This window comes from Anastrepha ludens, chromosome 6 (genome assembly GCF_028408465.1).
Source record: "Anastrepha ludens isolate Willacy chromosome 6, idAnaLude1.1, whole genome shotgun sequence".
Lineage (NCBI taxonomy): Eukaryota > Metazoa > Arthropoda > Insecta > Diptera > Tephritidae > Anastrepha > Anastrepha ludens.
In genome coordinates, this window is record NC_071502.1 from 108,219,293 (window position 1) to 108,363,471 (window position 144,179).

Consider the following 144,179-nt stretch of genomic DNA (forward strand, 5'->3'; position numbering starts at 1 on the left):
CGAAAAAAGATAAGAACGCGGCAAAGCAATCATAAACAGGATATTAGACCATCAGCCGTTTCGTCCTTAAACTTCACAATCTATTTCAGCGTAGTGTGAAATTTTCCGAAAATAGTCTCAAGTTGATTAAATTAATTTAAACTAAATTCGTGTAAAAGCAGATTTTCCGATAATTTTTCCTTTGGCAGTCTGTAAAAAATTTGATGCAACATATTTTTTCTTCCGGTGTGGGTCATTTTGACACTTATTTTTTTAATTCTGAGAAACGTTAAGTTTTGTGGGTCGTTAGAGGATTAAAATGTTGACTAAAAATATTGCCCGAAAAATTTCTTAAAGGGAGTTCTCAGATGAAAATATTTTGGAATAATGGACAAGAGTACATCGCTCGGGATATTTTATGCTCACTGACATTGGTTTTCTTAGTCGAATATTTTTTATCCATATTTGGGTAATTTTGACGCTTAATTTAAAAAATCCGAAAAATATTAGGTTTTGTGGGTCGATGTAGGGGTTAAAATGTTCACGAAAAATTTCATATAGAGCATCATAGAAAGTGCGCAACATTGGTACATATAAAAAAGTGTCAAAAATCAACAAGAGTTTTGGACTCTTAAAATTTAAGCTTTATGTGCAAAATTCAAATTGCTGTAAAACTGCGTATTTAATATAGTTATTTGTTTTTTAATTCCGAAAGGATGTTACAAAAATTTTCCATAGGGTGGTCTAGAGCTCTAAAATCAGGAATTTTTTTCTACAATAAAAAAATTAAAAACGATATTTAAATTTTTTAGGCTTTTTTTAAACATCTTTTATACACAAAAATGAAAAAAAAAAAATTTTAATTTTAATAATTTACAAAATGGCCGATGTTGTCCATTTGGCTCTTCTATTTATCTGAAACACAAAAACCGAAAAAAAAGAGAAAATGTTATGCAGTGTCGTCATCCTTAATACAGGATAGGTATATCGGGCTGTCTACGACTCCCATTGCCTCCATATGCTGACCACAAGCGTTGTGCCCTGTTATTACACCCACCAGTACTCTCAGGTCCTTTCTGCCTAGTTTTAGGAGAAAGGTCGCTATATTCCTGCTTAGTTCTTTCACAAAGCACTTGGCTATTCTGCACGAGTTCAACCCAGACCAATGTCCTCTATGGGTAGACCTCTCGAAGTTGTCACTCCATAGTTGTATCGACGCGGAATTGACACCTAGAAAGGGTTCAGGGGCTAGTGGCAAACTTGCAGAGTCTTCATTAGTCAATTTATCAGCTAACTCGTTCCCTGTAATACCATAATGCCCAGCCACGGAAATAAGACTTACTTTGTTGTGTTTTGCAACACTGTTCAGTTTTGTCTTACATTCACCGACTAACTTCGAAGAGCAACTTAGGTTAGCAAGGGCTTTCAGTGCAGCTTGACTGTTACTACAAATTCCAATACTGCTACCCTGCCACTTTTTTTCAATTAGTACTGGCTAATTCAAGATGGCATAGACTTCCGCTGCATAGGAGTACTTAATTTCTTCGTCTAAGTACCTTCCAGACCCGCTATCATCACTGGCTTTCGATCCGTCGGTGCAGAAAGTGTGCTGATACCCCGTTAATGGGTGCTCTGGACTTAACCATTGATCTCTATCTGGGATCAAAACATCATACTTCCTACCGAAGCTAACGACAGGCACCCGATTGTCCACTGGCATCGAGAACTGTGTGCACCGCTCCAACAACTGGTGGGATATCTGACAGTGGCCAGTGCTTACTTCATTTCCCCAGACTCCGTTTAACTTGAGCCTGTACGCCGCCTTCATTGCTTTATTTTGAATGTGAAGATCTAGAGGTTGTAAATTCATACCCAAGACTTATCACTTTTTCCTATACCCCTTCTACTTATCATATAATCATATTCCATGTCAGATTAACCCACTTCCTCTCTAGCATGTAAGCTTTACACATACATATTTATACTTCTCTATGTACGAGTATGTGTGCTTGTATGAACGCTCATCTGTTTACCAAGCTGTATGAGCAAATTCATAATCACATTTGACACTTTCTGGTGACATGCCATTTAACGCTCTCTCTCTCTGACAGCAGCAGCGCACCAAGTGCACGCACTTACCCTCCAACAAAGCAATCAAACTAACCAGTATACAAATAAATGATAAACGAGCCTATAACTGTTTGGCATATAAAAGCTTCAGCTAGTGACAAAATACGTTGATCAGAAGAGGGTAAGTGTGGTAGGGAGCAAGTGTGGGAATGAATATTATTTACATTATCACTTTCACATTATCACCGTATGTCAACGCTTAAGCGCGTTCAAAAAGCACATCGATAATTGCGTTATTAATTTTTACATGCACAGCTGGGGTGCTGCTGATGGTGGAGGAGAAAGCTAACAATGACTGAACGAAATGGGAAGAATAGTTAGCAATGAGATTACATGTGTTAGGGGCATATGAGTGTGTGTGTATGCATATGTGTAGAGGCATGTATACGTGTACTTAACCGCGTATGCATATAATCTACGTATAATAATCATAAATCATTTTCATTCACATTGACAGCGAGAAATTTAATTATAGAGAAAGTTAACTGGAATTTTTATTGTAATGAATGAATTGCAAAGTACTTAATAAATATATGAATGCATGTCAATTTGTGTGTTTGTTTAACTATTAACGATCATTTATTATGTATGGAAAATGTTTATGAAAAAATTATGGAAATTCAAATAGTATGGCTGATGAATAAATTAATGATGCTTTACTCCTATGGGTAAATATGCGTGCAACTTTAATTAAATAATTAATTTACTAACTAAAATTCCTCGAAGGGAAAAAATACGGTTCATTGTCTGTGTCCTCTAATATGTGTAGCTGTAATAAAAACTGCATAGATTACAATTACTACGCTTGCTCTGACGTTTCATTTTTATTTCATACTTCATAAATCATCCCACTTACCGATATAAACATTTCATTATCCACGACGCGATATTTAAGCAGTAGTTCATAAATAAATAACTGGCATTACAAAACATTAATTCCTATTTCCATTACATGCTACTCAATCATAATAAAACAATTTTTGTAATGAAAATACAATGTTAATATTGGTTGAGAAGAAAGTAATTTTTGGTTTTAGTGTAGAATAAAAGCGAATTTTTAATACAAGAGATGAACTCTAAGCTTACATACATGGAGTAGCGGTCAGAAAAATTCTATAAAAAAAATTGGTGCTTATGCTTCTTTGTTGTTTTTTTATATGACAATATTGTGATAATACGTTTCTATGTAGTATTAAAGTGAAGAAGCTTGTGAAAATAATTGGTTTGCTTATTTATTTATTCCTTTATTAATTTCTTTATTTATTTACTTATTTATTTATTTATTTATTCGTTTATTTATTTATTAATCTATCTATTTATTTATTTACTTATTTATCCATTTATTTATTTATTTAATTATTTTTACTTATTTTAATTAAATGCCTATGAACTTGCTCTCCGTTTATAGTTTTGTTTGTGGATACGAGGGGTGCCTTTTATTTGGCAGGATTTGGTGTTTCAATCTGGCAACTGACAGCTGTATCGCAAAGTTTGACATTTTTTGGCTTTTACGTACTCAGAACGTTTTGAAATACCAGCGCTATTTGTGTTGTTTACAGTAACTTAAAAGATTCATCTCGGTCCAAAAATGGAATTAAATCGTGAACATTTTCGTGCGATTATTTTTGACAACTTTCGATGTGGATTAACTCAGCAACATTGCATGGATGAACTTAATTCATTTTTTGGCAATGAAGCTCCATCAAGGACCAATGTTTATCGATGGTATGGTGAATTCAATCGTGGTCGTAGTTCACTCCAAGACGAATTTCGTGAAGGTCGTCCAAAATCAGTTGTTGTTCCGAAAACCATTGATGCTGTGCGCCAACTGATATTGCAAGATCGTCATGTGACCTATCTTGAGATTGAGACAATCTTAGGCATTAGTGGAACCAGCACACATTCAGTATTGCATAAACATTTGACTGTCAAAAAAATTTGTTCGCGTTGGATCCCACACAATTTGTCAATCGCTCAAAAAAAGGCTCGTGTCGATTGGTCGAAGGAAATGCTCAAAAAATACGATCGTGAGGCTTCGAAGCACGTCTATGACATCGTGACAGGAGATGAATCATGGATTTACGCGTATGAGCCCGAAAGTAAACAGTAGTCGACTGTATGGGTGTTTCAAGATGAGCCAAATTCAACAAAAGTTGTTCGCGCACGAAGCACTTCCAAGCTAATGGTCGCCTGTTTTTTCGGAAAAACTGGACATGTCGCAACCGTACCACTAGAACAACGCCGAACAGTAAATTCTGAGTGGTACACAACCATTTGTTTGCCAGTTGTCTTCCAAGAAATTAGGAAAGCCAATCGCCAAAGACGGATCACTCTTCAACAGGACAATGCGAACTCTCACACATCGGCTCAAACAACTGCATTTTTGAGCACCCAAAACATCGAATTAATGGGTCATCCGCCGTATAGTCCTGACTTGGCACCGAATGACTTCTTTTTATTCCCGTACGTAAAAAACAAACTGACTTCTACACCTGAAGAAGCGGTTGCGGCATTCAGAATGCATGTTTTGGAGGTACCTCATTCAGAGTGGCAAAAGTGCTTCGACAATTGGTTCAAACGCATGCAAAAGTGTATGGAGAATATTTTGAAAAACAATAAAGTGATTTTCGATGGTTAAAATTTGTTTTTGTTCTCTAATCCCGAAATATAAAATGCACCCCTCGTAATATCCTCTTTTTACCAACAACTCAACCACAATTAACAGCACTGTTAAATTTCACAAACATAAAGCGTTCACAGTTCACTACAACAGTGCATGTTTGTTTACATTTCAGGTTTATTAACAGATGGCTAGCAGAGCTCTTAACATATACATGCAAACAGTTTACATTATCATGTAAAGAGTTTACGTTTTTATGTAAAGAGCATAATTCGCAAGTGCAATATTTTTCGTTTTCTTTTTATGACTTCCAAATTGTTTATATTTCCAATTTGTAGAAATACTTACTTTGTTTGTTACAGAAAATATTTTTTATGCTGAAAATAAAGTGAAAAATATGTTTCCTATAATAAAAACTTAATTAATGGTCCCTCTTTTGTTGGTATGGCAGGCAGCGCCTGAAAGCAACTTGTAAAAATGTTAACACTTTCAATGCAGGTATGGCTGTTAACATAACATTTTCTGTTAGACCAACAATGTTCAGTTACTTCTTTTCCGAGAGAGAATTTATAAATGTTAATACAATAACAATTTCAAGCAAATTAGTGCATTCAAGATGTTAAGATACTATAGAGGCTGAAAATTACGATTTTTTTATTATTTCTCAGGGAACTTTTAAAACAAAACCAGATTACAAAATGGAGTGTATTAAACCTTTCATCTACAGTAATTATTTTTGTGCAATATATTGTACACTAGCAACTTTTCACATTTTTGGGATACGATCCCTATTTTTGGAAGGTTCAGAGCTGGCCACGTAACTCCTGTAAAACATTAATTATAAAAAGTTACCCATTTCCATTTGATTATACATTAAAAAAGCTAATAAAATAAGTAAGATTTGTTAAATACATGTATAGATTTTTAGCCAAATTGCGCACTTTTGCATATCTGTTGAATCAAATTTCTTACAAACGCAGCTACAACTCAGGGCTCGCTCAGTATTTTCATTCAGTTTTAATAAATAATTATTTACCTGAAAAAAGAAAAACAGCGCTGAATAATAGTATTTTTAAAAAATTTTGCTTGCATACCAACAAAGAAATAAATATTTTGACGCGAGAACGGAACTAACTTTTCTTTTTTAATTGTTCGAACAACGACTAAAAAGTCATATCAACGATGTTGTATTCAGCTTACTTCGGCTGAATTTTTCTCAAAGATGTTTAACCCTTTGCGATAGACCAATTTCTCTGATGGGAGTGATGGGACTCGTCATAAACTATTCTTCTAGTGTAGAACCTCACGAGATTACCGCTTTTACCGCCATCGTACGGTGAGCTAAGTTAATCGATTGCTTGATAAAACTATTCGCTTAGTTTGATATCGTTGACTTCCATCGACAATACTGTTATAGCACCATGTCTTTTCCAAAAAAATGTAGGCTACATTTGAAACTAAAGTTAAGAAGATTTGATCTTTACTTATATGTGGCTCAAAATACCTTAACGAACTTTGAGCAGCGGGTCGCTAGTGGGTAAAAATATTCCAATTGTACACCCATAATTGGCCTACATAATTTTCTTAAATACAGGGTGGCGCACGAATCGTGCTACAAAAAACAAAACGTAATAACTTTTTTTCTAATCAATGTATTTAACTTTTTGTTTTTTTATTGTATAGATAATTCGATTTTATTTTATGTAACTAATTAGTTTTGAAAATAATAGAACGTAAATGACCTCCATGCTCATTCACGCATATGCGACACCTGATGAGAAAATTGTTCATTGCGCACTGAAGGGTTGAAGTCGGGATCGCCTCAATTATTGTTGTGATGGACTGCTTCAATTCAGTCAAATTACTTGGTTTTGTTTTACACACCTCTTGTTTGAGATAACCCCATAAAAAAAAATCTGGTGCAGTGAGGTCAGGTGACCTTGGGGGCCAGCGGAAAGTGGAATTTCTGGATATCAATTTATTTCTAAATTTTCGTTGGAGCTCCTCCATAACCGGTCTGGCTATATGGGCAGTTGCTCCATCTTGCTGGAACCAAATGCTGTTAAAAGGGATACGTCTTCGCCGCAGTTCTGGATAAAAAAACTCCTTCAACATGTTTAAATAACGGTCCCCATTTACAGTCGCTGTTACACCGTTTTCTTCGAAGAAGTATGGCCCGACAATGCACCTTGATGAAACTGCGCACCACACTGTGACTCGTTCTGGGTGCAGTTCCATCTCATGGAGTATTTGCGGATTTGATTGACTCCATATACGGCAATTTTGCTTGTTTACATTGCCGTTTAGATCAAAATGGGCCCCATCAGACATAAACAAGCAATTTCTGAAGTTGTTGTCTTCTTCGGCCATTTCAATAATTTTTTGGCAAAATTCCAGGCGAATAGGCAAATCCAGAGGGTTTAATTTGCTTGTGATTTGAACTTTGTACGGAAACAAGTTTAAGTCATCATGAACTATCCGCTGCAATGACCGTCTGCTAACTCCAATTTGCGCCGACAAGTTACGAGTCGAAACTCTTGGATTTGCCTGAATTGACGATGCTACAGCCGCGATTGTGGCTTCGACCCGAACATGGGGATCTCGATGGTACGGTCTGCGTGCGATGCTTCCAGATTCAGCAAACATGTTCACCAGCCTCATAATGGTCCATCTGCTCGGGGGAGTGCCGCCAAACTCCCGCCTAAATTCCCTTTGGACAGAAATGATGGACTGCAAAGCATGGTACCGCTGCACTATCCAAATCCTCTTTTCGGTATCCCAAGCCTCCATTTTTTGTAAATCTAAATACTAATCTGCAAAATAAAAAAATAAAAAAGCCGATTACTCACACAGAAAAAAAGTTATTACGTTTTGGTTTTGTAGCACGATTCGTGCGCCACCCTGTATTTCACTCAAGTTTCACTCCAATGTCAGGTTTGGCTTCAGAATTTTATGCCATCACTGAAAAAATGGCGGCTCGCTCGCAAAGCTTTTTCACCTCGATTATTTCATGCTTTAGCTACTGATGCTTATGCGCAAACTCACTCGGCTACCACTGCCACATCGCATCTCCAAAGTTTGTCCACATTCAGTAACTTTTCAAAAAATTTTGTAATTTCATTTACATACCACGTAGTATTCAGCGCTCATCTCTAATTTTTGGTGGTAGAGCTATGGTTTGTAGTTTGGACAATTTTTGGACTTAATTTGAAAATTTTGTATTCACAAAATTATTTTTAATTTTTTTATTTTCAGTGGTTATCAAGTGGGCTATCGATGGATGTAGGTATTTGTGTTATAGATATATATATATTATATATTATGTACTATAAGTATGAGCAATAGTTTTTTCGAAAATTATTTATTTATTTATTTTATTTGTTTGAATTATTTTAATTTTTATTATTTAGTTAAAATAAATTATAATTACTTGCATTTGATAAAAAATATAATTATGTAAAAACAAAAAGAAAAAGTATGCGTAACTGATATTAAAATATAAGTGGTAAATAAAAACATTTTTTAATGTTCTGGTTTTTCCTCTCAGTTTGCAATTAATAAATTTTAAAAATATTTTTCAAATTTTTTAAGCTTTTTTTTCAAAAAATATATTTCGGATTTTTTTTGCACCAAAAAGTTAGTGAAAATTGGCTTAAATTAACTTGGGTTTAAAGTCCCTGAGCCTCTGGGCTGACCCACTTTTGCTGCACACTGTAAACTTAACTATTTATATGTATGTATATGTAATATCAAATAATTATTGAAATTTTCAAACTAAGCTTCAGTAAACATTTTTTAGTAGCAACACCCAAGCACACCTCCAATTTTGCATATAAACATGCAGGTATATACATATTTGTAATTAATCAAGCGTTCACGCCGAGAATTTCCCATTTTAGCATAAATTTATAGGCATAATGACAAGTAATGATTTGTTGCGTATACGCCCCAGTGTCTATGAACATGTCATGCATGCCGGCTAGAGGCTGTATACGCATATTTTGATATTTTAAAAGATTATTTAGTAAATGTCCACTAGGGAATTGAGTTTCAAGTATATTTAAGGAGTAATCGAAAATCGAATTAAAGGTAAACTCACAAATTATGTAGACTAAAGTGTAGGCGATTTCTCTCCAACTTAGATATGCAGGCTTACATTTAGTCAGTGATGTTATTGTATTTATTATTAAATTAATATATTAAGAATTTATACAAATCTAAAAAAGCAGCAGTAGTAGAGGCATGCTTTGATATCCATAATTATATGTCAAGTCATGCAAATACAAAATTTTCGCAAGGATATATTTAGATAAGGATATTCAGAAAAAGTTTATATTGAAGTAAAAGAGTACACCCAATGGAGAGATATCCCTAATTATATTCCATTATGGTTTTATGACCACTCAGCTCCTCTAACGATAAGGTGCCTAAACTATCTAGGTCTCGAAGAAGTAGTCTCTCAGTTATTTAAAACGCGTGCTCCAAAGTGCAGGACCTCTGCAGAAGAAGTTCTGAAAGGAATTTACCTTTTTCTCATTCCAGTAGCTTCTTCAAAATGTAATATACTCACCTCCAACCCTCCAACCCAGATAGTCATAAGGTCCCCTAAGATTATTGCAAAAAGCCGCATTCTGCTTTTGGAGCCTCAGTTCTAGTCAAAAAATGTTGGTCAAAGTGAACACGCTGCAGACATTAAGATAAGCTCACCCTGACGTAGCTATTATAAAGTTCTCTTTACTTTGTGACAACAGAAAGCCCAGGAAATCGTATTTGCCGTGACTTGAGTCACCAAGTCTTGGCTTAGATATTTTCTTCGCAGACTCTTACCACGCATTTTAATCACAGGCTGACTATTAAGAAAGAAACCTTGTATTGAAAGCGCGAGTCTCTATATGCTTGAGCTGCGATCAAAGCTTGGTTTGAATATACACCAGAAATATACAGATTCGAAATTTGAAATCGTGTCTCAATGAGAGTTGCTTATGGAAAACGCCAAATCCTCTTCCATTATTCATTTTTGAACCAAATGATCCTTGAGAAAATTTGTCTCCATGTTTTCGAAACATATCATATTCTCAGTCACTTCTGTCGCAAGAGTAAATGCAGAAGAAGTAATACAAGTCAATCACCCTGATCTGAAGATCACAGCTTCTCTTTTTGTGCCACTACTGTTTAAGATGCAAACATAGTTTGCCTCAACTTAAGCCTGAGGACACTTTTAGCTGTCGGTCAAAAGAGTAAAAGTGAAATGCCTGTCAGATAAAGACGCAGCTCGGTTAAATGCTTAATAGAAGTGTACGCGCCAATTATTTATTTTTTTTTCGTTTTTTAACGAAGGCAGGTAGGTAAAATGGCAAGAGTGCCACAGGCACACTTCAAGTAGCACTTACGTGCCGTTTTGATACCATAATGTGGACCATTACTTGTGCAAAGAAAAATGATTGGGATGAGAAAACCTTCTACAGCCATCCAGTGCTGTTGATATAGTGGAGGAGAGAAAAGGGATCTAGGCTGGAGAATTTTTTCAAGTCATCCCCAAAGGGTACGCTAAGGAATCTCAAGCGCCTAGCCACCAGAGCCGAACATTTGCAGAGAAAATGTTCAACAGTCTCTTTCTCTGTAGGATCCCCACAGCTTCTGCAATAGGAGTTGTACGGAATTCCAAGCTTCTCCGCATGAGTACCGATCACCCAGTGACCAGTGAACACCGCAATGAGTTTGGAAATTGAATGGCGGGGATTCCCATCACCTTAAGCCTTCTGTTTCTATCGTATTGGGGCCATAGTGTTTTCGAAATAGCGCACGATGGGACAGACCTCCATCTGTCTTGCGCTTTTTTAGAAAGAAATTGTGTAGTTTCCCTTTAACAACGGACAAAGGGACACTGATGTCTGCGAGGGGGACAGCTGGAACGGTTCTGTCGACCCCTTCCTGGCAAGCTCGACGGTAATTCCATTTCCCTCTATATTCCTGTGCCCAGAAACCCAAATACGAGAGATGTTCCCTGCTCGGTCGAGATGTTTGAGTTTCTTCTTACAGGAGTTCACGAGAAGAGAGCTGCAATACGGTGACGACAGTGCCTTGATCGCAGCTTGACTATCAGAAAAAATATTAATGTCTCCCTCCCAACAGCGAAGGATAATCTCAGTCAAAAAGATCGCTCCCACCCTGTAGTAAATTTCACGTAAATTTTTCAAAATACCTTCAAAATTTCGGAGAATACTTTAGGTGATTTTGGTCGAATCCGAAGTCCTTGTGGAGTCGTTTATATATATATATTTTTTTTTCATTTTACTTGTACTCTTCATCTCAAAATCATATGTTCATAAACAAATTGGTTTCAATTGGTTTCCAGACTTTAGAAAAAATCAGCTTTATGCTGCAAAGCAGTGAGATCATAGCAGTACAAACTGAATTTCTGTCGATTGAGACCAACTATAATAATAAAAAATAATAATTTAATAAATTTAAGTAAATAATATTTTAATACAATTTTTTTAATATTATTTGCCTGTCCGAAGCATTCTACAGCTCGCTAAAATATTTTTTTTAATTTTAAAAATCCAGCAACGTCAAAAGAATTGAAAACCCATACAAAATAAGGTCAGAGAAATCTAAGTTATAAATTAGAAACGCACCCCCTACCCTTAGCATGTTTTAGATCACTGCGTTCTATGCCCACTTTCATATCTTTGGTTCCACAGCAACTCATCAAATATGACGGTCCAAAATGAAAAACAGATTTTTGTAATAGATTTTTCGCTAATTCTCAATAAGCGAAGACAAATTTACAAATACATTTCTGACATGGAAAAAGTTTCTCATAAAAATAATCTGCCTTTCAGCGAAGGCATTAATTCATTTCTTTATACTTACCACCCTTTATATTTCACCACTCTCCCATGCATTGAATGACAAATTGTTGTCAGTTTGCTGGCATTCCTTTATTTTCAGCAACATATACAAATATTAGTAAAAGCATGGCAACACAGCCAGCTTTATATGAGACATACAAGTGGCTGCCTACCAAAAGCCATTCAACCACGACTCAATAATTTAATACACAGGCAAGCAAAAGTTAATTGAGGTCTTAAAACAACGGCAGCTGTGCTTCCATTGTTTGCTTAAGTAAATGCAAAGTCACTAAGTTATGTGCAAACATACAAAATTAGTGGCAGATAGGTAAGTAAAGGATAAGACTGTGGAAGCACAGCAATTAAAGCAAAGAAGCAAATGTGGAAGTTAGGCAGATACTTAGCTGGAACTAAGTGAGAGCAGAAGGAAGAAAGTGTGCGCGTACTTAAAAATAATTATGCAAAATCGCTTGCGTATACACTAATAATACTGTGGTAAAAATATATAAAGCGCCTTAAAAAGACCAGTTCTGCATTTTAAGCTTGCGGAAAGGGAGTAAAGGGCCAGCCAACATAAATTAAGCTTCGACTTTGGATAAGATCGCAAAACACTGTTAGATTCAGTCAAACCTTAGATTAGGTAAAGTGAATATTACAGTTTCATACACAGTAGTACAGAATGGCCGATAAATTTTGCTATTCAAACTCCGTTTTTTATAATCTTCTTAACCGTCTGTTTCAAATGGTCACACAATAAAAAATGCGATGCACTCAGGTCAAACTACTGATAAGGCCAAAGAAATGTGGAGTTTTTCGAAAAAATTTCTTCGTGAAATTTTCAATATATCTCTGCTATAATAGACTAAGTTATGCAAAGTTAACGCAGAGTTGAAAATGATTCTTTTTCGCCATAGTTTTGGAAAAAAAATTCCTTCGCAACTTTTAAATAATGGCATTCAATGACAGTTACACTGAAATGGCTTCCTTGAACGACTCTCATTTTGTCTCCCTCCCTGGTCATGAAGTTCGCTGTTGGGACGGCCAAATTCCTCGAATAACATTAAAATGCACTCTCTTTTCCAGCGTATTCCCTAGATTCAACCCCTCACGACTATATTTTTGTTTTCAAATATTACAAAATGGCATGGAAGTAGTAGATTTCGTTTGAAGTGGTGTTTTTTGGGTATTTCTTGAAAGTCGTAAAACGGAAACGAAAAAGAATTTTTAATTTTTGTTTTCAGTATTTTATTTTCTCAAGCATTGTTAAAAAATAAAAACTTTTTTTATCCATAGGAGAATCGTTTAAAAAGTGATCAGCCTTCAAAAATTTATCTTCCCAAAAAGGTATGTCGCTAGCGACACGGAGTCCGAGACTCACCGGTGTCTGAAATCAAAAAGGCAAAAAGGTTCTTATCCAGTATGAATTTCGATATCGTGTGAATCTTTATGGGGTTAGGGGTAGTCAGATGCTTAAAAAAATGATGATGTTCAATAATTTTTTTTGCTAGTCAATTGCTTTATTTTACCAAAATAAAAACATAGCATTAATACATCATGTTTTCACTTGACTTTAGCAAAATTTCAACAAAAAAGTTAATAATTGCAAAATTGATCGCTGTTTGTGAGGAGCCCGTTTCTCCAGAAGTCCCTTGCGGTTATTATCACAAGTCCTTGGAGATTCATCTAAAATCAATCGGACGAGAGAAATTAGTTGTATTAATAGATAATCTAGTGCCTGAATTAAGCTTTTTTATTTTTTTTCAAAATTAACAATATGCCGGTCTCGGGAAACATTTTTCACATTTTCGATTGTTTAAAATAAATCGAAATTTTTGAAAAAAAAATCCTTCGATCAGGCACGAGTTTTTTATGTCTTTCCAAAGCAGTATACATTTTATTGAAATCCACCAAGCTACAGTGATCACCAAAAAATCATCATCAAAAAACATAGTTTTCAGGAAAATGCATTTAAAGTTTTGCTATCGATTTATGTAGAGCCCGAGCACCCTTTGTTAATTGTTGAATAACTCCAAAAATATTTATCGGATTCACTTCAAATTTTCACACAACATTTTTAAGATATTATCATCATCATCATTCACAGCATTACAACGCGGGGTGCGTCAAAGCTGCCTTCACAAAACTCCTCCAAAGTGTTCTATTGCTTGCTTTTCCTTTGTAGGAGCGAATTGCTGTGAGATCGCTTCCTACTGCGTCTATCCATCGGTTTCTCGGTCTTCCCTTCGCCTTCGCACCAATTATCTTTCCAGTCATGGCTTTCCTTACAGCGGATTCAGCAGGCATACGGAGCACGTGACCTAGCCACCGCATACGCTGCGCCCTTTACAAATATTATACTTTAAGAAAATGTAAACAAAAAATCCAATTTTTTGAAAATTCTGACCACTCCAAACCCCTTAAAAAACATTGACAAAATGGAGGTCGTTCAAAGATGAAATTCCCTTTTTGGCCTTTTTTTGACTTTAAAGTTTTAAACAAAATATTATATTAAAAAACTTTTGTTTTCCAAATGTTCGTAATTCACACGATAACGACATCAATTCTATATCATTTATCATTTTGAAGTTGACTTCTCAGTGAAATCGAAATACAAAAACACGCAAATGAATAAAGCGATAATAATATTTTTAATTAAACCAGTCTTGAGCACACAAAATAAAAAAAAACGTAAAAAAAAAAATTTTATAAAAGCAAACCTGTAACTAGTTTACCTCAAAAGTGAAGTGGAAAAATATTTCTTAAATAACTTTGGCACAAATGTACATAAATTTTATTTGCAGCTGTAGATTTTCCTTCCAAAACTACATACATTTTACTTCTCACTAAAACTCCGCATTTTGTACAACTCATACGTGCTACAAAAAATTCTCGGAATTTCTCCCCAGCCACATTTACACCTGTACTCCAGACACAACTACCCCTGTCGGTGCTCAGTGAAATCCGTCTAACTTCTTTAACACCTCTTGCGGCTTGACGCTGCTGCTTTACGTAGAGTACTTTTCAGTGATTATGCTAATATGTACTGTTCACACACGTGTGCGAGTGTATAGGTGTGTGGGTGTATGCGTGGATATGGGTGTAGCTTAGTTGTATGTACGTGTGCGATGCGCTTGTCACGTTTAGCGCATTTGCTGCAAAAAATAAGCTCATTTACTTGTTAACGGTAATTACTCACGTTGTCATTTGGCGGTGATGTCTTTCTTGCTGTTTTCTGTTTTACTGTTACAAAAATGTTCTCTCATTTCCAAGAATTTCAAAAGGAAATAATAATGTGTGGCATATTTAAGTGTACCTTAATTTTTTTCACTTTGTTTTTCTTTTGTTTTGCAAATTTGCTGAGTTTCCTTGCTTTCTCTGCCTGTATTGGCAACTTCTGGCATTATTTTAACTGTTTTCTCAGTAATTTACTTGTGAAATATTTAAAAAGAACGTGTTCGAAATGAATGGCACAAATTGTGCATAAATTTGAAGCTAAACGATGTACTTTTTTTTTATTGTATTTTATTGAGCAGAGGAAAATTGGAAACATTTGGGAGTTGATTTTTTACTTTTAATAAGAACTGTCATAACTATGCGTCACATGCTGCGCAAATATAAATCTGCGAAATCATTTATGAGCACTTAGGAAATTTGTTCAATGCTGGTCTTGGCTTGCAAAATGCCACATACGGCGAAGGGAAGCTAGCCACTAAAGCTGTGCGTCAAAATGGGACGAAAACAAGACAAGAATGTCGTATCATAACTATGAAAGAGGAAGAGCTGCAGGCTATTGGGCCACCTGCCGATTTTTACCTGAATATTTCTATTCGTTTTACAGTGTAAAGAAGTTTTCCTAATTAGGGCGCAAGTGGATCTAAATTATTTGCAAACAATTGTACGAAACTACATTTGCGATTGCTATTGTCTTCAAGAGTATAAAATAAAATTGAATGGCGCATATTTTTGTGGAAAATTTCAAACTAATATTTTTCATACGTGTGGCTCATTTGAACGCTTATTGCAAAATTATATATGTATTTTTTTGTTTTTATTTTTTTTGGGAATTACAAACAATTATTGCAGCAGATTTTGCAATGAACTGGAAGCGAGGGAAACTCTTGAACCCCTTCTATGTTCTTGCCCTTAGCTGGAACCCGAAAGAAATGTTTAGGAACTCTACAATATGAGAAGTCAGAATGTCTCTCGGGGTTATAGCTCCAGAGCTTACTTACAAGAAACTAGTACTACTAGTAAGAGTCAAGCTCCATCTGGTACCACTAAGGACCTATAGGTTTATGTGATGGTCTTCAGCCAGCCAGGTCAACCTAACCTAACCTCTATTTCATTTTATTTATATAATTTTTGTATTTAGTCAAATATTTAATTGAAAAATATTAAATTTATATTGTAGGTGGAGGGTTAAAATGTTTTACAAAAACTTTTCTCGAAATATTTCAATACGTGGTTTCTCAGCCGAAAGCAGTGTGCGATAAAAGACGAAATTCCAAAAAGTTGGAAAATCGGAAATTTTCAATGCACTGCAAAAAACCTGTGAAGTTTTGGAGTAGAATTCTAATATTCTACAGCACACAACGCACATTTTTCGGCAACTTGTGAACTTTTGGAGTAAAATTCTAATATTCTACAAAACATAATGAAGATTTTTCGACTAATTTCATTCATAAATCCTTAATAAGGCAATTATTGACCGGTTTTAATAATGTTTTTCTTAAAATGCTCGTAAATGATTGTCTACGCTCAATTTTTTTCAATTTTTTTTTTCATTTTTTTATAATATCAAAACATTATTTGAATAGAAGTAACTTTGTGATAAATTCAGAAAAACTTTATGAATAAAAAATGTTATTTATTCAACGGTAATACATTCCGGCAAGTACGCTAATTTCCAGGCTCCCTTAAGAAGTAAAATCATTCCCTAACTACCCAAAAACTTAAAAACTAAATTTTTTCAAGGAGAAATCAAGAATATTCAGCGTAAAAATTTCAAAAAATTACTCCATGTATACATTTTCTGAGTTGCTGAGTCCAAATTCGTTGTCCATTTCTGCTTTGTTTTTAGGATCGAAGTTCACACAACAACAACCTGAACCAGAACCATTTTGTATTTTTGATTTCAGACACCTGTGAGTGCCGGAATCTGCATCGCCCGCGGCATACCATTTTTTTTAAGACCATTTTTTAAGGCTCACAACTTTTTGAACGAACCTCGCACGGCCAAAAAAAAAATTTTTATTTTTAACAAGAGATGAAAAAATAAAATGTAGAAAACCAAAATAAAAAACTTTTTTCGTGCCCCTTTAAGACACTTTTAGAGAAACACCCAAAATACAAAATTTAAAATGAGGCGAGAGCCTTAGGTCCTCATTCATCAGTGCTGTGCTGCATTTACGAGTATTAAGTTCTCTAAACTAATTCAGATCGTTCATTTTATTTTTTGGCGTGAATTTGTAATATTTTGCAGTCTTCCTTTTCCATAATTTTTATGTCACATTCCTGTCTTCATTTGGCTCCTCAGATTTTTGAAATCTTTTTTTTAGGAATTTTCAAAGTACTTATTACCCAAGTTAAATATGTAACAAAACATATTTCCAACGCATATATATATATATAGATATATAATAGGCGCGTACACCCTTTTTGGGGGTTTGGCCGAGCTCCTCCTCCTATTTGTGGTGTGCGTCTTGATGTTGTTCCACAAATGGAGGGGCCTACAGTTTTAAGCCGACTCCGAACGGCAGATATTTTTTATGAGGAGCTATTTCATGGCAGAAATACACTCGGAGTTTTGCCATTGCCTGCTGAGGGGCGACCGCTATAAGAAAAAAACTTTTTCTTAATTTTTTTATCTTTCACCGAGATTCGAACCGACGTTGTCTCTTTGAATTCCGAATGGTAGTCACGCACCAACCCATTCGGCCACGGCGATCCAACGCATACTTCTATTCAAATTAATTACATAAATAAAAAATAACGCTTAGTGCAAACATTTTCCTTTGCAAAAAAAATTGATTTCCACAGCCTCCAAGCGAAGCGGAAAACCACAACAGACAACAAACGCTCCATCGGAAATATTCGTTTTAGACTAAAAAAAAAGTAGCACAACGTTGCATACTTCCCGGCATTACAATGCATTATACCTTTCATTTCATAATGCTATTATGGCATTACCGTTCAGCCCCCGCACCAGCCATCCAGCTACATCGGCGCACCAACGAATGAGTGTAGGCATCGATAAAAATAAAAGCACATTTACAGGCGAATAGCCACAGGCAAGCGGCAAATCCGCGGCGACCACTCACAAATGCCAGCAAACAAAGCGGAGGCACCCGCACACACATTCGCATGTAAGCGTAAAAAATATGTGCATCAAACTAAAAATGATTTTTATAGCTGTTATAAGTGCATGCGTATGTGTGTGTGTGAAAATAAGTGCGTATACGCCACAAAGTATGCAACCTTTACGAGCATTATTAAAGTTGGTAACCCGTAACTGCTTAAACGAATCGAATTGAATTGGTAGACGGCGAAGTGGCAGTGAGAGTAGTAGGAGTTGGAGTAGTAGGTAGAGGAACTGGGTTGGCGTTGAAACAACTAACTGGCTAACGGACAAACTCCAACTTCTCTTGAAGTTGCCGGAGTGCAAGTAAATACCCAAGTATGCATGTTGGGCACGTGCGTGGCCAAGAATGTGTGGCAAATGTCTGCTTGTTATGGCTTTCTCTTCTTTCGATTGCCTACTTTTGCTTCGTTGCTTTTGCAGTTCACAGTCTCAATACATTTTTACGACCCTTGATCGCTCTTGCTTGACTACTTGTGGGCATGCTTAAGTGGTAACAGAGGGGATTAATAAATTTAAAGCGCACAAAAGAGAGCAAAATTTATATTTTATATGAGCTATATACATTGTGGAGGTATAGTAAGAGATTATGAGTGAATGGAAAAACGAGTCGGTAGTGAGTAAATAGGTCAATGGTATACTTTTGTATTTCTTTATTATCTTTTTTCTATTAGTTTTGTTTTTGTTTTCTACAATATTTATTCTATTTTTTCCATTTTTTTATTTTTTATTATTTAGTTGAGATGTATAAATATCTAATCCGATTTAGTGCTGTGTTAGACTTAGCGTAAAAAGTATGAGCATCAAGAATAAGTACATTGGAAAAATATTATCTTCACATTAATAAATATTATGGCGACCGCAAAGAGGCTTATCGTCCATTAGAAGCAGTCATTTGTTGATTCCGTAGATTAGAATTTGATCGTAATTTTTTCAATGTTATCTCTATAATAACAAATCTGACTGGAATCACTTTCGATATTTAGTATCTTCAACAATAAATTTAAAACTCCCGCTAAAAACGGAATTTAATATTGCTGAAGCTGTTGAATATTTCAACTGCTGCTTACAGTAGCGTCGAGTTCGACCCTCCTTTCTCGTTGCCAAAACAGGCACTACAAATTTCTCTCAGTACTAAAAGGAACTACAAGAAACGGATTGCACGAAAACAGTGGCAGTAAACTAGACATCCGGCAGATAAAAAAACTTAAATACACTCACAAGGCATCTCATAGAAGCTTTTGTTAATGAACTAAGCACACAACTTAATCGTTGTCTCAGTAGTCTTAACGCTACAGCAGATTCACTCCGGAAGGCTGCTAGAAATATAAAAAGACGTATACCCCAGCTACCTGCCCTTCGAATGGAAAATAATGAATGGGCTAAAAGCGACTCCGAAAGAGGAGCGACATTTGCCCGGCATCTAAAAAGAGTATTTAACCCGCACACAATGGCCTCTTCACCCATTACCCTAGAAGACGTAAATTCTGTACTAACACAAACCTATCTAATGGACCTACCCATACGTAAATTTTCTAAAATTGAAATGAAATCTGCACTAAAAATCTGAACACAAATAAATCGCCCGGCTACGATCTTATTACAGCTAAGGTACTCAAAGAGCTCCCACAAATAGGAGTTACTCTGTTAATGTATGTATTTAATGCAATTATTATATATTAACTGAAAATTTTCCTGCCCAATGGAAAGTGGCTCAAATTAAAATGGGCCTCAAACCTGGCAAAAAAACCAGATTCGATTGAATCGTATCGTCCAATCAGCTTGCTACCGATCACTTCCAAACTTATGGAATGTCTTATTCTTAAGAGACTGTTTCCGATCGTCCAAGAACGAAAAAGAATACCCAATCATCAGTTTTGTTTTCAAAGAGAACACAGCACTATGCAACAAGTTCATCGAATTGTTGAATACATTCACAATGTATTCGAACAAAAAAATACTGTACAGCAGCGTTCCTCGACATTAACCAAGTTTTTGACAGGGTATGGCACAACGGTTTGCTCTACAAAATTAAAACCAGCCTTCCTCTATTTTTTGTTCAAAATTAGCATTATTCATCAACGTAATTTCCATTAAGAACAACGCAATCATTCCAGCGTCACTCTAACATTTCAGTACCACTTGTGTAGAACGATTTATCTTTTGCCCCAATATAGGACTCAGCGACAACCTCTTCATTCGAGCTTTTGTTAGGACTGCGAAAATCGCTGGAACACTGGAAGCCTAAACTGGCGAATACGGTGGATGAGTTTGCCATTGTTTTGATTGACTTCTGACTGACTTGTTTTTGGTCAACAGTGAACAAACACGCACCCACTTGCAACAGAGCTTTCCCATAGTCAAATGCTCATGCAATATAAAGCATGCTGATATTCTTTTGTTGTCAGCTAACTCACGCAACTTCACTTTTTGATCACTCAAAACGATTTTGTGGATTTTTTTTTTATTTTTTTATATATTTTCTGGATTATGGATTTTTTTTATATTTTCCGGTGTTACTGCCTCATTTGGATGTCTACTGCGTTGTGCATCATCGGTGTCTCAACGACCACTCTTGAAGTCAGCATGCCATCATTTCAGTACTGTTTCTGATGCAGCGGAGTCCCCATAACACTTTTTAAGCCATTGCTTCACTTGAACGTTATTTTTTCTCATCAAGAGCAGTGAAATTAAAACAAGAAATTATTTTTGATCTATTGTTTTCAAAATAACAAAAGTAGCGTCACTCTTAGCACAATAACTCACGAACTAATGAAAATAATATCATGAAATTTTGACAGCTGTCTTTTTAAGTTCAGTACTAACTGAAAAAGTAAATGCCATAAAACTAGTGACATCTCTGTGTTAGGTCCGGAACTTTTCAGCCCATGTGTTACTCAATCCAATTGCTTTCTGCCGATTTCTACGACTCTACCATTTTTTATTATTTGACAATAAATGGAGCATGAGCTAAATCTACTATTTGGGCCTCAGCGCCATCTAGCGAATATATTTTTACTTCTCATGCAACTAATACCTACATCTCTTTATAGTGATTTAAATCTATCTTTTACTACGATTTTTAGAATTATTTGCGTCACAGCGCCACCTAGCGGGTATTTTGATTCTTCTCATATACCCAATACCCATTCTGAATATGTAAACTCATCGGACCTTAAATGCGGTTTTAAAAACATTTCGATAGGTATTTTGTGCCCAACCCTAGTATTTGAACCCCAAAAACATCAACGCTCCTCCTTAGTACGACTAGGACATGCCTTTGCTTTTTTTCTATATGAGCGCAAACAAAAAAATATTGAACATTTCATTTTTAGAAGAGTTAGGCTAGGTTAGGTAAATGTGGCTGAAGTCAATATTACTTATTAGCCAGAGGTGCAGCCACATTGCCATAGTTTGACTAATTATTCCCCCGTGAATCAACCATCATCATCATATTGGCATTACAGTCCGGGGCGGACTTCTTCTACAATAAGTATCCATTTTTCTCGACTGTCCGCTTTCATTTTATGTTGTGAGATTCTCATCTTACATACGTCTTGCAACCATCGTCGCCTTGGCCGGCCTCTCTTTCTTGCTCCTTCAGGACTTTTTTGGTCGCTCTTTTGCTGCTCATTCTTAGAACGTTTCCATACCACCGTAATCTTTGCGACTTTATAAGCCGCGTTACATCTCGTCCCGCGTTTAAATCTCTGAGCTCGTGGTTATGCCGTAGAAGGGATGTACCGTCTTCGAATCGTATAGGGCCGAATATTTTTCTGAGAATTTTCCTTGAATCATCCAGTGGTCCTGACAAATCCAGCCACCGAGTTTGAATTAGCTAAAAATTATATTCTTTGAAGCCGAGATGTGAAATAATTTAATTTTTTTTACAGTTTAGTTTCTGTAGCACCTTAAAAAAGGTTTACGCAGCATTTTTACTTACCCATCTATTAAATATTGCTCTACTAGCACTCCAATACCAGTAGACACCATTTCTCTTTTCAGAAAGTATCTCACCTTGTGTTTTTTTCCGGTCAAGTGTCGCCCATGAGTGCTCTGAAATACGGCAACTAACCATTTCTTAAGTTTCTTCAAATCTTTATATTTTCTTTTTATTTGTTTTTACCAATAAAAAGTGCCTTAACCAAAAGTATTACATCACATTTCAGAGCACAAATATTTAAAGAAGACAATTATCATATTTCAAAATCATTGGCTAAGCTACATCAGCGTATTTAGACTTCAACTGGGGGTTTGTTTTTTTGAGAAACGTTTAGGGTGTTAAGAAAAACTTTTTGATATTTTATATTCTCTCTGAAAATACTACCAATTTATCCTGCACAAGCATACCCAGCTACTTCAGCGATGGTAGACATTACACAAGTTTCTACATATAACTTGTTATTTCACGGTGTACGCCCTTCATGATTACCTTTAGTGGTGCGATCATTTAAGAACTGAGCCATCGGCCAGGAAAACAACAAAAATACACAATTTTTGTAAAACCAGAAAGGTGTTTCTGTGAGCTCAACACGTATGAGAAAATAAAACAATGTGCATATGAGTGCACACATCATAAACATAAACAATGTAGTGTGCAATTAAAGAGAGAAAATGTCAGCACTTGTACTTCTACACGTATGAATGAGCGTGAATGTTCTTGGGCCTGACATTGTTGCTGCATCCGTAAGTAACTCAGGTACACGTGGCAGACAGCATTTAATGTAGAAAGAGCGGAAATGAAATGAGGGCGCACACAATGCAGGTGTCGCTCGCTTTTGTTGGTGGTGATAAAAAGCCAAATGATAAGATTTTAAGTGCCACACTTGGAAGAGATGAAAAAAACTTAATACACAGACATAGGCCACTACACTACTAAAGCGCACAGAAATGAGTTAAAGAGAAAAAAATTCAAAAAGTAGAAAAAGAAAATAAAAATAGAAATAAAATAAAATAATAAGAAAATAAAAATATAAGAGAATAAAATAATAAGGAAATAGAAAAATATGCAAAAAATAAGATAAAATGAAATAAGAAACTAATTATATTAATGAAATGAAGTAATGAAATGCAAATTGAAAATAAAATTCACACAAAATAAGCTAAAACAATTACAAAATAATTTAAAAACAGTACAAAATTGAATTAAAATTAAATTGTATTGTTGAGCTAAATAAACATTTTATCGAAATGGTTGAGACAGGAAGCGAGCCCCTTAAGGGGTCGTGGAACTGTATAAAACTCAAAGATCGATTTTTCTGCTTTTTGCTTAAGACATGCGCTGATACTCTGAACATGACACACTTAGAGGCCTAAGGTGAAAAATTTCTACATATTACAATTTTAAATATTTGTGTAGCGGCTCTCTGTCCGAAAGTATAAGTATAAGTATAAGTATAAGTATAAGTATAAGTATAAGTATAAGTATAAGTATAAGTATAAGTATAAGTATAAGTATAAGTATAAGTATAAGTATAAGTATAAGTATAAGTATAAGTATAAGTATAAGTATAAGTATAAGTATAAGTATAAGTATAAGTATAAGTATAAGTATAAGTATAAGTATAAGTATAAGTATAAGTATAAGTATAAGTATAAGTATAAGTATAAGTATAAGTATAAGTATAAGTATAAGTATAAGTATAAGTATAAGTATAAGTATAAGTATAAGTATAAGTATAAGTATAAGTATAAGTATAAGTATAAGTATAAGTATAAGTATAAGTATAAGTATAAGTATAAGTATAAGTATAAGTATAAGTATAAGTATAAGTATAAGTATAAGTATAAGTATAAGTATAAGTATAAGTATAAGTATAAGTATAAGTATAAGTATAAGTATAAGTATAAGCGCAACGAGTTAGGTTAGAAGTCTTGGGAAGCCATCTTACTTTGAACAAGATTGTCTCATAAAATCTGTTCATCTGCGCAATAGATCTCTTCAGATCGCAGTGCACAAACAGCCAATCCGTAATAAAATCTGTTCACAGAATGTACGCGCACATTAATCTTAAGGAATTATATGTAATATTTCCATTAGAACCACTCACATCAATTTACCACTACCCTCTTCAATACCACCTCGATTTCCAGCATTGGATGATACCAACTAAATTCAAAGTAGCACAAAGTTTATGAAATATTATTAAATAAATTACCATTTCAGAAGCAGCTAACATTTCATCGCTCAACGCTAATGCTTGACTCACGCGCATGCGAAAAATTTGCATAGTAAAAACATATTTATTTTGCGTTCCAATAAACTTTATGCATATTTTTAGCAGTCAACTTCGCGTCAGCGAGTTCATGAATCAAGGTCATTGCCGATTTGGTGCCAATTTGGCTGCGTGAACTTGACCCGCCTACTCCAAGTTCACTGACAATTTGTCTCTTTTTTCCGCTTCGCCTCATTGAACATCAAGCACAAGCATTAGGCGCACAAACTTTGTTGCCGCAAAACGCATTTATATGCTGGGCTAGTCACAAAGTTAATTAACGCACTAAATTTTTAGTGCCAATGACCGTTAAAGTGTAGCTTTACGCAACTATTACTTGGCTTTAAAGTGTTGCCATGAAACAAGTTTTCTGGCATATTTCACTTTACAATTTTCTTGCTTAATATTCTTTTAGGTAACCATCATTTCGCCTTATGACCTTGAGTTCGCTTTTGCTGCATGGCTGGCTTAACATCGCTGTGACGGCTACAAAGTTTTCGGTCAGCTGAGAATATTTACATTTATTAGCCATCTAGCACCTAGTAGCCCGCTTATTATGAGGCGAGTCAGATAAATGGTCACATTTAGTCTTGCTTGGCTGCGTCCTTGCCACCTTCTTGATCCTGTCATTATTGTGCTTATTATTTGGCTTTCAGAGGGGCACTTATCGTTGTTTGCTTTGTGAATTTTCTAATAAGTGGGGATGTAGTTCTTTGTGGTTGAAAAATGTAATTTTACTTACGCAATTCTCTCTAATATCGGCTGTAAAATTAATTCAATATTTTATGCAGTTGATAATTTTAAGGTACGACAAGCGTTGGTGGCCTGAGTTTGCTTTGCTTGTGACTTTGCTTGTGACTCTGCAAATTATCAACTGTCATTCTGCATTGAGTATTAGAGTATTAATTGGCGAGATCGGCCTTTCAGATCTTGCGAAACTTTTCAAATATAATACTGATTTTCTTGAGAATAGGTGGTTAGCTAATGTCAGAGTCCAGACTACTCCAACCAGAGTCGGGAAGGCTCAATGACTCCCGCTTTTTTTATGGACCGCTTAATATTTTAGCTTTATTTGCACTACTTCAACTCTAAATTCTAAATCATGTAATATGTCACACAAGTCGAGTTAAGATATGAGCACGGAGTACATAGGAATGGTTTTAGAAATACAGATTTTTCTTTTTTTCACGAGAAAGCAGCATCGAAAGCCTAGCACCGTCAAGTACATATTTCGTCGGAAGACGGTTCGAGTATTAGAATCAACGTCCGCTATGGTTTTGATGCAATATATGATAAGTCACATCTACCAGTTGCCCACCTTAATATCATTTAAGGTCCTCGACTCATTTGAAATGGTGTTTTTGGGTGTTTCTTTAAAAGCGCGTAAAACGGAAACGCAAATATATTTTTTATTTTTGTTTTGAGTATTTCTTACTTCTTATTTCTTGATCCATTAATAAACATTATAAATAAAAAAAATTTTGTGGCCATATGAGGTTCGTTCAAAGAATTGTCTGCCTTCAAAAAATTGTATTTTTAAAAATGGTATGTCGCTGGCGACACGGATTCTGGCACTCAACGGTGTCTGAAATCAAAAAAAACAACAAAATTCTTATTCGGTATGAATCTCGTTATCCTGTGATCTACGATGTTAAAAAAAAAAATTTGACAAAATGGCGGACGTTCAAAGATGAAACCCCGTTTTTTGACCCCTTTTTAAAAAAAGGTTAAAAAACAGGTTATAGGTTATAAAAAATACTAAAACATTATGTTTCCAAATGGTCGGTTCAGTAAAACCGGCTATATCTGTGACTGCCAACTCGAAAAATTCTCAATTCTTGCTTTGTTTTGCCTCGAAAATTTTTGTTTTTCAAAAGAGGCGACGGCCTTAAGGAGAACGCCATGCCTGCCGGATCTAAGAGCGAGCGATGTGGATAATGAGATATGCGAGAAAAGCCTGGGGTTCTGTTTCGCTTTTTTTGCAGACCAACTAAACTTCAGAGCTTTAGAAATATATGTAAGCAGAAAACATGGAATCCGAAGTATAAAAAGTCACTTTAAAAAGCTCACGAGCTGCTCTGGAAGTATGGACCTAAAAGAGAGAACCCTCTTTTGGTTGTACCCTCCCAGTAAAGATTTCGCCTAGCGTAGCCCCGTAGTTTGGTGTCAGCAAACCTCCCTGAGCCCTTGCTCTTCACTCCTGAGCTTCTCCTTGATGGTGTGTTGTTCCATAACAAGGAAGGGCTCGGGTTCTATTAAAGGCGAGGCCGCAGCCACTCTCGCCATTGCGTCTGTTATTACGTTCTCAGTTATGTCAGTTCCCTGTGTCATGTAACCCATTCTTAGTAGATTAAGTTTCTCGGTACACTCAAGTACCAGTGAGAATGAATACCACTTGACTGACTGTCACTCAGAATGGCAATTCGCTCATTTCGGACATTTCTGTCTAAGTTTACCACTGCACATAGACAAATGGCATACATCGTCGACTGGAAGATGCTTGAGAAACTGCCCATCGGCACAGACCGTTTTATTCTGGGGCCGTACTTTCTAGCGCCTATACCTTCTGGGGTCTTGAAGCCGTTTGCGTACCAGTGCAGAGTGCAGTCCTTGAGTTTCTTTTCAAATGCAGATCTACTTCAGCTTAACTTATTGGTTAATTAAATTCTGAACTTCTTTTTGAATTTCATCACCTTAGTGATATCATCTCTGGGTGAGTGGGAGCTGCAGCCTTACGGCTTAGCAGCAGCAGTACGGCGTTATACCAAGGTCTTTACACAAAATTCGTCTCAATGATGTCTCCAAAATGTCCAATTGTTGAGAACGACGGTGAACTGATGTTCCTGGTGATTCACGAACACTCTCGGCCACAGCAGCAATATTTTCGGGTGTACGCACGGTTTTTGGTCGGTCACGCGTTGGTTTGTCAATACTTTTCTCATACTTTTTTCGCAAAGTAACGCACATACGCTTCATTCGGTGCTTTTCTTCTTCCCATTGCCGTACGTAATTTTCGTACACATTCTGCAACATTACCATGATTTTCAAAGTAATGTCGCAATATTTCCCAGCGTTCTTTTGAGCGTATGCACAACCATTTTCGTTCAGCGGAAGAATAAAACTAATTTTCTGTCAAATCAGTTGACAGCTAAGTGTTACCATTCTTCAAATAATACCTAGTTCAAATCCGTAACGATAGATGTCGGGCCCTATATCACTACAGCCATCTCTCGAGAATATAATCGATTTCTTTTCCCCATACTATTATTAATTTTTATAAATAAAATTAAAATGCCTTCATTGTATAAGTATTTTATTTCAATTTTTATCGTACTGCGACAAATTACCAACGATTGCGTTGCCAACTTTACATTAACAATTTTCTCACATCAGCAACTATATTCCAAATATTTTTCAAAAATTGTATTAAAAATCTTTATTCTGCATATTTACGTCATAGTTATTAAAATCAAAGTTTAAATTGTGAATAAAAATATAAATTCACTAATAATTTCTTTTCTATCTCTCTGTGCCTCTCTCTCTTTCTCGTTCGCTCTTAAACTTTCAGGGGCTTTGGCAAACAAGGATTTCAGTGTCAAGGTGAGTTCAAAACATTTATTGCAAAATGTTCTACTTGAATGACAGACACAAGCGATTACGAACAAACAAAAAAGTCACACAATTGAAATAGTTTCCTTGCAGAGGCATATGCAGCCATCACTTAAACTTTTACCCAACTATCGGTGACAGTCTAATGCAATACACGCACAGTATAGCCCATAATGGACTTATGAATTGAGATCTATCCGAAACGCATTTACACACAAACTTACTTAGACTGATATATTGGTATATATAGTGTACATTTGTATGTAGTAGTTGCTCGCAACAGTTTAGGACATGTCACAGCAAACTGACTTTACTGTAGAAACGCCTGCGGCAAAACTTTTGTCCACAGTTTAATATTGACGAAGGACAGCAGGCACTGCAGCGTTTTCAACTTTTCATGTATCACTAACTTTTTATGTCGTTTCTCCCTCTTACTTCTACTATTTTTGCAGTTTGCTCGTATGTTGTGCACAAGCGCTGTCATGAGTACGTCACATTCATATGCCCGGGCAAGGATAAAGGAATCGATTCCGTAAGTTTTTCTAAAAAAATAAGAAAAGAAATTGAAAAGTACGAAAACGAAGAAACTGAAATATGCATAATTTATTTCTTTAAACTTTTTTTGAGAAGCATTTAAAAAATTACTAAATATACTATTTTTATTATTATGCATACTTTTTATTAATAATGATTTCATTTAATATTAAGCAAATATTTTCGCAATCATGAGCGCATTTTTAATCACTTAGAATCAATTTTATTTTATGCGTATTTCATTAGAGCCATTCTTTAGAGTCATTTAGGGTCAGTAATTGAAAAGCTGTAGTTTTATGAGGAAAAGTAATAACCAAAGATTTAGCGTCATTTATGCAGCCATTTTGTGAGTAAAAATTTCGTAGGTAGTCATTTGTTATAGCAGCATTAGTTGTAAAAAAAAGTTGGCATATATAAAATAAAATCTCTTCTTGTGCTGCACACGCCGCTTTTGAAACTCCCACACACACAATTATACACTTGCACGCATACATGCAACTTCACAACATATACTTGTAGTACTTATACATAGCACAAACATACATACATACCGGCAGCGACAAAATAAAGTGTACACCACATACTTTATTAACAAGTTTTGACAATTTATTTACATATTTTTTATTATCACTTTTTTTATATAGAAATATATTTCATACCACAACAAAGGCAATATAACGAAAAGGTTCGAACTTTATACAAAATTTAAAAATATTTGGCAAATTTCGATAAAATAAGAATTTGGGAGCTTTTTTTTAAATTTTCCTGGGTATCCAATGGTTAGTCCATTAAATTTAAGACAGAATTACACACTAGGCTGCTCAATAAATTTTGCAGTTCGATAAGAAAAACTCCAACTTATGGTTTGAGATGCACTTTATTATTCGGTATTATCTCCCTGAACATCAACAGACTTGTTCCAATGAGATTCCAATTTATCAAATCCATCCCTGAAGTGAGAATCTAGAAGGACTGCAAAATATGCTTCCGCAGCTGTTATGACCTCAGCATTTGTTGAAAAATGTTGTCCACGCATAGATTACATTTTTTTAGTTAGGAAACAGATGAAAGTCTCTAAGGGCGAAGTCTGGTGAATACAGTGGATGCTTTAATTCATGGCCATCGTCAAAATGCTCTTGTGAGATGATGCATTAAAAAATTTTGAATTTTTTTCCTTTGCAGACTGACTATTTTTTCTCAGAAATTTTTTCTTTCAGTTGAACTAAATGTCGCAATAGAATTCAAAATTTATTGTGTTACCAGTTTGCAAGTAATCCCGAAACAAAATTTTTTTCACATCTCAAAAAACTTACGCCAACACCTTCTTGGCCGATTTCTGGACACGAACGCGTTTCGGAGCTGATGTATCAGGTTCACACCACTCTTTAGCCTCTTGCTTTGGTTTAGGATCATAGAATCGATGGACAAAATGTAGCTGAGAAAGTAGCCTTCAAATGGTATTTTATTCCATTATTAGCGAATGCGGCATCCATTGTGCACACAGCTTTCTGAAACCCAATAAAATCAAAACCAATCAAAATATTGCTTACACTGTCCAATGATATGTTTAGGGCTTCTACTAAATCTCTTTCAGTCGCAAGAAAGGCAAGTGGGATAATCAAAGGGCCATAAATGATGTCCAAGCCAATTCTGTGGTTTCTTTCTTTCACACAACAACCTTTTACTTCTACGACAATGTTTCAGAACACCTTTTTAATAGCCGACCTGAGCGCTGAGCGTCTTCACTAACTCTGTATTTTGACTGAATAGACTAAAAAAAACTTTGCGAAATAAAAAAAAATAAACTACAGTGCTCAAAAATCACTGTATTTCCCGACCAAAAGTACATAGTAACTAAATATACTACTTTCGTAAGCATCTGTGGGGTTTTTCTTTGTGCATAAGTAAATTTCTTCATAACTAAAATTTTTTCCTAATTGACTTATTTTTGCAGCTCCATAACTAAGGTATTCAATCGATTTTACTGTAACCGAGTGTATGTAGTTCTGAGGGGAGCAAAGTTCTGCTAAGTAACGCCACATTCCTCTTCCTCTTTCAACGTTTTTGAACTCGTATCATAATTTCTTCACCACTCCCCAAAAAGGTATTTCGACAAAGACTACGAAAATCAAACCTGTCACTCTTTGCAGATACATTGGCCTTTAAATAGTCACTTGCAGGTTTTGCAATCTCCACGTGCGACAATTCGGTTTGGTAGCATAGACGTTGAGCTATTGTTGAGAAATTACAACGGACAGAAAATTTTATTTTTCAGACGAAATTTAACGTTCATTTTGAGCGGCTCTAACACTCAAAATCGCAGGTTAAAATGAAATGAAGGTTTACTTCCCGCAATTTCTAAGTCAGTTGGACTATTTTTTTGTATTATTTGAGAACTTTGCTCAAAATTTTCATCAAATGCTGAATCAATAAGGCTGAGCCCTATTCTTAGACTGCGGGTGCAGTAGTGACCACAACAGCCACATTTTTATCGATGTAAACAATTTCCACGAATTTGTGAACACTATTCGTGATATTCTTGATGAATCAGCAGCTGACATTCGATGAAAATTTCTTTCTCATCGAAATTAAAATTTGGGGTTACCCATTTCGTCCACAGAGGCATAGTACTGGCTGTCAATAAGGATTTTTAGTCTGCAAAAGTTCTCATTCTCAAATTGAATTCATCACTCAAAACCAATATCTGCATTTGACTCACCCTGTATAGGCATACGTACAAATAGCATTTTTGTAGTTTTCCATTTGCAGTCCTTAAAAACAGAATGGCACTTGAAAGCCTACTACACTCTACCAACAAGTAAGAATACACACACACACGAGTGCAGCAGACAATGTAAATACCAACACAAACAAATGTAGTAATTCGTCGAGTGCAGTGCATGAGAAAGCGTCAGCTGCGTGCAAAGTATAGATAATGGAAACGCAAAACTTCGCCAGTGCATTTTTTTCTTTACCGCACACGGGTACACAAATACATTTTTGATCAAATTAATATATACCCAATATTGTATTTTGGACAATTAAAAAAATGGCGAGTGCTCGTCATATGCAGAAAATGCGGAACACCGTCAAGGAAAAAAATTATCAAAAATCAACCCGAATTTTGAGCCATAGAACTGGGTAAGAAATTTTTCTTTTAAGGGGTTGCATACGTCCAAACTATTTTTAGAAATGATAACAATAGAAATAAATAGAAAAAAATTGAATACATTGTTCATTAGTACTTAAACGTTACAAAAAAATTTATTTTAATTTTTCTTTACAAAAATTAGTATATAGAAAATCTCGTGGCCCAAAGTGCAATGAAAAAAATCTTGCTACGTGGGCTGCATAATTTCTCTTTGAAAAGTTGATGGATATGTAAAAAGTACAAAAATTGTTGTCAAATAAAGTTGTAGTTATAGTCTGAGCCGGATTTTTGAATTCCGAAAAATTTTGCAATTTACGGTATTTTAAAAAATGTATGAGTTTTACGTCATAAATGGCACATTTTATTTATGTGTATAAATTTTTTTAAATAAAAATATCAAAAATCCGGCTCGACAGATTATAGAGAAAATGCTTACGAATATTCAAAAAAAAACCGCATCAAAAAATATTAAAAACTGTATGAGTTATCATGCAGACCATGCCGGAAAAAGTAGTTTCGAGAAAAACGAGTTTAAACGGCCACCTGCCTCAGACGAAGGACAGCTACCTGTGCGCATCAAACTCTCGTCGGGCAGTTACATTTTCCACCATTACTTTGTATCTACATTTTTTGCAATCGGCTTCCACCAAAATACGCCTAAAACTATAAAGAATAGTAAGCTGTAAAAAAAATCGATTTTTTGAAAATTCTGGACGTATGGAACGACTTAATTCTGATTAAAAAATTCTAATTTGTATGAAACTTTTTCGAATTTTTATAAATCTTTCAGAGGGCTGGAAATTTTAATTTATATTATAATTGTTGTAGAATGAACTATATTTTTATAAAACATTATTGTAAATTATAAAAGCAAAAAAGAGGAAGTCAAAACTGTTAAAAATATTGCGCCTATTTTTTCGATTATGGGTGTAAATATGTGTCTATGATACACACTTATACATTCGCAATAACTGTAGGTGTTTATGTCTATATTTAAACGAGTTTTTGTTTTTGCAAAAGTTTTACTTTGTTCTAAACCGTATTGCTTTTTCCACGCAACACTTATTTAAATCATCATCATGAATTGCGAAAGTTTCTTGCACGCTTATAGTTGAGGCATAAAAATGCAGGGAGAAGACACAAACTTTCTAGAGAAAACAAAACGCAATGAAATTATAAAATGGAAATGGCATGGCTTTATTTTAGGAAGCAAATGATAGCAAAAACAAAAATATATTTAATATACCTTGCCAGGAACAACTTTATCTTTCCAATGTCGCACTTTCGCCTCAATTCCTTCATAATCTTTTTTTATTTATTTTTTTTATTTCTTACTTGAACGCGCAGTCGCTTGGAAAATGCGCATGTGTAGTGAAATATATTCGCACACACGCACACACACCCAAACATGCAGGTGCAGTGCAAAAACGTGTTGCATGCGACACAGAAGTTGAAAATTTCGTTCACATTTGGTTTTTTTTGTTTTGTTTTAAATTTTATTTTTACGACTTTTGTTTCCAATAAAGTTGCGCCATCGTTCAGTTTAGCATGTGTGATACACGTGATACGTTGGATGGCGCGCACATGCAGTTTTCAATTGCATGACACAAACAGTTGCCGAAGAAAGTCAAATGTGCAGCGGCAAGCTAGCAGGCGGAAGTTGAGTCAAGAACGGTTGACGTAACTTCTTTTATTTTATTTTTATTTTCATTTTATAGAAAACTATAGAGCAAGTCATTTTGCTCTGTACTTAAGCTTTTTTAAGGCGACAGCAAGGATAAAGTGACTTGCACAGCGTAAGATATTCGCCTGTCATCAGCAGTTTGTTGCCTCTTCTTTTTGTCTTCTCTCAAATTCTGCGCCAAAAATTTAACCAGAGGACTACCTGAGGGAATACATATATTTGTGTGTACTCGTATGTGGCTCACTAACAATAATGGTGGCACATTTTTTGTACATAACTTTCTACTTTGCTCAAGAATACATTAACTGATGTACACTCGAATACATAAATGTGCGAGAAAAAACGAAGCATTTTACATCTCCCTCACACGTTTTTTCGCAGCCTTCGAAGACTTTTTTGTTTCATTTGGAACTTGCAGAGGCTCAAGAATTTTAAATATGCTTCTAAATAAAAGTAAATACATCCAAGATAGCTCACTTAATTTAAACAGCTAACTGAGTATTGAAATAGTTTTTTAGAAATAAAATGAAATTTCCACATAGACTCTACATACTGTGAGCGTCAAAAGAAAGCGGGCATCACATACTGATAAGTTTTGACTATTTATTTATTTATTTTGTAACTTCTGTTTATTTCTGTTATAAAAATATAGGAAATACTACAACAAAAACCATATTCAGCAAAGCTTCGAGCTTTGTAGAAAATTTATAAGAATCCGGCTAATATTCATCAAAACTTCAAACTTTTTGCTCAAAATTTCATTAAGAACTACTACTGTGGGCAAAAAGTAAGGTGAATTTGGTTGTAAAATGAAAAATCTTTATTTATTCTTGTAAATCAATTTCATCCCCTTCAAAATAATCCCCTCTCGATGAAATACACTTATGCCAACGATTTTTCCAATCCCCGAAACATGCCAAATAGTCCATTTTCGGTATAGCCATCAGCACCTTCTTCGATTCAGCTTTTATCTCCTCAATCGACTCGAAACGCGTTCCCCGGAGTGGTCTCTTGGGTTTTGGTGGTTGCGGAACGATATGCGTGGAATTTTTGGCGAAATGGTCACGAAGAACGAGTGCAGTGTGAGACGGTGCATTATCGTGATGCAAAAACCAAGAACTGTTGGCCCATAATTCTGGTATTTTTAGACGAATTGCTTCACATAAACGTCGCATAACGCTCAAATAATATTCCTTATTAACAGTTTGGCCAGGTGGAAGGAATTCATAGTGCACCACACCTCGAAAATCGAAAGAAACTGTCATCATGACCTTTATTTTTGAACGACTTTGACGTGCCTTTTTCGGTCTGGCCTCGCCTTTAGCACGATATTCGCTTGATTGGTCGGTTGTTTCAGGGTCGTAAGCATAAATCCAAGTCTCATCTCCCGTAATGATGCATTTGAGCTTGTCCTGATAGTCTGAAAGCATTGTTTCACACACATCAACGCGACGACTTTTTTCCAAGAAATGGAGACTTTTCTGTACCAAACGAGATTTGAGTTTTCGTAGGCCCAAATGGTCTTTCAAAATGGTTTTCATAGATCCTTCTGATATTCCGATCATATCAGTAAAGTCTTTAATAGTCAACCGACGATTTTTGAGCACTAACTCCTTCACTTTATTGACGTGTTGATCATCTGTTTACGTCGATGGTCGTCCGGAGCGCTCCAAGTCATCAACACGTTCTCGACCCTCTTTGAAGTCTTTGTACCACTTATAAACATTTTTCTGCGACATGGTCGAGTCACCAAATGCCTTCTGCAACATGCTAAACGTTTCCGCAGCCGAAATGTCATTCCGCAAACAAAATTTGATGGCACTTCTCTGCTCACTCAAATCAGACATTGTAAAAATCGAAAAATGCACTCTTGGTCGTTTGGTAAACACAAGCGTAAATATATTACTGATAATGACATTCACATGAAAGTTGGCCCAGATGTTATTAACAGTGCTGCCAACTCATGAAAAAAATAACTAGAGCGACATTTTAATCCCGCGAAGTTTGACAAATAAATTCACCTTACTTTTTGCCCACAGTAGTATAAGAAAATATTCGGGCATGCAATTTTATAGATCATTGAATTTTGGTATAATAAAGTGCAAGTTTCAACTGACTCAAAATTCGCGTTGATTTTTGAAAAAAATTTTATTGACGGTGTTAGGTGTTTTCTTCCATATAAAAAAATGGACAAAACCGCAACCGAAAAATTCTCAAAAATCACTGTGATATTCGTTTTACTTGCAACTTGTACTTTATTCTGCTAAACTATAAATCTGGATACGTGAAATTTTCCTATAAATTTTGAGTAAAATTTACCGAATTTTGGCGAAAGTTCTTAGTAAAAAGTTTGAAATTGTGATGAAAATTTACCGAATTTCAGAAATTTTATACAAAGCTCGAAACTTAGTTTATATTTGGTTTGCTAGAAATCAAAAGGTCGATGCGCGGCTTAATGCCAGCTGGGTTAACCTAACCTAACCTATAAACTGCCACATCAGACAAAATAAACAAGAAATGAGAGGAGCTTGTGGTCAGTTAAACGTCTTTAATTTCTTTTTTTTCTTTTTTCAGAAGATTAGTGATTTTAAATACTTCAGCTATAATGCTATAAAATTTAAGTAATTATTACAGAATTGCAGAAATGTTTTGGAATTATTAAATTTTAGGGAATCCCATATTTTTTTCTTTTAAGCCCAAGCACCTACTTTTTTCTACTTTGAGCGCACAGTGATGACTTGAAAAGTGGAGAATTTACTATTCACACTACAAAAACCATATAGCTTAAAGTTTTGAACTTTGTACAACACTTATTGTATGAAAATTCGGCAATTTTAGTCACCATTTCGAATTTTTTAGCCAGCGTATTTAGGATATTTCGAATTTTTCTTGGGAATTTCTGAATATGCAGTTTTATAGCCCAATTAATTCTAGTATAATAAAGTAGAAGTTTAAAGTCAATCAAAATTTTGCGTTGATTTTTCAAAGATTTTTTTGCGAGCTCCTGCGCCTTTTCTTCCATATAAAAAAGGCATCGTCCATTCGTTATAAGAGCGTACAAGGGCAAAAAAGGGCATTGACAAACAGTTTCTTTAAAGCTCTCACGCAACTCGTTTTATTCCATATTAACCCACTGCTACCGGTAAATCCTAAACATTATTTCTATGCAAAGGGAAATTAAACTTTTTAGTTGACTTGTCGCATTACGTGGCACTCAAATAAATTTGTTTTCTAGTATGCATTTTCTTTGTAAAATAATAATAATAATAAAATATGGTTAATAAGTAAGAAAGAAAGATTTAAACAAAAATAATAGTCTCATAAAAAAAGTCTTAATATATATTAAAATATATATAAAAAAATTTGAAATAAATAAATTTTTATTTCTTTTTCATCAAACACTAAAATTTCAAAATTTTTCCAACAAATTTAAAAAAAATTTGCACAAAAACATTTGAAATGTCAACAAGTAAAAAAAAAAACGTTTAAATACAATTTAATTGGAATAAAAAAAACAAAAATAAAACAAACATATTTAAATAACATAGATTACAAGAGAATTAAATTTTTAAATTTAAAATTTTTTTTTTTTATTTGAAAAAATTAATATTTAAAAACATTTTTTTTTAATTCTTACTAAATTTGCACTGAGTGAAATACCACCAAAACCACAAAAATGTATGATGACGCTTTATATAAAAACTTTGCAAATAATATTTCCGAAAAATTTATACTAATATAAATAAAAAAACTTTCTTGTGACTCCCACAAATTTAAACAAAAAATATACAAAAACTTCTTTTTCATCATAAAATTATGATTTTTTCATTTGAAAATACACTCCTTCATATGAAAATGCGCTGGTGAAGTATTAAAAAGTTTAAAAATGTAACCAGAATTAAAAAAAAATCAAAAGAGCACTCAAGCGCCCAACAGCATTCAAAATTTATTTTAAAGATTCTAATTAAAATTTTGAAAACTGGTATAGAATAAGCCTCTAATAGTTTTTTTTTTCAAACATTCAATTATATACGCTAGCGGAAATTTTAGAATTAAACTGAAGAATATCTCCGATATATGAAGCAAAAATATCTCATACTTGGCCGCTCACTCATTCATCTTCAGCTTTTAATGTCTCTTTTATTGTAATTATAAGTATTTATTATTTCAAAAGAAATTCTTAAACTCACTAATGTGTTTTTCCTTCGTCTTCTTTTTGTACTCGTTTTCCATACTTTTTCACAACAACATCAACAACAATTCAACATCAAAATCATCAACTACAACATGCTGCATGCAACTTGCAACATATCTTACGTGTCTTGTGTCGTCTTGTGCGTCCAACATCACCACCAATCATCAACCAACTCACCAACGATAACATCAAAAAAATTTCAAATCAACACAAACATCAACATCGCCACGAAAAATGAAAACAAAAACTGACTACTTCAATTCTGAACAAAATTGCATTGCCAATTTAATTTACAACAACTGCGCGCAAATGACTTCATGACTTCAATCAACTATGATTTTTGAATTTCCAAAATAAAAATGAAAACCAAAAAAACAAATTAAAAAAAATATCATAAAACAAACTTCAAATTGTAAAATTTAATATGTAAATGATCGCCATAAAATATTAAAATATTACAAAAAACGAAACTCAAATTACGATTGACCAAAACAAATCTCAAAAACCTGAAAATTTGGCATTCAAAAAAATTTCGTCATCATTTATGCGCATAAAAATACAATCAACGTCGAAACCACCTCCACGCAATTGCAAACAATGCACCATCTTCACAACAAAAACTACAATAAATGCAATGTTTCATGATAACAACGATAACATTTCATGATAACATAACAAAATAAAATTTAATTGATATAAAAAAACAAAAATATTTTAATATTTTAAAAAATTATTATTTCAAAAAAAATTTTGAAAATTTGAAAACTTTATATTTAAAAATTTTTAACATTTTTTGAAAATGTTTACTTAATTTGCATTGCGTGAAATACCACCAAAACCAAAAATATGTACGATGACGCTTTATATAAAAAATTTGCAAATAATATTTTCGAAAAACAATGTATATTAAATAAATATTTGAAAAAATTTTAAAACACTTCTGGTAATAACAAAACAAAAAATGCATGACAACGCTTTATATACAAAATTTTTAAAATTATATTTCCGAAAAAAATGTATAAAAAATTAAAAAAAATTATTCAAAAATATTCTTTTGATTTACTAAACCTCTAAACAAAACAAAATTACGCAAAAATAAATGTCCAATCTATTTAAAACAATTTAAATGAAATTCATCACATCCAAAAAAAACAAAAAAAAATCAAAATCAAATTGTCAAATTTCAATATGAAACAAAAACACTATGATTTTCAATTGCACATCACAGGATTCACCACAAACAGTGCATCATTTCGAACCATTCACATTTGGTGGGCCAACTTTTTGCGACCACTGCGGCTCGCTACTCTACGGCATCTATCATCAGGGTCTCAAATGCTCAGGTAAACGCACGCGAATTGGAAATGTGTGAATGAGGAAAAAAAATATTGAATTTAAGGAGCGCCAAGCGAGAGTGGAAAAAATGTTGAAGTATTTAATTTAAAAAATAGGAAATATTTGGTAATATTTTGAGCATGAATGACATAATTCAGAGGACAGTTTAGAAATATATAGGAAACCATAGGAAACCATAGAAGGAGTGTGTAAAAGAACTCTTCTCAAATTTTTCCGCAACGATTCAAATGTGTACCGTCAAATACAGGAGCGTGTATGTTTCAGCATAAGCTTTTGTGAATTTTAAAATTTTTTTTCTCAAAACAACAAAAAAATATTTACAGATTTACGTTGAAAGCAGATAATGTTTTTTCTGTCACAAAAATTTTCTTCACATCACGAAACGGAAAACTTCCACTTGAGCTCAACTGGGCCCATTCATCGAGGTCGAAATGCGCTCAATGTGACTGCGACTATGTATGCGTTATATTACCGTTATCCTAAAAGTCATATATATATATATATATATTAATATATCTTGGTGCTATAGTTGCAAAGCAAAAATCATCTTATAAAGTTATATGGCTTATCACTCATACGACATGGTGTACCAAAAACGACTCCTACTATGCAAAATTATTCTACCATACAAATTGAGCAAAAAATCCTGCATACATGCCAAATTGAAATGAGCACAGTTACATTACGTATCTTATTCTCAATTTGAAATATTTTCCTCAATATTTCTAGAAGCATCATTATATTAAGTTGGTGAAAAAATTAATCCATAATATTTTCACACCTTACGCTTTTTCTGTTTACCACCAATTTTACCACCAAGCATACCAAATAAGTGCCAGTATGGTTTTGATAACCGCACTTTTTCCATACTCATATACAAGATTGGTATGTATAACATCAATGGCTGAGAGGTGTTCCATTGTCGAATGCAAAATGCGTGAAGGCGACGAAGTGGAAAGCGAAGCGTGAAAATTGCACCAAGAGCCTTAATGCCGCTTAACAACACGTGTGACCTTAGACTTACGCTCACATACATACATCTTCGCGCGCACATACGCACATTAGCGCTAGCAGGATTTTATGCGCAATCCCTTTTTTATGCGACAGAAAGGGGAGCATTTAAATTAAATTACAGACAAAAAGGGCAGCTTGTATGTGCGCACGTACTCGTCTGTACTTGGATACACCTATCGGCGATAGCCAGGTGCGCAAAGTAGGGATGAGCTCATGGAAAATATTTTTCACTTTTTTCGAGGAAAACACGGCGAATTCATAAAAGCCCTTTGGAGGGGTTAAAACTGTATTTCAATTAAATAATTTTATAAGTTAAGAACTCGCAATAAACGAGTGGATCATTCAGGGCAGTCTCGGTGCACGTTGAGAAAATGAATTGCTCAATAATCTTATAGAAAAAATAAATATAAACCAAATTCCAGTGTTCGTGAATTCTTAGGTTTGCCCCATTTTGATGAATTTTGTTGGTACTGTAGAGGCACATGGGTGTCTTTTTGCTTGTTAAGAGGAGTTGGAGTCGAGCTATAGAAAATCTATGTTTATAGTCCTTACCTGCCTCATGACTGAAATTTATCTTAACATTTAAAAAACAATGTTTTTATAAGACTATTTATAAGACAAATAAATAAGACAAAAAAATCGTATATGTCTATGGTTTCAGAATACACATGCATATGCACTTTTCAACAAAAATATACACGATAGGTGGCGCTGAGTGCGAAATGTTAAAAAAATTATATTTAGGATACGACATGGTTCAGTGGAAATATTTTTAGCCAAGCCAGGCTCACTAGATGGCAGTGGGCCAGTGTTGTAAAAAATTCTGGCCTGATCGGGTTCATATTCCGAATATAATAAAAAATATTTTTACAGAAAATTGAACTGCTAATTAACGACGAATTGCACAATTGTTTTGCTGTGAACATGTTTTATTTATTTATTTTATTCATTTTAGTAAGTCAAGAAATACAAAGTTTCTTACAGACTACATAGAACTAAGAGTATTTATATTGAAGTAATTAACAAAATTAAAGCTTAGGAAACTAAATTAACAAATATATACTAGGTAATTATTTAAATTTCTTACAAAGAAAGAAATTTTTTAATTGGGTTTGAAATACATCTTTCGCCCTAGAAAAGTCTAAATCCAAAAGGGAGGCGAGATAGTTAATGTCAGACAGTGTTCTAACGAGAGGCGCATTGGAACTATTTAATGTCCTCCTAAAGCCAACATGAAAAATTTTGCAACGGCGAAAATTCCTGCAAGGAACATTAAAATGTATTATTTCTAGAAGAAACGGGCAGTCAATTTGTCCATTAATGAGATCGAAGATAAAAAAAGCTGCCTGAAACGTTCCTCTGTCACTTAATGAACAGCGTGAGTCGTATGATGGTTTGGGGTGTGAGAAATTGAGTGAATATAGCGCGAAACGCATGCAAATTTTTCGAACCCTCTCCACCCGATTTATATGGACTGCATGATAAGGTCTCCAAATAAAAGAGGCATAATCTAACGCACAAACGCAAAGTATAAAATCTTAAGAGCATATGGGTCAGTGAAATGCGATGAGTGACGTCTAACAAAAGCGAGCATAGCAAGTGAATTGGAAATGGCATAATTTAGGTACGCGATAAAACTAAGTTTAGAATCAAAGAAGACCCCTAAATCTTTTATCACATCAGACGAATCAAGATATGTATAAATGATATGATAAGAGGTATAGAGGGGGTTTTGAAGCTTAGAAAATGAGATTTTATGACATTTTTCAATATTAAGAAATAGACGATTCGTAAGGCACCAGGAAAATAAATTATTGAACTCGGACTGTATGGCGGCTGAATCACTAGAATTTCTTATTTCAGCGCACACTCTAAGGTCATCAGCATAGAGAAGAAAATTAGCGAAGGAAAAGCATGCACAAATATCATTAATAAACAAAACAAATAACAAATACTACCCTGAGGTACACCAGAGGTGGCAGTGTACTGTTTCGAAGAAACTCCATAGATAACTAATTACAGTACAGCATCCTTTATTAAATAGGATCGAATCCAATCAAGGAACGTAGAATGAAAACCGAGACAAGCCAATTTAGTTACTAAAATCGTATGGCAGATTTTATCAAAGGCTTTAGAGAAATCCGTGTATATCGCGTCAGTTTGGAAACCATTCTGGAAGCCTATGTGGCAATCATCAGTGGAAACGAATAAGTTAGATAACGTAGATCTTGCAGCAACAAAACCATGCTGTCGAGGACTAATTAGATGTTTTACTCACCTAAACAATAGTTAGGAAGCAAGAGTAACCTCTCGATGGGGTTGGGATTAAAATATTCCGAAAAATCGTATTTGGATTACTTGGCTTCATATTCAGGGCATACATGTTAGCATAACACAATACATAAATCTACAAACAAAACCGCTGACGTTGCAGCGCGTGCAGAGCCAAGCACCAAATTCTATAGATCGTGCATTTTCAAAAACTGCTGACGATACGTCTGGCCATAGGGCACCCTTATGAAAAGCCAACGTATTACACCTACAAGTGCAATTCCCACCTTCGGAAATATTTGGTCACGTTGAATATCACCTGTGAGAACGGACAACGAAGAAGGTGGTCACGTTGAAGTAAACAACTCCGCCCGTTAGAACAACGAGAGCAGCAAAGAAAGTCATCGAGCGGCAGCGGCTACATTTAGATATAAGTAGGGTAGAAATAAGTAATATATTAAGTTTAGTTCGTTCTTAATGCAACTCAATAAAGGAGCATAGCTCCCCTAAAATTAATTTTTTTTAATCTTAACACTATGTAAAAAGTTTAACTTACATATAGAAATTACATAAAGAGAAGAAAGTTTATTTTTCCTAAAAAATGTACTCGATGAGTGACGCTCTAAATATTCTCTAAAACGGCATTAGTAGTGCGATTTTTCAGAATCAGAAACCAACTTAGTAAAAGGTGTATAAGAGAAATTTTTTCTGAGGCCTCTTCACGGATACACCACCGATAAAATCTGCTTATTGCGAAAAAAATTTGAATTTTGTTGCACAGTGTAATTAATTTATTTGATTAATTTATGCTATTTTTTAAACCCCTTCTAAAATATGTTGTTGAGAATTTTGCTGTTCTCAAAAAAGGTGAATTTCGTTATACAGTGTTATTCATTTATTTACTAATTTATTTATTCCTTAAGCCACTTCTAACATATACCGTCAAGAATTTAGTAGTTTTAAAAAATCGTTGAGTTTTGTTGCACAGTGTAATTAATTTATATTATTTCTTAACCCCTTTCTAAAATATACCGTTGAGAATTTTGTTCTTTTCGATAAAAAGTTGAATTTTGATGCACAGCGTTATTAATTTATTTAATTAATTTATGTAATTTCTTAGACCCCAACGACATAATTTTGCTGTTTTCTATAAAAATGAATTTTGTTGCAGAATGCAATTAATTAAATTGGTAATTTATATGGTAATATTTCTTAAGCCCGTTCTAGCATATGTACATACATATGCCGTTGAGAATTTTGTTGTTTAAAAAAGTTGAGTTTTGTTGCACAGTGTTATTAATTTAGTTAACTTATTTATATTATTTCTCAATTGTTTCCTAACATAAGCCGTTGAGAATTTTGTTGTTTTAAAAAAAGTTGAGTTTTGTTGCACAGTGTTATTAGATTATTTTACAATTTTGTATTATTTCGTAAACCCCTTGTAAAACGAGTCGTTGAGAATTTTGTTGTTTTTAAAACAAAGTTGAGTTTTGTTGAACAGTGTTATTAATTTATTTTAAAAATTTATATTATTTCTTAAAACCCTACTAACATATGTATTCCGTTGAGAAAATTTTATTAATTTTAAAAAGTTGAACTTTGTTGCACAGTGTTATTTATTTATTGTATTAATGTCGATTATTTCTGGTGAATCATGGCACTTTCTAGCATCTTAAGATTAAACCATTTTATGCTTTTCATGTTTCCTGGCTTTGTTTTTCTTTTTTTCTCTTTTTTTTTTTTTTGTTTTTTTGCGTTTTCTTTATTATATTATATTTACTTTCGCATAAAATCCCATGATTAAACAGTTGCGTACACAAGACAACAACTGGAAGATAAGGCAATAAAAACAGCAAACGGCAAATAAAATCATTTGTTTCGCAATTGTAAATTGTCAGCAGCAACGAGGCAAACAAGCAATGCGAGCGAGAGAGAAAGAGACACTTTGTTTACACACATGGCATTGTGTCTGCACAAGGATATGCTACGACTGACATAAATATGCATACAATAAATGCTAAAACAATGTCTGGCTTGTATACATAGCCGCTCGCTCCACTTCCTCTCCATTTTTTATTTCTTACCTACTGAACGCCGCCAGCTGCTTGGTTTACAAAACGGCGTCGAACATCTATTCGCAAATGAATAACATACCAACTCTTGTAAAGACATGCACATACATACATATGCATAGAGGTATGTAAGTAACAACAAACATGAAAAGCAACAGTCGACCATGCAGCCAGTTAGCCAACCACTGAAGCAGTCATCCAAACTACCAACCATCCACTCAGCCAGTACCATCACCGGAGGATGTCCACAGTTAAGGTACTTGACCACCTTGGAAAGCTAAAAAGTACAACATATTCAATAATTTTTTTTTCATGTTCTGTATAATATATTAAAATAAATTTTTTTTAAAATTTTTATTTAGAGCTTATATAATACAAAAAAAAATTGATTTATTAAAATTTCTTTTTTTAACATATATCCAGGAGGCGCCAAAGTCGAGGCCTGAAGAAAATCATGTCTTGCGGCGGACAGTTAATCTTAGAAATGGTAATTCTAAAACAAAAGAGAGAAACAAAATTTTCAAAAGGAAGGTTCCTTGCGTGAGAATTTACCACAAACTGACAAAAAAAAAAAAATAATAAAAAAATGGCGGATGTTTGAAAAAAAGTTAAGAAAACACCCCTGTTTTTCACAATGTTATGCTTAAAAAGCAATACTTTATTAACTTTTTTTTTGCAAAATGTGGTAAATTGGCATACAAAACATCTTAACAAATAAAACAAGACCAAAATCATTAAAATCGGCTAAGCAGTTTCGGAGATAAAGTGTCCGCCATTCGAAAAAAAGTAATTTCTGGAAAAACGCGTTTAAAGTTAAAACTTGCTATTTTCTTTCCGCTGAGTCAGCAAGTAATGAGTGCAGGATGCGCCTGCACATTTTCACTGATTTCACTTTGTTAGAATTCGAATTTAAAAAAACAGTTTCAGGTGATGATTTTTAAAAGTATAAGGATTGAAAAAATGTAAAAAAAAAAAATTTAATTTTTTGAAACTTATAAGGTGGTCAAGTACCTTAATTAAAGCCAAATTTATGCGTACACAAGTACTATAAAAGCAGAAACAACATTTTACGACTACATTGAAATCGCTTGCTTACACATGCATTTACATACAGAGAGGTGCACGAAGTGAGGCTTTTACTTACTTACCTACTCGCTTGATTCGCGGCTACTTTTGCTTTGGCAACATTTTTTTACATATTTAATTTGAGTTTAATTGCGGCTGTGAATGCAAATGACTGCGAAAATTCGGCAATGAAAATTGTTTACTAGGCATGTTACATGCAAACATATGTACACACATACATGGATAGGATATGTGGAAAAAGTTGGTGTGAAAGAGCAAAACTGGAATTAAATGCATGGTGCATTTGTTACTTTATGACTACTAAAGCGTGGAAATTTAAGAGCTTAGCAGAAATTGGTTTAATACCTTTAGTGGCATGCTAAGTTTTTGGGCTGGACAAAAATAATTATATTATATATTTAACCTGAAAGGCAGGTTTAACGAGCCTTTTGCAGGGTGAATTTTTGAACTGAATGATGTAGCAGAAATTGTAAGAGTCAACAACTCAAAAAATGTTTAATATTAGAAAAATTTCATACTGAGATAACTAAAGGGAGAAACAGTTCGACATATTTCTATTTGGAATTTTTGCCCGGACCCTCTCAGTTTGCTGTGTGCCATACCATAAACTTTGAACTATTTTTCTAGTCGGCGAGATTAGTAACTCGAAAAACCAAAATCTTAAAGAAAATATTTACAAAAATACTTTTGTATTCAAAAATCTTAAAAAAACTTTTTAAACCAAATATTCAAACAAAAAATTTAGAAAATCTTAATCTTAAAAAACAATTTGTTTTTTCGAAACCCTTAAGAGAAGAATTAAAAAAAGGTTGAAAATTATGGATTCGAAAGCTTAACTTTATAATAACAACTATTTATTTATATTCTGCCTTAATTCTTTTTTAATGTTTGGCCTTTTTTTAATAAAAATCATCGGTTTCGCAAAAATCCATGAATCAAAGCTGTTTCTTTAACTCTATAGCTATTCGCATTTATGCTTAAAACATTTTTTTTGCGCATCGTAAATTAAGAATTACAAAAATAGCCGGTAATCGTTCCTCCAGAAGAAGTCTGTAGAATAGTCGTACTGCTGATAGTTTCTTGATATCGGGTGTTCTTTTAACTGCATAAAAACTATCAATATCAATAACCATCGCTTCATAGCTGAGAATGGCAAGCTGCGATGACTTTTATATTCAGTAAAAGCTTACAAGGCATCATGAATCGTTTAACGCCAGATCAACGCTTCCAAATTATGGAAATTTTCTTTGAAATCTGTTCGCAAAGTTCATAGAGCCCTGCCGACTTCATCGGCTCTTATTTCCTTAGAAATGAGGAATGGCTGACTGAATTTCTGTTTCCAAAAATTAATCAGCTAAACATCAATGGTATTTGGCTCCAACAACACGCGCAACTTGTCAAACATCCCTTTTAAGAATCCATTTATTGCAAAATCAGTTTGGTGACAACTTTCTTTCCAGAAGAAGAAGCCTCTGAATTGCCTTTATGCAGTTACGAAGTCATCGGCTTATACCGGCAAATCATCAACTCTTTAAGCAGAGGAAACCAATATTCAAGCCACCATTGACTCGATAGTTCAGATTTATTGAAAAGAGTAGTCAAAAATCGAATTGATCGATTGAATTATATAACTCGTAGCCGTGGCGGACATATGCCGAGGACCATTTTCGAAAACTAAATATCATGAAATTATCTACTAGATTATAATAAAACAAATCATTCTGTCTTCAATATTTCTGTTTTATATTATTTATCATTTTAAGTTCTCAAGCTCTTAAAGAAACATCCAATATACCCTGACAAATTCTTTTATGGAGCTTAAAAAAGTTCAATAGAGGACCTTTTTCAGAAGTCTGACTTATTTTAATGTCCCGCTTTAAAAAAAGTTATAAAATATGCTCCTATTTTCCGTCCTTACAGCCTAGCATCTGAATAAACAAACAATTTTCCTATTGTTTGCGACATACTTTTTTTTGTATTTTAAATATAACACAATTTCAAGCCAAATGTGATTTCAGTAATTGGCCATTACGTTTTATTATTTATTTTCATTCTACCAAGTATTGTTTATTCTAAAGGAAATATGATAAGTATAATTTATTTTTCAATTAATTTCAACAAAAATTATAAAAAAATATTTCCTGAATCTCAATTCCCTAAAACATTTCACTAAAACCCTACAGTACACCTTAAAAACTCGTCATTAAATTCTCACCGCAGGCGCAGCCTTTATGTATGCCACACAAATTTTCTCCATAACCAAATTTGCTACTTTCCATTAGACTTCCAGTTGTTCCTCTTTCTTCGTTTGAATTTTTTCTTTCTTTTAAATTCTCAACGCTTATCTGCTGAGGCAGCTTTTGAAATGCTAAATTGCTATGCCATAAATATTGTCATACAAAAGCAAATACGCATATGTTCCTCCTGCAGCTGCAGATACATATCTGCACATAGCTGTACACGTACACGTACACGTGTCAGCACTTTTTGGCGCTTGTTGGCATTTTAATGCGCGAGATATGTGCGCTGACAAACGAGCCAAATACTTATCCAGCGAGCGAAGATTGTAGTACGCAAAGCATTAGACGGGTATGTATGTATATACATATAGGTATATGCAAGTATACCTTGGATATAACTTGGTAGCCGTGCATATATGTCATCTAATAAAAAAAATTCTTTTGTATTGTGTGCATGAGTGTTCGTATGTGTGCATATATGATTGACGATATTCATACATTGCTTGCAGACTCATGCTCTTCTTTTCAGAAAAGCAACAATTTTTTATATGGAAATTACCTTTCCTCTTTGGTTATCAGTCACTTCAGCCAACCCTTTTACCAAACGATTTGCGTGTTTTTGCCTAATTTGACGCTGCTTTTGAAATTTTGACATTCGTCAGCCCTAATGAATATTTATGAGCATATATTTTTGCAGGTGACGGCAGATCCACTAAGAAGATGAGAAGAAAATGTGTATATTATTTCGTGGTAAAAATTGTAAGAAAACTCTTTCTCAACAACTTTAATGGGCAAATTAGTAAATGCTGAGATATAATTAAATTATGTATTAATTCTCATAAAAAATTTTAATTTTATGATAAAAAATTAGAAAAAAAAATGCATGTGACACCAGAAAGCGCTCAAGCTACGCTTGCATTTAATGAATTTGGTAAGATTTCTAGAGTTATATGAAGACTAAGGCGGGTCGATTTAAAAATCGCTCATTGCTCTGTGAAAATCGTATTCTAGGGATCAAAATAAGAAACTTTGCCGAAGGAACCATACCTCTAAAACGAATTCTAATGTGCCCCAATTTGGGGCAAACGAAAAATCCCACTTTGACCCACTTAGAGTGCTCCAATCTAGTCCAAATGTATGACCGACCCCCACTAACTTTGGACGGCCGATCCACCCATACCAGTGGCACACCCCCTGGAACTCCCCTGAGGGGTTCCTCATACAATAATTTCAAAATATCACCATTTTTTGCCTTTACATGAGAAAAGAAACTAAAAAGTTCGACCCAAATTGGGGGACATCGAAATTCGTTTTAGAGGTATGGCTTCTTCGGCAAAGTTTCTTATTTTGATTCCTAGAATATGATTTTCACAGAGCAATGGGCGATTTGTTTGCCTCCCCACAAATCAACCCGGCCTAATGAAGGAGCATAAAGTAAGCAAAAGCAATAAATTCTATGCATTTAAAACACATCTTAACAAATTTTAACTTTTATGAGACAATACTTTCTAAAATGCTTGTCATATTAGTAGGCTTGAACGTGTCCAGAAATCTATTGTGCATTATGCTTTACGTTGTTTTAATTTCACTGATCCAATTCGATCCTATAAAAGCCGGTGATTGCTAAAAACACTAGATATTAGTAGGGCTTTTCTCTCCTCACTTTCCTCATTGGCTCCCCATTGCTACTCGAGAAAATCAATTTCAATATTCCTCAGCGAAGCTTATGGAATCATGACTTTTTCTGGTTAGGGATGGTATGAACTAATTTTGCTTTCAATGCACCGATTTGTAGAAGTGTGAAGAATTGAATTCGCTTTCAAATCATACTGGCCTAGATTTCTCTTCAACAAAGAACCACTTCAAATTGGTACTAAATGAATTGTTCAACTAGATCCTTAGTATTATCTAATAATCTTTCTCTATAACTTATAATAAATGTTATCTTTTTCTTTAACTCATTACAATTTAAACTATATAGTTATGAGATTAATTTTACTTTGATTAAATTATTTAGCATTAGTCTGTTTTTCGTAGTCTGTAAGAAATATTGCATTTTTGAGACTATTAGTTGAATATATAAAATATAAAACAATTAATTTAATAAGATTGAAATCATAGTTTTAAAATTTAAATTTTTTTACTTAAGCTAATTTAAAATTAAATTATTACTATTTTTTTTTAATTTTAACAATTAAAGCATGTAATCAACAATACTGGACATGCAGCTCTATGCAAAGCCATGCACTTATATGTACATATATGTATGTACAAAAATAAAATATTTGTAACAACCAAATCACAGCACACAAAACAAACTAATTCCCAATCACTTTGCTTACTCATTTCCCTACAGAAGCAAATTTTATTCGTCAGCGCAGTCGCAGATATCCGATATGCCTACGCACTTGCGCTGTTTACATATTTAACATGGTCACGCACTCACAACTTCGGTAAATCAGAATACAAGTACAATTTTTATAAGATCTCTGGATATACTACACTTGTCGGTTCTATTCGTTTTACGAGTATCCACTGTTGCCGAACAGAGAAGCTACTGCTACAGCTAGTGTTACTATTACATTATCCACTAACAAAAGTTACATACTGTTAGTACTCGTAACACAATTTTTCCAAGTTCTCTGAATAGTCGTCGACTCTTTTCGTTCTATTCATTATTGTACTACTATAGCTACTGTTACTTTACATGCTCTGCAACGTCATGCTGTTAACTATACAATTTTTATAAGTTCCCTGAGCATAACATACTTGGCGGTTCTGTACGTTCTATTCATTGTTAATGAACAGAGATATTACTGTTACTGTTACTATTACATTCTCTACTAACGAAAATTGCACGCTGTTTTTAACACAGTTTTGTTCTCTAGATAGTCGTCGGTTCTGTTCGCTCTAATCGTTCTACTCATTGTTGTATGATACTACTAGAGCTACAGTTACTGTTACATGTTCTGCTAATAAACACAGTCTGCTATCAACGATAACACAGATTTACGCTCTGGAAAAATGTTAGACAATTTTAAAGAAGTTTTAACATCAAAAATTTATTAAATGTTCCATGTATGATATGCAGAATTTTAAAAAAGTTTATAGCATTTTTAAATAGGAGCGATATAATATAGAATTGACTTCCCCAAATACAAAGCATACCAAGAACCATTTCGGAGGCATAATTTCACCTTTAAATTGCCATATGGTATAACCTAAGGCGATGTATACATCGTGATTTATGGTTCAGTAAAAACATCTAGCGTGCATCACTTGAATAAAACGTATCATACAGAAAAAACCACAAATCTTAGGGTGAAATTTAATTAAATTTCTAATATAACTTTCTTGTTACGCTCAGCTGACTGTTAAATGATTTTCTTGTGCTTACCATAAAACATAATTTGTATTCAAAATTCCTTGATAGTTAAGAGACGATGACACAACTCGTGGCAATTGCAGTAGAACATAATTTTTTAATGATTTGGTGAAGTTGCTTACTAAATCCTTAGTATTTTAATCCAAAAAATTTTTTTCAGTTTTTTTTAAAAAAACATGTTAGTAATTAAAAATTTGCAATAAAATATAAGATATAAGATATACTCTGATACAGTCTATATTCGGATATAGCCTGAAAAGCTCAAGCTTCGATAAAAATCAGTAAATTTATTTATAACTAAACGTCTTGCCCTTATTTAGGGCATATGAAAAACAGATAAAATAACAGGAAAAATAATTCAACTGCAGGATCATGGATTTTTTTAATAAATTTCTAATACCCATGAAGATATTTTCACCAACTTAGCAGACGATATTTAATAACCAGTAAATATATGCATTTAATGGCAGTAATCAGCTCACGTAATTGTTTCGTTAACTTACAATAATTGTCAAGTTTAACGACTTAGCCAACTTCGCTGCCTTTACCATAGTCCACTCAATTTACTTATACGTATGTCAGTGAGACCGACAACTAGTAAATGGACAAAAGCTAAATGGCGTACAAAATGCTCATCAAATATTTATGGATGTAAATTTTTGTTGTTAAGCGCATGAAAATTTTATAGAAGTGTGTGCAAGTATAAGAAAAAAGCATATAAGTGTGGAAAAAAAACATAACAAAATGACAGTCAACAAAGTCCTCAGCTCTCCAACTGGTTGCACATAAAACTAAACAGCAACACACAAAATCACAAACCCAAAAGCAACAATTGAAGTCAGGTAGAAAGCAAGAAGCGTATAAAGACTTGTCTACGAGCCTTCTAGGCAAACAAGATGTCGGGCCGACCAACTAACTGTCTGTGTGTTTGCCACTCAACGTTAGCTTTTCTAGTTGCCTTTGGCGTTATGAATTTTTTATGAAACTGTATTGTTGAGTGCGCTTTATTGAGCTCAATTTACGAATATATGTATGTAAAAGTATACATTCAATGTATTTGGAATGTGGGCAGTGAAAATTGTGCTCCACTTCATGCACCCTTTTTCATTAGTACGAAACTAGTGTCAAACAGGACAAACAAGAACAAGTATACTATGCGAGGCATCTCAATTAGTTAAAAATTGGAAAGAATATATAGATAAATTTGAAACATAAATTATATTCTAATTGACAATGCCGGCGCAGTTACGTTAGTCACTCAGTGGAGTACTGGCATACCATGTAGCAGTGCCAGCGCTCGGTTCATGGAGCACAATGTTTAAAATGTTAGTTTTGAAATTTATAAATATTAGTTTTAATATTTAAAAATATTAATGTTTAATATTTAATATTTAAAAATAATTATTTATATTTAATATTTAAAATATTGAAAATTTAAAAATGTTTCTCTTATTAATATTTTTTTTTATTGAAAAAATTGCACCAGTTCTGAACAAGGAGCTGCTTTCACGACTCCCGGTTTTACCTACAGGGCAAGTAAATGCGCATACGTGGCGTATGAGTAACCAACAGCGAAATTGTAAAACTCACTGACTATAGATACCGACGTTAATATGGCAATTTGCTACTTTTTTTTGCCTTTTCTGTTAACTTATTTATTATTTGATATTTTTTCTGGTGCTTATTGGCAAATGAACATGTCAAAACTCAAAATTGCCATGTAGTTATTGTAAGCTGAGTTGGCAATCATTTGTGTGGCATGCAACTGACATGCAATAAATGGCATGAAACAAGTGGAAGAAAATTTAGCAAAAAACACATGGAATCCTATTTATATTTATAAATTGATTTCCATTTGGTTGTCCATGTCATGCCTTCATAATTTTTTATTTACGTATTTATATACAATTTTTTTTTTTTATGTTTTGGTTACGTTTCCCAAAAATTATAAAAGTATCTTAGAGCTCAATAAGCCAGCTCAGGGCATCAAATGGATACCTCTACCCACCAAAATCCTTTTCTCTAGTATAAATGTACATCACTGAACTGAGTTCGGGTTCATACCCCACTTGTAGACGCTGAAGAACTAATTAACATCGCTAGATTTTCGAAGCATTTAAGTCAGACTATCCAAGCTTAAGTATTTTTTCATTAACCACCAGTCGAACTTATCCTTAAATTCTGGAACAGCTTGCAAGCCTACGAAAGAGTGGTATTAGCAGTTTTAGTCGAGTTGCCATTAACTTTCAAGGCCAGCAAAGCAATAGCAGATAATTAACATTAATGCAAGAAATGGTTGATAAAAAAATAGAATTTTTTTTATTTTTTAATATTTACCATGTAGAAGCCTTAAAATAAGGGGGATGTTTTTATTTCAATGACCGCACCACTGTTAACTCTATAACACATTAATAACCTACTGACTTTTATAAAGTAAACCTCGACTATAGTTTTTTTGGCTTATATTTAAAAAAAAACGAGTCATAGCAGGTGCCAGAGCTAGAAATCTTCAGATTTTCCGCAAGATGAACAAGACTCAAATTCAAACTGAAGAGCAATAGAATCCTTACAAGAGGCTGGGTCATTAAACTAGAAATAAGTGCTACTTTAAGCAGCAAAAAAGTAGTTAAATTTTTGACATAACCTCCTTTAGCTCGATGTACTTTATCCAGGTTAGGTTAGTTTAGATTCGTCCTTTGTGATACCATTGTGAATGAGGTGGAGAGAACGAGGAAACCGATGGAATGAAAGGAGAGGGCGCGGAGAAGTGGTGGTGGGATGGTTGGGATGATAGGTTTCGAGTATGAGGATTATGAACGATGAATGTGCAGCGTTTGCGTCAACCACTTTGTGCTGCTGATGAAATTCACCAGATTTTTATTGTCGACGCCAGCTATATCAGCAGGCGTAGCAAAGAAGTAAAAGCCAAGGTGCCTGCATCTTAACCCCGCCAGAGCAGGGCAGCTAAGGAGAAAGTGCTGAGATGATTCCACCTCATCCTCCATACAACCGATGCAAAAAAGATTCAAGGTAATTCCAAGTCTTACAGCATACATTCCTTGAGCATAGTGTTCTGTGAGAAAACCCACGATATTCGAGAGCTGACATTTTGTCAACCTAGGAAGCTCCGCCGAGCGCCCCCGATCCACACGTGGCCAGAAGGATTTTACAACCTTACAAGATTGTGTACTTGCCCAACGCTCACTGAGTTGGCGCGAAGCCCATCTTTCCAGGAGCATACCGCAGGTAGTAAGGGGATCTCAATTCTCTCCCTTCGCGGGGAAATCGCCTCACATGTCCATTGTCTGGCCAGCTCATCCATCTCACAGTTTCCCGCAATGTCGCTGTGGCCAGAAACCCAGATAAGGTTTAAGTCAAATAATTCGGAAGCAATCGAAAGTGAGGCCAGGCTTTCCCTGATCAGTTTCGAATGCACCGTCACTGACCTGAGGGCCCTTATTGCCGTTTGGCTGTCGGAGTAAATATTTACTTTGTACTTTATTCAACGATTAACCAATTTTTTTATGCTTTTCAGTAACAAACATTCTTAAAGCTTTTCAAAACAAACAATTGCTTCATGCACAGCACCTTCATTTAACCCAAATCTTCTACCGCTGAACGCTTGCCTTAAATATGGAAAAAAATGCCGCAGCTGCCACATCTAAGCAAATGCTGAGTGAGGGAAGAATTCCTACCCTTTGGGATTTCGCGATGACGACTGCGGACGGATATAAATAAATAAACTTTTGTTTTTGCCATTGTTTTTGCAAGCCATATACTTCCTTATTATTATTTTTTTATTATGTACATTTATTTAAAAAGTTCAAAAGTGAAATACGACAGACGAATCACATAAATTTGATCTGAATCTGTTATTTTTTCTACGCAAATCAACAACAATTTGAATCAATTTAACAAACAGCCGAAAAACTCTCAGTCACTGGCTGCAGTAGGCATTCATTCGTTCATGGGCACAAAAGCTGATGGAATAAATGAAATCAAATATTGTACAATTACTGTCAAATAATCAAAACAGAGGTGAAGATGAAATGATGGCAATCAATCGATAAGATATAAACCGGCATTTAAGAAAATGTGAAAAGGCGCCGCTCAAACGGTACTGAATGAGTGGCGAGGGAAGAATTCTAGAAATATACATTTGGAATGTTAAAAAAGATGTAAGCTTAGAATATTGAAAATAAATAGCTGGTAAGGATTCAAAAGCGTGAATTGTAAATTGTAATAGGGCAGTTCACCATTAAGTGCAAAAAGCCTGGCATATTGGCAGATATACAGGGTGAACGATACTTATTCTATGTTACCTATTCAAAACAACATAACTCTTTTGTGTGAAATTAGTTTTTTATTGATTTTAAAGACAAAATTGTTCAAACATGATTACAATTTTAACATATTATATATTCAGTTTAGCTCGATATGACCACCTTTTGCCTTGACTATAGCCTTCAAACGGTAAAAAAATGAGTTGCGTGCTGCACGAATATGATCTTGAGGTATTTTGACCCATTCTCGTATAATCTCTTTTTTCAGCGCATCCATACTGGCATATTTTTTAGTCCTCAGCTTGCTCCCCAAAATGGACTAGATGGAATAGTCCATCGGGTTTGCGTCTGGCGAATTCGAAAGCCGTTGTGTGGACGAAATGAAGCGTGGAACATGTTTTTTTAGACATTCTTGGTTCACACGAGCTTTATGAGACGGTGCCGAGTCCTGTTGGAACGTCCATGGTCTACGACCGAAATGGTTGCGTGTCCACGGCTGTAAAGTAGCTTCTAAAACATTTTCTTGACAATAAGTCGCATTCACTTTGACACCAGGCTCGATAAAAACGATTGGAGAGCGTCCATAGCGGTCACTGTGGCCCAAACCATTACTTGCAATGGGAAATTGCTTCGAGTGGCCATACGTAGGCTCAAATTCTCGTATGAGCGTTCGGTCAAGTAAACCCGATCGTTTTGAGTGTTTATAAACTGATCAATTGGGAAATTTTTTTCATCAGAAAACACAATGTTAGGAAATTCGCCACGTTCGTGCAACAACTCCTTTGCTCTTTCGCACAGAACTTTTTTTTGCTGGGGTGAAAGATCGTGTGCTTTTTGGAACTTGTAAGCCTTGACCTTGAGCTCTTTTTTTAATATGCTTCTTCTTGCCATCTAAAATACATACAAACAGGACTTAACTCAAAAACAATTTTTTGCTTGACTCAGTTTGACTTGAAAATCAAAATCATCACTTCTTGTCATCTAAAATACATATAAAAAGAAATTGAAAACAAAAAGTTTTGTTCACGTAGTATGACTTGAAGTATGACTTGAAAAATGGGGTCCCTTACGACACATACTGTCACAGTTGTAAACAACCGGAGAAAAAGGAAACAATATTCCATTTCCTCTGCGAATGTCCTGCCTTATGGAGGGACAGATTGATAAGCCTGGGCAAACCGCTGTTCGAGAGTCTTGAACACCTGTCTGGTTTAGATGTCAAAAGGTTCCTGAACCGCACAGACTGGATATAGTCGTTCTGTAAATAATTGGTAAACAAGTTGGTAACGAGGATGTGGCAACAAAATGGTGCGGAAGCGCTTTTTGGATTCTGGAAGAATCCCCAATAAAACCAATCAACCAAATCCATGACTTGAAGATTGGAGAGTTAGAAATTAAAAATACATTAAAATTATCTTATGAAATTTATTTAAAAATTAAAAAAAATTATTAAAATTTAAATAATGAATTTCTGATTTATATTTTTCTTACTGAATACACATAAAAGGAATTTACTCAACTTAGTATTACTTGGAAATTGGATTAAAATTAAACAAAAACTGTATCTTATGAACTAAAAAATTATTTTAAATTCATAATAATTGTAAAAATGTTTCAAAAATATTAATTTGGCGTTACAAATTAAGAATTGAATATCAAAAAATTAAACAAAAATAAGCAATAATATAACTAAAACCAAGACCAACTGGACTGAAAGGGAAAAATATATTTTTTTTTATATTTCAATGAAGGGAAAAAATAATGTTTTTTATATTTTAGTATAGTGGAAAAATATTTTTAACAGGTTTAATTCTAAATTTAATTACAGCGCCGTATTGCGAAAACTAAAAAGGTATTCACGATGCATTTGTAGTACTTAAAAACTCAGGGGAAATCCAAAAAATCGATAAAGTTCTGCCTTTATTCGGCCACTGGAGCGCTTTAACACGCAGCTTTCCACGACAAGAAATGTAAATTTGAGTCAAATTAAATTTAAGTACTAAAACCTCTTTGACAGCTAATTTCAATAACCAAAGACCGCTAATTCCAACAATCGGCATTACAAACCAAAAATGTACACACCTGCCGTAGTTCTAGAGCCAGCAAGCAGGGAAATTAGAAAACGAACAGACGTAAGGCGCACTTTAAGTTAAAAATAATTTAAAGACTTGATTAGTGGAGCCCACTACATTGGTGAGCTGAGTAAATTGCGCTAAGTTAATAAATTAAAGATTTATAAAAAATATTTGTACGTTATATTAATTTTGTTTTTTGGGTTATTCTGAATTTACTGAATTTTCAAGACGAATATTCGGCGCCAGAAATTTATCAGACTGCAAACGAATTGCAAACAATTTCGTCCAAATAAACTTGAAAAGAAATTATCGAAGCAAAGTTTCACGAGAAACCCAAAGAGCAGCATAATGCCAATTGAAAAAGTATGAATGAAAAATCAAATTTAAATTGAATTAATGGTTATTGAAATTTTCACGCTTATAGAAAAGCCGCGAGCAGCAGCAGGAACAACGAAAAGTGAAAAAAATAACAAGAACTGTGATTGAAATTTCGAAGAAAAAATGTGCCAGAGTTAATGGGGAAATTGGAAGAGCACGAAAGGCAATAACAACAAATAAAAAGGAAACTTTAACAAAATAGCAATAAAAGTAAGGAAAAGGTGAAGAAAAATATTGAAATGGAAAAAGAAGAAGAAAGCAAAGTACGTTGAAATCGCACATGCAGCACAAAACTTTTCCAATATTAACTCAAAAGTGTAGCAGAAGAAGAGTATGAACGTTAACTGAAACAGCAACAGCAACAAAATGTTGAAACAAAGCAACAGAAAAATCGCTCAATTAAATGCCAAATCCACATGGAAGTGTTGCCATGCGCGCAACAAAAATTAAAGCAACAAGTATTGTGTGTATGTATGTACATAACATTCAAACAATAAAACTTAGTACGAAACTTCGAAAGAGTAACTTCAAACCACACAATGGAGGCAGCAACAACGACTCTGCGCTACTGAATTTCCACTCAATAACAAAGGAGCCAAACAACAGTGACAAAACGACCATTCAAATAAGACACAATAGCGTACCACTGGCGGTAGCATGAGCGCTTCCGTTTCGTGCAACATGCCGGTGGCACAATGCCAACCAAGTATTTCAAACAATCAAGCCTTAGTGGAGCAGCAAAGGTAGCACAACAAGCAAAGGCAGCAACAAAGCCACCAAAGACCACAAGTGCGTTGAAGTCGCAATTTTGGCAACAATAACATTCATATACACGTATATATATATGTATACACAGGCATAAAAGCACGGTCAAAATCTGTCTGTTCACTACTTTTAGAACATATTTCGAAATATTTATTTGCCTGTATACTGTCACTGCATCCTTCAAGTTTGAAAGCCACTGGCCCGGAGCTAGTGTTTCAAGGATTTCGGCGCAGCTGTGCTAAAAGCAACTTGAAATTCGTACTGTGTATTTTATTAATGCGTTAACGCAATGATTTATGTGGAGTTGGAGCGCAACAAAAGTAGTTCGCAAGTGTCTGGTAAAAGAAAATTTTAAGTATAAGCCATTTTTGTTTTATTTTTCTTCTTATATAGCAGGGAGGTATAGGAAGTAGTTACCAGTGTTAGAAGTGCTCAACTTGGCAGGATCATTACTATTAGCTCGCTTTGAACATTGTGTGATATTTCATTAGGTTATGTGTGTGTAGTTGTGAAATTGTGCTTTCCATGGGCGTATTTTGGACCTACGACATGTTCAGCTTTGACACTGAAAAATACAATCATGCCATATCAGAAATTTAACTTGCAGTTAGACATTCATAAGAGTGGTCGCCCAACCAGATCGAGAAACAGAGCTGACTAACCAGCGAAGAAGTCAACAAAGCGATATCCCTAATGAACAACTCCAACCCGTACTAGTGTTCTTTTGTTCGTCTGAGAAGACCCTTATGAAAATTCTCCAAGCAATATTTGTATGGAACATTTTAATCCTCCATCGACCCAAAGCACTTAATATTTTTCAGATTTAAAAAAATAAAAGTCGAAATAACGCATACTTGCAAGAGATATTGAAGGGATATTAAATTTTACCATAGTCGTTTGAAGTCAATATCCATGGCGAATGAAATTTTATACTCGTTTTTTCAGATGACTTAGATCAACTTAGACCAATTTTGGAAAACTTCAATGCAACTTTTGTTTGCTGGTAGACTAGTTTTTTAGGTATTGATCTAAGCTCATGAAACGCAGTTTTGCTGCAGTTTAGGTAAAGGCTTTAACTGAGATAAAAGAAAGGGGCATTGCCAAGTGCGCTACAATATTACCTTCAGGCAAATGTCTACGCTGGATGGTTCCATGTGTAGAAGTCCACGCAAGTGGGGAAAGTTACTGATCGCCATTCACTTGGGAGTGGCCAGGACGATTCTTTTACATATGGTCCAAGCAGCTCACAACGTCCGGGATTAGCCCACGTATCCTCTGGTTAGCTTCCGAACACCCGTCCGAGAGTGAACTAAAGTGAGAAGGCGAAGCATCCCAGCATAGCTGGTTGTGCGCTGGGTTTGGGACCCGCCACTTAAAAAGCCCCCCCAATGAAAACAGCAACAAAGCCTCGGATGAGAACTTCCAACACTGATGACGACCCCTGCAAACGAAATAAGGAATATGATTTGAGGGCATGTACCTGGAATGTCCGGTCCCTTAATGGGGAAGGTGCCTCTGCCCGGCTGGTATATGTCCTCGTGAGAGTAAAGGCTGACATCACTACCATCCAAGAGATGCGATAGACGGGGCAAGGTAAGAAAAACATAGGACCTTGCGACGTCTACTACAGCTGCCATGTAAAGGAGCGCAAATTCGGTGTCGGATTTGTTGTGGGAGAGAGACTTCGTCGCCAAGTACTGTCGTTCACTCCGGTGGACGAGCGTCTCGCAATAATCCGCATCAAAGCCCGTTTTTTTAACATATCGCTAATTTGCGCCCACGCCCCGACGGAAGAGAAGGACGATGCGACCAAGGATTCTTACTATGAGCGCTTGGAACGTTCCTATGAGCGCTGCCCCCGCCACGACATTAAAATCGTGCTTGGCGACTTCAACGCCAGGGTGGGCAAGGAGGGAATTTTTGGTCCCACAGTCGGAAAATTCAGCCTGCACAACGAAACATCCGGTAACGGACAGAGGCTGATCGACTTCGCCGGGGCCCGAAACATGGTAGTCTGCAGCACCAGATTCCAGCATAAAAAGATACACCAAGCTACCTGGCTGTCTCCTAATCGAAAAACGCGAAACCAGATCGATCATGTTGTGATAGATGGAAGACACGCTTCTAGTGTATTAGATGTACGTACGATCCGAGGACCCAACATCGACTCGGATCATTACCTTGTTGCAGCCAAGCTGCGCACACGCCTCTGTGCAGCAAAAAACGTACATCTACCTACGCAAAGAATGTTCGACATCGAAAAGCTGCAATCACAACAGATAGCCAGAAGATTCGCCACTCGACTCTCACTCCTGCTCTCGGAGAGCACTGCCCAACACACCGGCATGCGCGAGCAATGGAGCAACATTTCTCGTTCCCTACGTACCGCCGCCGAAGAAGAAATCGGATTCCGGCGAGCCCGAAAAAACAATTGGTACGACGAGGAATGTCATGCTGCCGCAGAAAGAAAAGATGCCGCCCATAGAGCCACGCTGCGATCGGGTGCAACGCGAGCCATGTGGGATCGCTACAGAGAGCTGAAAAAGGAAGAGAGACGTATTATCCGACAGAAGAAACGAGAGGCCGAAATACGTGAGTGCGAGGAGCTTGAGATGCTGGCCAATAGGAACAACGCCCGAAAATTCTACCAGAAAGTTCGGCGGCTTACAGAAGGTTTTAAGACCGGGGCGTTTTCCTGTAAGAACAAAGACGGATATTTGGTGACTGACGCACAGAGCAATCTTAAATTATGGAGGGAACACTTCTCGAACCTGTTAAACAGTGACAGCTGCGCATGTCATAGAGAATGTGAAGATCCCGATACCCCAATCGTTGACGACGGAATTATCGTTCCGTTACCCGACCATGACGAGGTGAGAATAGCAATATCACGGCTAAAGAACAACAAAGCCGCGGGCGCTGACGGACTACCGGCTGAGCTATTCAAACATGGCGGCGAGGAGCTGGTAAGGTGCATGCATCAGCTCCTATGCAAAATATGGTCGGATGAAAGCATGCCTGCCGATTGGAATTTAAGTGTGCTCTGCCCAATCCATAAGAAGGGCGATCCTGCAATTTGTGCCAATTACCGCGGGATTAGTCTTCTAAATATCGCCTATAAGGTTCTAGCGAGCGTATTGTGTGAAAGGCTGAAGCCCACCGTCAACCAACTGATTGGACCTTATCAGTGTGGCTTCAGACCTGGAAAGTCTACCATCGACCAAATATTCACAATACGCCAAATCTTGGAAAAGACCCACGAAAGGAGAATCGACACACACCATCTTTTCGTCGACTTCAAAGCTGCATTCGACAGTACGGAAAGGAGTTACCTGTATGCCGCGATGTCTGAATTTGGTATCCCCGCAAAACTAATACGGCTATGTAAGATGACGTTGCTCAACACCAGCAGCGCCGTCAGAATTGGGAAGGACCTCTCCGAGCCGTTTGATACCAAACGAGGTTTCAGACAGGGTGACTCGCTGTCGTGTGACTTCTTTAACCTGATGTTGGAGAGCATCGTACGAGCCGCAGAACTTAATCGCTCAGGCACAATATTTTATAAGAGCGTACAATTGTTGGCGTATGCCGATGATATCGATATCATCGGCCTTAACAACCGCGCTGTTAGTTCTGCCTTCTCCAAACTGGATAAAGAGGCAAAGCGAATGGGTTTGGTGGTGAACGAGGACAAAACGAAGTACCTCCTGTCTTCAAACAAACAGTCGGCGCACTCGCATTTCGGCACCCACGTCACTGTTGACAGTTATAATTTCGAGGTTGTAAAAGACTTCGTTTATTTAGGAACCAGCATTAACACCGATAACAATGTCAGCCTTGAAATCCAACGTAGAATCTCTCTTGCCAACAAGTGCTACTTTGGACTAAGTAGGCAACTGAGCAGTAAAGTCCTCTCTCGACAAACAAAACTAACACTCTACAAGACTCTCATCATGCCCGTCCTAACTTATGGCGCAGAAGCTTGGACGATGACAACATCCGATGAAGCGACGCCTGGAGTGTTCGAGAGAAAGATTCTGCGTAAGGTTTTTGGACCTTTGCACGTTGGCAACGGCGAATATCGCAGGCGATGGAACGATGAGCTGTATGAGCTTTACGGCGACATAGACATAGCGCAGCGAATAAAGATCCAGCGGCTTCGTTGGCTGGGTCATGTCGTCCGAATGGATTCAAGCGCTCCGGCTTTGAAAGTATTCGATGCGGTACCAGCTGGTGGTAGCAGAGGAAGAGGAAGGCCTCCTCTACGTTGGAAAGATCAGGTGGAGAAGGACTTGGCTTCACTTGGTGTGTCCAATTGGCGCCGATTAGCACGAGAAAGAAACGACTGGCGCGCTTTGTTAAGCTCGGCCAAAATCGCGTAAGCGGTTATCGCGCCAATTAAGAAGAGAAGAGAAATGTCTACGCTAAGAGCGTATTTTTTTAATTTTTTAAAGACTACTTTACGAGCATATTTTTTTAGATTTTTTCGCATAATTTTTTTTAATTAAAAAAAGAATTTTAAATTTTTTTGAAAAAAAACATGTATGAATTGTAAATAAAAAACAAAATTTGAATTTTTTGGCGTTTTTTTTCAATTTTTGAAAAACAAAGTTGTAAATTAAAGGTCATTTTGAATTTCCTGGAAGTTGTTTTTCTTAATTAAAGATGTTTTTGAACTTTTTGGAAATTGTTTGAAACTTTTTGAAAAAAACGATTTTTGTAAATTATAGACCATTTTGAATTAAAAAAAATTTTTTTTTAATTTTTTGTAAGCAAAATGTTTGTAAATTAAAGATCATTTTGAATTTTTTGAAAATTGTTGTAAACTTTTCGAAAAAACAAAATTTTTTTTTTTTCAGAAAATTAAAAAAAAATTTGTAAAGAAAAGATCATTTTGAATTTTTGGAATTTATCATTAAACCTTTTGAAAAAAAACACAAATTATTGTAAATAAAGATCATTTTGAATTTTAGGAAACTTTTTTAAATTTTTTGAAGAAAAAACATTGTACATTAAATATCATTTCAATTTTTTGAAAAGAGTTTTAAACTCTTCGAAAAAACAAAAAATTGTAAATTAAAAATCATTTGGAATTTTTTGGAAAAAAAAAAAAATTTTTTGTAAGTTCAAGATCATTGTTCAAAAAGCTTGATTCAGACCAATTATAGGAACAGCATGCTTCTCTCAATATTATTACTATAAAAATACGAGGAATCCGCAACGCTGGTTACAAATCTGATATGGCGCAAAATTAATCACCGAACTGGAAGATTCTGTCTGTCTGTGAACCAGACAGCTACAGTATTCAAACAGACAAAGCAAAGGAGTGCGTAAAGCTCAAAATTAATAAAAAAATTTCATCACTCAAAATCTTTTTTTTTGTTGATTTATTAAAAAGTCATTCAAAAACAAGATTATCTATTATTCAATGAAATTTGTTGTAGAAAATATGTGGAGTGGCAGATCTGTATGGATGTCTGCAGCGAAGGATATTTAAACGGTAGGCATCTCGGACAATGCACTCTGGCCAACACGTGTGGAGGGGGTTAAGACGGCAGACCATTTTCTGTGCGTCTACTCGGCCTTCGCTCAAATCAGGCTTGAAGTCTGTGGCACTGGCCACCTTGGCTCCTTGACACCAAAATATCTACTCAGATTTCTTCGGAGGCCGAGTAGACTTAAAGATAGTTACAAAGGGAACCCGATTGCAGTATAATGGACTTAATGTTGTGTGAGTGCTGTACCTGCTTGTTATCCCGACAAAAAAAAAATTCGATTATCTATTACATTCAGATATCGCTAAACATATATTATATTTGCGCAGAAAAAGTACAGCAAAAAGACCAATTTAAGCTGGCTTTTAAGTTGCCTTTCTGTTACTGGTATTTAACACCTTTTTCGCAGTTTTATATACTTACATCTACTTCTTTCAACTGATATATTTAATATACATAAGTATACACCCACACACATTCATTGCACTGAACACATTGTTACATAAGCAGTTGTGTACTACATTAATAAAATAATATATGAAGTATATTCGGCCTATACTAAGTTGAAGGGTCAGCGCTCATTCATAAATGCTTCCAATGGCGCCTAATGCGGCAGACAAACACTTTAACGGGCACACCCACACACATGCAAGTCTGTAAGAAAGTAAGCATTTGGATTTATTATTCCTTTCGTTTTGTCCGTGCCTTTTCTTTTACCTTCGCCTCGACGGCAAGGACATTTGCAATATGAAGATTAGTAGGCAATGAAGCGGTTATTGTGGGCGTACTGGCGAAAGTCAGCTCATCAGGCGTTGAAAACGTTGGAAACGGTGTGCCAGTGTCAATATCCATGGGGTCAAAGCGCAGGCAGGCAGAATAAATATCAGAATGTGTACATGAGTGTGTGCATGCAACATATAGTTCGCGATTTTTAATACACAAACACACATTAATTTTTGTAGGTATGTGCCAATATGCGCGCATGTTATGAATGTGAATTTTTGTATTTATATGATATTTATTTTTTTTTTTTTTGATTTTCTGGCGACACAAACTATTTATAGTACTTGAGGCTTGTGTCGTCGGCCAGGCAGACGGCTAACTACACATTTTCATACCAGCTCGCTCAGTATTTTTGCAATCATTCTTCCACTAAGCATGGTATTTACGATTTCAGGAATCTCTTTATGTGTGTATGTATGTATGTGTGTATGCCACAAACGTCTGGCTTTAATTATTAATGCGTGAATTCGTATTTTTTCGTTGTGAAAGTGGTTATTCATGTTCTTTACTTTGGCCTTACTTTTCAAAGTAAGCCTTCTAAGGGGAAAAATGTGCTTCCACCTTCTCTTTTTTATAAATGGCATTTACGTTTCGTAGCAGCGTATTCTTCTTGCGTTTTAAGAGTTGGAGAATATAAATTTTGTTTCTCTGTTTCATTTTATGATCTACACTAGACTACATCAAAACGTACAATCTTTGGTAAACTTATTGTAACAAAAATTGCAATTCCTTGGAAATAAAGAATTCGCCATTTTGCGATATTAAACCACTAAATATGGATTAGGATGAGGCCCTTGCAAGAGGCCCACTTGGACAAATATTCAAAATTCGTCCGTTGCAAAGGGAAAGGAGAAGGAAACGAACTAGACAGGCGACAAAAAGAAGAAGGGGCTTTGGAATTAGAGGATGACGACCAACAGGGGCTATTTACGTTCGTATTAGCCGCTTCAAGCTACTGAGGAACTTCCTCAGATGTGTAATATTTAAAGCAGGAATATCCGCTGGTGTAGCGAAAAAGTGAGGCCCCAGATGTCTAAAACTTTTCCCGACGAAAGCAGGGCAGGTGAGAAGAAAATGCTGAGATGATTCCACTTCGTCCTCCAGACAGCTTCTGTAGAAGGGACTTAAAGCAATCGTAAGTCTCACCGCATGGACACCTAAGGAACAATGTCCGGTAAGGATGCTTACCAAATTCGAGAGTTGCAGGTTTGTTAGTCTTAGAAGTTCCCTTAGAAACACCTCCGATCTGTCAGTGGCCAGAAGGATCTCACGACTTTGCATGTTTGCGCACTAGCCCTACGCTCGCTGAGTTAACGCGAGGCCCATCTTTCCTGAAGCAGACCACAGGTTCTCAATGAAACCCCAATATTTTCATTTTGCGATAAAACTATCTTCATCGCCCTCTGCCTAGGCAGCTCATCATCTCAGCATTCGTCTATGCCGCTACGACTGGTGCCCGACTAATTTCGAACGCGAAAAGCTTTAATGACTCGAAGTAGATATTTACATCCTTTACAATAATTAGAGAAGTAAGCAACTAATCCACTGCTTTATTAATTGCGGCGACCTCTGTTTGGAAAACACTATAGTGGTTCGGAAGCCTTAATTTTAGCTTGATGGGGAGCTGCTCACAGAATGCTCACCCACCAACTTTTCCGTCCCAATCCGAGCCATACGTAAACATCCACTCCTCCCTTGACGGAATTCAGTTTTTTCTTTTTTTTTTTCTTTTAGTGATCCAACTATAATTTATTACACTGCACGACAAAAGCAATCCTTTTCAAAATAACAAAGTTTTTGAATGCGGAATGGAAAAAAGTGTTGACTTATTTCTGGTATTTAAGTTGAATTTTGAACTTTTGCGCGTTAAGAGACTTGTAACAATATTGTATGGAAACTATTTTTGTTGTATATTTTAACCCGCTATGTTCCTCAGTTAAGAGTATTTTTTGCCCTTTACTGCAAAAGAGACAAAAAACACCCATCTTTTGTAGAGTTAGAGGATTGGAATGTTTCACAAAAATGTTTCTCGTTATTTTTCACTAAAATAGCAGGACCGTCTGCATATGGGTGAAAGCTTTTATTCTAAAAATATTTATTCAAAAAATAAGTTGGAGTAATTGAGAAAATCCTCATTTTCCGCCTTGACGGTGAAATATTTTTTATACAAAAAAAATATTTATCAAAATAAGCAAACACAATCGACTTTAAGTGTATTTCACACAAATTATCATTTCCATCAAGATCAAGTCTCAGTGGGCACCGTGGCGTATACGCAACATTAGAAGAAATGTAATCTTAAATTTTTCCCGCCATTAAAACAAAAACCATTGTAGATTTTCACTTATCACTTCAGCCATTTTTCAAACATCCATTCGCTTGTCTGAATGTATATGTTTGTATATATGTCTATTTGTATGTATATGGGCAACTGTATTGGCAGCTATATGTGCGCATTGGTGCGCTTCTCTTAGTACAAAGCGCGTGAATGGCGTTAATTTTCGTGTAGTATTCGTTACATCTGTATTTTAAATGTTAAAGTAAACGTTTACATTAAAACATAAAAAACATTCAACCAGCTGTCATGTTTTCCAAGGCAAAAAATAACGTAGAAAAGAAGTGAAAAAAGTAGAAAAATGCGGTAGAAGTTAAGGACAAGTAAAAAATAACAAGAAAGCATGCAAAATATGCGAACTGCATGTATTTTTTCCATTTTTTTCATTTTTCTTACTTGTAAGTAAAAAAAGTGCCAACAACTCTAGTATTTTCGAAGTTAAGTGCAAAATGTACAATACAAAAAATTAGAGCTCAAAAAACGTGGCAGGAAAAAGCTTAAATGTTAACATAAACTAGTGAAAAGGCACACTTAGTTTTCACGTCAGATGATGATAAGCAAACACTAAGAAAATACAACTGTAAAAGTATGTAGTCATGAGCAAAAAACAAAAAAGAAATATGGTGTAGTTCAAGAATACCTGAACTTAAAAATTACAAAGAAATATTTTTTATATATTTTTCCACATTCAAGTAGTGCCTTCCTCACTTTCTCATTCATGATCTCTTAGCGCTCATTGAACCTTCACCTCCACCTCCACCTGTTTTATATGTCATACCTACTAAATATATTTAATTATTATTATTACTATTATTATTACTTTTTTTTTGCTTCTCCCCCATTTACTTATAGTACAACACCTGCCTTCTGACTATTAAGTACCTTCCATTCTTTTGTTCGTATTCTTCCGCTAAGCTTTATGTTAATTTTCCATCAGTTTTCTCACCTATTCCCAGGCCCATCAGATGCCGCACAAACGGCAGCACATCTCCTTCCTGTCACCGATGTTTTGTGATCATTGCGGCTCGCTGTTGCATGGCATCACCCACAAAGGGCTCAAGTGTCGAGGTAAAGTGTGGCTGCCCCAGCCAAATATGCACGATGTATAGAATTACTTGTGTGCAGCTGGCGGGCGCTGCTTTTTTCCTACTACAATACTTACTGTTTTGTGTTTACTTTCGTTTGGTAGTTACTTAATTTCCACTTCTTTTCCTTTCATTTGTAATGCTTTTCTGCGTGAACTTTGTTCTTGTAGCAATTTCTTGATTTCTTGTTAAAACTTTCTTCTTCTTACTCTACTTAAACTATTTCTATTACTCTTTACTATGCACTTATTTTTCGCTACGCACAATCACTTTCTATTTGGTTGCTGTTCTTATATTGACTACTTAACTACTTACTACTGTCTTGTCTACTACTTTTTCCTCTTTCCCACACTGCCACAGTTTCTACTTAAAACTTTTACGTATTGTAATTCACACATTTCGTTTGTACTCAAGACATTATTCGATCGTCGTTAAGTCCATTTAAAATGAAAGAAATTTTCAAAGTAGCACAATGCAATGAATTAGTGAAACAGACAGCGGTTCAAGCTTAGTTTAAGCGAATTATATTTTCATTATTTTAGGAATGATGCGCTGGTAATTTCCAGATCAGGTAAGCATTTAGTTTCTAGCTGACGGAGAATCAAATATTTGCGCTTTGCTAAATAGATAATAAACGGTTGATTAAATTAACAGATGGACTTTATTTTTGCCACATACCTCTTTAAGATACCAAATAGTCGCCATCAGGTGGTGCTGTAGTAGAAATGTTTGTAAAAAACGCATTTATAGTCCGACTTACTTCTCACTAGAAATGTTTCGTTGTGAAGAAATACTTTTGCGTAAAGTACACCCGCTAGGTGGTACTGGAGCTAAGATGTGTCGAAATCCCCATATTTATGATCCAATTTAGTGCACACTTAAAAAAAACACAAAAAAATGTCTGAGAATGTTTGTTAGTTATTACAGCAGAAGAAAAATATTTGCAGCAAATGTATACGCTATGTGGCGCTGAAGTCAATATATCTATGTGGAAAATCTCATTTTTTCAATAGATCACAGTCATAAATTGAAATTGTGAATGGTGTTTATGAGGGTTATGGTACCAATACTGCTGCAGCTAATAGCGTGAAATTTTTTTCTTCTTAGATTCCGTTCAAGCACTTTTGATGTTAGAGAAAATTTCGAAAACTTCGATGAAAACACAGAAATCATCGAAGCTGAGTGGCATGTTAGTAGTCATAGCATCGCCCAGGAACTAAGGATCGACCATGAAATAGTTTTAAACCATTTGCGCAAAAACTTGACGCGAATATTATGGATTGCTTTTTCCCCAAGCTAATATATACAATTTGATTAATTATAAATGGAAAACTATATTTTCAGAAAATGGGGGACTAGATGCGCTGTTTAAGTAGTAAAATCCTCTCTCGACGAACAAATCTAGTACTTTATAAGCCTCTTATCATGGTCGCCTTTTGTATGACTACTTGAACAGTGAAAAGATTGACGACGCGCTAGGAATCTCTTTGGAAATTTGCTCGTTGGTAACAACGAATATCGCGGATGTTGGTATAGTGAGTTGCGTGAACTGTATGAGCTCCGCTGGCTGGATTATGTCGACCAAAGTGTTACAAGCGCTCCAGCTCTGAAAGTATCAACGGCTCGTCAGCTGGTGGTAGTAAAGGAGGAGGGGAATGATTAAGCTGCACTTGCCGGGCCAACTAGCGCCGGTTAGAGCGAGAAAGAAACGAGTAATGCGGTTTGGTAAAGGTGAAGCAGTTTTCACGTTCATCAAGAAGAATAGAAATCAATTCTAAAATAAGAAATATATTAGCGGAAAATTTGCATCCGTTGTGATAAGAAAATTTCGAAATTTATATAAAAAGATGTTTTTGGTGTGAAAAAATTTCTAGAACTGTGCATCTAAAGGGTTTAACAGCAAAAGAAAAAACTAAATATGTACTATATATGAAGGTGTAGACCGCAACGTAACACATAGCTCAGAAATCGGCAGCTATAGCTTTGAAATGGTCAATGACTTTAAGTATCTTGGACAGAAAGATACATCTATTGCCATACAAGACACGATACAAACGATAAATAAGTCTTACTTCGCGCAGGCAAAGTTGATGAAGTCGAGATTACTTTCTAGAACCAAGAAACTACGAATTTTCAAACCTGTCATAAGACCTAAGAAAGAAAGATTCTAAGAAAAATATATGGACCTGTACGACTTGAAGACGGTACTTACCGCATTCGGTAAAACGACGAGTTAGATAGATTTCTCAGGGGTTCAAATGTAATGAGATACATCAAAGCGCAAAGGATTCGATGGCATGATCACATTTTACGGGTATGGTCACATTTTATGAATGAGCAACGCTATATATATGGTATATATGGTCGTTGCTCCTCCTCCTATTTGTGGTGTGTGTCTCGATGTTGTTCCATAAATGGAATGAGCAACGTTAGAACTCTAAAAAAGATATTCGAAACGAATCCACAAGGCGACAGAAGAAGAGGTCTGCCGGGAAAACGATGGAGAGATGGCATAGAAGGCATATCTGATATCAAACGCAAAGCTAACGATCGAATGACGTGGAGGTGAATTGTAATGGAAGCAATGGTTCACACCGGACTGGGATGCTATGATGATGATGTGTATCTAAAGGCATTGTGTTGCCAGTTAGAAAGTGAAAAATTTGCTAAAGCTGCTGAGAAAAAAATTCAAAACCTTTTATTGTACAAAAAGTTCCTACAACAGCCAAAATGTTTTTAGCAGCTATTAAGAAAAATATTTTCTTTGAAATGAAATTTTTGCTACAAATCATTGCCCTAAAACCAAGTCATACATTACGACTGACTTAAAAAATTGCAGCAATTCAAAAGAAACGAAGATAAATATTTGTGGAAAAAAAAAGCAGAAAGGTAACAAAAAAAATCCAACTCCTTTTTAAAGGCTCTCTATTCTTTTTAAAGGCTTTCTGCAAAAAAATCTACTCATGATTTGAAGCAATTGATTAATCCTACACTTAGTACAATAGTACTTTTCAGAACTTTTTTCAGTAACTTCTAATCGGCACGACTGGCTTAGGGATATATTTCAATTGGCTGTTCACTTCAGATTCATTCACACTTTCAGTAGTCGAGTGGAGTTAGAACTATGAGCTGAAATTGCATACCTAACCATTTTTTATCATATTTTAAAGTTTTATGCAGTTTTTAATTTTTGAGAAACAAATAAGTCCCACTGTCGGTTCTAATACACCGGAACGACCAGCCCAAGTTTTATCTTCTTACAACCTGCCTCCAAAAACTTAAAGAAATGTTTTATGCTGCCACTATTTGTCAACAATAAATTATCCTCGCAATATGGGTTGATGCGTGAGTACCAATAGGATAACGCAGTTTCGAATCTCTGTGCGTGAAACAAAATGAAAAAGTTGTTTTCTAATATTTAAAGGCCGGCAATAACAAAGTGTATTTCTGTCATGAAAAAGATTCTCATAAAAAATATCTGCCATTCGGAATCGGCTTAAAATTGTAAGTCCCTCTATTTGTGGAATAACATCAAAACGCGCGCCACAAATAGGAAAAGGAGCTGAACCAAACACCCAACAGAAGTGTAGGCGCCAATAAATAATTTTTTTTTTTCCACATAAAATTCTTCAACATATTTTGTACTTCTCTAATTTTGTATGCCGATTTACCGAAAGAAGAAGTACATTCTGACTTGACTAAAAAGCACCTCAAATGTAAACTTTAAAAACGATGTATGACAGATTTTCTCCTTGGTTTCACTTAACCATATTCCGTGAACCAGAGGCGTATTTCTTTATTTATTTATTTTTTTTTGAATTTTGTTGTAAAGTGTAATAATATAAGAATTGTATAGTTTTTTTCAAGTAATAAATAAAATCCTTTTAATATTTGCTAAAATAAAGTTCTGTAAAGGAAATCGTGGTACAAAAAATATAAGGAAATCCCTAAATAAGAAAAAAATATTTCAATAACAATAACGATATATTCACGGAATAGTCTCTGTAATAGTGCTTCTATTAAAATTATTGCAATAAACGCGTTTTGAAAGAATGAAAAACGCAGCTTAGCACGTAGTTTTTTACAACCTTCACCTTAAAGCCTTCGTTTTCATTTATTATACAGCTCCCTCTGATTATATGTACGCACGAACACACCCTTGGGAATATTTTAATTTGTGCGCACTTCAAAAAAAAAAACAGTGCAACAGGAGGCCAGCAAGCGTTTACATTAAAGGACTTCTCCGTATGTACTCCTATCAAGCCGGGGGCGTATACGTGACATTTTACCCTTCAAATAACTTTAGAAACCTAACGAAAAGAATTCTATGTTTATGCCAAACCTGCGCCAACAAGTTGTTTGATATAATATTATGTGCCGCCGGCAATTCCTTTTCCTCGCAATTGAGCAGCAATATTAATTTGATAATAGAATTTATTCCAAACTTTCTGAAAATATATCAAATAAATTTTTCATGTCACCGAATATTCGCCAATTCACTAAGAAAATAGCTTAGAGCTGTTTTTAATAAATTTTAACTTGCAATTTTCCCGAAACATAGAAACCAACTGGTGCCACACGGCGTATGATAAATCACCAATTTTAACATACGAAGCAATTGAAATGAACAAATGGAAAAAATTTGGACTGCTTGCCACATATCGATTACTCAAAGGCAATTCTAAGCCATTTTTAGCTTTCCTTGTTAGTTGAAAAAATGTTTTCAATACATATTACTGCAAAATTAATCAAAAAACAAAATAATATTTCATGTAAATACAAAGAAAAATCGGCAAACATGAGAAAAAATCGTCAACGTTACAAGGAAGAAATAGCGCAAAACTGACACTAAAAATACATACTCGCACACATTTTTTTTTTATTTTTATACAACTATATTAAATATATTTTTGTAATGACAAAAACGCTGAAAATAGGCACAGAGGTTCGTTCAGAATTTGTCTGCACATTTGAGCACCGTCCTGAAAGTTGGCTAGGGGAATAACAAAACGTATATTTTACAGCTGTAATGCGTTAAGCAAGTACTGAAAGGTATGTCAATGTATGTGCAGAAAGAAGAAACAAAGGGAAGCATACATTTGCATTTGTATTGGCTTATCGTTGTAGGTACAAGTAGATACCTTCACGTATGAGTGTTCATTGGAGTTCGCATTCAAACGCATGGGAATACATTTGGAACCCTCCAGGCATTCGCTGTTCTCCGCTTTTGAGGTCAATACAAATTCCGTTGCTGAACCCAGCAAAAAACCCGTAGCATGTGTTGAAAATTTAATAAGAAAATATGAAGGAAAAAGAGTGTGAGAAAATTTTTAAGTACAAGCATGTAACAATCGGATTTAGTCTCGCTTTAGGCAATTCTTTTTTTTTTAGTTTTAACGAAAGGATTTGCAAATGTCTCATGAATTTCATTTATTTTAGTGGAATAATTTCAAAATTTTTTTATTAGTACAATTTTTTTATTAGTCGCCATTTACCAGTTTTTATACCAGATTTTATACCAACTTAATTCAATATTTAATACAAATTTGTGTTAAGTTATGACAATTCTCCTTTTACTGAACCTTTAGAAAGTTTATGTTATTATAACTTTTTATGCCAATTTTATACGATTTTCATTTTTATACCAGTTTTCATATAGGTATATAAAATATTTTATAATTAACTGAAACACTAATTCATGGTATAATATCGCTCATATTAGTAAACCGGTTTTTACAAAGTTAGCTTTCTCTACTTTTATACCGGTTTTATTGTGTTCTTAAAAGATTTTAAAGTAACTTTAAACCGACATTTTCTGGTGTCTAATTTTTACAAAGTTTCATTGTCACTTATATTATTATGCATATTTAGACCAGGTTTTTAATACATTTATACCAATTTTATTTATTCTCAATCACTTTTTACTAAACCCACCATCTATGGTTAAAAACTTCTTTCCTTGAAGCACAATTCACAGGTAAAAGTAATTACTCTAATTTAGACCAGATGTATACGAGTTTCTACCAGTTTGAAAAATAATGATGTACCTAATTTCATCTTAGTTTTTATATTTTTTTTAGCAAAATACAATCTGATTAGCTCCAATTATTTCTAAATTTCGTTCCTTGAAGGTCAATTCACAGGTAAAAATACTTTCTCTAATTTAGACTAGATTTGCAGGAGTTTATACCAGTTCGAAAAATAGTTATATACCTAATTTCGCCGTAGTTATTATATTATTTTTTTAGCAAAATACTTTTGATTTGCTCCCATTGTTATACAAATTTGTTTTTACTGGTACACCAACCTTTTACTATTCTTTTCCAACTATTCTACTGGTTCAAGGTATGATATTTTGTATGTATTGGTAGATACCTGGACAGTAGCGTCTTTTTACAATTCAAGCCTTTTGTCAACACATTTATAAACTGCGCACAACAATCTTAAGAGCTCAACAAATGACGAAATGCTTCAAATGGCATGAATGCCAGGCAAAACTGGCAACAAACAAGAGGAATTTCTTGCACTGGCAAGTTCCCCCTAGCTGACTGGTGAGTTGTCACGCTGATAACCACAATACCCAACCTGTCTTCCTTGCGTGTCCTTTCTCAGCAGTAATATTTGCATTGCCTATTTGCTTTCATTGCAGGGTGAGGTGATTTCGGAACATGCAAGCGACTGATGAGCCTCGTTTAGTTGGCGAGCAACAGCAGGCGCTGTGCTTTTTTGTTTGAAATTTCGGTTTGATGACATACCCGTTAGCATAGCGATGTTGTGTTGTTGGCGGTTAGTTAAGGGGTTTATTTGTTGGTAGAGTCTTTCAATTTTGCTGCTTTGTTTATGTGGCATGCCCGTCGGGTGGCATCTGTTGGTTTGGATGGTTAGTAAGTTGCCCCAAGCATTTTGGTCAAAGGGATCTGCTGTTTTTTACACTTTGCCACTCAAACTGCTGCCTACCTAACTACATGTGTACATATATGGTTCATCGTGTGCTTCAGTTTGCCTCACACAAAGCTGGGTTACATAAAGAAACACTGTTGCTCATTCTGATCTTTCCCTTCACTCACAAACAACCTCATCATCGTTACAAATCGTGGCATTATATGACGAACCTAATTTTGCGCATGGCTAGGAAATTTCGCTAATATGACCTATATGCCAACAAATATGCACATACATCGATGTGTGGGCGGGTAACAATTCATTTTAAATATAGCCAGCAGGCAAAAAGGCAACAAAAGCTTAGGAAAGTCTGAAAAACCATAGAGCAATGATGTGAGTTTGGGCAAAAATAGATATACAGATGTATGATACATATGTAGGGTCAGTGGGAAAGTAAGAGAGTAGGGCCGATGATGGTGCATTGATTTGATTGCTTTTTCTATTGAGTTAAGTCAAAATCAAAGTGGGGTCCTTCGATTTGCATGCTGGTCATAGGTATGTTGATACAGGCATAAGTGAATATTTACTTAAGTATTGGTTTTATTTATAAATATTTATATACTCATAAATATTTAATGTTAGGTATATGTTAATAAAGGCCAAGAGATGTGGTTTGAAGTACGAGTAAATTCAAATTATATGTATGTAATATTCAGTCATTGTAAATCTTTACTAAACTCTTCAGATTCGCAACAATTTCAAGTTCAGTGGTTAGGGCCTTCTTCTATTTATAATTTAGGAGGAGTTTTTCTCAGAATGCGCATTTAGAATGTATGAAACCATAATGTAATGCTTGTTGCCTGTATATGTAGTATTCGGTTTCTTACTTAAAAATATAAAAAACTTATATAAAACCCATAAAATGTTCGCAACATTTTTTAGAAATTCTAGTGGATGGAAGGGGGAAAAAAAGTATATAAGCCACCATGAAAACTTTTAAATGTTGTATTTTGATATTGGCATAAAATCCGCATTCAAACTGGTATAAAACTTGTATAGGTTTGAATCCCCAACTGGTATAAGGGAATTTAGCAACTTTACTTCAAAGTTTAATTAGTTCTTGAGTGACCTTAAAACTGGTATATGTTTAATTTTAAACTGGCACGAACGTGAAAATTTGCTATGAAAATATATACAATTTCACTTAAAAATTATGTAATGTAGTTTTAATCAGCGTGAAAAGTGCTATAAGTTTGATTTATCAGCTGGTATACAATTCAGAATCCGGTATAAAGCAGCTTGACTTGAAAATTATTTAATTTATTGTAAAACGGAATGAACGCTGGTAAATGTTTCACTTAACAACTGGTATAAATAACAAACATCATAGAAAAAATATGGCAATACTTGAAAACTATGTTATTTGTGATTTGATATAAAGATTTGGGATTGGTATAAAATTACAAATCTGGTATACAGCAACTCGACATGAAAATTATTTCATTTAGTTGAAACCGGTACTAAAACTGATATTTTTTATTTTAAAACCGGTACATTGGTATAAAATTATAAATCTGGATAAAGCAATTTGACCTGGAAATTATTTAATTTACTTTGAACCGACACTAAAACTGATAGTTTTGTCTTAGAACTGGTATAAAATATCGAGCATCAGCAGAAAATATGTATAATATAATATAATAATAATTGTATTTAAAAAGTATGTAAATGCATCATGAAAGCTTATGTATGTGTTTTTTGAAATTGGTATAAAACTCAAAATTTGGTATAAAATATCAAACAATAGCAAAAAATACGTAAGTGTGCTTGAAAACTATGTAAATGCAGCATAAAAGCTGCTAAATGTGTTTTTGAAACTGGTATAAAAACCCAAAATTTGGTATGAAGTATCTAACATTATCGAAAAATTTGTGACTGTACTTGAAAACTATTTAAATTTATTTGAATCAGCATGAGAACTAGTATATACATTATTTTTAAACTGGTATAAAAGCCCAAATTTAATAAAAAGTATCGAATATTATCAGAAAATACATCACTGTACATACTTGCAAACAATGTAAATGCAGCATGAAGACTGGTGCAAAATCAAATAATCTGGTATAAAAATCAAAATTTGGTATAAACCAATTACGCACCTGCATTTGCAGATCAAGTAACTTTATAATTTTAATAACGATTGTAAAATCTGATATATAAATATGCCTGCACCTAAAGTAAACCCTCTTTTTAATTACGCAGAAATGCGTCTTTCCTCAAGTCACTGAATTATTTCCTAAATGGATAAATAATTGAAATTTTGTAATCAAAAATCTTTCAGAAAACTTGTCTAAAACTTATAATTTTATTTACTGCAAAACACCAAAGATATAAGATAGTAAGCATTGAATAAAAGTATTTTTTTAAATCTCTTAAATTGTGTAAAAACGGGTCGGTGTTTTTACATGAATATACCTAATTATGTAGTTAAATATGTATATTACAAGTGTCAAAGCTGTAAGCAAAGTTATTGAAAACTGGTGTGAGCTTAATAAATAGTGAGTTTTTTTTTCATCAAAACTTTATCAGAAATTAAAAAAAATAAACTGGTATAAAATCTGGTAATAAGTTTTAATAAATCATAATAGTTCAACCAAAAATGCTGAACTAAATTTCCGCTCTTGTACTGATATATAACTGGTATAAATTTTACAAGAAAACTGGTATAAAAATGAGTTAAACAATTTATTACTCAATTTTTCATAATTTTTATAAAGGAGTAGGATGTAAATTAGGATAATGCAGAATTTCGTTCTTTTTTTTGTTTTTTTGTGGAATTTAATAAAAATGAATAAATAATTGGTGTGTACACTTCCGTTAGAAATTTGGCCGATCGCCTCCTTCTTTTTGTGGTGTGCGTTAAAAGAGTATAAATTCAATAATCGTTGTTGAGCTTTCAACCATGGAATTCAAAAAACAATGGAATCAATTATATATAATTATCTTTGGCGGTCACCGTAGCTGAATGAGTTTGTGAATAGCCAGCATTTGGTAGGGATACAACAGCAGATTCTTTCATTTAAGGAACAGCATTCAGACCAGCACCACTAATTGTAGGATGAGCTCTAGCTAACACCTAGCAAAGGGTGTACCCGCCAATTGTTTATGCATACATAATAAAAATAGGAATTTATCAGTTTGAAAATTTATTATTATTTCTTTTAAACCCATATCTCTTTTAAACCCAACAGTCTAACCCTTTGCTTAAATTTCGCACTATACACGTCTTTGATCTACTCTCCAACAACCAATTTTGTATTACTATTTACTCCTATTATACCACATTTTTTTACCACCACTTCCTTGCATTATGCGTCCGATGGTATTCTGCTTAGTCGCGTGAAAAGCCATTCGTTTGATGGACTTTACATAGCATCTCAACGCTGTCCATTATGTGCACGCTATTTAGCAACTATTTATGCCGCCACTACTTTGTGCCTTTTGTGACAGAATTTTCTCTTGCACTCTTCTTCTCACCGCAACAGCGGTCATACTGGCTAGTTTGCATTCTGATAATAACTATACACAAAGTGTTTTTCATAGTTGCCAGTGATGTGGCTCGAGCGGCATTGAATGCGCATTAGACATGCTCTAATAACTTCAGCTAAAAGCTACTGAAAGAAAATATATTTTTCTATACATTTAATTGTATTTCTTTTCTTCTGTTTGGTTGATAATAAAAAGTCGGATGACAATACATGAATGCACAGCTGTAGTGCAAGGCATTTAAAACAAGGTAAAACTGATTTTTATGTAGTCTGAATACGTGCGCGACCTGTTGCAAATCCTCCGCCCACATATGACTTTGCAAAGCAGAGCTACTACTAACACATTCATGTTCGCTTAGTACGCTTAGCGTGTGCTTTCATTGAGTTTTCAATTTCCGCACGAAATTCCAATTCATTGCACGGCAACTAATCAAATCGCAATGAATTGAAACGAGCAGACAATTGAATTGCAATGCAACGAGGCTGAGCAAAAGCTCGTTTCGGTTTGGCTTGGTTTGGCTTGCCTTAGCGGATGGCAAAAGCGTGTTGCATGTCCAAAGAATTGTTGCTGCTCATGTCGGTTGCAACGATAGCAACAACCTCACTCGCGGACTGAAATAAACACTATTGCAGTAATACCCCAAATAAATAGCACAATAACAGCAATATCTTTGCAGCAAACAAATTTCACTTATAATATCGGCATTTCCTCACCAACCAACCAACTTGACTAGAATTATAATTTCCGTTTGCCATTTAAACGAAATTCCCCTGCTGAGCATTTAATGGAGTTTATTTGCTATTGATTTATAATAGCAAATCGTGATGGCATAAACCAGCTGGTTCAGTGTTAAATACAGAAGCGCGGTGCAATCGTCAGCCTAATTTACTGCATTTCGGTTTAATTTCCGCGTTGAGTGAAAATTATTGAAGAGTTTGCCGATTGCAAATTGATTGGTAATCATGTCAAGCTGGGAATCGATATGGAAAAGTTATCAGGGGGAAATTAAATGACCTTAAACTCAGATTTGTTTGCAATTAATTTCTTTTCCACCTTTCTGCCTCTAATAAAGAACAGAATCTGTGGTTGAGAGAAGTATTTTCGCAATTTTTTCGAGAATTTTGAAGCCACCAGAGTTTCACTAGGAAAACGCTTTCAAAAAGCCTATCAAACTAAGCACTGTATGCTATACAAAATCATCTGCTGCACCTATACCTATGAATCTAGATTATACGAGCGAGCTAAGCTACTTGACAAAAAAAAACACAAGAAACAAAAAAGATATTCGCAGAAATCTTACCTTAAAGTAAATTGACTATCTTAAAAAACTATGAAGCTGTGACATATTTGAACTTAAAGCTGCTTTCTCAGAATAAGGTACGTTTAGCGCGCTGACTAGAGTGTTAAAAAAGTTAACGGGATTAAAAAAATTTACGAAAAGGTGTTAAAGGTGTCACTTTAAAATTCACTTGGAAGGTAGTATGAACTTTTGAATCCATATTTCAGTAAATAACTGTACATGTAGTTCATATTGTTTTCCCAAAAGAAACAACGAACTCCCAGCAGCTTGAATGAAAATTCACAGGTAAGACTAATAAAACTTTAGACCTTTGCATCAAAACATTTTATTATTCAACCTACGAGTGAGTGTTCAAGAATCACCCTAGAATTGCAGTCTTTCCAAGTATTGCGTTTTCTCTGTTCGTGTAGGTGTGCGTCTTTTTATTTATTGTGTACTTGCGTTATTGTGTGCGTGCGGATGTTTGTTTTTATGTTCTTTTCTGGTATTACTTTTACACTTTTACTTGGCGCTCTGCTTCGTCCAAATGAAGTTTAATTTTATTGCAACTACAAAAAAGTTTGCAGTCTCCATGTCAAGCACAATAATAGTATTTTTAATTACTATTTTTTTCAATAATTTTTTTTACAACTTTTACACACCTACGCATCTATGCTGCAGCATGCGACATGAATGTTCATGCCCGATGCAAGGAGAATGTGCCGAGCTTATGCGGTTGCGATCATACCGAACGACGAGGGCGCATCAATTTGGAGTTGAATGTGAAGGAGAATTTGTTGACGGTGCAAAGTAAGTAAATTAAATAAAAACTTATAGTACGCTAGAATATTTAGATTGGATGGCAAAATATGTTAATATTTTTGGTCGAATAATGCCAGAAGTGTGTTTAAGTTTTGCAAAATATTAGCAAAAATTATGTTCCTTAGCTGAATTGGGTATTGGTTACCACACAGATTATTGGTTCGTTTTGGTTTTGTTGAATTGTCTGAAAATGTTTTATTTGAAAAAAATGGAGCTAATTCATTTCAATGTTTTAAAAAAATTTAGTTTCAGTTTTTCAATTAAATTACAACAATTTTTCAATTAAACTAATTTAAATTTGAACCCACTTGTGAAGCGTTTTAATGTTTCAATTAAATAAAAATAGAAATTAAAAGCTTCAAAAGTGGATAAAAATCTAAATGAAATAATAAATAATTAAGTAAGAAAAAATAAATATATATAAAACGCTTCAAAAGTGGGCTACTTTAATTACTTAAATGCGGTACACATTTTTAGGTGTTTCTGAATTTGTTTAAATGAGAATACAAATTTCGCTTTTAATTTTCAAAAATTCTGCAAAGAAAACGTTTTAATTTCAATTTCATTATTATTATTTTTTTTTTTTTGTTTTTGTTTTTTTGAAATGTGTGTACAAATTTAATTTTTAGTTTTCGAAATTTTGAAAAACATTTTTACTTTAATTGAACTTTTGTACGAAAATTAAAAACTTCATATAGTCCCCTTTTGTAAATAATTGAATGAGCTTTTAATTTTCTTGAGTTGAGGCTGGGCTTTCTTTTCAGCCGTTAAAGAACTTCCTGTCAATGCTATTGACAATTTCTAATTACGGCCGCCATAGCCGAATGGGTTGGTGCGCGACTACCATTCGGAATTCACAGAGAGAACGTAGGTTCGGATCTCGGCGAAACACCAAAATTAAGAAAAAAAAATTCTAATAGCGGCCGCCCGTCGGCAGGCAATGGCAACCCTCCGAGTGGATTTCTGTCATGAAAAAGCTCCTCATAAAAAATATCTGCCGTTCGGAGTCAGCTTGAAACTGTAGGTCCCTGCACTTGTGGAACAACATCAAGACACACAAGACCACAAAAAGGAGGAGGAGCTCGGCCAAACACCCAAAAAGGGTGTACGCGCCAATTATATATATACATATATATATAAATTCTAATTGAAAAATTTCTTAATTCTCATTCTATAAATGTTACAATTTAAATTTCAAATAAATGTTTACAAAAAATTTGGAGTCTATGGAAGTTACTGAAACTATTTGTTCAACAATTTTTTGTATACCAAAATTGATTCACCTCAATTTAGGATATGGTTTTTTAATCAAAAAATATATTTTAATTAGTCCTGGGATAATTAAATTTTATTTCTTTTTCTAATCTTAGTCTAATTTCAATTATTCATCGCATAAAATATATTTTTGCACAAAAAAAATATATTATTTTTTCAACTTCAGTCAAAGAAGGCCGCAATCTCATTCCAATGGATCCAAATGGTCTCAGCGATCCATATGTCAAAGTCAAACTAATTCCAGATGAGCACGAAAAGTCAAAGAAAAAGACGCGCACCATTAAGGCATGTCTGAATCCTGTGTGGAACGAGACCATCAAATAGTGAGTAATTATTTAAAAATAAAAACTATTTTTTAAATATGGAAAATTGTTTAAAATTACGCACTACCTTTTAATTATATTATAAATTATTATCATTATTAAATAATTATTTGAAACCCTGAAAGCTTACGCTGCAATGTGAAAGCTGTTTTGCTTGAAGCGAAAGCTTTTGAAAATGAAGACAAGCTTTTCGGTAGGACAATAATGTAAAAAACTCATTTATAATTCTATTATTTCAAGTTTGCAAATTTTGCTGAAAATTACGTTTATTAATGCTTTGAGAGCAATCTAATTAATTTAACATTTTTGAATGGCATATTATGAAACTCATTTGAAAATATAGATATTATTTTTAACACGATTTCACTTTTCGAAAGCTTTAAATTGATATGAAAAATTTCACACTACCTGTTTAAACTCCATCTTTCAAAAGTTCAAGTGAAATGAGACTTTTAAGAAGTTATGCAATTTACATACGATTTCTAAAAGAAGTCTTCACACGCAATCTAAGAGAAAAAGTGAAATTATTGTAATATTTAGTTTGTTTTAAAGTAAAAGCTTTCTCAACTGCTGTGGGGCTTTCTTAGTTTATTTTTTATCTCTACTTTGCTCTCGAACTACTTGTTCTTTTCTATTCATATTTTTTGTACAACATACATTTTTTCTTTTTGTACTTTTAGTGATCTCAAACCAGAAGACAAAGATCGTCGTGTACTGATCGAGGTGTGGGATTGGGATCGTACATCGCGCAATGATTTTATGGGCGCGTTATCCTTTGGCATATCCGAAATTATTAAGGTGAGTAAACAAATAAGGCATAGATTTCTTTATTGGTTCTTATTGCAATATTTTTTTTTGAGTTGGAGTTAGTAGTTTTGCTTGAGATGATATGGCATCTTTATGAATTTATTACGAAATACTTTCAAGGTTCTGATGTTTGTTCGACCTCAATCTTTTGCATTGTTGTTTACGTTTACAGTGGTCTATAGCTTTGAATGAGATTCTGTAGAATTTTTTTTCATTCATTCTTTAAATTTTTATCAAAAACTCTTTTAAATTATTTTCGGCTTGATTAGTAATAATTTATAGGCAGGTTCAGATAAAAATAATGATGTAGCTTTAAAACTGAGCGGAAAATAATGAACGTCTGCTTCGCGCTATGTTTCCGATTTATTTTTTGTTCTCTATGCCACTCCGTTAGTAGGGCTAGGTTTGGCGTTTTTGGCTACCACTTTTCTCAGAATGCAGATAAGCACACTTAGACCAACCATTTCTGTGTGGAAAGGTGCTAACAGGCAAGCGGTTTTTAATTAAATTCCTTTAATTTCCCTTGTTATGTAACCGCTGAGTTTCTTTTAAGAAGCTTTGAAGTTTCCGAATGTCTATTAGCTCCAAGTCTGCTCTAAGAATTCAAAGAAATACTTGCTAAGATGGAGATGTCGCATATTCATGTTTTTGTTAGAGCGAGACATTGGAAAAGATAGGTTGCAACGCTTCTCGTCTTCTGCAAAGCTCTGCAGCTACGGCAAAATTCATTTGTGGGGAAGTCCATTCGGCTGATGTGGGTGGCAAAGAGTATTTTCCAATCTTAGTGCTCAGTACAGCACGAATGCGGAATGGTCAAGTAAAAATATCACTTCAGGTCTTACTTTTTGGAATCTTGCCTAGATCTGACTTAATATCCAGCCCGTGGATTTCCGACCCGGCTGTCATTTGTCTGCATTTGAATAGAAGCTAGTCCGGGCAGGAGCTTGCAGGAAAAAAGAACGTCTGCACTATACGCAGAGTTTGTTAACTATACCATGGCTCCCTTCCTTACTACTGCATCGGCGCCATAGTTCTGAGTGATATTCCTGTGTGCCACATTCGTAGCATAATTCACAGGCAGCGCTTTTTAGACGATCTTGCACTCAAAACCTATCTCAAAGTAGTGTCGCAAAATAGTATCGCAAAGCATCGATTTGATTGCAGTCTGATTGTGAAATTAAATTATGAGAACTTTCTCCCTGCTCAGACTAAAGGAATCTACAATGATCGGTGATCCGTGGGCCGCAGCTCAGAGAGAGCTCTTTTGACTAAATTCCTCTTCCAACCATTTTGTCTGCCTTCGCGATAAGTGTAGATTGTGGTAGAACCCTTTAATTCAGAGATTCTTGTGGAGAACATATTCGAGAAAAAATTTCGATAAGCCAGCTCACCGAAAAAAGTAAAGAAACTCCCTCCATTCGGAAGTTGCGGTCAATCTAGTTGCGTTTGAAATGAAAGAACGGGTGAGTGTAAAAGAAAAGGCTCTGAGCTTGACCTTCAGCGAGTGATAGAGGACATAATCATTCCTTTAAACGAACTATACACTGCGTTTGACTTAAGCGTAATCGTACTCTGTGACTACTAACTGCAGGGTATCCAGAGACAAACAGTCTCGTTGGATTCAACATATCAACTACCCGCGTTCTCACAGGTGTTATAACGAGTTACTGCGCATTAGCACCCTAGCCAGTGCCAATAGGATGGTAGTACTTCACAATGGCTTCTGCAGGAGGTGTGGAGATGAAGAAGAAATTGAATCGGTACAACACTTCCTCAGAGAAACCGTGCCGAATATCTTGGCGTTTAATTTTTTTGAAGGCCTGAAAAAATTACAATATGTCTCACTGAAGGGAGTGGGGAGTAGTTTAAGCTTAGTTAGTGGTTAAGGTTAGTTAGCGGATGGAAATGAAATGCAGTGGTCTTAGACAAGCACCCTGACTAACCTAACCCAACCTAGTTGCGTAGTTACCCTGTGGCTTGTCAGGCTCGGTGTGGTGAAGCGAAGTGAAGCCGGAAAAAAGCAGGAGCACCCCCATTTCGCCGTTTCTATTTTGTTTCTAAATGTCATCACTACTAATGTGGGCTATTCACAGTGGCTGCTTAGAAAAGGATGGATCGGATAGCCAGATTCCATGCACAGCTGCAGACTTTAACTTTTCCAAAACTTTCCTCGAACGATCTCTCATTTTTTATTTCACTTTAGCTTCGTAGCGAGAATCATGCCGAGGTATTTGACTTCGGTAAAAAGTTTGAGCTGAACTACATTCGAAGAGGGTGACTGGAAAGTAGGAAGCTTAAACTTCCTCGTAAAAAATACTATTTCGGTTTTGATTGAGTTGGCACTGAATCCACTTTTTGGGTTCAAAATAATTGCCTTAAATCATCGGAATAAAGTAAATCCATTGGAACTTGGTAAGGAGCAAGCTTTTCAACCCAAATTGGAATGCAGAACAGGGCTGATAGATATTTGCATGCGGTGGTCTCAGCCTACAACTTAGCCAAATACAATATTTAACTTTAGTCCGTTCTTGCTGTACAGAATTTTCTTTTTTTTCTCTTTTACTTTTTCAAACAACACTTAAAATTTTTCCAGAATCCCGCCAATGGTTGGTTCAAATTACTCACACAAGAGGAGGGTGAATACTACAACGTGCCATGCGCTGATGCCACGCAGGATCTGCTTAAACTCAAAAGTCAAATGCGGGTAAATTGAAAAATTGATATATTATTGCTTACATTTATATTTTTTGTATTATATCGCATTTCATAGAAATCATCGCAGAAGAAACCGCTGGTGATGCGCAGCGATACAAATACACAGACACAATCCAAAAAGGATATGATACGTGCCACAGATTTTAATTTTATCAAAGTGCTGGGCAAAGGTTCATTTGGAAAGGTAGGAGGAGAAAAGAATGGAAGTAAAGTAGAATGGAAAAAATTTCTTGATATTGCTATTGTTGGATATACAAGGAAATGTTGGTGTTAGCGAAATACTGTATGTGTGTGTGTGAATAGCTCATATATTATTTATTGCTATGTATTATTTATTTTCTATCAACAATTCCTAAATTTTAAATTTTTTTTTTTTTAATTCATATATGTATGTGTGTATGTATGTATGTAAACACATACAAGTATATAATTCAATCTAGTTTTTTGCAACAATATCACATTTTTTTTTTTGGGTATTTTTTATTATTTCTACCCTCAGGTCATGTTGGCCGAACGCAAAGGCACCGAAGATCTCTACGCCATCAAAATACTCAAAAAGGATGTCATCATACAGGATGATGATGTCGAGTGTACAATGATTGAGAAGCGCGTGCTGGCGCTGGGCGAGAAGCCACCATTCCTAGTGCAGTTGCACTCGTGCTTCCAAACGCTAGACCGCCTCTTCTTTGTCATGGAGTACGTCAATGGTGGTGATTTGATGTTTCAAATACAACAATTCGGAAAATTCAAGGAGCCAGTCGCTGTGTAAGTATTGAGAAAGCAAATAGCAAAAGGAAATACTTAATTTTCCAAGCACACGCACACGCAAACACTCACATACAATCACAGCTGACCATTTCTGTGTATTTACTGACCTCTGTTAAGCGACTTTTGTGCGTATGAATTGACTTTTTTGAAGTGGCCAATCTCAGCAGTCTATTATTTACACTCATTTTTTGGTACTCACATACTTTTAATTTAACCAGTTTTTTTTCTCGAATTTACATTTACTTTTTCTTATCTACTTTCCTATTAGCTTCTACGCCGCTGAAATTGCCGCCGGCCTCTTTTTTCTACACAGCAAAGGCTTTTTGTATCGTGATTTGAAATTGGACAATGTCCTATTGGATGCGGATGGTCATGTTAAAATTGCCGACTTTGGCATGTGCAAGGAGAATATTATTGGCGATAAGACAACAAAGACATTTTGCGGCACACCCGACTACATAGCACCCGAGGTGAGTAAACTCGATATACTCGTATAAATACTTAGCGAGCAGAACGAAAGTTTATAGGCGTTTGTTGTATTGTGACTTGCAGCTACCGAAATGGGTAGCAAATTTCGATTTCAATTCAAAGATAAACAAAATTTACCCTAAGTGTGCTTGAAACAAAATATCAGAGTGTGTTGTTCTGGTGACACTAATTAGTTCCGACCGACCCGTGATTGGCAATATGTGGGTTTGTGCGAGGTGCGAGTGAATGACTAAATGCAGGCCGTGTTTGTATTTAATCTGCAAAACAATTTAGTTGAAAAATGTGACCTAAATGCGTACAAGGTGGGTGAGACTAGTGGGCCATTTGTGTGGAAGTATAATTTAAAATGATAGTAGATTTGCAAAGGATTTTGTGATTAAGTAAAATTCTTATCTAAATTCCAATTTGGTAAGGGTTAGAGTATTCTGTTATTACTTTTAGGGTAGAATATGCACGTGTTTCAAAATAAACTGCTTCATAAGCACTTGATTTCATTCATCATTCAGAGTTTGCCTGTAATTCTTAACCGGTTTATTATAGATTTGATGTACCCCCGGCGACAAAACGATAGAACGTCAATATATTGAACAGTTTTCACCACTTTTCTTCTTCTTTTTTGAATTATTATATTTTTATATAATAAAAGCCAAGGTGAATTTATTATTATTTTTTACTATTAAAGGTTGTATCGGCAAATCAGCTGCCTTATTTTTTTCCTTTCGCCGTCTCCATGTGGTTGTCTGCACAGAATAAAGTAAGAATAAAACATCACTTTAGCAAAATTTAAATTAAAAAAAACAATAGTAAAAGTCAAGAATGATAGAAAGAAGATTGCGCCCATCAAGAGTGCGTGACGTAACGTTTGCCGAGTTGTGCAGTGTTGCCAACCATTTGCTCTTCACAATAAATTTAATGCTTTTTTATACCCAAAATGCAAACATTTTTAAGTTTCGTGTTTGTTTCTTTTTTTTTAATTTAAAGCTACCGAAGCTTTAAGTTAAAAAACAAACTATATTATTAAACAAAAAAAGGTTAAAAAAAGTCACTCTGAGAAGATTTTAGTGCTAATGAAAATTTTTTTACTCTTATAAAATTTGATAATTTGAAAGTGGAAATTTATTTTTGGCTCCATTTAAGGTTATGCAAGAATATTAAATCTTCTTCTCTCAACTCTTTTTAAGATTGAAAACCTTTTTACACATTTTAAAAAGCCTTTGAATTTATTGAATGCGAATTAAAACCATAGAGGTGTAATCGTTTCTTCCGGTCATCAATCCTTAGTGAGACATAGGACATTAAGAGTTGTATTCATTGTAAAAATAAGCAGCAAAATACCAGAAAATACTAAAGAAACCATACTGACATTTTTACAAAAGGAGTAACTTATCTAGTTACATAACTTCAAATATAGCAAAAAAGTCGTTCCCTTAACAAAAGAGTCTCGCTTAACAAAAAAACTCAAAAATTAAATTGTACATAAGCATAACACATCTATTAAAAAAAACGCACATTTTAAAGACAATTTGTCACGCATACAAAGTTCTTTAAGTGATTCAATAAAAATTTGTTGGGTTATTTTCTTTGAATGGGCATTTTAGTGCGTTTGTATATCCAAAGCTAGGCAACACTGCAGTAGTGAGAGAGAGATTTGACTGCCGAAAGCAGAAGAACACCAACAACACCTGCAATTGCGGGCAATGCCACCAGATGTTAAAAAAAAGTAAAGATAAATAAAACTGGGTGAATTATTTAAATATTTATTAAAAAATGTATATTTTACAAAATTATAAGCATTACATTTTAATTAGAACAGCTAGAAAAATGTCATGAAAAACTCCGAGACTAAATAACAAAAAAAAAATGCTAAATCAAGTTACGAAAATGGTAATCTGGCCAAACTAGAGCTAAAATCACGTAACTAGTTGTCAAATTCGCTGAGAGCAAAGTAACGGGACCACGATAGGCGCCATCTCATTATTCTCTCCATCGCGAGTAAAAGTTATCGCTTTTTATGTGGATCCCGTTTCTCCAGCAGCCCCTTACAGTGATCATTACAAGTCCTTGGAGGTTCATCTAAAATCAATCGGACAAGGGAAATCAGTTTTATTAATAGATAACTTTGTGCCTGATCGATGTTTTGTTTTTAATTAACAATATGGCGGTCTCAGGAAATATTTTTCAGATTTTCAAGAAAAAACCGAGAATTAATTGTTAAAAAAAATACAAATTTTTGAAAAAAACCCCGTTTGTGATCGTATGCTGTTGATCGATGTTTTGTTTTTAATTAACAATATGGCGGTCTCAGGAAATATTTTTTAGATTTTCAAGAAAAACCCGACAATTAATTGTTAAAAAAAATAAAAATTAAAAAAAAAATCCTTCGATCAGGCACGAGTTTTTTATGTTTTCCCTGCTTCTGGAAATCTAGCAAGCTTATTGAAATCTAGCAAGCGGTTTTTAAGTTACAGTGATCACCACTTCAAAAAACATAGTTTTGAGAAAAACGCATTTAAAGTTTAGGTTTTAAAAAAACCTAAAATAAAACAATCGAAGGTTTTTTCTAATTTTTGCATGAAATTAAAAATTGATTTTATATGGCTTTTGTGAAATAAAGAAATATATTTTAAAGTTACAAAAGTAATGAAGGTTAAAAAAGAAAAATTGTGAAAATGTAGCAAAATATTGATGTGCTATCATTTGTTGCGAGCTGCAAGTAGTGAACCAAACAGATAAGAGCGAATTATACAAAACTACTAAACAACATATAAAAACAACTACTAATCCATGTATGTCACCTGGTGTCAAAAAGTCTATGTGTGGCTTCAAGCCGGCCAGTATAAGCTAGCCTCTGGATAACAACAGGAAAACCTAGATTACTTTCTGTTTCAGTATTAGATTAGCTTGTCGCAGAGCTAGTCTCGGATATTTAAAAAAGTTACATTTAGAACTTTTTTTACTCTGGTTCAAGGAAAAGTTCAGCTGACGGTTAGACATAAAGAGTTTTAGGAATCGAAAGAAATATTCGAATAGCATTATTTTTTCTCGCCAAGATCTGCAGCTGGATATTGGACTCACTGGCGGCCGCCATAGCCGAGAGGTGGCTACCATTCGGTAGGGTTCTGGTTCGAGTCCCACTGTAGGCATGAAATACGAAGTGATTGGAAAAGTTTTTTCTAGTAGCGATCTAACCTCGGAAGGCAATAGCAAACCTCCTAGTATATTTCCATCTTAAAAAATCATAGAATTGTAGGTCCCTCCATTCCAATTCTCAAAATGGCGTGCGTACGCAGTTTACGCTTGCAATTTACCGTTTCATAAGCATTTTGAGAAGTCCAGACTTGTGCTCGCCAAATGAAATTGCAAGTCTTTAAGCGAGTGCGAATTTCTGCTTACTTAAGCACCACTCACTCATACATATTTTTCTAAATTACACATCCTCCTAATTCAATACCTACTTCATGAGTAAAATGCAATACAAAAGTTTACTTGTCTTTCTTTTCTTACTCTCTTTAATATAATAATTTGTATATTTTCATCGCCCCTCAACAGATCATCCTGTATCAGCCCTATGGTAAATCGGTTGATTGGTGGGCCTATGGCGTTTTACTTTACGAAATGCTCGTCGGTCAGCCGCCTTTCGATGGTGAAGATGAAGAGGAATTGTTTGCTGCCATCACCGATCACAATGTCTCCTATCCGAAGAGTCTGAGCAAGGAGGCAAAGGAGGCGTGCAAAGGGGTGAGCTGAATTTATTTAAAATTAAATTTTCTGAATTAACACCAGCCTTTATTTTGTGCAAGAAGAAGCTGGCACACGCAAGTGTACGGCCTTAAGCTGTCAAATGCTCTTTTATGCATTTTTTGTTTTTTTTTTTTTTGGTTTTGTTCTGAAGTCTGTTGCTGAAGCTGGGCATCCTTAATTATGCATACATGTGTTGTTGGGCATAAATTAATTTTAAATGTCCTGCAAAGTTACGCACACACACAGGCGTAAATAAATAATGCATTATACAGACACAATATAAAATTTACACATGGGAAGTGTGTACCAGATATTCATTGTTCTTTTTTTTTTTATATCCTCTTTGTATACTTTTCAGTTCACTAAAATTTAAGTCCCAAATTTGCATGTTATGGATATAGAGAATTTGCAAGGTTAAGCATAGGTTTAGTAGCTGTTAAGTATAGTAATAGGACTATGAATAAGTTCGTGCGGTTTTTTTTCGAAATTTGAAACTTTATTGACGTAAAATGGTTACAAATTTAATATTCAAAATATTGTCCATCGCTTACTACTACTTTTTCCCATCTTTCTGGCAATTCACGGATTCCCTTTGTGAAAAATTCGGTCGGTTTTGCCGCAATCCACGAATCGATCCATTTTTTGACTTCATCGTAATTACGGAAGTGCTGGTCAGCCAGGCCATGTTGCATCGATCGGAAGAGATAGTAATCGGATGGCGCAAGGTCTGGACTATACAGCGGGTGGGGTAGGACATCCCATTTGAGCGTTTCTAAGTATGTTTTGACCACTTGTGCAACATGTGGCCGAGCATTGTCATGTTGCAAAATAACTTTGTCGTGTCTATCGGCGTATTGCGGCCGTTTTTCTCGCAGTGCTCGGCTCAAACGCATCAATTGTCGTCGGTAGACATCCCCCGTAATCGTTTCATTCGGTTTCAGTAGCTCATAATACACAACACCCAGCTGGTCCCACCAGATACACAGCATAACCTTCAGGCCATGAATATTCTGCGCCGACGTCGATGTTGAAGCATGGCCAGGGTATCCATACGTTGCCCGACGTTTTGGATTGTCGTAATGGACCCACTTTTCATCGCCAGTCACAATTCGATGCAAAAAACCCTTTCTTTTGTGCCGTTGAAGCAGTTGTTCGCATGCCATAAAACGGCGTTCAACGTCTCTTGGCTTCAATTCATACGGCACCCAATGGCCTACCTTTCGGATCATTCCCATGGCTTTTAAACGTTTGGAAATGGTTGATTGATCAACTCCCAAAGTTTTTGCAACCTCTTCTTGCGTTTGAGCCGGATCTTGATCGAGCAATTCCTCCAATTCGGTATCCATGAACTTTGGCGGCGCACCCTCGCGTTCTTCGTCTTCCAAGCCAAAATCACCACTTTTAAAGCGTGCAAACCACTTCTGGCACGTTCGCTCAGATAGAGCATGCTCACCATAAACTTCCACCAAGATACGATGACTTTCGGCTGCTTTTTTCTTCATATTAAAACAATGAAGAAGAATTCCCCGCAAAAACACATCATTTGGCACGAAATTCGACATTTTCAAGTGTGGTAAAAATATTGTTGTTTACGCTTCAAATAAAAAACTTATACTGACGTTTGTGCCTTACGACAGTAGCTCTCCAATGAATGTTTGGAAGTGTGGATCGATGGAATAATAATCAAGTTACGCCATCTGTTGTAAAACCGAAACGAACTTATTCATAGTCCTATTATTTGTGTGTGTGTCTTTTTTTGTTTTTGTTTTTGTGTTTTTTTTTTCGTTTTATGTATGTAGATTAAGAAATTATTGGCCACAAATTTAATGCTGATGCAAAATTAAGTTTCGAAATAATTCACGCGTCGCTTGGTCATAGATTAAGCGGCTTACTGTATGAAAAGAGAATGACCATAATCCAGAGAATTTCTAACTAGTTTTTTGGCACACAATTTTTTTATCAAAACGAAACAGAAAATTTAAACAATCAAATTACATTAATTTTAATAAAGTTTTACGACCGAAATTTGAAAATAAAAAGCCTTTCTTCGACAACACGATGATAATAACTCACTCCAGAAAAATGCAAAAAGTAAAATGTATACTAATCGCGGTCATTTATTTATTTGCAAATAATTTTGTTTGCAGTGAAAGAAATAATATTTTTATTTATCAATTATTATTTATTTATTTAGCAAATTTTTTTCAAAAACACTAAATATTTTAAGATAAATAGACTTAATAACTCCTACAGTTCCATCATTATCAACACAACATTTTGAGAGTAGATAGATTAACCCTTTGAAGACTATAGCACACACATATAACGGGTGATTTTTTAGCTATTATCTTTTTAAACCGTTGGTTTAAACAGCTGGAGCACGTTTCGTGTTTTGTTTCACTGTCAAACATCTTCAGTTTGGTCTATAATTTAACCATGAATCGTCTTACAAACGAGCAACGCTCGCCAATCATTGAATTTTATTATAAAAATGCGTGTTCTGTTAAGGCCGGCGGGCCAATTAGATGTCCTAAATTCAGTAGTTTTCGCGAAGCGTTGTAGGATGAGAAAAAAAACAATTAGCCAAATGAAGTTTTGGGGATAGTCTAATATATATTTGAACTAAAAAAAAAAATTTGTACAATCTCCAACAATATATTGTAAGCCGAGTTATCAATAGATTCCCAGAGCGCCTTGCCACTGAAGTATCCCACTTCTGTACAAGATACAACTTGCAATTTTCATCTGAAAACAAAAAAAAAAGGATTATTATATGGACTATGAATAAGTTCGTGCGGTTTTACAACAGATGGCGTAACTTGATTATTATTCCATCGATCCACATTTCCAAACATTCATTGGAGAGCTACTGTCGTAAGGCACAAACGTCAGTATAAGTTTTTTATTTGAAGCGTAAACAACAATATTTTTACCACACTTGAAAATGTCGAATTTCGTGCCAAATAATGTGTTTTTGCGGGGAATTCTTCTTCATTATTTTAATATGAAGAAAAAAGCAGCCGAAAGTCATCGTATCTTGGTGGAAGTTTATGGTGAGCATGCTCTATCTGAGCGAACGTGCCAGAAGTGGTTTGCACGCTTTAAAAGTGGTGATTTTGGCTTGGAAGACGAAGAACGCGAGGGTGCGCCGCCAAAGTTCATGGATACCGAATTGGAGGAATTGCTCGATCAAGATCCGGCTCAAACGCAAGAAGAGGTTGCAAAAACTTTGGGAGTTGATCAATCAACCATTTCCAAACGTTTAAAAGCCATGGGAATGATCCGAAAGGTAGGCCATTGGGTGCCGTATGAATTGAAGCCAAGAGACGTTGAACGCCGTTTTATGGCATGCGAACAACTGCTTCAACGGCACAAAAGAAAGGGTTTTTTGCATCGAATTGTGACTGGCGATGAAAAGTGGGTCCATTACGACAATCCAAAACGTCGGGCAACGTATGGATACCCTGGCCATGCTTCAACATCGACGTCGGCGCAGAATATTCATGGCCTGAAGGTTATGCTGTGTATCTGGTGGGACCAGCTGGGTGTTGTGTATTATGAGCTACTGAAACCGAATGAAACGATTACGGGGGATGTCTACCGACGACAATTGATGCGTTTGAGCCGAGCACTGCGAGAAAAACGGCCGCAATACGCCGATAGACACGACAAAGTTATTTTGCAACATGACAATGCTCGGCCACATGTTGCACAAGTGGTCAAAACATACTTAGAAACGCTCAAATGGGATGTCCTACCCCACCCGCCGTATAGTCCAGACCTTGCGCCATCCGATTACTATCTCTTCCGATCGATGCAACATGGCCTGGCTGACCAGCACTTCCGTAATTACGATGAAGTCAAAAAATGGATCGATTCGTGGATTGCGGCAAAACCGACCGAATTTTTCACAAAGGGAATCCGTGAATTGCCAGAAAGATGGGAAAAAGTAGTAGTAAGCGATGGACAATATTTTGAATATTAAATTTGTAACCATTTTACGTCAATAAAGTTTCAAATTTCGAAAAAACCGCACGAACTTATTCATAGTCCATTAAAATTCGAATTTTTGGGGAAGGTAGAAAAAAAAGTGGTTTTTCAAGGAAAAAAAAACTCTTCAACTGGGTAAAAAAGTCGCTTAAAAAAAGTTTTTGGATGTTTTTTTTAGTTCACATAGAAGAGAAAACAATACTGAAGATAACGCATTTTGAATGAAATGGATAGCTCGTTTAGTTTTTTTGCAATCGTGTACATAAATTAGGTAAAATCGTGAAAATGAAAAGCCGAGAAAACGCGCTTCTAACTACAACAATAAGCGCACGGTTGCTCGACGCCGCACTACGCTCGGCTCTGTAGCTCTGCAAATACTTGGAATTTAACTCTGAAAATTTGTGTCTCATGTTCTTGAATATCTAAGCTATTGATTTCAGGAAAAAAAAAAAAATCGATTTTTTGACCTTTTAATTGGCCCGCCGGCCTTAAGAAAGTTCATCGCGAGCTTCTTCCATTTTATGGTCAGTTTAATCGACCCACTGAAGCGACTATTCGAGCTATTGTGACTAAATTTAGGACCAAAATTACATTATTGGACATCAAACCACCGACACGCTTACGTAGAGTGCGAACTGAAGAAAATATCGCAGCTGTATCGGCCAGTGTTAATGATGACCATCAATTATCGATTTGTCACCGTTCGCAGCAATTGGGCCTCTGTCACTCACCAACGTGGAAAATTTTGCGAAAGGATTTGAGGAGGTGCAAGAATTGAAGCCGAACGACCTACCGCAACGCAGAATTTTTGGTGAATGGGCTCATGGAAAGTTGGCCGAAGATCCACTTTTTTGTCGAAAAATTGTGTTCAGCGACGAAGCTCATTTTTGGATCAATGGGTACGTAAATAAGCAGAATTGTCGATTTTGAAGTAAAGATCAGATAGAAGAATTGCAATAGCTACCAATGTATCCAGAAAAGGTCACAGTTTGGTGCGGTTTATGGGCTGGAGGTATCATTGGACCGTACTTCTTCAAAGATGCTGCGAATCGTAACGTAACTGGGAATGGTGAGCGCTACCGTGAAATGATATCCAACTTTTTTTGCCCAAAATGCAAGAGCTTGACTTACATGACATGTGGTTTCAGCAAGACGGTGCCACATGCCACACAGCACGCGTAACAATGGACTTGTTGAGAGGCGAGTTCGGTGAACATTTTATTTCATGTTCGGGACCTGTCAATTGGCCACCCAGTTCGTGCGATATAACACCTTGAGATTATTTTTGGTGGGGCTATGTTAAAGCTCATGTCTAGTCAGACAATCCTGCTTCAATTAACGCATTGGAAGACACCATTAAAGCGTTTATATGTGAGATACCGGCCGAAACATTGGAAAGAGTATGCCAAAATTGGACTAAGTGGATGGACCATTTGAAGCGCAGTCGCGGTCAACATTTGCATGAAATAATCTTAAAACATTAAATTGTATGGACTGTACTCTCGATTTAAATAAAAATGTCATGCATTTTTCTGAAATTACCCTTAATATGGATATTATATAAAACACAAACACACTTGGTTGGAGGTATACTTTTTACCTTGATTTATATTTTGGTGAATGGTTATAAAAACTAAAGAAAATAAAAAATAGTAAAATAATATATTAATATAAATAAAATAAAATATCTAAATAGTTCACAAGGTGTCATACAATCGTAAGTCCATAAAAATATCTTTAAAAAATATTGACCTTTGAGTCTCCCTGTGAGTTGTAAATCACATGTATATAGTTACACAAAAGCAGATGTTCGCTAAAATGTTAATAACTAAAGCGCCGCACGTAAGTGAAAAAAAAAATTATATCCGCTTTGTACCGAAATCGCAAAATCACTGGATAAAAATTCGAGTAAAAGTTAGATATGTTACCGGCATTTATTTATCCATTACAATCCTTTATTATTTCAAATGCGATGAGCAAAATTAAGTGGTTGTAAATTTCAATCCATGCATTCTTAGTGTGCTAAATATCCACCGAGGTGTTCATCTGGGAATTCCTAAATCATACGAATGGGAGCAAGGTGCCCAGAAACGGTGCGCATATCCCTTACTTTCGAACGCGATAATTTTCAATCCGCCAATATATATGTATATATTTTTATTTCATTCACAAAGTAACTAAAATATGCGTGCCGATGGTTTGTGAAAGCAATTAAGCAGTAAAATCTATCTCAACAATTTTAAAGATTTTATTAAACTCAATATGGACTCTAGTACTAGGAGCATTTCACAGCATAAAGAGATTTTGAGAGACCAACAAAGAAAAGCTCTGAACTAGGAAGAGTTTTTCCTGGAATGTTAAAGAAAATACTCTCAAGAAGCACGGGGCAGTCAACAGCACCACGGATCAAATCGAATGCCATTTATGAATATCTAATGTCTGAAGGCCTAATAAAAAGTTTAATTTTAAAGATATTGAGAGATATTTTGTTATAATAAGCGATGAAAGATTATTAAGGCTCACAATGAATTTGAGTTAGATGAAAATGCTTTTATAAACAAAAAGTATCAAAAATCAACGCAGATTTTGAGCCACTTTAAACTGTCAACTGGCACTCTCTAGTATACCAAAACTCAATGGGCTGTTAAACTGCATACTTGAAAATTTTCTCAAATTCTGATTAAGGGGTTAGAATTTTCAAAAAATCAATTTTTTTTAATGCCCATATATTTAAGAATACATACAGAAAATTGAATATCTTTCCGGTGAATATTTCCGAAGTCACACGCAAATTTGAAAAGGCGTTTCAGAGTGCTTGAAAGTACAAGGCCCGAGGGGCAGCGCTTACTTGGAACTTTAAACGCGTTTTTCTCAAAATGGTATTTTCAAAGTCGGTGACTAACATTTCTCGAAAACGGCTTAACCGATTAGTCTAAAATTTTAGCTCGAACTTCTCAAATATATTTTTTAGTAATTAATCGAAGATTTTTTCTCACCGATAAATATTTTTTTTTTGTAAACAATTTAAGGCCGAAATTTTAAACAAAAAACGATTTAGTTTTTTTTTTTTTTTGAGAAACCCCCAAAAAAAATTATTTTGCTTATTCCTTCGATAAGTTACTAGATTTAACATTACTTTAACGAAATCGGTTTGGTTTTTTAATTTCAGAGGATCCTTATTTGTTATTACTTACCAAATCATATTACCTTATGATAGACAGTTTATAGGATACTTTGAAATTTCTTACTAGCTCCTTCCTCCAAGTATTTCCTGTGGTTGTATAAAGATTTTTTCCACTAGCTTTCATACCCTGATGCCACCGCTACTAGATTAAAGAGAAACTCTGAAAGACATATACAATTCATATCACTAGGCAACATCATTCAGACTCTGGGGCTATCATATCTGATGGCCCATATTACCTGCGTGTTTGTTGCGGTCAAACCTCTAATCTGCAGGGACTTGCATTATACTCAGTTTATACCTGATTCCTTATTACTTTATGCGCCGCAAAAAGTGCTGGCAACTACACCTACCTAGCTGCATTTTATGCCTTTTTATATAATTCACTTTTTTACCATTTTCTCCTTGCAGTTCCTCACCAAACAGCCTACCAAACGGCTCGGCTGTGGTCCCACCGGTGAAGCGGATGTGCGCATTCATCCATTCTTCCGACGAATCGATTGGGAAAAAATTGAGAATCGTGAAGTGCAGCCACCATTTAAGCCGAAGATTGTGAGTAAATTCAACCAAAAGCATATAAATGGAAATTTTTTAGAATATGCATATTTAATTATTATTATTTTTTATTTATTTCCCTCAATTTTTTTTTCTTTCATATGCTCTCATCAACTGCTGCTGCGCACTTGTGTCCAATTAATATGCAAATAATTTTAATGTATGCGTAATTAAAATTTTCACGCACATGAACACATACACTTACATGCGTGCAGAAACATCGCAAGGATGTCTCGAACTTCGATAAGCAATTCACGTCGGAGAAAACGGATCTAACACCAACGGATAAAGTATTCATGATGAATTTGGATCAAGCGGAATTTGTTGGCTTCTCCTACGTGAATCCGGACTATGCAGTGCCTGTTTAAGTACAATTAAAATAAACAAACATACATGCCAGCATTTGGTAAGCGCAGCAGCGTGGGAGTGGCACAGGAACTGATAGATGAAGGGTACAAGAGAGAAAGAGAGGTACGGAACGCCGTGTGAAAGAGGCAAAGAAGGGAAGCAGAAAATGAAGCGTCTAGTTGCTGCGATGTTGTTGAATGTGTGAGTGTTGGTAAAGATGGTTTTTTTTTCAACTGCACTGTGCGAAAGTGTGAACAGCGTGCCATTATAAACATTTTCAGAAGAATTTCCCAAAAAAAAAGCGAAGAAGCACACACGCGCGCACATACTCTCAGGAGATATGCATACTTGCAGGCGTGTGTGTGTGTGTTTGTGTGAATATTGAGAAGTTTATAAATTTTTGCGCAATTTAAAGCGTCATTGCAGGAAATTTGGAAATTCATAATGCAAATGGAAAATTTGAGAAAAAAATGTGAAATGCAAATTTTTTTCAAACGTTTTTAGTCCTTTTTTTCTGTTTTTCTGCTTTAAGGTTAAAAAAAATGCTACATAGAAAGATTGAAAGAAAGACAAGTAAAATATATATACTTTAAAAATCTTTTTGTTCAAACTCTATTAACTATTTTTTATTGAAAGTTATTGTGCGTTTACAAAACTTACTGTTTTTTAATTTATCATTTAAAGAAAAACTTTATGGAAAGCAATACTGTCGTTTTGAAAGCAAATGTATTATACCTGCGTAATATTACACTGTGTGGGAAAAAAAAAATTAAATATACCTTTATGGAGACCTAGCACAACTTGTGGGTATAGAAAAACTAAAAAAGTGGTATAGGAGAAATTTCCAATACACCCCCCAAAATCTCTTTTTATGGCCATAAAACCGTTTTTCAGTAGACTTATGTGAAGAATCACTCCTAACTTCGCCAATTTCCACCCAATTACGAATTTGTTTTTTTAGTTGGAATTAACAAATACAAAACCTTTTTGACAGTGTGTTGACAGTGTGTTGACAATTTTTCTGAAATGACAACTGACGAGACTGTAGACGGAAGTATTTGGAATTTTTTTATTTTTTCTCTATTTTTTCAACTTTGACATCATTTTTACGATATTATCCGATATTGAGGATTTTTTTTAGTAAACTACTGTTATAGCAAATTTAATTTTGCGTCGAATGAGCTAAATTTGACTGTAATTGAATTAAAATTCATAGAGTTGTGAGAGTTTTTCGATTGTTTTGTTTTTACTAATTTGGTATAACTGACACTGAATAGGAATTATGGCGTGTTTTGATGGGTTATTATAGATACATAAAATAAATAATTGGCGCGTACACTTCTGTTAGGTGTTTGGCCGAGCTCCTCCTCTTATTTGTGGTGTGCGTCTTGATGTTGTTCCGCAAATGGAGGGACCTACAGTTTCAAGCCGACTCCGAACGGCAGATATTTTTATGAGGAGCTTTTTCATGGCAGAAATACACTCGGAGGTTTGCCACTGCCTGCCGAGGGGCGACCGTTATTAGAAAAATGTTTTTATTAATTTTGCTTTCCCCGAGATTCGAACCAACGACCTCTCTGTGAATTCCAAATGGTAATCACGCACCAACCCATTCAGCTACGGCGGCCGATATATATAGATATATATAGATTATAGATATATTACATAATATTTATTGAAGTATATATGTATACATAAGAGTACACTGTACTGCATACAACAGAACTGGTTAGAACTTTCAAAAATATCTGACATATTATCACACATTTTTTTTTCAATAGAAATATGAAAAAGCTCCCAAGTGTACCTAAGTTCACACTGTACAGTGAAGTCTGTTATTATAATTTAAACTTATTAAAACGTCAAAATTTTATTGTTTTGCTTTAATTTATGAAAAAGAAATGTGCAATAACCGCAAAAAGTTTTGTTTCATATGTGGTTTGTTGGTGGATCAAAAGCATCGTTTGAAGTTACAGAATAATAAAGCTCTGGTTGATGGCTACATCGATTTCTTTAAGCTTACATATACTACTTCTGATAGCTGGTATGAACCGGAATTTGCTTGTACTGAGTTTTCATTGAAATTCAAGAGATATAAATCAAAATGTTGCCAGAAAAGTCGAATTTCCTTATATTCTCCGATGCATCATCATCATCAGCCTTATCATAAACCAGATGACTGTTATTTTTATAAAACGGACGTAAACGGTCATCATTGTAAAAAGTATGCTGATGTTGCAACTGTTAAGAAACCCTTGCTGATTATTGCTGGTTCTCTTACAAACGGAACAGAGTCTAGCAAACATTTTTGAAATCAAGATTAGCTTTTCCAGACATCTTTTAAAATTTTAAACCTATACTGTTTCGTACTGTTCTATTCCGGTTAAGTAATATTATGTACTTTTTTCTCTTAGGAGTTCCTGCACAATACCGCACCGTACCATACCGTACAGTGCTGCACTGTACTGTATATATATACTCCAATAAATATTATGTGTTCATACTGACACTAGTTATCATTTTCATGCTTCCAAACGCGCCCTTATTCCCATTTAGCGTCAGCTATACGTACATACAAAATTAGTAAAAAAAATAAAATCTTTAAACTCACACAATTCTATGAATTTTCATCCAATTACAATAAAATATAACTTATTCGATGCAAAATTAAATTTACTATAATAATAATTTACTAAAAAAATCCTCAATATCGGATAATATCGTAAAAATTATGTCAAAGTTGAAAAAATAGAGAAAAAATAAAAAAATTCCAAATACTTCCGTATACAGCCTCGTCAGTTACCATTTCAGTAAAATTGTCAACACACTGTCAGAAAGGCTTGTTTTTGTTCTTACGTACTAAAAAAAAAATTTGAAATCGGTCGGAAATTGGCGAAGTTAGGAGTGATTCTTCACATCAACCTACTGAAAAACGATTTTTTGGCCATAAAACGAGATTTTGGGGGTGTATTGGAAATTTCTCCTATACCATTTTTCTTAGTTTTTCTATACCTACTAGTTGTGCTAGGTCTCCCTAAAAGTATAATATCACTGTCGCACAGTGTAATAATGATAATCATAAAATGTGTACAATTACTTTTGTAAGGTACTATTTTGCTCACTCACCTGATATCTGGTTTGCGTGTCGTACCCATAAATCCACGTCTCGTCCCCAGTAATTATGGATTTGCTGAATGTTGGGTCGCATTCAATCTTGAACGCGGTGACGATATCAACGCCACCCACTTTTTGCATGAAATTCAAATCCTTTGGGACCAACTTTGAAGCCACACGGCACAAAGTCCTGACGGATCCATAAATAATGTTCAAGTGTTCTGCCAGCTCTCTGATGGTTATATAAAGGGGTTTTCAATAAGGGCGGGTAGATGTTGAAATGGAATAAAATGGCGTTTGCTGTGTGGCACGTAGCGCCGTCCTGCTGGAACCACATGTTGACTAGGTCCGTATGGTTCAACATGGGCCATAAGGAATTGGAAGTGCCGCCACGTCTACCGAAAAATGGGCGCAATGCGCGCAACGTTTGCGTTAATGAACATTCATTGTGATAATAAAGTTTCATCATTTGAACGTGCTGTTCAATCGTGTAACTTGACATGATGATTTGGCATAAACAACTGAATAATAAACCAAAGATTTGACAGAAGGCGCCAAAACTAAATGGCTGCCACAGGGCGCCAAAATCGACCCGCGCCAATTGAAAACCCCTTTATATGAATCAAATAGATTAAGCTTTCGGCCTGTTTTGGTTGTGAATCTAACCTCTAAACTTAAAGTCCAAGCTTCCAGGTCTTCCGAAGCAGCGGACCTTAGATTAAAACTTGAATTTTGAGAGTAGTAAGAAAAAAGATAGAGTTGGGGAAAAGCAATTGAAAAAATAACCTTTAAAGTTTGAAACTTGAAATTATAAGGGCGGGAGCTTTACATTACATTGCGAAAGCTTCCAAACGAGCTTTGCAGTTCTTAACCTCAGAGGCGTACATACTTTGAGCTGCATACCAATTTGGGGTTAACATATCAAGCCCTCATATTTCGAGCACAGAGTTTTGAAGCTTAGCACCGAATGGATTCAAACGCGTAACACTTAATATTGCAGACTTAACCTTCAGATATTTAGTTTGGTATTTCAGGAACCCGAAATTAAATTACAAATATTAAGTGTTAAAGTAGTAAATTTTAAATAAAATTAGAAAGTTCTAAAGCGCTCCGAGTTCACACTGATTTGCCTTTGCATTGAAAATTTTCGACTTGAGCATAGAATTTTAAAGCCTTTTGTGATTGCAGTAATTTAAGATTGAGGTACTTTTAAATTTTTTGGAAAGTTATTGTATGTAGAGCTTTGAATTTTCTTTTTTTGTTTGAAATCGAACATAGAGCTGTCAAGCTGTTTTCCAAAGTTGCTCACTTTGATAGAAGTGCTTTTGAGTTTTAAGTTTCTCAGCTTAATTCATTCGAGCCGAGTTTACTAGAAGATTTTATTGAAATACTTGAGCGCTTCGATCCGAAAAGCTTGAAAAGTGTTCACGCTTGGAGAGTTTTTTGCATTTTTTTAATAAAATGCCTGTAGGGAAATTTAAGCTTTTGACGTGATAACGTCTTATAATTCGATTTAGCCGGCTGCACGCACGAAAAAATGGGTCGTTACCTTGCTCATTTGTAGTTACCTTGCTCATTGCCGTTACCTTAAATGAACTGCAAGCGAAAGCGCGGAACGAACAAAGCAAACGAACGGCAACGTTCGACATCTTGCTCTCTCCTATTTAAGTGAGCGTATATATGTATGTATATGCGCAAATGCACATATATAAATTCACGTATTTGTATTTGCATATGCCTTCTTATTGATTATTATTAATTTGATTCACTTGAAGAATTTAAAATAAAACCAAGTTTGTTAATAATACCTGTTGTTTTAATGTTATTATTATTATTTTTTTATTATATATGAAGGAAAAAATGTATGGTAATATTTACCATATACCTTATAAGATATGTTGTATACTTATATATTGTATATAAACATGCATATACATACACAATTTCGCGCAATTTTCAAAACGAACAAATGTATATGTAAAGATGCATACAAGTCATATGGACATATCAAATATACGAATCTATTCCGTACGCAAGCAAATGTAAGCTTTTTTTTTTTTTTTTATTATTCCTACATTAATCATACATCTGTCATACTGACATCTAGTACATTTTTTGACAATTTGTTAGGAAAATTATTAAATATATTTCATCATGGCCAGTGCCAAGACGAATACAGCGATTACTTTTTAGGAAAAGAATTACATTTTATACATATATACAGTTATTTTAGTATACGAGAATTAATATTTAATTTAATAGGTCAATTGGTCGGTTTCTCTTCAGACGTCGTAAAATTCTTCTTTCAAGTTGTGAGAGTGTATTGACTTCTCTATTTTTGTGCTGGTTTATTTCGTTAAAATACCTTGTTGATATCGCTTTTATTTCTTCGTCGATTAATGGTATATTGAACGTTGTATGGATGTCATCATTTTTTGTGTACCTGTCGGACATTGTTATTATACGTAAGATTTTTGATTGTTGTCGCTGTACTTTGTTTTTGTGAGTTATTTTTGCAGTTCCCCACACTTGAAGTCCGTAGGTCCAGATTGGTTTAATGACCGCCTTGTAAACTAAAAGTTTGTTGGAAATATTGAGCTTAGAATTTCTGCCTATTAGCCAATGCAATTGTCGGAATTTTTCCTTTATTTGTTTTATTTTCTTTTCGATATGATCTTTCCAATTTAGTTTTGAGTCCAGATGGATTCCAAGATATTTTGCAAGTGTTTCAATTTGTATATTTTTATTGTTGAGCTTAATCAGATTTGTCCTCGTTTACTTTTAAACTCCATTTGTCAAACCACTTCTTTACATTGTTGGTGTACATCTGTAATTTTGTTGTTGCGGTTGAGAGGTGTTTGTCAGATGACAATAAAATTGTGTCGTCTGCGAATGTTGCTATAGTAGAATTAGTTTCGTCTGGTAGTGGTATGTCAGAGGTGAATAAGACATATAGCAGTGGTCCTAGAACGCTACCTTGAGGAACTCCTGCTGTTATTGGATGTATATGTGAGTATTTGTCATTGTATTTAATGTAGAAGCATCGGTCAGTAATGTAGCTCTTGATAATTAAATAAAAGTCGAGTGGTAATATTGTCCTAATTTTATGCAAGAGGTCTTTGTGCCAAACTTTGTCAAAAGCTTTTGCGACGTCCAAAAATACAGCAACGCAGTATCGTTTATTTTCCATGTCTGAAATTATTTTTTGTGTAACTCGATGTATTTGTTGGATAGTTGAGTGTTTTTTTCGAAAACCGAATTGATGATTTGGAATGATAGTTTTCGTGTCAAGTGTTGGGGTAATTCTGTCATGTAAAAGTTTTTCTGCAATTTTAGATACAGTCGGAAGTAGGCTTATAGGTCGATATGAAGTTAAAGCTGTTGGGTTTTTACCCGGTTTTGGTAGCGCAATGATTTCTGCGACTTTCCATACTTTTGGGAAGTATTGTAAGCGAAACATTGCATTAAATACGTTTCTAAGAAATAGGTAAGCCTCAATTGGTAGTTCCGTAAGTGCTTTGCCTGTCAGCATATCATATCCGGGTGCTTTTTTATGTTTACTTCGAGTTTTGATGCATACTATCACTTCTTGTGTGCTTGTTTTTCTTATTTTTGTGATGGTATCAGTATTAACATTACAAATCGTGTCAATTTGTTTATGTTCATCGTTCGATAGGACATTTTCAAAATAATTTCCCAATGTCGCTGCTTTTTCATCATTTGTAAAAGCCCATGTGTTGTCATCTTTTCTTAGTGGGGGTTGATGCTTTATCTGGTTTTTGAGTTTTTTTGTACATTTCCACAAGGAATAATTTGTGTCATGTGTAGGAGTTACATTTTTTAGATATTTTTCAATTTCCTTATTTTTTATGTCACATAAACAAGCCTTCAAATTTTTTGTAGCTAAGTTTAACCTCTGTTTGTCTGCAGGAGATCTGGTTGTTTGCCATCTTTTTCTCAATTTTCTTTTTTCCTTGATTTGCTTCTTAATAGAAATGTCATTTGAAGTGTTTTGTGCGCTATATTTTTGCTGCGGTGTGAATCTGAATCTTGCGTCAATAACTATGTCATTAAAATGTATGATGCTACGCTCAATGTCAAGTTGTGTTTTCAAAGGTGTACTTAGAATGAGTTGTTGGGAGATGTGTTTTCTATACTCATCCCAGTCAGTCTTCTTTGTAAATATTTGGGGTGTTATCTCTATAGGGTCAATTTTTGATGTATAGTTAAGTATTATCGGCGAGTGGTCAGAAGATAGTTCATAACTTGGTTTAAGCTTCAGTTGGTTATGGTTAATATTTTTTGTTATACAGAAGTCAATTAAATCTGGAATTTTTTTAACATCCGTAGGCCAGTAAGTTAGTTCACCCGTACTTATAAACCTGCAATTTTTTTTATGGATTGCGTTAATTAAATATATACCTTTTTTATTAGTCAACCTTGAACCCCAGTCAGTATGCTTTGCGTTTAAGTCTCCTCCAGCAATGAATCTGTTGTCTAATGTCTTAAAATAATCATCGTATTGATCCGCCTTTATCAAGTGTCGTGGTGGACAGTAGATAGAAGATATTGATATGGGTCCATTGTTGTCAACAATTTGTATAGACGTTGCTTGGATGTGAGGTGACACATAGTGCAGTCGTTCAGTATGCTTTATGTTTGTTTTGATGATAATGGCTATTCCTCCATGAGCTTTTCCGTCGGGATGATTAGTTGCATATAATTTATATCCGGGAAATGTTAAATAACTTTTGTCTGTGAAATGTGTTTCTGCAATTAACGCAATATCAATTTTTCTGTCAATTAAAAACCGCCTCAGCTCTAAATATTGCCGAGTTAGTCCATTTGCATTCCAGATAAGAATTTTTGTGTTATCACTTTCGTCCATTCGAGTTATTTATTAACATTATAATTATGTTCATCATATTAGTCATTTGGGTGATTAAAGTTTTTATCATGTCTTTGAGTTCATCAATATCCTTGTTGTTTTGAGGTTTACCTGTGGATTTGATGAGGCTATTGCATCAGCATAACTTATACCTGGTATTACTGTTGATTTTGTGATGTTTGTGTTTTGGTTTGTTATGACTTCCTTTTTGCGTAAAGGTGGGAATCGTTGAATTTTTATGGCTTTATATATTTCGCAGCCTTTGTAATTGGCGGTATGATTATCTCCACATAGTGCGCATTTCACTTGAATGGTTGGATTGTTGCATTCGCTGGTTAAATGTTTTCCTGCACATTTTACACATACTGAGTCTCTTGTGCAATAATTCTTTGTATGCCCATACTTCTGGCATTTCGTGCATTGTGCAATTATCCACTTATGATGTGGCGCCTCAAACGATACGATGCAGTGCATTAATTTGTCTATGTTGTAAATGTCTTTGTTATTAGTATTTGTTTCCAGTTCAATAAAAAATAGTGGTAATGGTTTTTTTGTTGTTCTTTGTGTTATATTAAATATATTTGTGACTTTATGACCTTTTTCTCTTAATTCACTCTTTATTTCTTCCTGGTCCACAGAAGGATGCATGTTGCGTAATACTACTTTAAACTCCCTCTCATTTTTTGGTTTGAAAGTATGCAGTTTTGTTCCTTTTTGTTTTAGCATTTGATGTATTTGAGTGTACGTCCCTATGTCATTTGCTTGTACTCGTACTTCATTATTTCTTAGGATTTTTAGGACAAAATTGCTATTTGCTATTGCACTTAGAGCATTTTTTAGTGTCTTGATGCATTCCACACCTTGCACATATATTGGTGGTGGTTTATTATTAATATTTTTATTTTTATCACTATTTAAATTTTGAGCATTAGTAACAGAGTTCTGACCACTGTTCGCTTGTGTATTTGTTTCGTTGTTTTCATTTTCGTCCTCAATAGCAAGAGATGCAAATTTGTTTGTGGACTTTGTATCGCCGCTTAGCCAGTAGTTTGGCAATTTGCTTTGGCTTAAGTTCGTTGTTATTTTTTGTTTTTTGTTGGTGGTTGACAAAGTTGAGGACTTTATAGGTGAGTTTCGTGATCTCTTTATGGGAGGCTGCTCATTTAAAGCGTGAGGTTGTACATAAGAAGGTGGGGAGATGGCAAGCAATGGTTTGTTTGATACGGTTGTTGTTGCAGTACTAGTGTACAGAATTGATGTCCTTGTTGATGATGAGTTGGTTGTGGTTGTTGTTGGCATTCCGTTTGTGTTCACGCACGTTGGGAAACTGCCATTAAACGGCTGAGCTTGAAGGTTGACGTTCCCTACGCTTTGCGGTAATCCTGCAGAGTTAATAGAGAGGGCTGTCTCTATTTCGTTGGGTTTCTTTTGCATTGAATTCGCGCGCGAAATTGTCGGAGTACTCACAGTATCAATAGTTATTGTCACTCGCGGGTTGCTTTCCTCTCCGCGTGGGAGAGTGCAGCACACTCATCTTGCCTTCTGATAATTTGCTTGTACACTTTGTTTTTATTTTTTTATTTTTTATTTTTATTTCTTAGTTTGTTTATTAGCAAGAAATTGTTTGTAGTTATGTTTGTAACATTTGCAATTGTTATGGGTGAGTCTCTGTCTCTTTTAAGCAGTATTGCATACAAAACACAGTAGAAAAGCTATTATTAATACGGATCGAAATTAAAACACGTCTGAATCAACGCACAGCACATTTAGAGTATAAATGTAAGCTAATGTGCTTGAACTGCAAGCGAGAGCGCGGAACGAACGACAAAGAGCACAATCGGTCCCCGCGTTCGGCAACGTTCGACATCTGGCTCTGTCCTACTTGAGTGAGCGTATATATGTATGTATATGTATGTATATGCGCATTTGTATTATAATTATTATTTATTAAAATATAATTAAAATTATAGATTAATCTAAGATAAAAGCTCTAGCTACCAGGGCTATTGGCTTAGTCAAGTGATAGTAAATGTAATTAAATAAAGATTATAAGACTAAATAAGTTGAAATATGTTTATAGCTTTAAGAAAATTTGACATTTTTGCTATATTTGCTTCAGAAGAGATGGAGAGAATGTTGATTGGATCTGCGTTATCCAGTGTTGTGGTGCGTAAGGGGGAGATAGATGGACAATGTAGGAGAATGTGGCGTACGGTTAAGCGGTTCGCGTTGCAAAAGTTACACATTGGCGGTGGGCTCTTTGTTAAATGGTATTGGTGTGTTAAAAGAGTATGACCTAGCCTTAAACGTACAAAGCATCGGTTCATCCAAGTAGTAGTCGAAGTTGGCAGTATGGTAGCGGAACCGTGTGGATTTACTTCTTTGTATTCATGCTGGTAGATATACCAATTGGCACCCAGCTGAGACTTTAAAGCTCTGGAGTATATGGTTTTAATTGATGTTGTACTAAATGGGTTATAAAAGTGCAAACATGATTTTAAGGCAAGATTTGCGGCATAGTCAGCATGATAATTGCCGAGTATGCCCGAATGTCCAGGTATCCACATTAGTTTTGTGTTTGACGCTTTCTTAATTAACAATTGTTGCATGTGATATATTGGGCCTACATCCATTCGAATGTTTCTTGCAGCATTGAACACTGATTGGCTATCAGTGCATATTAAAACCTTTTGTCTAATCTTAACAAGATTTAATGCTGAAATTATGCCCTTTAATTCAGCTTCAAAGATATTGGCGTCCTGCGGTAGTAGTCCGTGAGAAAAGGTTTGCCCAGCTTCATTTGTAACAGCAAATGCGATGCCATTGACTTGCTTGGTGCCATCAGTGAAAAGGAGATTCCAACCACTTCGTTTCAGAGGGTGCACTATGCTCCAGAAAATTTGCTGATATGTTGTGTTGTTCGTGCACCGTTTACGTAAATAGCATAAGTCTTCGATAAAGCTTTCAGAGTTTAGAGCCCAGGGTGGTAGCTTGGTTTGAGGTATTCTCATTGGCGATATCTTCAAGTTTAAATTATCGGCGAGCTCTTTTACCTCGCATAATGTTGATTTATGTGAAAGTGGTCTTCTTCTTTTGTTCAGTAAACGAATTTCATGGTGAAGAATATGAGTGGATTCGCAGAATAATTTGTATATTATGCGACTTCTGAGATATTTCGCGCGATCTTCAAGTGATTGAAAACCACCTTGCTTTAGCATATTTATAGTAGGTGTTGTCCTAAAAGCACGTAAACTTCTCCGAACCGCAGCATGAAATGGTGCTTTGATTTTATTAATAGTAGACTTACTACATTTTCCATATATTTGCAGACCATAGTCAATTTTTGATTGTATAATTAGTTTAGTTGCGGTAAGTAGTGTGTTTGTATGTATACAACTTTTTTTTGATGACAAATATTTTACAATATTCAATCTGGTAGCTAGATCACTTCTTAATTTAATACAATGATGCTTAAAACTATGTTTATTATCAAAAATAACACCTAGTATTTTCATAAACTTAACATTGGTTATGGTGTGATTGTTATATTGAATGTTAGGCTGATTACAATTGTGTTTCCTGCAGACATGCAGGTGCTTGCATTTCTCCAAAGTGCTTAAAGCTGTACAAAATGAAGTTTCAATATCAGCTATTTTCTTATTATTGCATATTAAAAATATAGAGACAATGCTTAATGTTTGGTTGTAGGCTCATAATTTTGCTAACTTCGTCAAAAGCTATTAAGAAAAGAGTCACAGAGAGCGGAGATCCTTGAGGGATTCCATTGTGAAGAGAAAAAATGGGAGAAAAGCTGTTATTTGCCTTGCAACGAAATTTGCGATTGCTCAGAAAAGATTTTATGTAATTGAAGATTTTGGGTCCAACTTTCCAGCCTTGAAGCTGAGAACTATGTGACATCCGATTTTGTCAAAAGCATTAGCAAAGTCGATTGCAAGTACAGATGAGTGTTCTTTTTTGGAAAAATTCGAAGATAATTGGTGGTCAAGAAAAAGTAAGGCATCCAATGTGCTGGAACCGGCTTTGAATCCAACTTGGAATGATGATAGATGCTTTTTGGTCTTTAAAAACCATATTAATCTTTTTGATATAATTTTCTGAATTATTTTGCACATGCATGGTATTAGGGAAATGGGCCGATAACTTTCGATAAGCGATGGATTTTTCTGTGGTTTTAATATACGTACTACTACGGCTGTCTTAAAACTCTGGGGAATCATGCCAAGATTAAGAATTGAGTTGTAGAGTTGGAGTAGTCTATGTTTAACGGACATGGGTATATGGCGCAACATATCTTAATTTATTTGATCAAAGCCTGGGGTCTTACCTTTACATAGTTTTAAAGCAGAATCTATTTCATCAATGCTGATATTATTTTCAAGGGAAAGAGCAAGGTGGTCCATGGCGTCGGTCGCACGCATGTAAGGCATATTGTTGGAAGAGGCTATGAATTGGGGCGGAAAGTTGGATGTTTCCGAAGATATGGAAATTTTCTGTGCAAATTCTAATGAAATAGAGTGTGGATTTGTGATTACAGTGTTATCTACAGTTATGGAATTAATACAATGAGGCTGATATGTCCCCGTGAGAGTTTGTATACCCTTCCATATATATCGAGTAGGGGAGCTAGGGTTTAGTTTTTTCGTAAATTCTTCAAAGCTTATGGACTTAGCCTTTCTCTTCTCCCTGTTAAAATGGGCGTTCAGCTTTTTGTAAATTATCAATGAATCGAGAGTTAGGCACCTTTGATAATCCCTCCAGGCTACCATTTTCTCAAGTCGTAGTTTACCTAGTTTTGGCGACCACCAGGGCACATTTCTTGAGGCTTTACGAGGATGACTCCGAGGAATTGCTAGGTTCGCTGCTATCCTTATAGCCTTATGAATTGTAGCTGCTTCTTTATTAGGGTTGGTGTTGTCGAAGTAAGGAAAATGCTTGTCATTTAATAAATTATTAAATTTCTCCCAGTTAGCTTTGGTAGTGGTGTACCTAGAAGTAATTTTAATGCTGGGGGTATTTGGGGTACAGATGGAAAAAGAGCAAGCTATCGGAAAATGGTCACTGTTATGCAGGTCCTCAAGCGTGTGCCAGGATGCAATGGGGACTAATTGTGGTGAACAAATGGTCAGGTCAACATGTGTGAATGATTTGTGGGTGGAGAAGTGTGTTGGGCTATTATTGTTGAGGACACACAAGTTGGAAGTAAGAATAAAATCTTCAATTATAGTACCCCTACGATTAGCGTTTGGTGAACCCCAAAGTGGACTCCAGCCGTTGAAATCGCCACATATAATTATAGGAGTACTTATTGAGGAGGTAAGTTGCAATATGTCTGAGTGAAAGAATGTCTGGCTTGGGGGGATGTTAACAGAAATAACAGTGATTGGATATTTAACATTAAATTCAACAGCAACAGCTGATAAATTGGAAATTATGTCGACTCTTTTGTGTTGAAGATTTTTGTGGATTAAAATTCCACAGCCTTGTTTAGAATAGTTAATGTTAGAGAAGTTATGAAAATACGGCGAATATAGTTTGGGGCAATATGGTGAGTAACTGGGTTTAATATGAGTTTCTTGTAAACAAATTACATGTGGCTTGCGACCTTTGATTAGAGTTTCTAGTTCCAGGTAATTATTTTGGTAACCTTTAATATTCCACTGAAGAATGTTAACCATCAATATTATACCTTTTTATGCTTGCTATTAGTGTTATTTTCAAGAGAAAATAACCTATAGCTCTGGTTCTTGAAGCTCCCAAGGTGTAGTAGTGTTGGACGTTTCGGATATTGTTGTTAGTAGAGATTGAGGGATTGTGTTGGAATGAGTTGTGGATTCAGTGTTTGCGGTGTTGTAGGAATTGTAGGCTGTAGTAAGAGGATTTGAGTGGTGACGAGAAAATTGATTGGAGTGAGTTGTTGATGCATTAGTTTCGTAGTTGTTATTGTTTTGAATACAGTCCATGGTACTGATAGTTGGTGTGGTTGGAGAATGAATTAGAGAGGTAGAGAGGATATTTGCTGTTGAGTGGATGTTGTTTTGATCGTTTGAGTTAGCTGAGAGATATTGAGATTGAGATGTCGATGTTGTGATGGCAATTGAAGGAGTATGAGTATGATCCAATGAGTGTTGAGAGATTGAATGAGAGCTTGAAAGAGACGTGTTCGTAGATGTGTCGGATTGGTTAGTGGTGTTGAGTGGTTGAGTGGCGACTGCAGTGCCGTTTGAAGAGGTATGATCCATGGAGTTGTGAGCGATATTGTGGTGAGAAACTTGTGTTGAGTTTAGAACTGTCGAGTAAGATTGCATTTGGCTTAGGTTGATGGGGTTTTGTTGTTTGTATAAGCGTCTTGCTTCGGCATAACTGCATTTGTTCTGCGTCTTTATTTTTAATACCTCTTTCTCTTATAAGTATTTTGGACAGTCTCTAGCAGTTAGCACACATTGTGCGTTGACTTGGCAGTGTGGAATGGGGTGGAAAGTTACAAATTTCACATGGGGTGTTATTATTGCATCTTTTTATGGTGTGACCTAGTAGTTGGCATGAGCGGCATCTCATGGGAGTAGGAAAGTATTCCTCAACTCTCACTGAGTACCATGCTATGTCAATAGTGAGGGGAACTTTGTACAAGTTGAACGACAGAACTATTCTGCCTGTAGGAACTTTTACATTATTAATAGTTTTAGTAAATTTGAATATACTCACAACTCCTTGTGAATTTAAAGCCTCCAGAATTTCTTTTTCGTCCGTATTTGCCAAATTCTTGTCGAAAATTGTACCTTTACAAGTGTTAAGGGCTTCGTGAAGAGTAACAGACACGGGACATATGCCGCCAAAGTTTTTGCATTTTATAAATTTCTCAGCAACCTTGAGAGATTTTGTTAGAATCAGCAGGCTTCCATCGCGTAGTAAGCGTACTGATAAGTATTCGGTACTAATGCCATCAATAGCCTTCTTTTTAGCAAAAACGCTGTATTTTGATAAAGAGTTGGACACATCGGTAGATTTTATGATAATGAATTTTGGATCATTGCAATTATGATTTTGGGTCACGTCTGATAGTAGTGGAAAAGATGCTTCTTTATTCACCTTTTTACGTTTTGCCTTCGGGGAAATTAGCATACCGTCGGTAAGTATGCTAAATCGATTCCCCGAAGGAATCGTGGGGCTTTTACCCATATAAGGCACTTAGTGATATTCTTTTAAATATTTTACAAACCAGGTAATTTGAATAAAAATAAGAATGTAAAAGAATGTAATTATCAAAAAGCACGTGGAAATAGTACAAATGCTCGCGGAGTTTACTCAACTTAGGTAATCACTTGATACGCACAACCGTACGGCAAGAGAGTTAGTCGGTGACTGCGCATTTGTATATAAATTCACATTCTGGTATTTGCATATGCCTTCTTGCTGTGTGCATGGTAATGAACCATTTCTCTGTTGAGAATAGGACGATGATAGAAAAAGTAGGAAATGAAAGGGGGTGTTTCGAGTGTAAAGTGTCTTGAAAAAGGCAAATCGATGATGGTGCCTCTTAGTGTTATTGACTTATTAACGTCTGATGCACAATCGAAATTGAACATATCTTTCATGAATTTGATAAATGTTTCGTCTTTTCACGTTTGTGTAAATTTAACTTGACCTATTCCATTGCAATTCCATTTACCTCCTCCTCTATATCCATACAAAATATCTATCAAACAAATAAAATTAAAATTTTGTTTTGAAAATTGCAACCATTCCATCAATATTTTCTTATGACGTTGTCACGTTAAACTAACGTCAGTAAACCGACTTTACAGACAACCTCTTTTTTTTTGCATAAGTTTTGGTCTAATAAATTTTTAAAATTATTCTACTGATATCACCTTTAATAGATTCGCTTTGGTTATCAGTTTATAAAACTATGTATTAAAATTGCTTACTGGCCAGATATCCCTTAAGCTTTAATTTACACCTATTTTATGCTCCCAGTTGGATATACTTTTACCTTCATTTATTCTTCCAGTGACCTCACAACGCAAGATCGCGATAAACGTCTACTGATTGAGGTTTGGGATTGGGATCGTACATCACGTAATGACTTCATGGGCTCATTTTCATTCAGCTTGGAAGAGATACAGAAGGTCAGCTGAAAAAGTAATAAAACTGCTAAACGAGTAATATTTTTCTAAGTATATCTTATTTACCAACCAGGAACCCATCGACGGCTGGTACAAGTTTCTCTCTCAAGTTGAGGGCGAGTACTACAACATACCGTGCTCGGATCCGGTCAACGACATAGCGCGCTTGCGCGATGAAGTGCGAGTGAGTGGAGTGTTTAAAGTGTTTTCCTAGACAATTTTTCTAATTCCTACTTTATTCATGCCTTACATTTAGATGGGCAAAAAAACCGATAATAGGCGCCGCATGGACAACAAAGATATGCCACACAATATGAGCAAACGCGATATGATACGTGCAGCAGATTTCAATTTCATCAAAGTACTTGGCAAGGGTTCGTTCGGTAAAGTGCTGCTGGCCGAGCGCCGTGGTACCGATGAGCTGTATGCTGTGAAAGTGCTGCGCAAGGATGTCATCATCCTGACCGACGACATGGAATTGCCCATGACTGAGAAGCAAGTGTTGGCGTTGTCAGGCAAACCGCCATTTTTGGTCTCACTACACTCGTGCTTCCAGACTATGGTGAGTGTGAGCGGTTTGTTTGTATATAGCTACAAGGGAGGGGTGGTTGTGAACACTAAAAGTGTGCATTTTTATAATATCTTTGTCAGGATCGTCTATTCTTTGTCATGGAGTACTGCAAAGGCGGTGATCTATGCAGGTCTATGGACATTTCAAGGAATCAGTGGCGGTGTAAATGAATTTTTATATATTTTTGATCTTTTCTGACCTTCTGTTTTCTCATCCCCTAGCTTCTATGCCGCTGAGATCGCTATTACTTTATTCTTTCTACATGGGCTTCACATTATCAATCGCGACCTTAAGCTGGAAAATGTGCTGCGGGATGGTGAGGGTCATGTCCAGCTTGCTGATTTTCGTCTCAGCAAGGATGGTATTGCCGATCGCGACACTACGAGAACCTTCTGCGGCACGAATGTGTATATGGCACCCGAGGTGGGACTGGCGCATTTCTTTTACAATTTTCTTCAGCTCAACGTTCCAATAAATGCAAATCATTGCAGATTCTCGCCTATGAAACATACAGCCACACCATCGATTGGTGGTCCTATGGTGTGTTACTCTTTGAAATGTTAGCCGGACAAAACCCCTTCGAGGTTGATGATGAGGAGAACACATTTAAAAATATCAAAGAGAAAAAAGCAGTATTTCCGAAACACTTCTCTCAGGAGGCGAGCGTAAGTGGGGCAGTGCACAGTTTACAGTTTTCAACAATAGAACATAAATTTTTCTGCTTTACAGTTCCTTGCCAAAAAGCCTAATAATCGCTTAGGTGCTGGCCGCTATGCTCGTTCTGAGATTACCACACATCCTTTCTTCAGGAATATAGATTGGGACAAGGTTGAAGCGAAGGAAATGGAGCCGCCTATTGTGTCGAAAATTGTAAGTGATCCCATTGAAAGGTCTTTCGTGGGAAATTTGGGTGTTAACACAGTGATATTCTTTGATTTTAGAAACATCGCAAGGATATCTCGAACTTCGATAAAGCTTTCGTTGGTGAAAAAACAGATTTGACACCAACCGACAAATTATTCATGATGAATTTGGATCAGAGTGACTTCATAGGCTTCTCCTATATGAATCCGGAGTTTATCACTATTATCTAAAATGCATATATAATGCTTGAAGTACTAAATTTAGAGAACTCTGTAATATGATATACAAAAATATATTGGAAAAATTTGCGGAAAAACAGAAAAAAGTTCTCTGTTATTAATAATACTTGTTTTTTTATTAATAAATTGCGAAAGTGTATGTGGCATATTAATGAGTGACATTCCTTTCACAGTTTTTCAATTCATATCTCGCTTTCTTCATACAACTTTTGGAAACTCAAACGGGTTGGGGGTTTGGCTAATTTTCCAATTCGCTATTTTGTACTAAATTTATTTTGCTATTCAGTGTAGGGTAAGGTGACCATCTCTTTAAAGCTTTTCAACTCGTCTTTAGCTTTTTGCATCTCCTGAAATTTTTGAGAACTTTAAAGGATCGGAGCTTGGATACTATCTTAAAATACAATTTTGCACTAAATTCTGTTTCCTGCCCGGTAAAGTCAACCAGGAGGATGGTTCCATGTGAAGAAGTCCCCACGCAAGTGGGGAAAAATACTGATCGCCATTCACTTGGGGATGGCCAGGACAATTCTTCTGCATATGGTTCAAGCAGTTCACAACGGCCGGGATTAGCCCACGTATCCTCTGGGTAGCTTCCGAACACCCGTTCGGAAGTGAGCTAACGTGAGAAGGTGAAACATTCCAGGAAAGCTGGTTGTGCGTTGGGTTTGGGACCCGCCACTTAAAAATCCCCCCCAATGAAAAGTTTGAAAAAGCCTCGGATGAGATCTCCCTATACTGATGACGACCCCTGCAAACGAACTAAGGACTATGATTTGAGGGCATGCACCTGGAATGTCCGGTCCCTTAATGGGGAAGGTGCATCTGCCCGGCTGGTTGATGTCCTCGTGAGAGTAAAGGCTGACATCACTGCCATCCAAGAGATGCGATGGACGGGGCAAGGAAAGAAAACCATAGGACCTTGCGACGTCTACTACAGCTGCCATGTAAAGGAGCGCAAATTCGGTGTCGGATTTGTTGTGGGAGAGAGACTTCGTCGCCAAGTACTGTCGTTCACTCCGGTGGACGAGCGTCTCGCAACAATCCGCATCAAAGCCCGTTTTTTTAACATCTCGCTAATTTGCGCCCACGCCCCGACGGAAGAGAAGGACGATGCGACCAAAGATTCTTTCTATGAGCGCTTGGAACGTTCCTATGAGCGCTGCCCCCGCCACGACATAAAAATCGTGCTTGGCGACTTCAACGCCAGGGTGGGCAAGGAGGGAATTTTTGGTCCCACAGTCGGAAAATTCAGCCTGTACAACGAAACATCCGGTAACGGACAGAGGCTGATCGACTTCGCCGGGGCCCGAAACATGGTAGTCTGCAGCACCAGATTCCAACATAAGAAGATTCACCAAGTCACCTGGCTGTCTCCTGATCGAAAAACACGAAACCAGATCGATCATGTTGTGATAGATGAAATACACGCTTCTAGTGTATTAGATGTACGTACGATCCGAGGACCCAACATCGACTCGGATCACTAACTTGTTGCAGCCAAACTGCGCACACGCCTCTGTGCAGCAAAAAACGTACATCTACCTACGCAAAGAATGTTCGACATTGAAAAGCTGCAATCACAACAGACAGCCAGAAGATTCGTCACTCGACTCTCACTCCTGCTCTCAGAGAGTACTGCCCAACAAACCGCATCCACGAACAATGGAGCAACATTTCTCGTTCTGTACGTACCGCCGCCGAAGAAGAAATCGGATTCCGGAAAGCCCGAAAAAACAATTGATACGACGAGGAATGTCATGCTGCCGCAGAAAGAAAGGATGCCGTCTATAGAGCCACGCTGCGATCGGGCGCAACGCGAGCCATGTGGGATCGCTACAGAGAGCTGAAAAAGGAAGAGAGACGTATTATCCGAAAGAAGAAACCAGAGGCCGAAATACGTGAGTGCGAAGAGCTTGAGATGCTGGCCAACAGGAACAACGCCCGAAAATTCTACCAGAAAGTTCGGCGGCTTACAGAAGGTTTTAAGACCGGGGCATTTCCCTGTAAGAACAAAGACGGAGATCTGGTGACTGACGCACAGAGCAATCTTAAATTATGGAGGGAACACTTCTCGAACCTGTTAAACAGTGACAGCTGCGCATGTCATAGAGAATGTGAAGATCCCGATACCCCAATCGTTGGCGACGGAATTATCGTTCCGTTACCCGACCATGACGAGGTGAGAATAGCAATATCATGGCTAAAGAACAACAAAGCCGCAGGCGCCGACGGACTACCGGGTGAGCTATTCAAACATGACGGCGAGGAGCTGGTAAGGTGCATGCATTAGCTCCTATGCAAAATATGGTCGGATGAAAGCATGCCTGCCGATTGGAATTTAGGTGTGGTCTGCCCAATCCCTAAGAAGGGCGATCCTGCAATTTGTGCCAATTACCGCGGGATTAATCTTCTAAATATCGCCTATAAGGTTCTAGCGAGCGTATTGTGTGAAAGGCTGAAGCCCACCGTCAACCAACTGATTGGACCTTATCAGTGTGGCTTCAGACCTGGAAAGTCTACCATCGACCAAATATTCTTAATACGCCAAATCTTGGAAAAGACCCATGAAAGGAGAATCGACACACACCATCCTTTTGTCGACTTCAAAGCTGCATTCGACAGTACGGAAAGGAGTTACCTGTATGCCGCGATGTCTGAATTTGGTATCCCCGCAAAACTAATACGGCTATGTAAGATGACGTTGCTCAACACCAGCAGCGCCGCCAGAATTGGGAAGGACTTCTCCGAGCCGTTTGATACCAAACGAGGTTTCAGACAGGGTGACTCGCTGTCGTGTGACTTCTTTAGCCTGATGTTGGAGAGCATCGTACGAGCCGCAGAACTTAATCGCTCAGGCACAATTTTTTTTAAGAGCGTACAATTGCTCGCGTATGCCGATGATATTGACATCATCGGCCTTAACAACCGCGCTGTTAGTTCTGCCTTCTCCAAACTGGATAAAGAGGCAAAGCGAATGGGTCTGGTGGTGAACGAGGACAAAACGAAGTACCTCCTGTCTTCAAACAAACAGTCGGCGCACTCGCGTATCGGCACCCACGTCACTGTAGACAGTTATCATTTCGAGGTTGTAAAAGACTTCGTTTATTTAGGAACCAGCATTAACACCGATAACAATATCAGCCTTGAAATCCAACGTAGAATCTCTCTTGCCAACAAGTGCTACTTTGGACTAAGTAGGCAACTAAGCAGTAAAGTCCTCTCTCGACGAACAAAACTAACACTCTACAAGACTCTCATCATGCCCGTCCTGACGTATGGCGCAGAAGCTTGGACGATGACAACATCCGATGAAGCGACGCTTGGAGTGTTCGAGAGAGAGATTCTGAGTAAGATTTTTGGACCTTTGCACGTTGGCAACGGCGAATATCGCAGACGATGGAACGATGAGCTGTATGAGCTTTACGACGACATAGACATAGCGCAGCGAATAAAGATCCGGCGGCTACGTTGGCTGGGTCATGTCGTCCGAATGGATACAAACGCTCCGGCTTTGAAACTATTCGATGCGGTACCAGCTGGTGGTAGCAGAGGAAGAGGGCGGCCTCCTCTGCGTTGGAAAGATCAGGTGGAGAAGGACTTGGTTTCACTTGGTGTGTCCAACTGGCGCCGATTAGCACGAGAAAGAAACGTCTGGCGGGCTTTGTTAAACTCGGCCAAAATCGCGTAAGCGGTTATAGCGCCAATTAAGAAGAAGAAGAAAGTCAACCACCTTTTAAAAATGTTTTTTTGGTGACCACAATAAGTTTTAAACAAGTTAAAATTTTTTTAGTATAAACGTAGGAAAGCTAAAACATTCACAGTAATACTTAAATTACCTATGGTCTTACTTTGTGGGCAGTGGTGAAGTTATTTGAAGCCAATTTAATCATTTTACGATATTTGCGAAAATGGAAAATATATTAAAAAATTTAATGCAAACATTTTGTACAGACATTTTTATTGTAAAAGAAATAGGGCAATTCGTAATCCTAGCTCGGAAAAAGAATAGCACACGAACATTTTCGTTCCGGTGTCTTTGAATGTTCACTATTTTTTATAAAAGTAGCGCTCATCGTTTAACGAAAGCCAGTTTAGAAAGTTATACAAAAAAGCGCAAAGTCTTTTTTATATGGAGAAGATGCGGAACGCAGTCAAGAGGGGGGAAAATATGCAAAATCAATTGCGGTTCCTAGCAACTTCAAACTTGCACTAAAATTTAACAAAATATAAGGTGACGCAAAATTAATCACCCTATCGGAAGATTTATAATTTCTGCAAGTGGCGTCGTGTGTCAATCATATTTGACATTTGTGAGCTATGTTAGACTGCTGCAGTATACAAGCAGAGAAGCAATGGATCGCGTAAAGATCAAAATAAAGATTACCATCACTCAAAATCATTGTTTTTACTTAGAAAATAGTTGTTAAAAAACAAAATTGGACGAGTAATTTGATTAAAATTACGTCTAAAACTAGAAATCAAAAAACTTTCTAGAAACCCTTATCAAAAGCTGTGGAATTGAGATTTTGTGGCTTTTGTTAGAAAATAAATTATACTTGTATGTAATTCAATGAACAATAAAAAAATATATAAAATAAAAAATAAAAATTAAAAAATGTATTGTAAATACAAATAAAAATAAAAATAAAAACTGGTCAAAAGTTTGTTTTAGCGCGTGGTGCAAGTCAAAATTCTTGGCATTAAGACATTTGTAAATTAGATAACAAATGTATTCAAATGCGTGCCACAAATCCACACCACTTCGACTTAATTGTGAATTGCCCCATCATAAAAATACACCCACTAAGCCCAAGCATAAATTCCTCCAACCACTAAAAAAGAGCGCGACAGTTCACACATTTATATTTATTCACCAGAGTCGAAGCTCTATTGAGCATCAAGTTGAAGTTGAATAGAGTCGAAGCTCTATTGAGCATCCTTCGATGGCGTTTTCCCCAAAAAGCTCAGCCGAAAACTTTAGCTTGTTTTTCATAGCCTAAAAGTAACTAAGCTTTAAAAGAAATATTTCATACAACTCTTAAAGCAGCAAGAACTGTTTAAAAACCATTAAAGAATGTAGAAGTTTGTATACAAAAATAGAGAGAAAAATTTAAGATGACTGGTTGCCCTTGCTCGCCCTGACTGCTTGAGCTATGGCGCAAGTTATTGTTTGTGAATTAGTTGCATGTATGAACTTGTAGCTGCATTGGGGGAAAACGCAAGAAATGCGGACTTCACAAATGCAATGCCAAAACCACAGCCGAGCATGGCTTGGCCTGCACTGGTATGCAAATTCAATATCGGTTTGTGGGTTTGTAAGTCAACTGGGCAAATTGTTGAAGGCAATATTGATAGTTGGTGAGGGCTACAACTGCCAAAGTCATCAGACTGCAGTGAGCTAATATAAATTTTGGGAATTGTGGAAGTGTGTAAGTGCTTTCATATACACGTACAAGTATATGTATGTATTTGTTTATCTCCATATATGTGTTATCTGTACATATATGGATGTGGTGTGGATAAGAGTGCGTGCTCGCTTGTCCATTGAAGGTACAGCCTTGCTCTGCTTAAATTGGGTAAATCTTGCAATGTCAATTCGCAACAAGTTGTAGGGACGAAATGAAAGTTATTTATTAATGAAATTCGGAGACAAGTTTTGGTATTCAATACAGGTCGGAATATTAATTAAAAAATATACTTTTTATATAACTGATGGTCTTGATTTATAGACTAAACACATAAATTTATCAGAAATAACAGGAAACAGAAATAACAAGACTTTAAGACTTCAGCTTTAAGAGAAGACTTTGCGAGTTGAGGAAAATAGATAAAAAATATACTCATATACATATATAAATTACTCTATTCACTCTTAGTAGGCAAGGCGTTCGGCCAACAAGCGTCGCCCTCTATGTATGTTGCTTGATTAGACATTCCTGAGGACCGACTTCTGTATCCTACAATACTTCTCTGTCACTATTCGGCACAACAAGTGGCAAAGAAGAATTAATCACTCTATCGGAAGATTTATAATTTTTGCAAATGCATAGGTAAATCCAAGTTTCCAGTATTATATGTACAAAAATTAGAAAAATTTCACAGAATCTTGATCACAAATGCACGAAATCTTCTTTATATGGAGAAAATGCGCAACACAGTCGAGAGGGGGAAAAATATAAAAAATCAAAGGCATTTCTCAGCAACTTCAAACTTACACTTCATTGCACTAAAATTTAACAAATTACAAGCCGGCTCATAATGAATCAAGATTTATATTTTTTGCAAATGACGTCGTACGCCACTCATATTTCACACTTGTGAAGAATGCAGCTACAGTACAAAGCAAACAAGCAAAGGAGCGCGTGGAGGTCAAAATACAGATTAGTATCACTCAAAATATTTTTTTTTTACTTAGTAAGCTATTCAAAAACTAAATGGGATGATTAATTTTGCGCCACCTTGTTTGTGGTTAAAGAGTCAAATGACGCTCAAACGCCTTACTTCTTAAAAACAAAAATTGAAGTTTTCAGCTTTATTAATATAAAGAGCCTAATGAAATTGATTTAGGGGCAAATTAGTTATTGAAGATAGGGGAAATTTTAGACCACCTGTCAACCATCACAAGAGAGTTTAAACCTAAGTGAATCCCATTAGGAACGATTGATTCTATAATCTAAACTATACCTTTGCTTCTTGATAACATTTTTGGTAATATATTTGGGAATTTTTAAGGTTAGGTTTCGCAAAATTTTAATGCGACAAATTTATGTAGGTAAGTATTTTTATTAAAAATAAATAAATATAAAAAAATAATAATTATGAATGTTTTTAGTAGAAGGTACTAAAAAAAAAAGGAATTATGAGGAATGGATATAAGCAGGAATATTTAATAGAGTAGAACAGTGCAAGGGGAACCATTTCTTTGCTGAAAATAAATTTTTAGTGCAACAACCGTTTTTGGTACAAAAAGCCTCCTAACATTATTTTGTTTCTAGTGCGAAATATAATTTTAATACGAAATTGTCTTAGCACACACTTGTTTTAAAAACAGATTTTATATTTTTAGTACAACAGCCGATTTTAGTACAACAGTACTTCTAACAATATTTATTTCTAATGAGAATTATAATTTTAGTGCGAAACTCTTTTAGTACAAACGTTTTTTAGTACATATTTTTAGTTTAAGTACAACAGCCATTTTTAGTACAAAAACCTCCCAACAATATTTTGTTTCTAGTAAGAAATACAATTTTAGTACGAAACTATTTTAGTACAAAAGTTGTTTTAATACAGATTTTTTATTTTTAGCACAACAAGCCTCCTGATGATATATTGTTTCTAGTGAGAAATATAATTTTAGTACGAAACTCTTTTAGTACAAAAGTTTTTTTCTAAGTTTTTTTAATTTTTGGTACAACAGTCGTTTTTAGTACAATATTTTGTTTCTAGTGAGAAGTATAATTTTAGTACGAAACTCTTTTAGTACAAAAGATTTTTAGTACATATTTTTTATTCTTAGTACAACATTATATTTGAAATTTTTTCTTAATTTGTCTTGATAAAAACCGCATTTTAAATTTAAAGCAGTTTTAAGCAGTTGATGGATTATATCGTCCCCTTAGTATTAAAATAGCCTATAAATTTTTTGATGTTTTGAGAAAATGAATTTCAAACTTTTTGTCGAAAAGAGCTCTCACTCAAATCTCCTTATGTCTGTAAATATTTATTATTTTTTGACTGACGTTTTGACCCACTTTGTGGAACTAGAATTTGACAAAATTTTGACCACATATAAAATCGACGATGGAGAATCCAAAAATTCAATAAAAAAATAATAGCCTATGAGCACATAGGCTATTGTTATACTAAGGGGACGATATTCCTTCAATACAATATGCATATACCTGCATATATAATGGGTGTTTTTTAAGAGCTATAGGAAAGTTTTTGAAAACAACACACGTAAAATTCAGAAAATGCATGGAATTTTTATTATATCGATAGTACAGTCCATATAATTTAATGTTTGAAGAATGTTTTATGCAAATGTTGACAGCGACTGCGCTTCAAATGGTCCATCCGCTTAGTCCAATTTTGGCATACTCTTTCCAATGTTTCGGCCGGTATCTCTCGTATAAATGCTTTAATGTTGTCTTGCAATACGTTAATTGAAGCAGGCTTGTCTGAATGGACATGAGCTTTAACATAGCCCCACAAAAAATAATCTAAAGGCGTTATATCGCACGATCTGGGTGGCCAATTGACAGGTCCCGAACGTGAATGAAATGTTCACCGATCTCGCCTCTCAACAAGTCCATTGTTACGCGTGCTGTGTGGCATGTGGCACCGTCTTGCTGAAACCACATGTCATGCAAGTCAAGCTCTTGTATTTTGGGCAAAAAAAAGTTGGATATCATTTCACGGTAGCGCTCACCATTCACAGTTACGTTACGATTCGCAGCATCTTTGAAGAAGTACGGTCCAATGATACCTCCAGCCCATAAACCGCATCAAACTGTGACCTTTTCTGGATACATTGGTAGCTCTTGCAATTCTTCTGGCGGATCTTCACTCCAAAATCGACAATTCTGCTTATTTACGTACCCATTGATCCAAAAATGAGCTTCGTCGCTGAACACAATTTTTCGACTTTAAACTTTCTTAACAGAACACGAATTTTTATAATAAAATTCAATGATTTGCAAGCGTTGTTCGTTTGTAGACGATTCCTGGTTAAATTATAGTCCAAACTGAAGATGTTTGACAGTGAAACAAAACACGAAACGTGCTTTAGCTGTTTAAACCAACTGTTTAAAAAGATATTAGCTAAAAAATCACCCTTTACCTAAATATAGTACACAGTCACATTATGGCGCAATCAGCCTGCTTCTAAGGTAACTTTAAAATTTCAAAATCAATGGCTACTTTTGTTTCTTAAGTATGCATCAAAAGCTTGACTTGACTCGCATGACTCTAAAACTTCAACTCTATAACTAGCAGCCTATGCTAACAAACATCAAACATTTTAATTCACTTTCATCACTGCACTTTAAAGTGCAAAGTACTCACAAAAATTACATTATGCTGTGGGAATATTTAAATACTTTTAGAATTATGTCCTCCTACATCTACCGGTTTATGTAAGTTTCCACCGAACAATTCTGTTCATTAAAAAGCACTCATAAAACCCGTAGTGTATAAAAATAAAATTCCAGTCCACTTTTTTTTCAAAAAGGAAATTGAAAATTTTGCTGCCCACTCAAGTGTTCAACACCAGCAAATTAATAGTTAGATCGTGCGCTAACGAGTGAATAAGTATGTATGTGTGTAAGTATATGCGATATAACTGGTTATTGGCAACAGCGCGAATTCTTCCTAATAGATGTGGTGCCCTGAATACACAGGCACTGGCATATGCAAATAAATTTGTATAATGGTTATGGACACATTTTTACGGAAGGCTGTGTGTGAGGACTTTTTGTAGCGGTGTATGTGTTTAGTCCGGATGTTAGGCTGTTGTAAAAGTGTGCAAAAATGTCAACGAAGTGGAAAACGGACACTATCGACTGAACTGAAATGGAAATTATGTTTGTGTGTGGTTGTATGATATGTACTGTGTAAATGGTTAAAAATATATATTTTAAATTTAAGGTAGAATAGTTTTCTATTTTAAACATATATGGAAGAAGAGAATTACATTTTTTTCACCTATGTATATAATAATATATAATAAGTACATAAGTATTTAGAATTACATAATCATTTAATTGTCTTTTAGTAAGATTTTTACTAGTTAAAAAAATTACTTAGGCTGATGGAAATCTTTACTTGGACCCCCAGCGCTCCATTGCTTGTCTGTTTGTATACTGCAGCTGTCAAGTTCATAAGTGTCAAATATGATTGACATACGACGTCATTTGCAAAAATTATAACAAAAAAGTCACATTTGATTAAGATCCTAAAAGTTTTGCACACAATTAAATTTCTTTCAACGAACTACAGTTTTAAGACAAATTAAAAAATTTTTGACAAAAACTAAATTTTAGAAGGAAGAAGAAATTTTAATACAAATTTCATTTTTAGTGCTTAGTTAAATATTGGAATAAAGTAAAGTTTAAGTGCCGCATTTTCATCATTAATTACAGTATACGAGTATGCTTAAATGTTTAGTAAATTCATGAATATTAAGCTTAATCGCATAGCTGCTATCGGGAGAAATCCCTTGTTTTGATCGTTGCTTAGTTTCTGATGTGCAATGATGAATCCATGTTTCATTCACGACGCTTCATGATTCAACGCAAAAATTCCTTCGGATGTCACTTAAATTGTTTCAAACACTGCTTTGCAGTTAACAGCCGCATCCGCTTACGGTTCCTTGTGAGCACTCCTGGCACCCAACAGGCAGACAATTTTTTCACCCCCAACTTATCATGTAAAATATTTATTGCCGTTCAACACTTTTGACCTCTGTTACTTGCCGCACTTTCGTTTGTCGATCATCGAGAATTGTGTAGTGGACTTTTTGAATGATTTCCTCGGTAACCACGTCTGCCGGGCGTCTTGGTTGCTTCTCAACAAAATCGGATGTTCGCCACGTTTGAATTCGTTGAACCAATATCTAATTGTTGTCATAGATGGCGAAGCGTCCCCAGAGACAGTATCCAATTTTGATTTGATCCCCTCGCATTTTTGCCCATCCAAAAACAAAAAGCGAATTACCGAACGATACTGCTTTTTTCCAAAATGTCTTACACGAATAGCTTCCAATTCCAAACCAACCTATCAGTCAATCTGAAATTTGTTTTGCTGTCGTTTGATGGATGGCAGGAAACGATGCTAACACCAATTTCCCTCAGGAACGACCTCTGTCATCAAACACGGATATTCGAACAATATGTTTCTAACTTAAAATTAATATTTTAGAATGGACTTGAAGTTTATGTGCTAAATTTTAATGTTTCAAGTTTTACACATTAAAGAATATTTTTATAGCAAATTAAACAAAATTTTTACTAAAATTAAGTTTTAGAACGAGGTTTACAATTTTAATATTTTTAAGCACATGTTTTGTTTTTTAGTACAAGAATAAATAATGAATACAAAATCAAATTTAAAGCAAAAGTTTAGTGCTAAATTATCATTATTAAGTTTATTATTATCACTAAATTTGAGTACTAAATTATCATTACTAAATGTTAGTACAAAATTTTAGTACTAAATTTTATTTTAATTTTTTTTGTACATATATACATGAATTTAAAATTTAAATTTAACATTTGGAGAACAAACCGTAGTTTTAGAGCGAATTTAATTATTTATTATTAACGCAAAATTTTGGAACGAAGTAATAGATTAAATGGGAACTAAAATTTTGAGTACTAACATAATCAACACCATAGCATCACAGTTCGGGTTGAACCATTGTTTTCTTTACAATTCGCCCCCACGTTACTCGGTCATCAGCTTTTCGTTTAATACCAGATGTGCCCATAGTTCCAAAGTCGCCTTCAATGTCATCCCTCCATCATTTTCTCGGCCGGCCTCTTCTTCTGTCGCCTTATGGGTTGTCGTTGTGCCGAATGCGGTAAATACCATTTTCAAGTAGTACAGGTCCATATATTTTATTGTACTTAGAACCCTTCTTTCAAAACAATTTAACTGATCGGTTTCATTGGATTTCAGCACCCAGACTTGGTCTTATGACAATTTTGTATGATATATTCGTAGTTTCTGGTTTCTAGAAAGTGATCTCGACTTCACCAGTTGGTATGTGGAAAGTAAAATTTATTTTTACCTAAATTCATTGACTACTTCAAAGCTATAGCTGCCTATTTGTATTTTATGTGTTAGTAGGGGAAAATGGGGAGTTGTGAGACACAGGGAGTTGTGAGACATTGTTACCTTTCGGCATTATTCATTTGTTTACATTCGATTTTAAGTGTCAACAAGTGTTCTCGATGTGATCTCACTTTTTAGCTAGCATTGGTCATATTTACTCGCATTCGACGCGTCTCTCCAGTTACTGTGTTTTGGAATTTCTCGGTAAGTTTTTTTCATCATTTGTTTTGCGATACATTCGATCAGTTGTTGAAGCGAATTGCAAATGTTAATATATACAAATTATTAATTGTCCTTTAAGCTTTGAATTTACCCATTCACTTGGGCATGAACGTTCGATGTGTTTATGACTACGCGGCCATTTATAAAAAAACGATTTGGGGAGTTGTAAGACACCATTTTTTTCGACGTTTTAACGCATCTTTCATAAGTACCTCGCCACATTCATGCATTGTTTGTATATATATCATGAAATTTTTGGTTAAATTTGAGTTTTTATTGTTTTAAGTTAAGCAGAAACAACTTCATTCATTGCAATGTATGCGATCGAGCTGTGCACCTAAAGTGCGCCAATTTACGAACTGGTTATTATACATGTTCTCACTGCGAATCATCAGATTGATGGCATTGAATTTTTCTACACTTTTTTATAACAATTGTCGTTTCTTTTTTATTTTTCATCTTAATAAAGAACTAACAACTAAAATAAGTCATTTTTCTTGACTTAAACCATGGTGTCTCACAACTCCCCACATTTTTCTATTTTGTATTATATTTTATATTATTATATACAATTTTAATTTTAAGGAAAATTGTAGTTTTGTTAAATAGGCCATACCAATAGCTTCCAGTATTCATTGACTAAAGATTCCATCGTTGACATATGCAGAATATTAAGATTTTGAGTAATACGGGTCCAAAAACAAAACCCGTCTCAAAACTCCCCATTCTCCCGTACTAAAATAGTATTAGTAAATGTGAAAATACAACTTTATTTTGAAAAAATGGTTGCAAGTGAATCATTGAAAGTATTGCTCACCGCGTATTGCGGCCGCTTCTCGCGCATCGCTCGGCTCAATCGCATCAATTGAAGTCGATACCGATCCCCAGTGACGCTTTGACTGGTTTTAATAGTTTATAATAAATAACACCGACTTGAACCCACTAAATACATAACATAATCCTCGCAGCGTGAATATTCGGCCGAGGCGACGTCGTAGAAGCATGACCGGGCAGTCCCCAAGACTTTCTTTTCTTTGGATTGCTGTAATGAATCCATTTTTCATCACCCGTCAAGATGCGATGAAGAGACCCCTTCCTTTTTTGCCGCTGGAGCAGTTGTTCACAGGCGAATCGTCGAAAAAATGACGTTCAACATCCTTTGGTTTTAACTCACAAGGAACCCAAGCCTCCTGTTTCTGAATAATTCCCAAAGCGTGCAATCGCTTGGAAATGGATTGGCGGGAAACTCTTAATACGTCAACATTAAAATCAGCCAATATCGGTACGTTGTTTCACTTAAAGCAGTATCTCCATAAACTTTTTGAAACTCTCGATGCGCTTCAGCCGCCGTTTTTTTCGAATGAAAGAGGAAAATACACACTTCCCGCAAATGGCGGTTATTCGGCACAAAATCAGACATTTTCGCAAAACCAAAAGTATTTGATACCAAAGCAAAATCACTAATGTGCCGAAGCAGTTTATTTGCCATATGTCTAAGCTTGGTTTATGATGTTTCAGTTATGTTAGAATCGACTAGCACACACTGCCGGCGGCATCTATTGACAAGCAGCGGGAACTTAGTTGCGCACCTAATAAATAAAACGAGGAATAATTTTTAGCTTAGTTAAATTTTTAGTACAGCTGGCATTTTTGTGACTGAATTTAAATTTTTGTACTAAGGTATGCATTTTAGCTTGCAATTAAATTTTTAGTACTTGGCTGAGATTTTTTGGCCGAATTTAAATTTGTGTACTAAGTTATGTGTTGAATAAAATGTTTAGTACAAATCTGCATTTTTTATACTTAACGAAAGTCTAGATACAAAACTAAACAAAAAATATATTTTTTTTACGCACTTTAATGAAACACTAAAACAATTCTATTTTTAAAACGTCGGCTTGAACTATTAAAGAAGAATTTTTCTTTTAAACTACTAAATATTTTTGAAAACCAAGCATAGGCATGCATTTACGGTTTATTTTAAAAACACTGTTCGGATTGTTTTCTCTTCATCGCCTGAAATGAGACCCGATAAAGGACTTGGACATAAAAGCGGAGGCGCATGGTAAAAACCTTTATTGGCTAAAATCGCCAGGCGGTGATTTCCACTGTGGAAATGAAACATCAGAAACTACATCTGGGTACTCGTGCCTTGAAAAAAGCTTCTTAATAAAAAAATCTCGGAAAATCGAAAACGGCAAAAAAAAAAAATATATATAGGTACTTCATATTGTGGACCCAAAGAAAAGGTCTATACAAATTACAAAAAAGGTTTGACTATATTTCTCATTATTTTCTAATACCATAGTTCTATCCAACAACCCACTGTATCCTCAAACAAATTGTCCATTCAAACTCAAAAAACGAGCCAAGCGAAGAAAGTGCTGGCATGCCACTTAAGACTGCTATTGCCGAAACTGATGACCAGCAGAGACAACAAATTGGTGCTCATGGGTGGGAAAATGCCGAGTATACTTGAATACATAGCAAAGCATATTCACGCTAGCAGATGCACCTGAATCTGTGTAGGTGTTTGGAGATTCTAATGGGCTTGCTGGCAATTGACACAGGCGGCTGGCTGACAATGCAGTTCCAGCTACACTTGTAGGAACACCACCTAAAACTGTTAACGATGCCAAAAATTTTTCGTACCAAACGAGAAAGTCACAAAGTATGCAATGACATGAAGTTTTTTCAATGAGCGGTAGGGGAGCAGATATGAAAAGATATCATCCTTTATGCGGTGTTCGAGCAAACAATATTTGGATGTGCTTGGTGTGTGAGTAAATATTGCAAGTATAGGCGAACATAAAATATATTTAAAAGGAAAATAAATATATGCGAATGCGAAATATATTTAAAAGGTGCTGCTGCTCTTTTTATGCCACTCTACTTAAATTCAAATAAATTTTCGTTTGAGTGGGTTTGAGTTTGCTGCTTGTCTACTTTCAGGCGCATGAACGCAGTATATATATCATTGCTTTTGTCAGATATTTGTTTATTCTGCTGTTTTTTTTTGTTTGTTTTTATTTTTGTCTCACACTTCAGTGCTTTGTCTGCGCTTGTTGGCCTGGAAAATTATGCGATAAAGTTCACAGTAGAATTTTTTTAAATTCCTTATTTTTTATATGCGACAAATATTTCCAGCTATTCTCTGGCTTTTATTACTGCTTTTACCATCAATCGAAAAGCTATAAAAGTGTGTAAAATAAAAAAAAATTGTAAATAAATAAGTGAAAAAGCCGTCGTTTATGTGTAAGGATCGCCGATAAAGATCTGTAATAAAGTATGCGCGAACATCGTGAAATAATGCGCTTATCACTGATTCCTTGTCATATTTTTGGGTACGCACTTTCTTTGAATGATGACAAATGGCTAAACACCACCTTTTCTTCCCCCCCGACTTAGTGAATGGAAGATCAATATTTGTCACAATTTGTTTATTGTAAATTATTATGCGTCAAAACAATTTGGCTGCAATTTACTTTTGTGCTCCGCTCTCTAAAAATAGGCTATGCAAATTTGTTGTTGCAAGTGCGTTGGGACTTAAAATGAATATTTTCAATGTTGCCTTGTTTCCTCTGTTTTTTGCCTGTGAGTTGTTATAGGCGAGCTATAAGATTTTCGCGCCGTCAAATATGATAAGTTTTAGTTAGTTTCCATTTTCTTTTATTCTTAGCGTAAAACGAATTTCTAAGCAAATATTTGCAGTGCGAAAGCCAAAGAAATATTTGTGGTACACAAATTCTATACGTGGCTGATTTAAGGCTACTTTACAAAAAAAATTTAAGTGTAAAAAATTGTACAAAACAAAACAAAAGATTTCGTTAAAAATTTAGCCCATAAAGTATTAATTAAAGGTGATGTCTGATTTTGACCCTGTTTCCGCCATCGTCAACTTCTTCGTTATGCCCTCTTGGAAAAGCTGCTTTCTATTTCAGATGGCTCGAAGTTGAACGGAAGAGTTGGTGGGGAGTATTCTGCGAAGGGCTCCCCTCTAAGCTCAGATTTAGGCTTCCGGAGAACTGTAGTATTTTCCAAGCAAAAGTAGCTGCAATTAAGGAAGCAGTGGATTGCTTCCTTACTCCGACAGCCGAGCGGCAATCAGGGCTCGTTATTTGTGCGTTCGAAATTTGTCCGGGAATGCCTGACTTCTCACACGATTGTATCCGAGTACTTCGATATTAGGCTCATTTAGGTTCCTAGTCACAGCGGCATAGAGGAAAACTGTTGGATTGATGAGCTGGCTAGACAGGGGACCTTGGAGACGGTTTCATCGAAAACTGAGAGGATTGGGGTTCCCTTGAGAACCTGTGGTCTGCTCTTGGGAAGATGGGCCTGGTGTCAACTCAGCGAGCGCTGGGCTAGTGCGAAAACATGCAAAGTCGCGATATCCTTCTGGCCACGGTTAGATCGAGCATGCTCGAGGGAACTTTTAACACCAAAAAAGCCGTTGCTCTCGAATTTGCTAGGTATTCTTACGAACATTATCCGTTAGGTGTCCATGCGGTGAGGCTTGGGATTACTTCAAGGCCTTCCATCATTCAGCGGTTAATACGAACGTAAACCGCCACCGTTGGCCATCATCCTCTACTCCAAAATCCCTTGCTGTTGTAGCAGCAAACACATTCCCCATACATGTACGGGAAGTGTTGTTGGAGTGACAATATTTGGCCGGTATAAAGTAAAGCCGGGTAGTTCCGGTAACGTAGAACCGACTGTAGTGGGGACTTCGATACATATTCTTGTTTTCGTTTCCCTTGTTATGACCAATCAAAAAATGTAAGAAATGTAAATCCGGGTCGTTCCAGTAACGTAGAACCGACTGCCGGAACCCTTATTCCCGTCTGGTTCTTTCCCTTCTCATTTCCCCTCCTCTTCCACTGTTTGGTACCAAAACGGACAAATTTTTAATATTTGGGTGCCCACCTTGCAGTCATTTATCCTAACGTAAGTTAGAGCAAGAGTAAGGCCTGTCCTGTCAGTATTTCAACCAATATTTTTTATAGCTGCCTTGGACTGGATAGAATAAAATTGGTTCGGGGCTTCCCATATAGACTTGCTTCCAGAGTTAGTTCCTCGTCTACTTCCGTGTTCAAAACTGAGAGTGAGGGAGATATGTTTCACGTACTCATCCTAGGCAAGCGGGCGCCCCCTTAGCAATCTCTCTCATTTCTTTCAATTTCCTTGTGCCCTGGTACACGATTGTTTGATTCATGAAGATGTTTGCGCGAGTGTCTAGTGGAGTGAATTCCAACGGTAATTCAGCTGCTTTGGTTACAGCTTAGATCTCAGCTTGAAATATGTTACAGTAACTGCCTATACGAGTAAGCCCATAAGAAAAAAATAAAAAATAAAAAATAACGGATTCTAAGACTGCATTAGCTCCCTTTACATAGTCACTCATTTAACTAAGACATTCACGACCATCTGAACCAGTCCAATTTCTTTTAAGAAGGGGTGACTTCTTATGCACCACAGGTTTTGGGTCTGGTGAGGGCTTGAGTTTTAAAAATTTTCTTTAAACAGTAGTGATACAGTAGAGATCTCGGTATGCCATAAAAATGCTGAGTCAAATAAACTAAATTTTTGGGGTAGTTGATTACGGATATGCTTTCCGGGTTTCTGGATAAGATAATTTTCTTAAAATATTTTGGTTTTCAGTTTTCATGTCTAACACGCCCATTATCTCGGCTATGGTGTAATTAATGCTAACTTAAGACGCTGAATTGTGGCAAAAGCGACAGAGCCTACCTCATGTGGAAGACGTTTGCGAAAGTAGGATGCAGTGTTGCAACGTAAATATGAAGTAAAGGGTTGCCCATATTCGACGGACCCGTCTGGCAACTCTGTATCTTTTGACAGATACGTCAGATTAATGACATACCGCGTTGGAAGCGTCAGTGTTGTCGTCGCGCAAGAATTTTTGCACTCGATCGAGTAGCAAAGAATAGCAAAAACAAAGACAAACAAGAAAATGATACGCAGATGTGCAGGTGTTCACAGAATGAAATCCAAAATCAAAGTATATTTTGTTTTACAGCTTTGATATAAAGTAAAGTAAAATGTAACATAGGGTTGCGGTGTGCAAAACTAAAAACTGTAGTAGGTGATGCCACTTAATTATGCTATGGCGCTCTGAACAGTCAGTCCAAATTTACATTCAACAAAAGAAGTCAATTGTGAAAACTCAACGTGCGTATAAAAAAATAACTAATGTGAAAAGTGCGCCTTCTAAGAACACCATTAAACGTTTGTACGAAAGCTTTTCGACTGGTGATGCTCTTTCTAACCCAAAGAGGCCAAATCAAATATATCAGAATATTGCTCTTGCTATTGCTCCCAAAATCACCATTCTCAGCAGTTGGGCATTGCTCGGACCACTTTACAACGAATTACCCGCATTGATTTGCATTTATTCCCGTATAAGATTCAATTGACGCAAAGATTGTTGCCTGCGGACAAGCCTCGTCGATTGGAATGGGCCCAAAGATTAAAAAAGAACACCTGGGTCCGTCGAATATGGGCAACCCAGTACAAAGTATGCATTTCCAAAATATTATGAATGCCCGAAATATCCACTAAAAATTACAAACAAAATTATACATTTCTGCATGTTTCAAAATTATCAAATTCGCAAAACTTATTTGCGGTTTTAACCAAAAACTAGCTTAAAAGCGATGTAACTATGAGAGAAATTGAAATGTGCAATAACATATCCACATGCATGCATCCACATACAACTGGGCGCAAAAACTCACTAGCGGCGCCACCACAGGATATTATGCAACGTGGCTTCGTAATCATTTTCAAATGTGACGCATACTCGTACATACATAAATTAGCACACATCAAAGGCTGGCTTACCGTTTAGCTATTAACCATGAGCCACCAGCACCAACCAGCTATGGATTTATACATAGAATTCCGGGTATTCGCTGAAACAGCGTTTTAACTGATTTTACCAACAATCCGTCATAACCTTTGATACCGAAACTGACTAGAAATCCCGCATCTTTCAATGTTGTTGCGGAACTCCATGCTGGTATTTTGCTAAATGTATGCAGTTTGCCTACTACACATACATACATGCATACATACAATACAAATATACGAGGGAAATTGCATGTTTTTGAGTGATTATGGCAAGCGTAAATGTGTAAGTCTCATGTAAGTAAGTTGTTGTATTCACTGTTATGCTCCCCAATCATTTGGGTCGACAGCTGTTGACAGCTTGTCATGCTGCCTGCCGCTGGTCAGAAAACTCAATGTATCAGCAGCTTTTGTTGTTGAGGCGTAAAATGCTTTTATTGGAGCTGCTGGTCTTGCTTTTATTGCTGCAGCTGTTGTTTTCGTCACTTCTAGCCCTGTAGCTAATGACAACTGTACGAGTAAAGAAGTCTTTGATGCTTGGCCAAATCCACTCAAAATTGTGTGTTATGACAGCTGGACTTTTTCATTGGAAAATTTGCTTTGCCAATTAAAATGCCGAAATTACGCAATGGGAGTTTCGTTTGTAGCAGTTGAGGTTTAACTTAAACGATTTAAATGGACGAATGAATGAAAAGTGAATATTTTTAAAGGAAAATGCTATGCCAAGGAGTAAACAAATTGTAGTAAATAATATATGTGCAATAATGTATGTATGTATGTAGGAAGTACATTGGGAGATTTTACTGCATATCAGTCATTCATTTTATGCTAGAAAATGTGAAATTTTGAACTGCGTTATTGAGCTGCATAACTAAATTATTGAACTAAAGGAAAACTAAGACTCAAATCAAAATCAAAATTAAAAAACTAAATTAAAAAAATAAACCCATAATAGTATATTTTTCATTTTTTCATTTCTAATACAATTACGAATAAATTAAACCAGAGAAATAAGCAAATGGTCTTGTGCTCTCATAAGTTTTATTAATAAAGGGTGGTTAAATTTCAAGGGCCGATGTTGAATGTGAACCACACCTAAACGTTAAGTTTTTTCTGCATTTCATTTGACATTTTGAACTATGGAAAGATATGCAATCGAGCAACGTGTTTAAGTTATTCAGGCTTATTATGGAAACGGACGTTCAAATCAAAATGCATATCGCGCACTTCGTGATTTTTTCAGTCAATTTAATCGAACACATGTGCGTACAATCGAAAAAATTGTGCAAAGCTTTGCGCAAACCGGGTCTGTAGGAGATGTGAAAACACCAGGCTCGTACAGCTCGTACTGCAGGAAATGGCAACAGTGAATGACCAATTTTCGAAGAAAATCATCTTCAGTGATGAGGCACATTTTCACCTCTGCAATAAGCAGAATTGCCGCATTTGGGCGAATGATAATCCAAGAGTGATTGCCGAAAAACCAATGCACCCACAAAGAGTGACTGTTTGGTGCGGTTTATGGGTCGGCGGCATCATGAGGCCTGTCAGGCAGTTACTGTGAATAGTGTACGCTATCGTGAGATGATAACGAACTTTCTATGGCCCGAGTTGGAAGATATGGATGTGGACGATATGTAGTTTCAATAGGATGGTGCCACTTGTCATACAGCTAACGAAACAATGGCTCTTTTGCGCGAAAAAATTGATGGCCGAATAATCTCACGTCGCGGCGATGTCAACTGGCTGCCAAGATCATGTGATTTGACACCGTTGGACTTCTTTCTTTGGGGTTATTTGAAAAAAAGGTGTACGTCGATAAGCCAGCAACAATTCAAGACCTAAAGGATGAGATAATTCGGCACATTAATGGCATAGAACCTCAATTATGCCTCAGCGTCATCGAAAATTCGGATCATCGGATGGAGGTATGCCGCCGAGACCGCGGCGGCCATTTGGCCAATGTTTTGTTTTATGCGTAATTGAGCCACACCAGTATTATCATAATGGAAAGAAACGATAATAATTTCTTAAAAAATTGTATTTTATTCAAAATCAACACCTTCCTTTAAAACTGAACCACCCTTTATTTTAAATTAAGTTAAAATTAAAAAATAATAAATAAAAAAAATTTTTAGTACCTGTTCTTTTTTCAGTAAAAACTAAGTTTTAGATAAGTATTTGGAAAAAAACTTTGAAACAAAAATTTAATTTTTGTTTGAAAATATTTTTTTTAAACAAAAATTTAATTTTGGTTCGAAAAATCTTTTTAGTACAAATAGCTATTCCTTAGAACACAAATTTTTAGTACCTGTTCTTTTTTCAGTAAAAACTAAGTTTCAGATAAGTGTTAAGTTTTAGTACAAAATCTTTGGTACAAACCAATTTTTTATCTATTTATAAAACTTGCTAATTATTTGATGAGTAATTGCATTTCAAAATCAAGCTAAATTAGAGAAATATTTTAATCCACATGAAAAAACTTTTAGTAGTTGGAAGAATTTGTCTATCGGCTACTAAACTTATTCTTATAAATTATTGGGTTGGCAACTAAGTAATTGCGGATTTCACCCATAGATAAAACACATTTTGTTATTTGATAGTTGGCAATTCAGCAGTGAAACCGTAAAAAAAAGTTTTTTGTTCGGTTGTGTAGTTTTCGTTTGGCGGTCGTTGAAAAATGGAAAATCAGAAGGAACATTTTCGTCATATTTTGCTTTTTCATTTCCGCAAAGGGAAAACCGCATCGCAGGCTCATAAAAAGTTAAGAGATGTTTATGGTGATGAAGCCTTAAAAAAACGGCAGTGTCAAAATTGGTTTGCCAAATTTCGTTCAAAGATGACAAATGCTCTGGTCGTCCAGTTGAAGTTGATGACGCCCTAATCAAAGCAATACTCGATTCGCATCGTCACAGTACAACACGTGAGACTGCAGAGAAGCTTCATGTATCACATACATGCATTGAAAGTCACTTAAAACAACGTGGCTATGTTGAAAAACTCGATACATGGGTTCCTCACGAACTGAAAGAAACGCATTTAACGCAACGCATTAACAGCTGCGATTTGCTAAAGAAATATAATGAAAATGATGATTTTAAAACTACTGATAACTGGCGATGAAAATGGGTTGTTTACAATAGTATCAAGCGGAAAGGATCGTGGAGCAGGCCAGGTGAACCAACTCAAACAACACCAAAAGCATATATTCATTAAAAGAAGGTTTTGTTACCAGTTAGGTGGGATTACGAAGGAATTGTCTACTTTGAACTCATACCGCCTAACCGAACGATCAATTCTGATGTCTACATTGAACAACTAACGAAATTAAACAATGCAGTTGAAGAAAAGTGGCCCGAATTGACAAATCGAAAAGGTATTGTATACCATCATGACAATGCAAGGCCACACACATCTTTGGCCACTCAGTAAAAATTATTGGAGCTTGGTTGGGATGTTTTGCCACATCCACCATATAGTCCTGACCTTGCATCATCTGATTACTTTTTGTCTTGATCTTTACAAAACTGCTTAAATGGTATTTCAATAATGATGATGATGTCAAATCGTACCTGATTCAGTTTTTTGCTAATAAAAACCATAAGTTTTATGAACTTGGAATTATGATGCTGCCTGAAGAATGGCAAAAGGTCATTGATCAAAATGGGCAATACATTACAGAAAAAAGTTATTCAGTTCCGTGAAAAAATTGTCTCTGATTTTCTAAAAAATTCCGCAATTACTTATTTGCTAACACAATATTTTTTTGTATTTCAGTAGTAATGTTGGCAGTAGGTTACAAAGGTTTTACCACTAAACCTAAATTTTAGTACGTGGGGAAGTAGTTAGCGCAAGAAGCAAATTTTATCACAAAGTAAATAAGTTTTTAAGCACAAAGATAAAGTTTTTGGCAAATAGTTTAAATTACTAATAAAATGAAGTGAAATAAATTGTTTACCAAAAAAGGGAGCAACATTTTGAGTATATCATTAGACTTCTAGTTATAATGGAATACGTGCTGCTATTCAAACGTCTTAGTATGAAGTTAAGTTAAGATTTTAGTACTAACTGAATACATACCACAAGGCTAATATTTCAGTACAAAACTAAATTTTTCGCCCAAAGTTAAAATATTTAGTACGCAATTGGAATTTTAGTACTAATTAAATCCTTGCTAGTATCCTAATTTCTCAATATAAAATTAAATTTTTCGAATGAATATACACTTTTTAGTACAAAAATGGAATATTAGTGGCAAACATTCAAATATCTTAATGTTTCTGCATAAAGTTGGTATGTAATTAGTATTTTAGAACTTATAAAACATATACTAATATCCTAATATTTTAGTATAGAGATAAAAAAAGATTTTAGTACTAACTGAATATTTACCAAAAGCCTAATATTTCAGTACAAAATTAAATTTTTCGCCCAAAGTTAAAATGTCTAGAATTTGGAATTTTAGTACTAATTAAATGTTTTCAGAATCCTAATTTCTCCGTATAAAATTAAGTTTTCGCATAATGTTAAAAAAATTTAATATAGTACACATTTTAGTATCCATTTTAAGTACTAAACTGGTAATATGTACTTGTATCCTGTATCCCTGTTTCAGTATAAAGTTATACATTTCGTATGAAGATAATACTTTAGTACGCTACCAGAATTTTAGTACTAATTAAATGCTTTGTAATATCGTAATTTTTCGGTATGAAATTACATTTTTCGCGTGAAAATACAATTTTTAGTACAAAAATGGAATATTGGCAGCAAACATTCAAATATCCTAATTTTTTGTACAAAGTTGTTATTTAATTAGACTTCTAGTACTAATAGAATATGTGCTAATGCCCTAATGTTTCAGTATCAAGTTAAATTAGTAATTTAATTTTAATTGAATATTTGCCAGGAGCCTAAGATTTCTGTGCAAAATTACAGTTTTTGCCCCAAGTTAAAGTTAAGTTTAGTATACAATTGGAATTTTAGCACTAATTAATGTTTGCTAATATCCCAACTTCTCAGTATAAAATTCAATTTTTCACACGAAGTTAAAACTTTTGGTACACGTTTTAGTACACATTTTAGTACCCATTTTAAGTACTAAATTGATAATATTTTCTTGTGTCCTGTTCCTTCAGTATAAAGTCATGTTTTTTGTAAAAAGGATAATACTTTTAGTATGGAACCAGAGTTTTAGTACTAATCTCATGTTTATTAATATCCTAATATTTCAGTACAAAGTCGAATGTGTCGTACGTACCCAAAACTTTTGGTGCAAAATTATAAATTTAGTACTAAATTCTATATACATATGGCTTCCTTGCAATAACATCGAATGTTTCCCATTATTCCATTAATTAACTCCAAAATATCAAATTTCTTAACATTTTCCTACAAAGTGATATGTTACGTACAAGTTCAGTTTTCGGGATTTAAATTGGATGTTTAGTACGAGTGGTCACTCCAAGGACTTAGGAAACTTATTAGAATTAGGATGCACCTCTTTTTGTATTAAATTTATTTTTAAAGAAAAATTAATTTTTCGGGTTGAATTTTTTGAACATATTATGTAAGCATAAACGCAAAATTTAATTATGTTATGAAAATTTGAATGCAAAACAGAAAATGTTTTTTTAAAAAACAAGTAAAAACAATTCGTATAAAATAGTTATACAAGTTTAAGCAACAGTCCAGAACCGTGTACGTTAGAAGAGTCTTGTCGAGGCCCAATGCTCCCGAGCGCAGTGGACAAGAAAAAAAAAAGATTAGTAAAAAACTAAGTTGCTTAAAGGATTTGATACATATCTTATATACGCATATATTTTTAGTACTACAGTTTAATACTAAGTTAAGTACTAAATAAGTTTAGAACTAAGTAAAGTTTCGTCCTAGTTTCGTGCAACTAACGTAATAACAGAATAAATATAATAAAATAAATAAGGGTTTTAATCAAGAAGGAACGCACCCAAAACTTCTAGTAAATACTTTTTGAAGCTTTCGTACTATTTTTATTCAAGCAGTTTTGTACTCTTAGACTCTAATGTTTGATTAAACCATAAATTTTTTATAAATATATGGAACATTTTTCTTTATTTCGGCAGTAAGACCACTTTTATGTCTTTTATGCATATTTTAACATAAAAAATATAAAACCCAAATTTTTGTTAAAAATTATGAATACATAAAATTAAAAAAATATTAAGTGGAGGCAGAGAATTGATTAAAATGCATGTTATATAGAAGACAAAAGCAGATTAAAGTGAGTGGGAAATATAGTGATTACCAGTATTTGCATTTGCAAAGCAATTTTTTCGATTGACAAATAGTCTCTAGAAGATTTAATTAATGATTAACACGTATTTAAGGAAATACAGTAAATCCATACGTCTTTTGAAAAATGTGCTATATCGAATTCGGATTTCCACAATTTTTCAAATACCTACCCTGTTTTTTTTACTTTGCTCCCCTTTGTTTTCAACTGAAAACTTTCTCCCAGCATTCATCAATAAAAAAGGCATTACACAAATTACAAGTTATAGTTGATGGTAGGGCTGTGTTAGTTAATGTAAGCAACTACGGAAAAACACAAAAACGCGAGCGCGCATAATCAGCCAACCAAACGCATCTCCCCCAACAAGCACCTCACTGGCGTACAAGGTTGACATGACGTATACGTAACTCTCGAAGCATTTGAAACCTTAGTAAACAGTTGGGAGTAAGTGCAAGTCAATACTACTAAGCACAGCACTTAGTTGGGAACAAACGGTACAATCAGAGCCCGCGGAAACGTGAGGCGAGATGTGGAGTTGGTGTGGAGGTATGGAAACAAAAATACAGGAATCAATTTCACCTTGAACGACAGCTCGTTGCACGCATCATTAAAAACTTTACAGCGCACACAGGGAAAGTTGACTGTTGCGGCAGTGAAGCAACATGTGCTGGTGGCCGCAGCAGTAGAAGATGAAGATGAAGAAAAAAATAGCCACAAGCAATTTGGAGATGTTATTAGTTGCGGTAGAGAGTTAAGTAAAGGTAAAGCGGCTAAGTAGGAGTAGGCAACTGATGGGGGAGCACAAGTTGTGCAGCGCAAAACAACCTTTGGTAAATCGAACAGCGGGGCTGCTGTTTTGACAGTTATAAATTAAATGCTATGTTAAGGAAGTAAAAAGGGGAGAGAAGCAAACGGTATGGCAAGAAAAGCGAGCTGTAGCGGTGTTGGATAAATTAGCGAAGCAGGATATAACTGATGTGAGACGAAGAGCAGAAAAACTTTTGCACTCTACAAAAGGCAACTGCATTACAAGTGAGCATTAATGTCAGCCCCTGATGGTATGCAACAGTTGTTTAAAATTTTTTGTTTATTTCTTCTCCTTTTTTTTGAGGAGAAAGAAAAGCAATTAAATGAAACAAGAAGTTGCTTGGCAACTTAAGGCCATTTTATTACCGAATGCAAGCTTGGGATAATTCTTCGATTTTATTCATAATTGGCATTTTCACTAAGGGAACAATGCAGTGGATCAGGAAAAAACGAGATACAACTACATATGGGGGAAGAAGTGCCAACTATAATTTAGTTAGTTTTTTTGGGTGGTGCAGTGGCTCAGGTAAATAATCAGAGAATACTACATATAAAAGAAAAAAAAATATTTTTTAAAGACGCGGTACTTCAGAAATGGAATCAAATAATATCATACAGGTTAAAAGAAGTATTTAAAATTTTGTCAGAAGCCTTTTAATATTATTTTAATCATAATCAACAGTGAGACCCAATAAAAATCTCTATGAGCATTGAAGTGATAATTGCTTTTTTTTAGTAATAGTGTTTTACATGTCTCTTAGGATTTCAGACTCTTATACAACACTAAAAAAAAGCAAAAACGTACGATGATGAATTACAGTGAAACCGCCCTTGGGCGGACAATTAGCTTTAGTTCGTCCAAAATAGGTGTCCACTCCAAAGAAGGTAACTTCTTCCACTACATACGATTTGGTATCGAAGAAAAAACTGCACTCAAGAGAGCTATCTGCTAATAAAGGTGTCCGCTAAGACAGGTTACATTATATTTAAAATTTTTTACTCTATTAACTGTATTTTTGGTTTTTGTTTACACCATATAAGGTATGATTTAGCTGTTCGCTAATAGATCTTCACTTAGATTTGAAGTAGTATTATAATTTTCTCATTAACTAAATTAAATATGTTTTTAAATACCATTTTTGGAATAAATTTTGAATTTGGTTTTTTTAAACCCATCCCGCACAATTCATCAACGCAAGTCCATGTAGCTTTATTGTTAAATTTTGTCTTTTCAATGTAGTTAAATTTATGATGAAATATTCTAGTCCCTCTTTCATCAAGATACATATATATGTCATATATAGGTGGCGCAAAATTAATCACCCTATTGGCATCTGCAATACACAAACAAACAACCAATGAAGGGCGTAGAGGCAAATACAGATTTCCATCACTAGAAATCAATTGTTTTATTTAGTTAAAAAGTTATTCGAAAATAAAATTAATGATGATTCATTTGTGTTTTTTTTTTGTTTTTGGCGTTGAGGTTGGGGTAGAAATGCCTTCGCACCATACATCCTCCAAAAAATTTGCTACGACATTCCATTTTTATTCGTCTATCATCATTTTCTCGATAATTCCTTCAGGTGTAAATACACCAATAGCTCATTGCAGACCTGTGCTCTCTATGTTCCACCTCTCGCATTTAAAGAAGGTGTGCGCCGCATCA

The 144,179-nt window shown here is 35.4% G+C and overlaps 3 protein-coding genes across 4 annotated transcripts; all 3 read left to right on the forward strand.

Moving 5' to 3' along the window:
• The first annotated feature begins 7,989 nt into the window (after positions 1-7,989).
• Positions 7,990-114,799, forward strand: LOC128868721 (protein kinase C, brain isozyme-like). 2 transcript variants are annotated; one of them, XM_054111146.1, is made up of 15 exons: positions 7,990-8,011; positions 27,725-27,756; positions 28,218-28,297; positions 38,558-38,672; positions 80,344-80,472; positions 81,926-82,082; positions 82,763-82,880; positions 85,483-85,593; positions 85,660-85,788; positions 86,104-86,369; positions 86,641-86,842; positions 90,411-90,599; positions 98,188-98,328; positions 98,547-98,880; positions 114,711-114,799. In XM_054111146.1, coding segments are annotated over exons 1-14 (1,824 nt in total). In that variant the 5' UTR covers positions 7,990-8,009; the 3' UTR covers positions 98,700-98,880; positions 114,711-114,799. The 2 variants fall into 2 exon arrangements, with proteins under 2 accessions (XP_053967121.1, XP_053967122.1); XM_054111147.1 differs by lacking the exons at positions 7,990-8,011; positions 27,725-27,756; positions 28,218-28,297; positions 38,558-38,672 and adding an exon at positions 67,822-67,935.
• Positions 108,867-115,517, forward strand: LOC128867226 (protein kinase C, eye isozyme-like). The gene is made up of 5 exons (XM_054108328.1): positions 108,867-109,012; positions 114,711-114,828; positions 114,899-115,009; positions 115,082-115,400; positions 115,477-115,517. The coding sequence occupies exons 1-5, from the start codon at positions 108,867-108,869 to the stop codon at positions 115,515-115,517; spliced, it is 735 nt and encodes a 244-aa protein (XP_053964303.1).
• LOC128868722 (protein kinase C, eye isozyme-like) lies at positions 115,297-116,569 on the forward strand. The gene is made up of 6 exons (XM_054111148.1): positions 115,297-115,387; positions 115,477-115,558; positions 115,618-115,819; positions 115,888-116,061; positions 116,126-116,266; positions 116,338-116,569. The coding sequence occupies exons 2-6, from the start codon at positions 115,521-115,523 to the stop codon at positions 116,488-116,490; spliced, it is 708 nt and encodes a 235-aa protein (XP_053967123.1). The 5' UTR covers positions 115,297-115,387; positions 115,477-115,520; the 3' UTR covers positions 116,491-116,569.
• The last annotated feature ends 27,610 nt before the right edge of the window (positions 116,570-144,179 follow it).

Coding starts and splice junctions, on each gene's coding strand:
- LOC128868721 (XM_054111146.1), top strand. Junction 28,298..38,557: donor AGGATAAAGGAATCGATTCC/GTAAGTTTTTCT, acceptor TGCACATCACAG/GATTCACCACAAACAGTGCA. Junction 82,881..85,482: donor GCATATCCGAAATTATTAAG/GTGAGTAAACAA, acceptor AAATTTTTCCAG/AATCCCGCCAATGGTTGGTT.
- LOC128867226 (XM_054108328.1), top strand. CDS start 108,867: ATGGACAATGTAGGAGAATGTGGCGTACGGTTAAGCGGTTCGCGTTGC. Junction 109,013..114,710: donor CAAAGCATCGGTTCATCCAA/GTAGTAGTCGAA, acceptor TTATTCTTCCAG/TGACCTCACAACGCAAGATC. Junction 115,010..115,081: donor GCTTGCGCGATGAAGTGCGA/GTGAGTGGAGTG, acceptor CCTTACATTTAG/ATGGGCAAAAAAACCGATAA.
- LOC128868722 (XM_054111148.1), top strand. CDS start 115,521: ATGCAGGTCTATGGACATTTCAAGGAATCAGTGGCGGT. Junction 115,559..115,617: donor TTCAAGGAATCAGTGGCGGT/GTAAATGAATTT, acceptor CTCATCCCCTAG/CTTCTATGCCGCTGAGATCG. Junction 115,820..115,887: donor ATGTGTATATGGCACCCGAG/GTGGGACTGGCG, acceptor AAATCATTGCAG/ATTCTCGCCTATGAAACATA.